Source organism: Equus caballus, chromosome 18 (genome assembly GCF_041296265.1).
Source record: "Equus caballus isolate H_3958 breed thoroughbred chromosome 18, TB-T2T, whole genome shotgun sequence".
NCBI lineage: Eukaryota > Metazoa > Chordata > Mammalia > Perissodactyla > Equidae > Equus > Equus caballus.
This window is the reverse complement of record NC_091701.1, coordinates 69460328-69604506: the sequence shown is the minus strand read 5'-3', so window position 1 is coordinate 69604506 and position 144179 is coordinate 69460328. Positions and strand designations below refer to the sequence as shown.

Here is a 144179-nt window from a genome sequence, read left to right as displayed (position 1 = left end):
ATAAATAAAATGTAGTGCAGCCATACATTGCAATATTATTGAGCAATAAAAAGAAATGAAGTACTGATACAAGCAACAACATGGTTGACCTTGGAAACATTATGCTAAGTGAAAGAAGCCAGTCATAGGGAACATATATTGAATGATTCCATTTATATATGAAGTGTCCAGAAGAGGCAAATCTATAGAGACAAAAGGTAGCTTAGTGGTTTCCTGGAGCTAGGAGGAAGGGGAGAATTGGAGGATGATGGCTAAGTGGTGCATGATTTCTTTTGGGGACAATGAAAATGCTATAAAATTGATTCTGGTGATGGAAGCACAATTCTGTGAATATATTAAAATACATATAATTGGACACTTTAAATGAGTTCATTGTATGGTATATGTGTCTCAAATAAAGCTCTTAACAAAAATGAATTAAAAAACTATAAAGAAAAAAAGATTAACTGAAATAAAGTTATTTTACAATAAATTTAAAAGACTAGGAATTAGTTGCAGTAGATTTTGATAGACTTTTTATGTTTGGGGCCCAGAAATAAGGATCAGAAGGGATAAGGTAGATAGTCATAGGCTTGAGGGCACCAGACAGACAACAAGAGGAGTTACAGGAAGGAGGGGAGGTGGTATCGGCAAGGCTGTCATTAGCTACTAATTGCGATGCTTAAATTTTACAAATTTATCTTATAATCTTGATTACCCAATGCAATATATTGCCAAATGCACCTATCTTTTCCACTTTTATATGGAAAAATATTTTATTCATTATTCTATGTCAGTCTGGCATATAGTAGACACTCAATAAAGTGTCAAAGAATGGCAGGCAGGTGACATGAATGATTTCTCAAAGAACTGATCTTGAGTTGAAATTCAGGATAATGCCGCCTCAGGTGAAATGATGTGAGAATTCTAAATCATCTCAAGAGTGAACCAAGGAATTTGATCTGGCGAAGTCATGATAACTATGGCCCCTTTCATTTATTAATTCCTTAGTGGAGAACACACATTTTGCTAAGAACTTAATATATATTTCTCACTTTATATTTAACTAGCCAATTACTTAGAGATTCTCTCCAGTATCCTAACTAGCAAGGTAAAACTTAGACACTTAGCAAGCTTTCACAGTTAATAACAGCAGAGTTATTTTTCAAGCCCAAGTCTGTCTCATGGAAAAATTCCTACTGTCAAGTATTAAGCTTTCATGGGGAAAAAAGATAAGGTTTGACAGAGGACAAAAAATAAATAACTACTTATATTAGATAGCTTCACTAGAGACCTCGTATCCTTCACAGTCTCTCTACCTAAAGATTGAGTGATACTGAGTAAAGTCACTCTCATGGAATATTTGTATTTCTCAAATAATCTAGAGAAAACAATTTACCTATAATTCACTTTGCCAGTGTCTACTGAAGTGCTATTGAAATAAAAGGCATGCTCTTTTATTTGTAAGAAAAAAATGATTTAGCTGCAGTTAAATTAATTTTAATTCTTTCATAATCAGTATTTCCAGTTTTATCTGATTTGATCACTATAGAAAATGATAAAACAAATTATACAATAATTAATGTATACTTAAAATGCCAATCTTTTTTGAACACTGTCTTTCCTTTATCTTTGAAAAATGGGCCTAGCAAGGTTACCCCTTCATCTTGTACAACATTTCTGTGCACTACAAGTACCATTGAAAAAAAATGTGTCGAGGCGACACCTACATCGCCGGATCTTCATAATCTTTCGAGAAACCAGCATTGCCCTTAAAGAAATTTGAAGAATGAGATAATCACACCATCTTGAAGGCTCACAATGTAAATTAATCTAGGTAGTGATTAGTCAGGTTCCTTCAGTCAGAAAGAACAGTGAAATGAACATACATTTTACACACTAATAATGTTTTTAAAACCTTATTTCGGTAGTGCTAATATAAAGCAAAGATAGAATTTCAAAATTTAACTCTTTCAACTGAATCTGTATTTTATTAGTCAAGTACCTGTTGTTAGAATAAGATAATAGTTGCTACTCATAACCCCTGAGCAATAAGAAGCCCTCTCCACATTGAGATGAATACCAAAGGAAATAAGACAGAGGTGTCTTGAGACGAAGATGACATATATTTTTTAAATTGTCAGACCATCTGGATTTTTGCAACAACAAATACTTTATTGTTCATTCTCTTAGGTTCGGCTCTAATTTTCTTTGAAATATGAATCAAAAAGCATTGACCACACAGTCCCTCTTTATTCTAAGTACTTTGATTTTCTTCTCATCTTAAAATAAGGATTTTCCATCAATGAAGCTGTTGCTTCTTCTTAAACATTAACCAAATTATTCATTATGAATCAGAAATGTCATTCAATTTCTTCCACTGTATATATCTAAGTATACAAACTTATTTAATGCTTGCACCTAGAGTGAATTAGTTCTGCTAAAATTAGTAGAGAAACATCTTTTAAACATCATATTCCCCCTAACAACTCATAATACATATATAAGTGTCACGAACATTGTGACATGAACTTTATTTGGTTTACTACATTGATCTACTCAGGAGATTAGAGTACATATGCTTCAAACAGATTTTACTGTTTCCTAAATGAGGTCTCAAAACCTCTTTTCACTTCATGTTGTCATAACAATAGTAGACACAGGCCATATCAAATAATCATACTTCTGTCTGTTTTCAATCACTCAGTTAATGTAAATTGAGTTTCTCCCAAGTTGAATATATTGTCTTAGGTTCTATGTTCTATATGGCTTTGTTCTCAAAAAATGTATCAACTATTTTAAAAGAGATGACCATTACAATTTACATAGCAATATCCTCTGTAACAAAAGACAAATACCCCTTCATATCAGATGAAAATGTTAGTCAGTTTCATATTGCTGGACAAAGCCCATTGTGGTAGTTATCTATTGCTGTCACAACATCTTACCACAAACTTAGTGATTTAAAACAAGACAGGTTTATCATTTTATTTTAATCTTATTTTACTTTTCTGATGTTGAATTGTCACAGTCCTCCCAGAAGAGTACTGTTTCTGAGAGATATTAGTGATCAATAGGTGTATACATTTTATATCAGTGATTTGAGCCCATTCATTGTGTGGAATTTTTAACAAGACAGTCGGTATTAAGATAAGAGGTTTAAATAAAATTTGGGAAAATGTGTGAGAAAAAACAAAGCCTCTGATAGAAGCTCACAAAAAGCTACAACTCCATTTTTTTGTAAGCTGGCCTGGCACTCCCAATTAGATCAAGATGTTCTTCTGATGAATATAAACAATTTCATAAGACCTCATCAGACAAGGTTATTCTCTGACCATGATGGAGCAAGACAAAAATGAGAGAACTCTATAATCAAGTCTGAACACAGACATAAACAGTACATTGTACAAACCACAGGAATGTTCAAACAACCCCCTATCTTAGCTAAAATGAATAACTTTTTTCTTTACAAATTGCCACTCTAGTCTTGCTCAATTCCTATCACTTTCTAGACAACAATTAAGATACTCAATAGTAGAATTATCCTTGCTTCTTAACGCCAACTAATGCAAAGCAAATCCCTGCTTCCTTGAATCCTGCTAAAATCAGGTAACACGATCTAATCCATATAATATTCTCTTACTGAAACACCTCATGTTTGCCCATCATGAGCGTCTTCCCTAGTTGTAGAGTCAAGAACCCAATACTGTTCTACTACCGGTGTTTTCCTGGTGGTGTGGCTGTTGAATGCTAATTTCTGCTATTTACTATTATCTACCTATGCACAATTTGATGATTTATTGGACTGTAGGAAAATGAAAATAATACATTTATGATATGGAGTTTCTTTTGATAAAATTTATAGATATATTTCCTCTATCATTTTCAGTTTATTTTGGGATAAATAGATTATAGGTAGGTAGCTAGCTAGCCAGCTAGCTAGATAATCTGCGTTGAAAAATATACTTCCACCAAAACTATTTTGTTAGCAGTTTTGACTATTTTAATTAACAGTATTCAGCATTAGACACTGAACATCCCTATAACTAATTTTATAATATCCACCACCACAAGTTTTCATAATTATTTTTCTATACTAGCTGTATCTTAATTGTCTTTTTACTTCTATGTGTTGTGTGACTTCAATTAAGCTTACTTAGGCATACATATTTGTTGGCCTTTGATAATGTAATGGATTTACCTGCCTGGAAATGTATTCTAATTTCATATTGCACTAATCAAAATGATATTGATTTGCTTCTGGCATCCAAAATGTTCTTGCACATCAATGAAAGACATTTTGAGTTTTACAGAGGTGCGGTAGAGAAAGACAAGTTTGTTTTACCCATGGATTTCCCCAAAACTAAGCCTCCCATCCGTATATCTAGTAACCTCTATGTTTTATAAGCCAGAGAATAGAAATATCATTTGATCCTTTTTGTAAAAAGTATTTCTTTTTTGCATAATTCAGAATACAAATTATAATAGTTTTCCTATGTTAGTAAGTAATAAAAAGTGTAAACAATTAGGTTCCTTATTCATTTTAAAGGAAAACACTAATAATGAGAGATAAGTACGGAAAAATGTATGAATGTTCCAGGTAATTAGATGGTAGAAAGAAGATATTTGGGTTATTTCCCTTCCCTTTCATCAAGAATTATGAGCTTTTAGAGGGCAGCGACAAGTTTTTCTAACCTTCAAATAGTATGGTGAATTTATTTCAGATAGTGGATGCAGGAAACAGATTTAACTGCAAAATACAATGCAAAGTGAAAAAATTTTCTATTCATGTTGAAATTCAATTATCCTTAAATAACAACGATTCTCTTTGTAGTCTCTTGTCTAAAATTAAGGCATTCATTGAGTTGATATTAATTCTTAACTAACTTTTGCATATTTATGTCTACTTTTCCATTTCTTTCCCTCTATAGATGGCAAGTTCTTTAACTGACCAGTTAAGAATTGACACAGTGAGAGGGAGAAGAGAACATATTTTTCAAGCAAGAGAAATTGTGACTGAATTTTGGGATGGCAAATTGATCTTTCTGGTATACACTGGATCTTCTTCTAATTGTGTGACTTTTTACAAATCATTGAAGATCTATAGGCTTTAAAATCCTCACTTATAAATGGGAATAAAAATACGTTCAGTGTTCATTGTTGAGCACTATGTGGAAATCTAATAAAATATTACACAAATGATATGATCTAGAAGCACACTTAAGCAATCTTTTTTAACAATAATTTTTTCAATCCTGTACTTTTTCTACTAAAACTTTTTACATATTTCAAACATTTCCTCATAACCTATAACAACAAATCTGTCTTGAATTTTTCAATATATCCATGATTGGATTATTTCGAATGAAAAATAAACTTATATAGGAGAGGTTTTTCAAGAAACTGTGCATAACCCATTCTCTTTATCAGCACACATATCTTACTCCAGGGTGAAATGTGAATTGTTCTTACATTAGCAGAAAATTAAAATATTTATGTATTTATCATTATTAGTTTAATGATTCAAATTTAGCATTCTTTTCTCTTGGGGAAAAAGGAAGGAGTCAAGGAGACTTGAATTTATACGAGACACAAGAACAGTTTTATGCATGTGAAATAGAAGATTAATCATTTTCAGAGACCTCAGAACTGAGGAAAGTTAAAATTTGAATGAAGAACATGTATCATTTCCTAATGCTCTTTGGAGAGAGAATAATCTGGTCCTATTCAACTTTCATTTAATCAGGCATTTAAAAAAGAATATATGAAATACTACGTTGAAAATTATTCATACTTTGCACGTGGCTTTTGCAATAACAGCTTAAGGAAGGAAGAAATTCTTTATTCCTGAGGAGTGGATGTGTGAGGAAACTGAAGTTATAAGGAACAGATAGAGGTTAACTAGAACTGAATCCTTGAGAAGATATGTACTCACACTCACCAGAATTCTGAAAAATTAACAAAAATAAAATATTTAAGCGAATTCTTCCAATATCCAGGAGTGAAACAAAAAGATTCTGTGTAGTGAAACAAATACTATGCAGAGAATTCGAAGATTCTCGGTGGACACATAGATATTTACTGACAAATTGAAAAAAATAGATACATGACTATGGAAAATACAGGGTGTTCTTTTTTCCTTTTCATAAGCCCAGCTGTATTAATATTCACTTTACATATAGTCAAACATACAAATTGGACTTTTAAGGGCTATTCATTTTGAATAAACTTCTTACTAAGCCTAAGAAACATGGGTCAAGATTTCATAAAAGAAAAACAAGATTATAGAAATTAAATCACACGAAGTTGTACTGGTCAGTCAAAATTAAGATTATGTGTATATTTTATTTCTCTAAAATATTACCCTTACCTCATTAAAAATTTTGAGGAGGAAGCGTGGGAACTTCATTATTAGATGTTATCATCACTCTGTAAGTCACTGACAATTTAAAGTCATTTCATTTCTCTCTTCTTTTTAATTCTTGCACTGTTTTTTCTTTGGAAAACTGGCTTTTTTCTATATCAACACAATATTTTCTACTGAAATTAAAATGCATTTTTAATATTTTTCACTGCACTAACCTAATGAATTACGACAATATGACAATGAAAATTGTCGGTGTCGCAATCCAAGGTACACATCAGGATAGATGCAGAGAGGGCTGATGGCCACTCTGAGATTATTATAACCAGCGTTTCAATATATGCATAGCTTACATCTGTTAAACATACACAGGTGTTCTGGACAATGTAATTAGCGAATGCCAAGAATTCTTAGTGATTTCTCAAGGAGCCCTCCCTTGGCCTCTGTTTTGATATTATCATGTTATTGCTGTGCTCGTATGTTTTACCTTGGAGCATGCAAGGCCTCCTAGGCAATGGCCCCTCCTGTTCCCGATATTGTGTCTCCATCTGTGCCCCCGGGCGACCGGTGCCTGGCTTAGGTTGCCTCCCCCTGGAGGTCTTACCCATCATTGGCTAACTGGCCTTCTCACCTCCGGGTCACAGTCTGTTGGCAAGCCTTTTCCAGTGATTATTAACCCTTCCTGCATCAGCGGCGGCTACAAAAATAATTCAAATATACATAAATTTTCATAAAAGTGCTTGAGAAGTAACTGTTAGATTTTGGCATTCTGGGATCTATAGCATGTAATGCATATAGTTTATAAGTCAGCAAAATGTATCCTGAAGCTTTAGGGTAAAATTTTCCTAAATGACAAGATCTTACAGATACATTAAATTTTACATACTCTATATTCATGTCAAAAAAAAAGAAGAAGTCAAAATGTTAATACAATTTAGTATAGAACTCTATTCAGTCTCTGCTGGGCATGGCACAAATCAATAAATATTCATATTTCTAAGCATTTTATGATACGAAATTTTCTTTGCAAAATGGGGAAGAAGTAAGAATGCTGTATCTCCACATGTTTAGAAGCATAGTAATTTTTCTGGTATTTTATTAAAATCTTCTTAAAAATTATTAACATTTTAAAATCTTCATAGCATTCTCATGTTAAAAAAATATATTTAAGGCCCCGCAACAATATTTCACATAGTATAAAACCCTGATCCAATGCAGACGTTAAGGCCTAGGGGAAGTCTAGACCCTGCCTTGATGTCCTTATCAAAGCTACAAAGTAGGTTAGTACCACAGTGATCTAAATAAGGGGAAAGTTACCTATTATTCCACCACAGTTCCAGCCTTTGATGACTCATTTTTTTTCCCCTATATATGGAAACAAACCCAATATGGAATTCCCATCAAATTACTAGAATCTAAAGAATATATTCTTTATTTACCGTATTCTTTTCTAAGTGCTTTTTAATTTTGCTATTGTTCGCTCTACTAAGATTAAGAACAGGGTTGTGAGAGTTAAACACAGAGCTCTCAGTCCTGGACCTACTGCTGAGGGAGTTGTAACTTTCAGCAGTTTACCTATCCTGTCTGTGTCTACACATTCATGTATGTAAAAAGAGGATAATAATTAAACATACTTTGTAAAATTGTTATAAATATTAAATGAAATGCATGTGCGAAATATTTAGGACAGTGCTGTGATAAGCATTTTATATGTGTTAAAATTATTATACTATTATTACTACCCACTATTACTACTATTTAGAAAAGTTTAGAACATATATTTGTTTAATGGATGCCCCATAATCATCCCAAACTTGGATTTATTCCAAATTAAACTTACTCTTCCCCAAAAGGTCATCTCTTTCAAACTCCTATATTTCTGTCATTGTACTTATCCTCAGTTATTCAAATTTAATGTTCCATTGACATTTATTTAAAAACGTCCTTTTAATTTGTGTGCTTTAATTATCAGTTATACATTCATGCAGTTTAAAGAGTCAAACAGATGGACAGTGCTTAATGGGGGCGGGGGGGGAAGCTACTCTCCTCTCTTTTTATACCTATTCTCCAAAAGCAACCTTTTCAAAATCTTTCAGCTATTTATTTTGGAACTTTTCTCTCTATCTAAATAATATACTTCAGTACCGCTTCCAACTTTTAAGTTTTAGGACTTTCCTATTTACTTTTTAACATAGGAGTTGAGGCTTAGCTCTCCACTCCCTGGCCCCACAAACACAGATCTCTTGCCCTTCCATCCACCCAGACTGATGTTGCCCAATTGCTAAATTTCCTTTCATTACATTCACCACTTCAGATAGTCTAACAATTTAATCTTCTCAAAGACATGTCTCCATCCTGTTCATCTTCTCCATCAAACTTGTTTACTACCTAGGTCTGGTCTCCCTTTACCACCCTCCTGGCTTTTCCTTTTGCCTTTTTCTTCTGTTGGGTCCTTTGTCTCCTATATCCCATGTCAGTTCTCTCCTGCTTTATCCCCTGGTTTTGGTTGCACCTCCACCAATTGCAAGTGAGAAAGGGTGCAAGAGAGAGGTAAGTTTGAGACCTTGGCTATCTGAATATATCTTCACATTACTTTCATGTTTAATTAGCAGGTGTAGAAATCTAGTGGAAATCATTTTACTTCATTATTTTGAAGCACTGCTCCAAGTTATCATAGTCTCTAGTGTAGGTGATTCTTTACCCTCTGTATCTGACATATTTTTATTTTATTCTGCAAAGATTTGCTAGATCTTTCCCTCAATGTTCTGAAATTTCATGACAATATGCCTTGGCCTAGTTCCAATTTCATTCATTTTATTGGGACTCAATGGGCTCTTTCAATATGGAAACATATTTGTAAAGTTTAGGGAATTTTCTTGATTTGTCATTAATGATTTCCTCCTTTTCACTTTCTTTGTTCTCTCTTTGTCTACATCATGTTATCTGGACATTGATATAGAACTAATTATTATATCATTTATTTCCTATTTTCCATATTCTTCTTCCTAGGAGATTTCCTCAATTTATTCTCTAAACTTTTTTGAGTTTTAATTTATACCATTTTAATTATAATTTTGAAGAGTTCACTTTTATGTTCCAGATATTCTTTTCCAATAGCAACCTATTCTTGTTTAGGAATGCAGTACATTATCTTATCTCTCAAAGATATTAAAGATTTTGTATACCTACATAATTTTGTTTCTTCCAAGTTGCCTTTCTTATTGTGTATTAGTTTTGGTCGTTGTATTTTATATTAGAAAATTCCCACAGATATATGGTGACCCTTTACCATCTGCTCATATTTTAAGAAAGGAGCATTGATAAGCGGGTTGAAAGTTCTGTGCCTATGAGTAAGACTTGTCAACTATGGGGTTCAGCATGGGGTGACATTACTGAGATTTGTCATTGGAGACATAAGAATTTAAATATTTTTTAAGTATTTCTTCTTGGGCTATTCAGATTTCCCAGAGAAGACTCTTCTAATCTCCTGCCTGAAGGATATAAGTCTGGCTGCCAAAATTCTGTAAGCCCAAAGGGGAAGAAGACAGGAATATCAACACTTAGAAAGTAAATTCTCATTTCATTCCTCTGGTTTTAGTATATTAAATTGTATTCAAGACGCTTGGTTTTTCCTAGATTACAGATCTTATCTTTTTTCTTTTTCTACAGTGATTCTCTACTTTCCCCAAATGGAAAAGATTGGAGAGCAACCTATGTTAAGCTATAAAATCTACACTTGAAAAAGTTTAATAGCCAATGCCACCTACAAGAGATTGTTACACTTTCAGTTCAGAGAAAGTTTGAATATATACATAAACACTACAGGTATTTATTTTTTAAAAAAGCAAATCATAGATTGGGAAGATCCAAGATGGCGCCGTGAGTAGTCCTCTTTGTCTCCCCCCCTTCGAGTCTACAATTATTTGGACACTTATCGCTTGACAAAGGATATCCAGACAGCATCTCAGGACGTCTGAGATACCCACGTGACTATACATCGGAAGGCGGATGAACTTTCCTCCGGGAGGATGTGGAAATAGGTGAAAACTCTCCGACCCCGACCGAGGAGCCTAGTACCCGCAAGCGGCTTTCTTCCAATGGACGCCCCCAGAGGATCTACACACATCTAGGGCAGCAGCGAGCACACAACAGAGGAGCGACGGTGGAAACAGGTGACCAGAACCCTACCTAAAGCCCCGCAATTACTCCTAAACGCAGAGGGAAACTTTGGAGTTGCACACCTGAGCCCGCGGGGAGAGTCTCTCCCCGCCATTGGCGGGGAGACCCCGCCTGATGTTCGCGGCACCCGGAGGGTCCCAGAGAGAGTCACTGAGGGTACGGAGGTCTCCAGGCTGCTGTTGCCCACCCCGTGGGACTAGGGATTGCTGGAGATCTCGGAGAGGACTGGGGCTGGGGGAAGTTTCAAAGGCCGGCTCTGCGACCCAGAGGGGAAGTGCCGGAGTTCTGCCCGGGCAGCAGACAAAACTCTCTGTCTCCCATTAGCAGAGGGGCTACGCCCAGCATTCATGGCTCCGGGAGAGTCCCGGAGAGAATCCCAGAGGGCGGGGCGACCCCCAGCTGCCGTTGCCTGCCCCGTGGGACTAGGGATAGCCGGAGATCTCGGAGAGGACTGGGGCTGGGGGGAGTTCCAGAGACCCAGCTCCGTAGCCTAGGGGGAAACCCTACAGGCTCACAGCAGCCTTAGGGAAAGCCTCTGCACAGCACCAGTAGAAGGCACCCAGCCGGCAGCCACAAGGCTGGAAGACCCCAGGGCAAAAGCAGCATAGCTAGGTGAACTAACCACAGACTGTAGAAGATGCCAATAGCTCTCCTGCGACCCATAGAGGACAAGTGAGATTTTGTGGGTGCCGACAGCAACGGAGCGACAAATATAAGTGATCCCACCCCTGGCCGCTGGAAAAGCCCATAACACCGTTGCAGACCCCAAGGAGGGAGCACATCTAGGTGGGCTGCAACAGTAGGCACCAGCAGCCTGAAGCCCCCCTGTGACAGCCCCCACGGCAGAGGAGGGAATCCAAAGGACCACTGTGGCTTCGAGGAGGGGCCCAGGCCCAGTTAGCAACTGCGGACAGGGTTCCTGGTTGGTGCAGTATAAACAGCTGCTCCCCCACCGCAGCAGCTGAAACAAGTGAAAGGAGCAACTAAACTCTATCTCCATGCGGAGGCACAAATCAACAACATCAAGCAATATGAAAAAAATACATTAAATCTCCAGAACAGAAAGAAAGTAACAAATACACAGAAAACAATCCCAAAGAAAATGAGATATATAACCTAAATGATGATGACTTCAAAACAGCCATCATTAAAATACTCAATGAGTTAAGAGAGAATTCTGACCGACAACTCAACGAGTTCAGGAGCTATGTCACAAAAGAGTTTGATACGATAAATAAGAACCAAACAGAAATATTGGAAATGAAGAACACAATAGAGGAGATTAAGAAAAATCTAGATGCTCTGAACAGTAGGGCCGATAATATGGAGGACAGAATTAGCAATTTGGAAGATGGCAATATAGAATTGCTGCAGGCAGAGGAGGAGAGAGAAGCAAGACTAAAAAGAAATGAAGAAACTCTCTGAGAATTATCAGACACAATTAGGAGATGCAACGTAAGGATTATAGGTATACCAGAGGGAGAAGAGAAGGAGAAAGGGGCAGAAAGCCTATTCAAAGAAATAATGGCTGAGAACTTCCCAAATCTGGTGAGAGAGATGGACCTTCAGGTGACAGAAGCCAATAGATCTCCAAACTTTATCAATGCAAGAAGACCAACCCCACGGCATATAGTAGTGAAGCTAGCAAAAGTCAACGACAAGGAGAAAATACTAAGGACAGCCAGGCAGAAGAAACTAACCTACAAAGGAACCCCCATCAGGCTATCAGCAGATTTCTCAGCAGAAACTTTACAGGCTAGAAGAGAGTGGAATGATATATTCAAAAATCTAAAGGACAAAAATCTACAGCCGAGAATTCTCTACCCCGCGAAAATATCCTTCAAATACGATGGAGAAATAAAAACTTTCCCAGATAAACAAAAATTAAGGGAGTTCATTGCCACAAAACCTCCTCTTCAGGAAATCCTCAGGAAAACCCTCATTCCTGAAAAATCCAAAAGAGGAAAGGGGCTACAAAACCAAGAGCAGAGGAGATAAGTAGAAGGACAACAACAGAGAGTAGCAGCTCTACATCAGAACAGATTAAACCATGGGACAAGAAACAAAGGAAATTGAAGAAAACCGGAAAACAAGACACAAAATGGTAGTGGTAGGCCCCCACATCTCAATAATCACTCTAAATGTAAATGGATTGAACTCCCCAATCAAAAGACACAGAGTGGCAGGATGGATCAAAGCACAAGATCCAACAATATGCTGCCTCCAGGAAACACACCTCAGCCCCAAAGACAAACACAGACTCAGAGTGAAGGGATGGAGAACAATACTCCAAGCTAATAATGAACAAAAGAAAGCAGGTGTCGCTATACTAATATCAGACAAGGTAGATTTCAAAGCAAAACAGATAAAGAAAGATAAAGAGGGACAGTATATAATGATAAAAGGGACTCTCCACCAAGAAGACATAGCACTTATAAATATATACGCACCCAACACAGGAGCACCAAAATTTGTAAAGCAACTCTTAATAGAACTAAAGGAAGACATCAACAAGAATACAATAATAGTAGGGGACCTCAACACACCATTAACACCAATGGACAGAACATCCAGACAGAAAATCAACAAGGAAATAATAGAATTAAATGAAAAATTAGACCAGATGGACTTAATAGATATATATAGAACACTTCATCCAAAAACAGCAGGTTACACATTCTTCTCAAGTGCACATGGAACATTCTCAAGGATTGACCATATTTTGGGAACCAAAGCAAACATCAATAAATACAAGAGAGTTGAAATAATATCAAGCATCTTTTCTGATCATAATGCTATTAAACTAGAAATCAACTACAAGAAAAAAGCAGAGAAAGGTGCAAAAATGTGGAGACTAAACAACACGCTTCTCAACAAACAATGGATCATTGAAGAAATTAAAGAAGAAATCAAATTTTATCTGGAGACTAATGAAAATGAGAACACGACATACCAAATCATTTGGGATGCAGCAAAAGCAGTCCTAAGAGCGAAATTCATCGCAATACAGGCTCACCTCACTAAACAAGAAAAAGCTCACATAAGCAACCTCAAACGACACCTAACAGAACTAGAAAAAGAAGAACAAACAAAGCCCAGAGTCAGTAGAAGGAGGGAAATAATAAAAATAAGAGCAGAAATAAACGATATTGAAACAAAAAAGACAATAGAAAGGATCAATGAAACAAAGAGATGGTTCTTCAAAAGAATTAACAAAATCGACAAACCTTTAGCCAGACTCACCAAGAAAAGAAGAGAGAAATCGCAAATTAATAAAATTAGGAATGACAGAGGAGAAATCACAACAGATACCAATGAAATACAAGAGATCATAAGAGAATACTATGAAAAACTATATGCCAACAAATTGAACAACCTGGAAGAAATGGACAAATTCCTAGACTCCTACAATCTCCCCAAACTGAATCAGGAAGAAATGGAGAATCTGAATAGGCCAATCACAAGTAAGGAAATAGAAACGGTAATCAAAACCTCCCCAAAAATAAGAGTCCAGGACCAGACGGCTTCTCTGGAGAATTCTACCAAACATTCAAAGAAGACTTAATACCTATTCTTCTCAAACTGTTCCAGAAAATTGAGAAAGTTGGAGTACTCCCTAACACATTCTATGAAGCCAACATCACTCTGATCCCCAAACCTGACAAGGACAACACAAAGAAGGAGAACTAAAGGCCGATATCACTGATGAACATAGATGCAAAAATCCTCAACAAAATTTTGGCAAACCGAATAAAGCAATACATCAAAAAGATTATACACCATGATCAAGTGGGATTTATACCAGGGACACAGGGATGGTTCAACATCCGCAAGTCAATCAACGTGATACACTACATCAACAAAATGAAAAACAAAAACCACATGATTATCTCAATAGATGCAGAGAAAGCATTCGACAAGATCCAACACCCATTTATGATAAAAACCCTCAGTAAAATGGGTATAGAAGGAAAGTACCTCAACATAATAAAGGCCATATATGATAGACCCACAGCCAACATCATACTCAATGGAAAAAAACTGAAAGCCATCCCTCTGAGGACAGGAACAAGACAAGGGTGCCCACTTTCACCACTCCTATTCAACATAGTACTGGAGGTGCTGGCCAGAGCAATTCGGCAGGAAAAAGAAATAAAAGGAATCCAAATAGGTAACGAAGAAGTAAAACTCTCGCTGTTTGCAGACGACATGATCTTATATATAGAAACCCCCAAAGAATCCATAGAAAAACTATTAGAAATAATCAACAACTACAGCAAAGTAGCAGGGTATAAAATTAACGTGCATAAATCAGTAGCATTTCTATACACTAACAATGAACTAACAGAAAAAGAACTCAAGAACTCAATCCCATTCACAATCGCAATGAAAAGAATAAAATACCTTGGGATAAACTTAACCAAGGAAGTGAAGGATCTATACAATGAAAACTACAAGACTTTCTTGAAAGAAATTGACGATGACATAAAGAGATGGAAAGACATTCCTTGCACATGGATTTGAAGAATAAACATAGTTAAAATGTCCATACTACCTAAAGCAATATACAGATTCAATGCTATCCCAATCAGAATCCCAAGAACATTCTTCACAGAAATTGAACAAACAATCCTAAAATTCATATGGGGCAACAAAAGACCGCGAATTGCTAAAGCAATCCTGAGCAAAAACAAAGCCGGCGGAATCACAATCCCCGATTTCAAAACATACTACAAAGCTACAGTGATCAAAACAGCATGGTACTGGTACAAAAACAGGTCCACAGATCAATGGAACAGAATTGAAAGCCCAGAGATAAAACCACACATCTATGGACAGCTAATCTTTGACAAAGGAGCAGAGGGCCTACAATGGAGAAAAGAAAGTCTCTTCAACAAATGGTGCTGGGAAAACTGGACAGCCACATGCAAAAGATTGAAAATTGACCATTCTTTTTCACCACACACCAAAATAAACTCAAAATGGATCAAAGACCTAAAGATTAGGCCTGAGACAATAAGTCTTTTGGAAGAAAATATAGGCAGTACACTCTTTGACATCAGTTTCAAAAGAATCTTTTTGGACACTGTAACTCCTCAGTTGAGGGAAACAATAGAAAGAATAAACAAATGGGACTTCATCAGACTAAAGAGCTTCTTCAAGGCAAGGGAAAACAGGATTGAAACAAAAAAACAGCTCACTAATTGGGAAAAAATATTTACAAGCCACTTATCTGACAAAGGGTTAATCTCCATAATATACAAAGAACTCACACTGATTAGCAACAAAAAAACAAACAACCCGATCAAAAAATGGGCAGAGGACATGAACAGACATTTCTCAAAAGAAGATATGAATATGGCCAATAGACACATGAAAAGATGTTCATCATCGCTAATCATCAGGGAAATGCAAATCAAAACTACACTAAGATATCACCTTACACCCGTTAGATTGGCAAAAACATCCAAAACCAAGAGTGACAAATGTTGGAGAGGATGTGGAGAAAAAGGAACCCTCATACACTGTTGGTGGGAATGCAAACTGGTACAGCCACTATGGAAAACAGTATGGAGATTTCTCAAAAAGTTAAAAATAGAAATACCCTATGACCCAGCCATCCCATTACTGGGCATCTATCCTAAGAACCTGATATCAGAAATCTCAAGAGTCCGTTGCACCCCTATGTTCATCGCAGCATTATTTACAATAGCCAAGACGTGGAACCAGCCTACATGCCCAGAAACTGTTGATTGGATAAAGAAGATGTGGTATATATACACAATGGAATACTACTCAGCCATAAAAAAAGACAAAATTGGCCCATTCACAACAACGTGGATGGACCTCGAGGGTATTATGTTAAGCGAAATAAGCCAGTCAGAGAAAGACGAACTCTATATGACTCCACTCATAGGTGGAAGTTAGTATATTGATAAGGAGATCTGATCGGTGGTTACCAGGGAAAAGGGGGGGTGGGGGGAGGGCACAGAGGGGGAAGTGGTGTACCCACAACATGACTAACAAAAATGTACAACTGAAATCTCACAAGGTTGTAATCTATCATAACATTAATAAAAAAAAAAAAGCAAATCATATAAATAATGAACATGGGAGGCATTTCCATCAAAGTGAGAAGACAAAGATGGTGGCTGTTATTCTTACCAATCAATATTATGGAGAGGTGTTAGCCACTACAATAAAACAAGAAAAAAAATGTTGTCCGTTAACAAAGATGTTGCTTGGTCATTAAAACAGAAAAAGGGGAAGCAAAAAGCCAAAGGAAACCAATTTACATGGTAGCACTGCCAGGGGATAGAGAATCTTACCCTGTGCTGAAAAATTATCAGGTGGGAAATAAATTTTATATATATATATATATATATAAGTTTTTTATCTATAATCAGTAGAGAAGTTTTATATAGAATTCAGAGGAGCTACAGAAGTTTTCATAGAATCTTGAAGAGTTAAGTGTTGAAGAAATGTATAGCACTTGGGTATATAACAGGAATAATGGAGGCATTTCAGCTAAAATCATGAGGGAAAGCAAAGATTCAGAAAGAAAAATGAGCACAATGCTGGGGGCAGAAAGCCAAGTGGACTTCTGTACTAAATAGTGTAGAGCGTTTCTACTAAATAGTGGGATGCAGTTGCATATATTACGTATCAACAAATTAAGAAGCAGAGTAGATTAGGCTTCATATTGAGGTAACACTATTTGTCCTGCAACATGAAAATGATGTAATGAAAGTGATGTTTAATAAATATTGATCCAGAAGTAGTGTGAAGAACAGGTAAGGAAGAAATTGATACCAAGGTATCGAAGAGCAAAATAAGGAAATGGCCTGGACAAAAAGAGCTTCTCTAGTTCTGCAAGGAATCTGAAAGTCCATCGTCTCAATGCTCATTTTGCTACATATTCAGAATTCACTGTTTCAAAACTGAACCACTTTCTTTAGCATATTTCTTGCATCTACTCTTATCTACCTTCTCATCGTCATTTACAGGCCTTATTGCTGGTTATATCAGTTTATCCTCATCTCATAATTTAGACTTGATGCCCTACTTAAAACTATAAACTTGGCTCTTCTGGATATTTCTACTCCCCCTCCCTAGTAATGCTTTTCTCTATCCACTTTGACTAGAATAGGGATCCTGCAATCCCAAGGCCAACTCTTCAAGAAGAACTCATCTGACTCAAGCCTACCCTGGGAGTATTGAAATATCCAAATTGAAGGACTTGGGAAAAAAAGACATCAATTTCCTTGTGCCAAATTAATGGAAAAATCATCATAGAAAGAGACTATCTATCGAGTACTCAAATACAAATTTTGAAACAGTCACTACAATTCTTAATGTTTGTGAGGAGGTAAAGGACAAAAGTTAGTCTTAAAAAATAATTATATCATAAAAAATCATTTAATTTACTCAGGAAAAAATATCTGAAAATGAGGCTATATAATTATATTGCAGAAGATAACACTCTAAAATAAATTGACTTTAGTGGAAAAAAAAAAAAAGGTTTAAAGCTTTTCAGAAAGCTCCTAAGGCTCTAAATCATAAACGTGGAATACAGATGCCAGATTCCAGATGGTTCACGTAAATGTCTGCATAGAATGTGCATAGTGCATGGAGTCTAGGTTTCTGAGCTTTCAGGATAAGTGTGATTCTACAGCATTCTTTATCACTTAAGCGTTTAGTTTTTAAAAGAGCAGCTATTATTTCTCTCTTAGAAATAGTGCTTTAAAAATAAAGGCATGTGTTTGCATTAGCAGATATATGATCCCCTGATATACAATTTATCAAAGTAACTGGCTTATCTCACTTTGTTGTACAGATTTGTAGAATTGTATGTTCTTCCCATTAGAATGTAATGATAAGAAGAATAGTTGGCATTTTCATACCATTTGCCATGTTACAAGCACTATTCTAAAGGCTTTATATACATTAACTAATTTAATCCTCACAACAAACTTAAGTAGGTGACACTGCTACTCTTTTCCAGAGAAAGAAACTGACAGAGAGATTAACCAACTTTAAAATCACAAGACTAGGAGGTACTGGAATAGAAATAAAAACCCACTCAGTCTGACATTAAAGTTTGCATTCTTACCACCAGCTAGTATTGTGAGCACAGAGAAATGTAAATTTGGTTACCACCTACCACCTGGCACTGAGCCTTGCCCATATTAGGTACTCAGTAAATACGTATTGAATAAATGCAATAAACTGAAGACCTTAATCCTTTTAAAACCTTATTATTGATATTATCATTAATGATATTTATGGATTTTGAAAAGGAAATATAATGAAATGATATTAAATGAAAAGTTAAATATATCTCCTAAATCTCTGTATGACTTTCCAGAAATAACTATAAACAATTTATTTTTAAATTTTGGGGGGAAGTTACTTTTATAAGTTGAAATAATATACCCAAGTCTTCCTTCTGCTTAAAGAATATACGTACACATATATGCATACATATATATTATATATGTGTGTATGTGTATATATATGTGTGTGTACATATGTGTCATATGTGTGTGTATGCTTAAACAAACAGTCAAAGGAGTGTTGTGATGAGATTTGTATAATATTTCATGGAGTGGGGGTGAGAGCATTGGTAAATGTCCTGAATATGTGAATTTCTAAAAATTTCTTTATTTACATTCACACTTGCTTGATAAGCTATTAATATCATGTTCATAAGCACTTGCCATAGAGAACTTTGAAGGCATTGCTTTATGACTTCCAGCATGTGTTGCTCAAGACAGGTTGCTTCAAATAAGATTCTATATATTTTTTAACTACTTTATTGAGGTATGATTGAAATAAAAAAAGCTATACATATTTAATGTATACAACAATGAATTTGGAGATAAGTATACACCCATAAACTATCACCACAATCTATGCCATACACATACCCATAACTCCAACAGTTTCCTCTTACCCTGTTTATTTATTATTAATTATTTGTTCGTGATAAGAACACTTACAAGACCTACCCTCTTAGCAAATTTTTTAAATTCTTTTATTGAGGTCATATTGGCTTACAATGTGTAAATTTCAGGTGTACATAATTATATATCAGTTTCTGTATGGATTGCATTATGTTCACCACCAGTAGTCTAGTTTTTATCCATCACCATATATACGTGCCCCTCCATCCCTTTTGCTCTCCCCCTACCCACTTCCCCTCTAGTAACCACTAATCTGCTCTCCTTGTCTATGTGCTTGTGTATCTTCCACATAGAAATGAAATTATATGGTATCTGTCTTTCACTTTCTGACTTATTTTGCTTAGCATAATTCCCTCCAGGTCCATCCATTGTCTCACAAATGACAAGATTTTGACTTTTTTCATGGCTGAGTAGTATTCCATTGTATATATATACACCACATCTTCTTTATCTATTCATCTGTTGATGTGCACTTGGGTTGCTTTCACAACTTGGCTATTGTGAATCATGCTGCAATGAACATACGGGTGCATAAGTCTTTTTCAATTACTGATTTCATGTTCTTTGGATAAATACCCAGTAGCAGAATAGCTGGATCATATGATATCTCTATTTTTGTTTTTTGAGAAATCTCCATACTGTTTTCCAAAGTGGCTGCACAAGTTTGCATTCCCACCAACATATGAGGCTTCCCTTTTCTCCACATCCTCTCCAAGCCTTGTTATTACATATTTACAATAGTCACTCTGATGGGTGTGAGGTGACATCTCACTGTAGTTTTGATTTGCATTTCCCTAAGAATTAGTGATGCTGAACATCTTTTCATGTGCCTATTGGCCATCTGTATATCTTCTTTGGAAAAATGTCTGTTCATAACCTCTACCCATTTTTTGATCGTGTTGTTCATTTTGTTTTTGTTGAGTTATATGAGCTCTTTGTATATTTTGGAAATTAACCCCTTGTTGGATATGTGATTTGCAAATATTTCTCCTAGGTGCTGAGTTGTCTTTTTGTTTTGGTCATCGTTTCTTTTGCCTTGCAGAAGCTTTTTAGCCTGATACAGTCCCACGTGTTTATTCTTTTTTCTTTTGTTTCCCTTGCCTGAGTAGATATGGTATTTGAAAAGATACTTCTAAGATCGATGCCAAAGAATGTACTGACTATATTTCCTTCTAGGAGTTTTATGGTTTCAAGTCTTCCATTCAAGTCTTTAATCCATTTTGAGTTAATTTTTGTGTATGGTGTGAGATAATGGTTTACTTTTATTCTGTTGCATGTGGCTATCCAATTTTCCTTACACCATTTATTGAAGAGACTTCCTTCCTATATTGTATGTTCTTGGCTCCCCTGTCAAAGATTAGCTGTCCACAGATATGTGGTTTTATTTCTGGGCTCTTGACTCTGTTTTACAGATCTGTGTGTCTGTTTGTCAGCCAGTACCATACTGTTTTGATTACTATAGATTTGTAGTATATTTTGAGGTCAAGGAATGTGATACTTCCAACTTTGTTCTTTTTTCTCAGGATTGCTTTGGTTATTTGGGGTCTTTTGTTGTTCCATATAAATTTTAGGATTCTTTGTTCTATTTCCATGAAGAATGTAATTGGGATTCTGATTGGGATTTCACTGAATCTGTTAGATTGCTTAGACATTTTAACTATGTTAATTCTTCCAATCCATAAGCATGAATGTCTTTCCATTCCTTTATGTCTTCAATTTCTTTCAATAATGTCTTATAGTTTTTAGTGTATAGGTCTTTCATCTCGGTTAAATTTATTCCTAGGTATTTTATTCTTTTTGTTGCAGTTGTAAATGGAATTGTATTCTTGAGTTCTCTTTCTTCTAGTTCATTATTAGTGTATAGAAATGGAACTGATTTCTGTATGTTGATTTTGTACCCTGAAACTTTACTGTATACATTGATTATCTCTAAAAGTTTTTTGGTGGACTCTTTAGGCTTTTCTGTATATATATAGGGTCATGTCAACAGCAAATAGTGACAGTTTCATTCCTTCCTTTCCAATTTGGATCCCTTTTTTCTTTTTCTTGCCTAATTGCTCTGGCTAAAACTTCCAATACTATTTTGAATAGGAGTGGTGACAGTGGGCATCCTTGTCTTGTTTTTATTCTCAGAGGAATAGTTTTCAGTTTTTCACCATTGAGTAAGATGTTAGCTCTGTGTTTGTTATATATGGTCTTTATTATCTTGAGGTACTTTCCTTCTATATCCACTTTATTGCAAGTTTTTATCACATATCGATGTTTGATCTTATCAAATGCTTTCTCTGCATCTATTGAGATAATCATGTGATTTTTACACTTCATTTTATTAACGTGGTGTATCACATTGATTTGCAGATATGAGCCATCTCTGCCTCCTTAGAATAAATCCCACTTGATCATTGTGTATGATCCTTTTAATATATTGTTGTATTCTATTTGCTAATATTTTGTTGAGGATTTTTGCATCAATGTTCATCAGGCATATTGGCCTGCAATTATCCTTTTTTGGTTGTCCTCATCTGATTTTGGTATCATTGTAACATTGGCCTCATAAAGGGAGTTAGGAAGCATCCCATTCTCTTCAATTTTTCAGAATAATCTGAGAGGGTTAGGAATTAAATCTTCTTTGAATGTTTGGTAGAATTCACCAGAGAAGCGATCTGGTCCTGGACTTTAGTGTTTGGGAGGTTTTTGATTACTATATAAGTCTCTTTATTTTTGATTGGTCTGTTCAGATTCTCTATTTCTTCTCGATTCAGTTTTGGGAGGTTGAATGATTCTAAGATTTTATCCATGTCTTCTAGGTTATCCAATATGTTGGTGTATAACTTTTCACAGTATTCTCTTATAATCCTTTGCATTTCTGTTTGTTCATTGTAATTTATCCTGTTTCTTTTCTGATTTTACTTGAGTCTTCTCCTTTTTTCTTACTGAGTCTGGCTAAGGGTTTGTCAATTTTGTATATCTTCTCAGAGAACCAGCTCTTAGTTTCATTGATCCTTTCTAATTTTTTTTCAGTCTCTATTTCATTTGTTTTTGCTCTGATTTTTATTATTGCCTTCATTCTACTGACTTTGGACTTTGTTCTTTTTCTAGTTCTCTTAGGTATAGCAAAAAATTGTTTACTTGAGATTTCTCCTTTTTGTTGAGGTAGGTCTACATTGCTATAAACTTCACCCCTCGTATCCCTTTTGCTGCATCCTATAAGTTTTAGTTTGCTGTGTTTTCATTTTCATTGGTCTCCAGATATTTTTTGATTTCTTCTTTGATTTATTCATTGATCCAGTAGTTGTTCAGTAGCATGCTGTTCAGTCTCCACATACTTGTGCCTTTCCCAGCTTTTTTCTTGTATTTGATTTCTGGTTTCATACTCTTGTGGTCAGAAAAGATGCTTGATATGATTTTAATCTTCTTAAGTTTATTGAGGTTTGCTTTGTGTCTCAAAATATGGTCTATCTTTGAGAATGTTCCATGAGCACTTGAGAAGAATGTGTATTCTGCTGTTTTGGGATAGAATGTTGTATATATATCTGTTAAATCCATCTGGTCTAGTGTTTCCTTTAAGGCCACTGTTTCTTTGTTGACTTTCTGTCTGTGTGATCTATCCATTGACATAAATTGGGTGTTAAGATCCCTTACTACTATTGTGTTGCTGTCAATTTTTCCCATTAGGTCTTTAATAGTTGCTTTATACACTTTAGTGCTGCTGTGTCAGGTGCACATATATTAATAAGTGTTATGTCTTTTTGGCGGAATGTCCCTTTTATCATTACATAATGCCCCTATTTGTCTCTTGTTATCGTTTTTTGTCTTAAACTCTGTTAAGTCTGATATAATTATGGCTACACCCACTCTTTTGGGTGCCATTTGCTTGGAGTATCATCTTCCATTCCTTCACTCTGAGCCTATGTTTGTCTTTAAAACTGAGATGGGTCTCTTGGATGCAGCATCTTGTTGGGTCTTGTTGTTTTAATACATCCAGCCAGTCTGTTTTTAATTTTGATGGGTGAATTAAATTCAGTTACATTTAGAGTGATTATTAATATATAAAAGGTTATACTGCCATTTAATCTCTTGTTTTCTGAATGCTTTATATATCCATTGTTTCTTTTTCCTTGTATTTCTTTCTGCCATTTCATTTTGGTTGTTTCCTGTGATTTTTTTTCTTAGTTTTCCCTTCATTTATGATTTGTGACTCTGCTCTGATTGTTTGTTTTGTGTTTACTGTGAGGTTTGTATACAAGATCTCATAGATGAGATAGTCAATTTTCTGACAGCATCTTATCTCCATTGACCTATGCAGGTTTCATCCTTTTCCTCTTCCCCTTTTGAGTTATTGTTGTCACAAATTATCCTTTTTTGTGTTGTGAGTTTGTGACCAAATTGAAGTGTTACACTTATTTTTGATGCTTTCTTTCACTTTATCCATTATGTTATAATTAAGTGTTTACTAACTTATTCTTATAAAGAGCTGCAATTTTCTAATTCTTTCTATTTATCTCCCTGCTCAAAGTTTTGTAAATCTTTGCCTTTTTATTTCAGTAGGAGGGATCCTTTCAACATTTCTTGTAAGGCAGTTCTAGTGGCAATGAACTCCCTCAGTTTTCGTCTGTCTTGGAAAGCTTTTATTTATCCATCCTATCTGAAAGATAATTCCATTGGATAGAGTTTTCTTCTCTGATAGTTTTTGTCTTTCAGTATTTTGAATATATCATTCCACTCACTCTTAGCCTGTAGTCTTTCTGCTGAAAAATCTGCTGAAAAGCTGGTGGGGTTTTCTTTGTAGGTTATTTTCTTCTCTCTTGCTGCTCTTAATATTTTTTCTTTGTCATTGACTTTTTACATTTTTATTATTTTATGTCATTGCATATACCTCTTTTTGCATTGAAGTATTTAGGAGTTCTATTAGTTCATATAATTGCATGTCCAGTTTTTTCTTCAGGTTTGGGGAATTCCCAGCTATTAGTTCTTTGAATAAGCTCTTTGCTACTTTCTCCCTCTCTTCTCCTTCTGGGATACCTCTAATCCTTATGCTACTTTTCCTAATTGAGTTGGATAGTTCTTAAAGAATTTCTTCTTTTCTTTTAAATCTTAGATCTTTGTCCTCTTCCACCTGAATCACTTGCAGGTTTCTATCTTCAAGCTCACTAATTCTCTACTCCTTATGTTCTGCTCTACTTTTAACGCCTTCTACATTATTTTTCATCTTATTAATTGTGTTCTTCATCTCCAGAATTTCTAATTGAATTTTTTTATGGTTTTAATGTCTTTGGTGAAGTACTCCTTCTGTTCCTTAATTTCATTCTTGAGCTCACTGAACTGTCTTTCTTAATTTTCTTGTAACTTGTTGAGTTTTTTTTTATGACAGTTCTTCTGAATTCTCTGTCAGTAGATTGTAATCTTATGTGACTTCAAGTTTGGTTTCTGGAGAGTTGTCATGTGTTTTCAGTTCTGCTGTGTTACTGTAGTTCTTCATGGTGTTTGATGAATTGATCCTTTGCCAGTATATTTGTGATAGTAAGTATCTTTTCTTACTTAGGTATAACCTTAGTTACTTTGGTTCTGGGCTGCTTCTGGTTGTACTTGAGAGGCTGTACTTTCCATTCTTTGCTGCCTCTGCTAGAGGTGTCATCAGCACCCTCCTTGTGCCACCTTGTGCCTCTGAGGTTGCCTGTGCCTTGCTACTTACAATGTCACTGCAGTCTCAGGGGTTGTGATCAGGGTCACCAGGCTGTGAGCAGTTCTGTTGCTTCCAGGGTTGCCTGGGTCTTGTGTTCCACCACTGGCTCTCCATGGGCTCAGATGCTGCTATCCCGTGTACCACCAACACTGCTGCTCCTGGGTTGTCTGGGGATGCTGGCTGCACAACTGGCAGTGGTGCTGGGTTTACAGTGTTGCTGTTGCTGCCAGGGCCCCAGACCCATTAACTTGTATGTAGCCCTGCTTCTGGTGGAGCTGGTGTTGGGGGTGCCACCACTGCGGGCTGGATCACCAGTTCTACTCTGGTTCCTGAAGCCTCAAGTCACAGGTTCCACTTGCCACCACTGGCAGGGAGCACAGGCTGTTTTTTCTGCTTCTACCACATCGGCTCATAGTTGCATGCACCCAGGTTCCCACTGCCTCCACTTCACCACCAGTAGCATGGAGCAGGCTGCCCACTGTCTCCATTCACAGTCACATGAGATGCTGCATGAGGATATGAGCCCTGAATTGCTGCTGCTGAGGGTGGGCAAAGGGACTGCTCCCCAGTTCTGCTGATTCCTGGGGATTCAGTCCACCCACCTTCAGATATATAGATACATGGATCTCTTATGCATCCTGTTATACTGTATAGGGAATCCTCTGTTTGTTAATGAATGTCTGATTGTTTGTAACATAGAGAAGGGAGAGACAAAAGAATTCACCCCACCATGATGCTGATGTTACTCTTGAGACTACAAGTGTGATTCTTATTTCTTTCTGTGTTAACTGTCTCTCTGGAAGATTTTAAGATATTCTTTATATCATAATATGTCAAGAATTTCATTAGGGTCTATTTTATTTCCCTGTTCATTATTTCTTCTTCTACTCTGAAATTACTATTTTTAAGATGTTGGAGCTCCAGTGTCTATGCTGTATATATATTACATCTTTATTCTTTACTCACAATTACTTTGATTTTTTTCTTCTAGACTTCCAGCTTGACAATATTTTCATTATAATGTATAATTATATTTAGCAAATAACTTTTAATTTCCAAAGATAGTTTTTCTTTAATTGTTCCTTTTGCTTTGCAGCACTTTCTTACTTTGGCTTAAAATACTCTTTCAAATAATACTAGTAGAGTTTTATTTTAAAGTTTCTCTTCTCTACTGAATTATTCATAATTCTTCTGTGGAGTCTTGTTGGTTCATCTTGTCCTTTTTTATACAAGCAATTCTTCTTGTCCACTTACATATTGGTTTTTAAGGATGAACTAAGTTTATTAATATGGAGAGAACTTATCTTTTTCTTTATAGTTCAGCAGATCTGTTTTCTAAACACATTCTCTTAAATGGAGGGTTAATGTCAGTTTTAACTCTGGGGAGTATAAGCAGAAAACTGGTAGGGAGTTTGGGTACCCCTGTAATGTCCAAGATAAAGAAATCTTTAATTTGGGAATGGATCTGTTTAGTATTTTTCCACATTAAACAAAGCTGCCTTCCCTTCTGCCTTTTTTCCTTCCCTTCCTATTGTGAGGATACAGGATTACCTCAAAGTGTGCTTAAATCATCTATCAAATCCCATTCTAAAAGAAAACACTGGGCCTGCCCTGTGGCCTGGTGGTTGAGTTCATACGCTCTGCTTCAGTGGCCTGTGCTTTGTGGTTCAGATTCCAGGCACAGACATACACACCGCTCATCAAGCCATGCTGTGGTAGCATCCCACATACAAAATAAAGGAAGAGTAGCACAGATGTTAGCTCAGGGTCAATCTTCTTCAAGCAAAAAGAGAAAGATTGGTCATAGGTGTTAGCTCAGGGCCAACCTTCCTTACTAAAAAGAAAAAATTAAAAATAAAATAAGGAAACACTTGAGTAGATCATGTACTTATTTTAAAGAGAGTAGTTTAACTGCTTTATATTAGGGAAAGAAGCTGTTGTTAACAACAGAACTAAATATAATAAAAAGGTAGGCTGTCTTAGTCTGTCTGGGCTGCTGTGACAAAACACCACAGACTGGGTAGCTTTGAAACAACAGAAATTCATTTCTCACATTTCTGGAGGCTGGAAATCTAAGATCAGGGTGCCAGCATGGTTTGGTGGAGGCCGTCTTCCAGGTCAGACTGCTGACTTCTTTCTGTCTCTTCACATGGTGGAAGGGCCTAGGGAATCTCTCTGGGGTCTCTTTCATAAAGGAATAATCTCAGTCTGAAGGGCTCTACTCTCATGCCCTAATCACCTCCCAAAGGCCTCCCTTCTTAATGTCATCACATTGGGGATTAGGACTTCAATATATGAATTTTGGGGGGACAAAGACATTCACACCATAGCACAGGGTATTAACAGTCCAGCTGCTTTCAATACGGTTTTAAATTAATGATCCTGATGACCTTCTAATGACTCATTCCTATACTTTGTATTTACCAGCTCTGAGCTGATTTCTTCCCGGTGGCCTGGAGATGAACCAATTAGTTCTACAGCTGGTATTTTTCGCTATGGAGGTCTCAGTCAACTTAATTTTTTTACTTTTCATTGCAAAGAAAATCTTCCAAAAATTTGATATCATTTCTGTTTTCCAGGAATCTCTGAACTAATTTATATTATTTCAGCAGGAGCTGAGAGTTGGGGTAGGATGGGGGGACAGACAAGAAGTATTCTCAAACTATAATCTTAAACCAGAATTCAACAGCATAACTCATTTAAATCAAGGTAACAATATGTGTACCGTTGTCAATGTATGTCAACAGTAGAAATGTCCCCATTTTCAACACTTTTGTGTATTGTTTAGAATAAGACAATTAGATTTAGAGATGTAAATTAAACCTGAAGCGTCATACCTAGAAGTTATTCAATATATGGTATAACTTGGATTATGGCCAGCCACATGTTTTTTAATCCATTATATGAAATAAAGGATAAATGATGGCTTTATTATGAATATACAATAACAATTATTTTCATCGAGTAAAGAGACAGAGGAACATAACGATGTAACTGTAGCTTGAAGGCACGCAATATAAGTATTACAAACTTTAGAGGTCATTTGCATGATCTGAATCTATGATCTATGCACTCAATAAAGAAGAAAATTTAATTTAGTTTCACAAATTAAAGGAAATAAAATAATAGATGTTAACAGCAAGGAATTTGCATGTGTATAACAACTATAAACCAAATACTTAGAGAGGAATTAATTCCAAAACAGATTTTCATGCCTGAAGTTTCAAATAAAAAGAAAAAGGAAAAAAATAATAATTAGAATTCTAAGAATATCATCTTTTGGCTGAAGATAAATTCTAAGCCTACTCACAGAAACAAATCCTATCAACATTATTCCTAGTTTAAAATATCAGTGCTGGGGGTGGTAGAAAGAAGATTGTCTAATATTACCAAAAATACTCATGAAAAATAAATAGCTTTCAAAAGTGTGGTGCATCCTCAGACTTGATGGCAAGACATAGATTTTCAGTTTAAAATAATACTCAGAGTTCAAGAGTAAATATGTTCTTCAAGAAGGGTTTTTTCTTTTTTTGAGGAAGATTAGCCCTGAGCTAACGACTGCCAATCCTCCTCTTTTTGCTGACGAAGACTGGCCCTGAGATAACATCCATGCCCATCTTCCTCTACTTTATATGTGGGAGGCCTACCACAGCATGGCGTTTGCCAAGCGGTGCCGTGTCCGCACCTGGGATCCGAACCAGAGAACCCCAGGCTGCCGAGAAGCAGAATGTGCGAACTTAGGTGCTGCGCCACCAGGCTGGCCCCAAGAATGAATATCTTCTTTATACATGTGATATATTAAGAATATCTGGAAGAATATTGATTCCATTATCTTAAAAAAAAAAGTTTGTTCGTTTTTCCAAAATTTCCTAACAGTCTCCATATTTCACAATTTCAAAGGTCAAAGTTAGCATAATATTTTATTTATTAAAATAAATTACACTCATGGGTTGAGTGGAGTATTCACAAGCATTGTAATACCATATTCTTCAAGCACTTCTCTCTTCATTCACTCTGTTAGACTAATCACTACTTATGAATTCACCTAGAATCTTCTCTATTCTCCTCTGACATAAGGATACATTTCTTTACTTGGTTTGCATGACCCCTTAAAATGTATGACCACCCCCTGGAAAGTACCCATTGTACTAGTCAAGTTTTAATCAGTAAACTATAAAGGCTTTCTGGTCATTTTCATTTATTAGCTCTCACCAGCCTTTGTCATTTTCTAGCTGTTATAAATGGAGAAAACAGGAAAATACATCTGCAGTTTACACTACTCACACAATATAATCAACTTTGGATAGCTGCCTTTTGTATTGCATTAAAAATTCCATGTTACAGCTGTAACTATGTTCACTGAAAAAGCACACTATGAAAAACTATATTTGAACAAAAAGCAATTGCTTCATGATTTGTTATTTGGATTCAGGTAGAATTTGTAAGACAATCTGTTTTGAACTAAAGGACAAACTGGTTACTAGAGTTGTTTTCATTTTCCTCCTTCGAATTGTGTTTCTCCACTGTTGTATATAAGACTGAATTATTTGGTTAAAAATCCTTTGTCGTGTGGTGAAAATAGATAGAAATGAAGAAATGATAGAAACGAAGAAAAATAGAAAATAGCTAACACTGAAGAAAAAATCCTGGAGTACACATTCCAATAGCTGACTGCATTATACAAAATCATCAAGCTAATCAGTGACTAAAATCCACCCAAAAGAGTTCCATAAAAAACAAAATATTAAGATGAACAATTGGCGTATTTGTAATGTGGAACTTGTGGCATAAATTATTTAGATAGAAAACAAGACAGAGTCACAATAATCATGAAAATTATATTTTATACCTTTACAAAATATTTTTAGAGTAAGCTTCAATTTGTTCCTCAAAAGGCTACCATATATGAATCTTCTCAATTTGATCTCTAATTTGTTGCTATTTCAAAAAATGCACATGTCTCTGTCAAAAGTTGGTTGTAAATATGTCACCACAACTACAAGTACCAGTGCTATCTTAATCTTATCTAAGGGGATAATTGATTTTGTAATGATCTGAAGTCAATTAAACCTGAACATCTTATATCTGAAAATAAAAATCAACTTGCTTTGAAGAGACTCACTTTGAATTCAGGTTAAAAATGGGGGGATGGTATTTAATACATAATTTAGCATTCAAATTTAATAGTTTTTGAAAATTGCTTTTCAACAGTTCTGTAGATATAAATAAATAACATGCAAATGCTGATCTACTCTAATTTTATGCTTTCTGCATTTGGTTTTCCTTTCAAAGTTACAGTCATAAACTTCAAGACTGTGATGAAAATGTTTGTCTTTCACAAGAAGATGGAGATGCATGCCTTCTCAAAATTTTGCATACAATTGATGGGGGGCCTGTTGCAGGCCACTAGTATATGCAGTACATGGACACTAGGTTAAACATTCCTGTTCTAAAATTTAATAATTTAATGATACAGCTATCCAGCTCCCATGGCAAATTTTTCTATCATTTATTCAACACTCACTCAACAAAAGCTCTTTATATAAGTTAAGACTATTGTGGCAGAAAATCCAACCCAGATTCACTTACATTAAAAAAAAACATAATATAACTGAAAAGTTTAAGACTAGGGCAGACTTTAGGCACAATCAAGCAAGACCTCTAACAACTTTATGGGAGTTTTTTCTCTCTATATGCTAATTCCTTTTTGTCTAGGTACAACTTGATGTTTACACAAACTCTGTCCTCATGGTAAAAAGTCACTTTGGTAGCTCCATACTTTATATACTCTCATGCTCCATTTTAATTCTAGAGAGAAAGAGTGAAATTATTTTTCCCAGAAATCACAGCAACATCTTCATGCATCCCATTGGCTCTTATTATAAAAACAATTATTGTGGTTATACTCTGATTTTCAAGCTTGTGTACCCATCCTTGCTCCTGCATATCCTCAAGATTAGGGACAGGGCCAATTCCACAGGAAGCACATGACAGAAGCACATTAACACCCACAGGTAATCTAGGCTATGACTTTGAGAGGAAAAAGGGAATGGATGTGGAAGTAAAACTTAAACAAATATACTCATATTTACTCTGTGGCACACATGCCCTTAGGTGATAAAAACAAATAAAATTCCAGATCTCAAGGAGGTCTCTGGCTTAGACTGAACCACCCATAGCTCATAAATAGTACAAACAAACAAACACACACCTAATTAACATGCCAGTGAGTTTTCATTTCATTGCGTAATTTCTGAAACTACCCAACTGGTGACATTGCCCTCTAGGCAAACTTCTGCAAATGTTCTTCCTCCTGCCAAATCTTCGTTATAATGCTAATTGAGACACATCCTTTAAATATAAAACTTTTCCAATCCATATCAACTATTTGAATAAACCTTATCTTTTAAAGTGTATAATTGGTACTTATGTTTCATAATCATTCTCTATTTTTTAGCCAAGGTTATTCTAGAATTAAGTTTATTTAAGGGCCTTTCTCATCTATCCCTTGCCTAACTCCCCAACCTTATCATTACTTCCTCACACTTTCTGCTACAATATTACCAAAATTCTTATAGTTCTGTGACTTACCTCTGAGACTTCCATTCTGCTCTTCAAATGCAATATTCATTAACTCACAATATTCATTAACTTTGCTATTTGCTTCTCTCTTCAGAAATCCTTAAACACTCCTCCTTTTGTGCTCATCTCTTCTCTAAAAATAATACTGTTGATACATGCCACTTCTAAATGTCTTTACCTCTTTTCTGACAGATTCCCCCAACGTTATTGACAGGAATCTTAAATAATTATGGCTCAAGGTAGTTCATATTCTTAAACCCCTGTTTATGCCTACTCTGGAAAAACTCTGCCTTTCTGGAAGCCTCAGCCACTGAGTTATTTTATTCCCTCATTTACACCAACATTGTTTTTCCCCTTCAATTGCCAGTACACGTTTTGGTGTTACGGACACCTGTGCTTAAATCACAATTCCTCCCTCAGTAGCTATGTGGTATGCATAATTTTTCTATTTCCTCATCTCTACAATGAAAAAGTTATATTTGCTAATCCACAGACTCGTTGTAATATTTATATGAAATACTCTATGTAAAAGGAGCATGTAAACAATAGTTGCTTAGTCAATATTAATTTTCTTTTTCTCCTCACTCCTATTTGTATCAACTTTATTCTTTATTTGTATCAATTTCTTGCTAACCACCTTATATGCTTTCCTCAAGCAACCTCTTCAACTTATTCATGGACCTTCAGTCACCTTCTACTAGCGATGTAAACCTTGATTTTTCTTTTACTATTTCTAGAGTTTGTTTTGTTTATTTTGATTTCTGAAACCACTTTAATTCACTTTTCCAGACAGATGAAGCATTCCATGATGTTTTTAACCCTTAATGAGCAAGCCTGGAAAAAGATTGGACTAATCTTGGTGCAGATCTAATAGACAGACTGTTGGTGACATAATATGATGTTTTTTAAAACTGCATACCCCGAACTTTGAGGATTGTGTTGTCAATCTATTGCACATGTAGCACAGAGTACAAAAACAACTAACCAACTCTGGGGATGGGGTCAGTTGTCCTGGACTATAAGACATAGATATACTCAGGGAAGTTGGTCCACTGAGAGGTAGTAAGCAGGCCCTGGTCATGTGAAACAAGGAGCGTAGCAGAGTAGGAACATGTCCTGGTACGAAATCCTTGGGAATTTTTGTGCCTGTGTAGTGGTGGTTGTACCTTATTTATTTGTCACTTCTCACATTCATTATATACAAAAATTCAATAAACAGTTCAGCCTGGTTTCTGTTGACTGCTGGTTGGTTAATCATTAAATAGACAAGGCGATATCAGGGCCCTATTCCTTCCACTGATACTCAAGTGGTATTAGCCCAATGGGCCTCGCAGATTAGGAATCTTCTATAACTCATACAAACATCTTGAGATGACTCAAGGAAAAAAAGAACAGACAGCAGACCAGAAAGCAAATATAGATGGCTCGGGAAGTCTTATATGTATATAATTTCCAGCAATAAGGCCAACAAGGATTTGTAGATTTTGGAGTAGGATACTCCCTGTGAACCATGATCTTCATTCATTAAATTATTCAATACGATCTTATTGATTATCTATTATATGCCAAGCATTGTTCTGAGATAATGATCACATGCTACCAAAAGTATCAATCACTCCTATAATTCTGACTTAAATATTTGTTTTGTCTCTCTCTCTTGCTCACTCTCTCTATTTTCTGCCCTTTACTGAGAAAGTTTCTGCCTAAAGGGGACAGGAATGTCATCTCATTCACCATACCCTAATATTTTTTATTGAGGTGATATTGACTTATAACATTATATAGATTCCTGGTGTAGATCATTATAAGTCAACTTCTGTACATGCTATGTTGTGTTCACCACCAAAAGTCTAGTTCCCATCCATCACTGTACAAATATCCCTCTTGACCCCTTTTGCCCTCCCTCCACCCCCCTTCCTCTGGTAACCACCAATCTATTTTCTGTATCTGTATGTGTTTGTTGTTTTTCTAATCTTCCACATATGAGTGAAATCACACCATATTTGTCTTTCTCCATCTGACTTACTTCGCTTAGCTTAATAACCTCAAGTTCCATCCATGGTGTTGCAAACGGTAAGATTTCACTATTTTTATGGCTGAGTAGTATTGAATTGTATATATATACCACATCTTCTTTACCCATTCATCTGTCGATGGGCACTTAGTTGTTTCCAAGCTTTGGCTATTGTGAATAATGCTGCAATGAACATAGGGATGCATATATCTTTTTGAATTTGTGTTTTCATATTCTTTAGAGAAGTACTCAGAAGTGCAATGGCTGAATCATATGGTAGTTCTATTCTTAATTTTTTGAGGAATCTCCATACTGTTTTCCATAGTGGCTGCACCAACTTACATTCCCACCAACAGTATATGAGGGTTACATTTTCACCACATCCTCTCCAAATATTTTTATTTTTTTTTCTTTTTAATACTAGCCATTAGACGAGTGTGAGGTGATATCTCATTGTGGCTTTCATTTGAAATTAATTAAAATGAATGTGAATTAGATACATCGACTCTGCTCCCCTGTACAATGACATAGTTTTAGCACTGATCTTAATTTCTTTTAATTCTAGCTACTCTTTCTACTCAAACATCTATTAGTATGTCAACTATTCAACTAGTTTACTCTTATAGTGTGATGCTGGGTTCTTTCTCCTAATAATTTGTCTTGTGATTATAAAACCTGGTCCTTTAATAAGGCTAATTAAACTATTCATATTAGGTATGAAGCAACATGATTGAAAGTGTGTGTGTGCACGCACACACCTATGAGTAAATTGCATATTCAGGAGAATTTTAGGAATAAATCTACCTCCCTCTATATCATAAATTTAGAGATTCCAAAAATATCAGCCAACTAAGATAACGGTAGTAGCATGAACTTAGTTCAAAAAACAATGTTTCATTTAAAATTACAGTCTCACTCCTTATGATTCTATATAACTTAGAACAAATCATTTAATCTCTCAAAACTCACTTTCCCACCTCTGAAACTTCCATGGTTAGGATTCTGAGCTAGTCAACGTATTAGTTTCCCAGGACTGCCATAACAAAGACACATTTTCCAGCTTGTGGTGGTTGTTGGCAATTTTTGCCATTTCTTGGCTTGTGGCAGCCTAACTCCAATTTCTGCCTCTGTGTTCACATGACAGTCTCCTTTTTGTGTGTTTGTATTAAAATTTCCCTCTTTCTATAATGATAGCCATAATCTTGGATTTAGTGCCCATTCTAATCCAGTACGACCTCATCTTAACTTGATTACATCTGCAAAGACCTTATTTCTAAATAAAGTCACATTTATAGGTTTGGGGTGGACATGAATTTGGGGGGAACAAAATTCAATCCATGTAAGGTAACACATGACAAATACATAGTAATGTGACTGAACAGAGCAGGTACTAAATTATATGTTTATCTCTCCATTTCTTCACCAACTCTTGCCATAGAAGAAAAGAAATCTTACTTCTCTCCAATATTCTTTTGGTTTAAATCATTGTCTCCTATTAAAATAAGAGTATTAACATATTTTCTGCAGCACGTCTCAGCCTTAAGCATGAATGTTTTCATCAAGATTTTTTTTAGGAATTTCTTCACAAAGCGAAGATGAACAAATATGAGTTCCCGGGTCATCTGAGGAATACAGGGAGGCTGTAAGGCAAGGGAATAAATGAAGTAGATGAGGAAATGGAATGGAAACACCAAATGTTTGTCTGCTTCCTGATTTTGTACACAGCTGTTATTTGGGAAAACAGTTAAAGTACTGGTTCTCTATTTTTTTCTGATAGCTGCCTCCAGGTAGTTTATGAAATTGCCGTAATATTTATGTAGATCTCTTTGTACACTTAAAGGATTATTTAATATTCTGAATCTGCCATATTTATAAGTAAAATATATAAAAATAATACAAAATGTCAAAAATTGGCTCTGAGAAACATCCTGCTAAAACATGAAATGACAACCTACAGACTGGAAGAAAAATTTGCAAACCACATATACGACAAAGGACACACATCAAAAATATATAAAGAACTCTTAAAACTCAACAGTAAAAAGAAAAAAAAAGATCCAACTAGGAAATGGGTAAAAGACATGAATAAACATTTCACAGAAAAAGATATACAAATGGAAAATCGGCATATGAAAAGATGTTCAACATCATTAGCTATTAGGGAGATGCCAATCAAAATCATGAAATCCTTTCACTCCTGTCAAAACAGCTAAAATAAAAAATAGTAACAAAACCAAATGTTGTGAAGATATGAAGAAACAGAATCACTGATACATTGCTGGTAGAAATGTGAAATGGTAAGGCCACTCTGGAAATAGTTTGCAAGTTTTTATAAAACTAAACATGCGGGGCCGGCTCCGTGGCTGAGTGGTTAAGTCCGTGTGCTCCGCTGTGGCAGCCCAGGGTTTGGATCCTGGGCGTGGACATGGCACTGCTCGTCAGACCACGTTGAGGCAGCGTCCCACATCCAACAACTAGAAGGACCTGCAACTAAGATATACAACTATGTACCGGGGGGGGGGGGGGTTGCGGTGTGTTTGGGAAATAAAGCAGAAAAAAAAAAAGATTGGCAACAGTTGTTAGCCCAGGTACCAATCTTTAAAAAGAAAAAAAGAAGAAACAAAGAAAAAAAAAAAAAGAAACTAAACATGCAAATACCATACAATCCAGCAAAATGCACTCTTATGCATTATTCCAGATAAAAATATGTTTTCATGCAAAAATCTGCACATGAATGCAGCTATGAATAGGAACTTTATTCATAATAGCTAAAAACCAAAACCAACATAGAGACCCTTCAAAATGTGAATGATTAATCATAAATTCTAAGAACTCAAAAGAAAAAAGTGAATGATTGAACTGTGGTACATCCATACCATGGAATACTACTCAGTGATAAAAATGAATGCATATTGATAAGCCCAATAAATTGGATGAATTTCCAGGGATAATGGGGAATCAGATATTCCAATCTAAACATTCACATAAACGTTCACATACTGTATGATTGCATTTATATAACACTTTGAAATGACAGTTATAGAAATAGAGAACACATTAGTGGTTGCCACAGGTCAGGAACAGGAGAATTGAGAGGGAATGGGTATGACTTTAAAAGGGTCACAAGAAGTATCCTTATGATAATGAATTCTTCAGCATCCAGTCTATATCAATCAACATCCTTGCAGTGACATTATTTTACCATAGTTTTGCAAGATGTTATCACTGGGGGAAACTGGGTTACGGGGTACATGAGATCTGTGTGATTTCTTAAAACTGAATCTGTATCCACAATTATGTCAAAATACTTTAATTAAAATTTTTATTTAAAAAGTTTTGAATTAAAAAATCAGTCTATTTTAGTACACCAAAATAAGGCTTTTAACTAGCTTAATTTACTTAAATTTTGACTTAGTGTTTCCTTTCAAAGTTAAATCAGCCACTTTTCAAAGAGAAATTAGCACATTTTTTATGCTTCATTTAAAATTGACACCACTATCTGAGAAAATAATTTTTATCTTAATACATATTGCGTATTGCATTTTATCAAAGATTTTTAACTTGTCCATCTCCTCTGACAGGCTGTTTTTAGGAACGCTATTTTCTGTATCCCAAATACCTAGAACAGTGGCTAGCATTTAGCAGAAGCACAATGAAATTCTATTGAATGATTGAATAAATTATAGGTTGTCAACCCAATACTGCAACCAGCAATAAATGATTAAATTGGTGAATTCAATGGGGTAAAACAAAAGACAATCATCTAACTGAATAGCGTGCCCTCTTCCACTCCATTCCGGCCCTTGTTTGCTTAAGATGTTCTTCAGTTGATTAACTCCTCTCTTTCTCTACACAGTTGGTACACATTTGGAAGATTCTCCTCATCTCAGGCTAATTCGAAGGGTAAATCCAAATGGAACTGTAGACTCCACAGTGACCATGCTATAGTTAGACAAGAACTTCCAACTGAAAACTGATCTAGTCAGTATGTAGTAGCTGAGCCACTTGAAGTTAGAGACACATTTCATAACTGTCCATGGGTAAGGAAAAATGATGACTGCTGAAGGATGTAATCACTTTTATATATTGCTAAAATTTTAAAACAGTTGTCCTGATTCTGTTAAGGGAATATATGTCTCTCTCTCTGTATAATCTGTAATTTTCCTTATAAGCATCTTTCTTAGTCCCGGAAAAATAAGATTCATGTACTACCTGATTTGGTGCCTAACTTTAACAAGAATTAGTATGACTTCATGTGAAAGAGGATAGCTGGTATGCCTCCCGACATAACACATACACACAACACACACACACACAATTGCCCATTAAGTGTTTTTATGTCTTGAAATTGCAAGCAGATTATTTTAACACCAAGGGCAGGATGTATGGGAAAATTGTGAAAGCTTTTGAAATGGAATAAAAAATTACTGTCTTCAGTGGAAAGTGATGCATTGTTCAGAGCACATCCTTCAAGGTTATCTGATTCTATGGGGTTTTGCCTTTGTATCATTTTCTTCAAGCTACTTACAACTCTCTAAGTTGTAGATAACTGAAAGCAATGCAAATAATTTGTCTATAGTCATAGATATAATTTTTTTCTGATAAACAAACACTTGATTCCCCCTTCCTCACCCCTTGGTAAGATCCAGTTTTGCATCTATTTGTGAATTGCTTGCCTATATGATCCTGTTTTTAAAATTTTCCTTTGAATTGATTGTAAGGGCTAACATCTTACTGGTTCTCTCATTAATCAACAGAATATTTGACACATGTTCATTTTATATAATTTATAGGTCATGATGTTTTACCTGATTTTTGGAAGCTATACTTTAGCAAGTGTAAAGGAAATTTTACTACATAAATAGCTAACATATAATAATTACAAAATACACTAGCACTGTTTTCTGATTTGATATTCAACTATAAGTTTCGGGAAGTGTATTTGATATTCAACTATAAGTTTTTGGAATTATAATTAAAACTACAATATCTCTACACTCCCACAGAACAGCTAAAAACAAACAAAACAACATGACCAGATATTAGATATTAGATATCTAATATCAGATATTAGAAACAGGTGGACCCGTTGGAGTTCTCATATATTCTTTGCAGGAATGTAAAATGGTACAGCCATTTTAGAAATAGGCAGTTCTTACAAAAATAAACATATATCTACCTACTGACCTCAAAGTGTCATTTTTAAGAATTTATTCAAGGGAAATGACATAAAAAAAGATTCCATAGCTGCTTTATTCATAATGGCAGAAAGCTGGAATATCCCAGATGTCCATCAACAGAAGATTGCATAAATTGTGGCAATTCACATATTGGAATTCTACTCAGCAATAAAAAAGAACAATCTACTTACACAACAAGAAGGATAAATTTAAAATCATTATGCTGAATGAAAGAAGCCAGACACAAAAGAGTACAAACTGTATGATTCCAGTTCTATAAAGTTCTAGACTGGAATTTGACCATAATGTATTATTCACCTGGCCTGACATTTTTCAACAGGAGAAATGCCTCAGTCTCCAACTTCTGGATTGAGAACATTGTTTCACAATGTGAAAAATCTACTGCATTTGCTTAGATCTGACATGTGACTTATCTGAAATAAATTATGTTTGCTTACATTTGCTGTTCATAATAGTGATTCATTTTGGAAAGTAATCTTGGATCCTTAGTATCTGACTAGATTTCTCTATATCTAAATAGATTCTCTAAGGCAGTATCTTGTACTGTGATTTTTAAATAGGAGGTAGAAAGAAAAAAAGGATGGAGCTAGGCACGATTTTCTTTTGCATCCCAACTGCTCTTGGATTTTGAATTTTGAAGTATTGAATAGGCAAATCAGAAGGCACCTGGGCTTACTCTTGAAGTGAATTCTTGTTTCTGGAGTTGCAAAATCACCACTGTCTAAGTTTCTCTGGCCTTGAAGACAGTGGCATCCCAAGTACACATTTAAAACCCTGCCCTCCCTCAGGACACCCTCTGAAATAAATCTCCACAAAATAAAATGTCCTATACTCAAAGTAGGAAAAGGTTCACACTAATAACACAAAATCCAAACAATATTGGCCAGAGGAAAATACAATTTTGAAAAAACTGAGAGAATTAACCAGTAGCATGCACATGTCTTGCTGCAAATGAGCACACTGTAGTCTTGCTGGTAAACGTGGAAAGAAATCTAAAAGAGACTTGTAAAATATCCCTCAGCTTGGCAGGAAGCAAGTTGAAAACTCTCCACCACTTTGGGTCCTTTCACCACTACAGGAAAGGAGACACTGGGAGAAATAATTAAAGAAAATACTTGCTAAGTTGTTTCCCCTTCCCCTCTCCCCTGTCCCTGAATCACAACTCTTTAAACCACAGGGAAGATGAGATCTGAAAGGAAGTCAACTTCGCAGCTATGGAACAGTAGTAATAGTGAAACGAAACTATTTGATGAAGTACAAAATAAACATGCCAACATGCTTCGGAGAGTCAGTCCTACTCATTTTAACAAAAATGTGGTTGGTCCCTTAAAGCAGTGGGAGGAAACACAGAGGGAGCTCTCAAAGGTGATCACAGGTATTATTATTTAACAAATTGAGACAGAAATTAGAGAAAAACTTCCAGACTAAGGCTGCCCAGGTAGCATATTCCTCCCTGCCCCAACATTAAATGTAGATCCATAGCTTATTTGTTAACATGAAATTATAAAAGTTTCTCCAAGTTTCTAGATATAATTATACTCTTATGAAAATGTAGTCATTTAATTTCAAAAATTCCTCATGAAATAATTTAATTTCAAGGAATCCTATTATCTGGGTAAGAATTTTTTTTTAAATCACCTACAACCAACCAACCACAAGAAAGGGCTAACCTCAGACTCATCAAAATCAGAAACAGAAATTACTAGGACAACCAACATCTGCTGAATTTGAGAAAAAGATGTGGTGCCTGAGTTCTATGTCTCACCACATCTATCCATGCACCAAAGCAACGTAAAGACATTTTCAAAGTCTTTCTGTTGTATTCTTTTTGGTTCATAACATTACCACAGCCTGCATAGTTTGCTACTTATGTGCCCTTCTTCAAAAATTTTATCTAGAGTTGCAATCTAGCCAAAGAAAACATGACTGATATGAAGCAAATAAGATCTTACCAAACTGAATAAATGATCCACCAAAACAACCTAGAAGTAATGACACTCTGGTAGCAATGAGCTCACCTAATGACCATGTCTTGTTTTCTAGATACCATTTCCCACTAAAAGTAATCAGGGATCATTGGGAATATGGATGATAATAAATCTGCAGCAGGGAAAATACATGCATGTTAGATGTAGTAGCTCCAGAAAGGAAATACCAAAAAAACAAACAACAAAATTAATGAAGTTACGTCAAAAGGACCCAGAAGCCAACTTGAAGGGGCTCCCATTGGCCAAATATGTGACAATAAGCATACCAAAAAAAAAGACTCTAAATCAGTCTAAAATATTGAAAAATTTTTTTAAAAGCTCACAGCAATACCTATCAAACAAAAGGGGAAAATACGAAATAGGAAATTCCTTTTTTCTTGAAAAATGCCAGCTACTAATTAGAAAACTATCATTTTGCAACTCCAAATTTAATAAATAATTCAATAGAGGTCATCAGTAGATGCTAAAACCATTAGGTGTAGGCATTACATACATATCTGGCCGCAAGGCCTGGGCAATCAGCTGAGAAGCCATCTCAGTGTGAGCCAGAGAGTCGTCAAGCAGCAGCGGCTGCTCTGGGTCTAACAGTAGTAGTAGAACCTCTGCTCCTACTCTGAGCCCTCTCCTGGGCTTGGTGTTGTATCTCATTCTCAACGCAACCATGTCCCTTCCTCCTGGACAACGGTGCAGCAGTGGCAAGGAGAGACGAGGTCCCTTAGGGACACCAGAACAGAGAATGCAGCATCTGATTTCCTCAGATTGATTTCCCTCTGTTTTTCTAGCTCCATCCACTCCAGCCCATGAATCTTCTCCAAAAACGAGAGCAGAGCATTCAGCAGCTATGGGCCATCAGTAAGGGCCATTTAGCACTCACCCCTGCTCCATTACAAGGCCTGTCCCAGTAGCCAGTGAATAACTGCATGAAGAGGCTCTCAGATGCTGCCAACTGCCCAGGTGAGTTTGCCCTGGAAGTGATAAACATCTTACCAGGAAGAAACCAACATTTAGAATGCCTCATAAAGAAAGAATCCACTAAGCTGAATATAAGACAGAATAAACAGGTTAAAAAAAGAAAAAAAGATTTACCTATAAGGAGTAGGTACCTACAAAAAACAGGTCGTGTGACTTTAGCTCCTCCAGGAGGAAAGGCAGCTCCTGAATCCATGACTGTTATATAGGAAGAAAGGGATACTCTTTTTTTTTTTTTCTCACCAAATCCATTAAGAGTTCCAAAGGTGGATTAATGGAGCTACAGAATAGAAATTTGGTAATAGCCCACTGTCCTCACAAGAAAAAGACCTCCATCCATGTTGTGCAAGAATCAGCTGACTCCCATTACCACCCATCCCAGTTAGGCCCTTCTTCTTCAAGAGGAGCCTATAAACTGGCTCCTACAATGTGACTGCAGCCCGGTCACAAGGCAGTCTGGAAGGTAAATGTCTTGCAAAAATAATGCTGTAAATTCCCTGAACTCATACTCTTTGGCAGAAGGGAGAGATCATGGTGGGGAAACCAAAAACCAACTGGAAGAAATGGAAGAGCTGACTTAGAGAAGGAAATTGAAATGTAGTTTGAGAGAGAGAAACTGAAATAGAGCTCAAATATAAGCCAGCTATTAGTGAGAAGATTAGACTTAAGAGGAGAGTCCTGTATGGACACTTGGTTTTCAAAACTTGGAAGACCAAGAATAAACAGCTCAAACAGGCCAATGACACTGTGGAGAGGGACTTAGCTGATAAAGGGAAAGGAATTCAAAAGCATTTTGTGGACATGGATATTCAAAACAAGAAGTTATAATCCTAATTGTAGGACATAAAGATGACACAGGATAACCCTCTGAGACAAGACAGTGCCTGGATTTCAAGATTTTCCAGAAAAGAAAACCTTAACTTCCAACACCTCCAATGGCAAAATGGAGAGCATGTTGTCTCTGGAAAAGTAGTCACAGAGTAAGGGGACAACAGTGAGTTGACACGACAGATGATGTGACTAATGGCTCTGATTTGTTTGATGAGATTTTGATGGTTACCACCACCGAGTTTGGTCCCCTTCTTTCCATAGCCTCTCTCTCCATCCCTGAAGCAAAGGGCCAAGAAGCCTCCACATTGCAGTGACCCTGCGGTGTGATGCCAGACGGGGCCACCAGATCTTTGGGGTTCTTGGTGGAGTCGCTCATCATCCAGAACGTGTCCAAGTTCCGGGAGCACAGGTCATCTGACAAGTCTGGTGCTGACGGGCAGAAACTCCCGGTGGGCCTTTGTAAGGATGAGCCTTTTGTTGAACAGCAGGCAAAGCGACCTGGGCCCAGTTCCCAGATCCTGTAGCGCAAGGAAGACTCGTTCCTGTGCCAACTCCAGCAGCACAACGCTGGCGTTTGCAGCCCAGAAGAAAGAATCACGGATGGCATGGCGCCCAGCTCCGCCTGCGGGTCTGCTGTCCCATGGCCAGACCCACAGGGACAGTCCCAAGCTGCGCCTTCCCACCCACGTGCAGGCCTGCTCCTCGGGGCCTGAGCAGACGCAGCAGGTCCGCGCAGTCTGCTGCTCGCGCTCCTTCTTGTGCAACTGAAAGCAACGATCGTTGACAGTTCCAACCGTCCTTGCTCAGTGGCTGTTTTCAACTGGAAAATCACAGTGCCCCAAGTCAAGGAAAGGCCCAAGTGAGGGACAGCAATCGAGCTCCTGGCCCTACCACACCCAGGGCATCTCCAACCCTTCTCCTGCTTGAGGCTAAGGAGGGAAAAAAATGAGAGGTGTACTTTCATGAGAGCTTCTGTTAGGCTGCTTGGTTAACCCCGCTGGTGGTGGTGCCTGCATTCTTTTGGTCTTTTTCATAGAAGAGAGTATAACCAAAACAACAATATATTTGTTTTTACTAGTTCTTTAAGTTTTACATAGAAAGATAAAGTTTGGGTATTTACAATTTTTTTCTTTACTAAATGCAGTTCTAAAGCTATGAATGCTTTATTCTTAAACCTCTTATTGATAAATTATTTGCAAGTTTACAGTGTAGTAGGTTATTATTATTGGTGATGTTGTTTACATATAGTGTTTTGGTGGAAATGCAAAATTTCAAATTCAAAAGGGGGAAAAAACACCACCTTAACACTGGCGAGACCTGGAAATCACCTTAACTAAGCAATACAATTAGCATCGCTAATAGTGGGACAACATGACGTGTTGATCCATGCATGTGATGCAATATGAACTACACAGCACTAGCTATTAAATATTATGGCCAAAAATGTTTCAAATAAATCCAGTTAAGCTTATAAATTTATTTTCTAATTTACAGAAATACTGAAGACAGAGATCCTGGCAAAACAATACCTACCACAAGGAAACAGGAATGAAGAAGGAAATTGAGAATGCCGGACCTTCTAAAACCTTAAGCATGGGCCTCAGGCCTACAGCATCCCGTGGAAGTTTAGTAGGTTTGCACAATTTCAGACCTCATGCTGGACTGACCAAATGAGAATCTACATATTAACAGATTCCTAGGTAATTCATTGACCACTAAAATTTTATGAGCGCTGATCTACAAGATACCTGACTGAAACTCTTCAAAAATCAGTCTAAGGCCCAGATGGGTTGGTGAATTCTGCCAAACATTCAAAGAAGAAATTATACCAAATCTCTACAATCTCTTTGAGAGGTGAGAAGCAGAAAGAATAGTTCCTAACTCATTCTATGAGGCCAGCATTACCATAACACCAAGACCAGACAGATACATTACAAGAAAAACAAACTAAAGACCAATATCTCTCATGAACATAGATGCAAAAATCCTCAACAAAATATTAACAGATCAAATCCAACAATATATGAAAGGAATTATACACCACGACCAAGTAGGATTTATTCCAGTATGGAAGGTTGGTTCAACATTCAAAAATCAATGTAATCCATAACATCAAGGCTAAAAAAGAAGAATCACATGATCATATCAATAGATGCAGAAAAAGACTTTGACCAAATCCAACACCTCATGATAAAACTCTCAGTAACCTAAGAATAGAGGTGAACTTTCTTAACTTGACAAAGACTATAAAAAAACCCTACAGGTGAAAACATGTGCCATTGTCGTGAATGATGATGGTAAAGGGGGGGAAGCTACACAGGTGTGCAGGTAGAGGTATATGGGAAATCTCTGTATCGCTCCCTCAATTTTGTTGTAAACCTGAAACTTCTCTAAAAAATAGCCTTAAAAAAAGTCAATCTAAAAAACTGTGAGGAACTCTTTAGAATAAAACAAAGATTTAAGAGACATAAAAAATCAAATTTAGTGTTGGAAACAATTCCATCCTGGTTCAAAGAAGTTATAAAATATAAAACATATTATTGGAACAATTTGACTAGAGACGAAGCTTTTAGATGATATTATTGAGGCAATTTGAGTACAGACTAGACTTTAGATGATATTATGGAATATTTAATCTTCTTAGGTGCACTACTGGTATTGTGGTTATGTAGGGGGAGTGTCTATCATGAGGAGATGCATGCTGAGGTATTTAAAGGTGAATTGTCATAATATCTGTAACTCACTTTCGAATGGTTCAGCAAAATCAAATTTGCAGAGAGAGAAAGCAAAGATAGAAAAATTTCTGGGTTTCTGAAACGTTTTCTAGTAAGTTGAAGAAAAGTGAACGGAGATGTCAAAGTATGAGGGGAATGGCTTCATTCCCTAATTACATAAATATACTAGGACTCAAACACCAGAATACTTTTAAAACGTAACATCAAAATATTTTGAACAGTTTAAGTGTGAGTCAATAATATAATTAATAAATTATCCAATTATTTAAAATAGGTGACTTTCATTCCAGCATCAGAAAGCACGCATAGGTGGGGCTGAGACTATAGCTTCAAAACCAAGAATCATACCTCCACTTTCCACAGGCTGGAGAATCAATTCCTTGCACCTACTTCCCCAGATCCAGCGTCAGTGTTACTGTGACCCACAACTAGAGAACAGGATGTGATATATCCTTTGAGTGTGTGGGTGTGAAAAAAGACTGAGAATCAGAGTCCAGAGATTGATACAATTGTACATGGGGATTAAGAAATGGAATCGGACTCATTATTCTGTTAGACACAAGAAAGTATGTGGTAAAGCAGAATATCTTCTTTTTTTAATATTTTATATAAATGTCTGAAAAGTACAAAGAAACTTATTTTAAAGCACTTCATTTCAACTACTAATTCTCAAAAGGAAAAGGAAATTTTAAAAATATTTATATTTAGTTAAATATAATGATATAATTAGAATGAAATTACCTTATGAAGTTATTACCTTTTTAAAAATTTTGTTGAGGTCATATTGGTTTATACATTGTGTAATTTCAGGTGTACATTATTATATATCAGTTTCTGTATAGACTGCATCGTGCTCACCACCAATAGTCTAGTTTTTCTCAGTCACCATATACATGTGCCTCTTTATCCCTTTTGCCTACTCCCCCACCACTTCCCCTCTGGTACCCACTAATCTGCTCTCTTTATCCATGTGTTTGTTTATCTTCCACATATGAATGAAATCATAGGGTGTTGTCTTTCTCTGGCTTATTTTGCTTGTTGTTGAAAAATGTGTCTATTACTATTTTATTTTTGAAAGAACAATGCAAATACAACTTAAAGTTGTTTTGTGAATGTGTACTAAAAAAATCTTAAAATCATACCAGTAAGGAAGTGTTAATATAGTACCATAATTTTACCATTTCTGCAGACTAAGGATCAATTGTTTTTCTTTATCATAGACTGGTATTGAAGAGCCATGGTGTTTGTTCAGTTAAGTTCAGTAGGGCACAACAGGATGCTTTCCATTTTTATGATCTAAAAACACCAGGAACCATATGTTCAAACTGTTACATACTGTCATTAGTGATCATAGTGGCATTCTTCACATCAACATGTTGAAGCCCTGTCTGCTAGTCTTCCCATTATGAATTATGAATTTAGAGACATATAAATTAATCAGATTATTATTATGACTTACTGACTTTGATATTATTATATAAACTAAGCCCCAAAATATAGAATCATGATTTCCATATCTATTACTACAAAAATATATATGTACAAATACATAAATAGACATATATATATGAATGCATATTAAAAATAAATATAAATCTTGAGCCAGTCTGATGGCCTAGTGGTTAAAGTTCGGTACTCTTACCCTTCGGCAGCCTGGATTCGTTTCACTATGGTAGAACCACACCACTTGTCTGTCAGCTGCCAAGCTGTGGCAGCAGCTTACATAGAAAAACTAGGAGGACTTATAACTAGGATATACAACCATGCACTGGGGCTTTCGGAAGGAAAAAATAAAATAAATATAAATCTCAATTGTCTTGGATAACGCCTAAGGACAGCATAAAATCAAGTAAAACATCCATAGATCTCATTTTTCATTGACTTCAAGACCTGTCATTACTAAATTATAAAATGAATATAAAGTTATAAATTTCATCCTAAAGTACAGGTAAATATCACTGAAGTCACCTAGCCCTCTGAAATTTATTTATAATCAGGTTAATCCCCTTTCTCAATTTCTGTGAGAAACACATCTTTCTTCAAGATATGTATACATATACATGTTTTTCCCTATTTCCAGGGTTGTCACCTTCCCATAGTCACATTGAACTTTTTTCTTCTTGCTTTTCTTTTTTTTTTTTTGCAGATGATTAGCCCTGAGCTAACATCTGTGCCCATCTTCTTCTACTTTATATGTGGGAAGCCTGCTGCAGCATGGCTTGACAAGCAGCGTGTGGGCCCCTGCCGCAGATTCGAATCTGTGAATCACTGGCCACTAAAGCAGAGTGAGCGGACTTAAATACTATGCTACTGGGCCAGCCTTTTTCTTCTTGCTTTAAATTGTTTTTCTTCTTTTCCATTCTACTCAAGGTTTTCCTTTCTTTTTGTTTTTGCTTTTTTAGGCTCCCTCTGTGTTTACCAATACAGGTAATACAAGGTACTTGGTTGTGCAGAGCAACATGGTGAGGTGTGGTCTCAGCTCCAGCTCAGCCTCTAGGCTCTCTCCCCTTCACTCTCACCCTAGTCTTCCTGTTCAAACACATCCACTGAATTCCTGGGTAAGTGTTATGTACAACATTTTCTTTCCCTTTTTTCTATTGTCTTTTGCTGAATCCCTCTCTTCTTACAGAAAATGGCACAAGTTATTTTCCTAGACAAAATTTTTCTCCCACAAAAAGAATTTTTGTGATGTTAAATTATTATTATTAATATTGTTACTAGCATATTGCTTCCAAACTCAGAGCAAACTAGTTACATTTCTTTTTTCTTATCTTTTACTTTATAGGCAAAGATGAAGGCAGGGAGTAAAACGATCAAGAAGTATTTCAAATCAATAGTGTTCAACTTTAGCTTTTGAAAGCCTGGCTTCAAATAAATGTACAATAAATTCTTGATCATTCCTTCTCCCTTCAGTAAGTGTTCTGCATTTAAAGATACAAAAAGGAGTTCATTTTATAATAACCCAGGATTACATAAAAGGGATATACTTTTGGCCTAAGAATGTGTGTGCTTATTAATACTTTTGCTAAATTTAGAAAGAAAAGAAAAACAAGAAATTTGTCTTTAAATGTATAAAAAGTATCAAACTGTTGTATTGTCAGAAATTACCTAATTCGGATGTTCTCAGCAGGTGTGGTATCATGCCATAGACATGATGTACTGGAAATTTCTGGAAGTAACTTGGGGGGTTGCAGCTGACATTTTATGGGACAGGGCCAAGAATAATAGATTTCCCAAAATCCTTGGGTCACTACCACCCAAACAAGAGATATCCTATATCTCCCAGAACTTTTGAACATTCAACCAGCTATCCGTGAAGTGAAAAATACGTATATAATTAACCAAGTATAGAATTTTATTAAACATTTAATGTAAACCAAAGGGGCTTTTTTGCATAGTATATATTGAATTTTCCATTAATGTAATTATTATATAAACCACCAGAATTGTATTTTATTTCATTCAAAATTTTAACAAGAGTTGGTCATCATTCTAGAAAATCGTGTCACCAAAACACCTGCATGTCTATACAGGTCTGCAGTACAATATACTTGACTCGTTCATTAATTCTATATATAGGCAAAGAACCACATTTTCTTATTTAGATGTTTTGGCAGTTTGGCCCAAGCATTTAAATCTTAAAATGTAGAACTTTTAGTGTAAATTATTTTCCATTTATTTTCCTTTCCTTTAAGATGAGGGAAATTGTCAGCTTTATTTAAACCAGTACACAGATAGTTTACACTAAGCATAAAGAATATTTCAGGATAGTAGAAGGGATGCCACAACATGTTTGCTTTAAAGAGCGGCAGTAAGTCCACGGCGTGAAACACTAACCTGGGCCACAGTCGCCTTTTGGATCAGAGACTTTTAGTGGCTGATTTCAGATGTTATTTTTTTCCAGCTTAGCCATTCCTTCACCATGGGCAAGTCCCTGAGGAACACTGTGACTCACTTTCTCTATCTGTAAAATAAAGATAATAATAGCACCTACTTCATGGGCTTATTGTAAATATAAATGGGTTAATATGTATAAAACACTTAGAACTGACAAGCACCAAATAAGAAGCAGACGTCCCAGTCACCATCATCATCATCATCATCATCACTATTAAATCCAGAAAAAAATATACATGAATAAAAAGTGACAGCTTTTTTCAGGAATTACTGAAGGGGATTTACTTAGGGAAGTATGATAGTAAACTTGTTAGGAAATGATGGGGACATTGATGCTGACAATGGTAGTGGAAATATGCCCAAGAGAAGAAGCAAGCTTCAGTTTACAGAGTATCAAAATAGACAGGACATCAGTACAGAGATGTCATATAATTGAATTGAAACTTGAGCTTACAGGAATTGTTCCACCGAGGTGTGGGGAACCTAGGGTCATGCCTAGAGGTATGAACAAAGGGGAGGTGCACAATACGTATTTCCTCAACCCACATGTCTCTTTCTTCATGCAGATGAAAAGGGAATAATATGAACTTCAAGGAAATCCTTGAATGAGAAATTATTTTAGAAAACGTAAAAAGCTATAGGGAATATGGTAAAATGGGAGAGGAAAGCCCCACCTAATGCCAGTGTGTGTATGTTATATACCATAGGATATTACACCACTTTAAGGTCAGTCACCTCTTTTCTTTCCAACCAGAAGTTTACCTGAATCATTCTTCCAAAATCCCTGAAATCATTACTCTCATGTAAATACCCTAATTCAATATAATGACAACCATGGTAATAATATTAATAGTAATAATAATGTACCTAATATCTAAGAGTACTTACTATTAAGTTTTTATTACACCAAAGAAAAATTATATAATAAAGTATAGATTACTGCTTATTTAAAAATACATGGGAAAAGACAAACATACAAAGGCATTATCATACAACTGATTTCTAAGCTCTATACTTTTAAAATACAAAACAGTGATCATTACCCTCAAAAGGTAGTTTATTGAAACAAATTGATTTTTAAGTTGGTCTATAACTCTTTCCACTTGGTTTTCTTAACAAATGTTACTGGAATTTTCAGTTTCATCCCATATAGAACTTTTTTTTCCGACATGTTTACTTCCCAAAGTAGTACATAGTTATTTCTTGCAATTAATGTCAGCAACTATAGGAAGCTCCTCTAAGTTACGAGAATTCAATGTGGTTACTGCTTTGAAAATAGTTACCATTTTAGGTAAGACTCTTGTATTGAAAGGCAAAAGCTTACTGGGCAAGACATGCCATTTGAGATCAATAGGACTATGAAAAACTTAATAAGAAGCACTAATAAATAAAAGAAGATTAATTAATAAATAAAAGAACCATTTTTTATAGCTTCTCATGAATTATCTAATCCTTACAATTTCTCTGTGAGGAAACAGTCATATCACCATTTTGATGAGGAAGAATATAAGACACAGAGAACTTATATTTTATGGGTGACTCTGAGGATAAAATCTTAATGGAATGAGTTAATGCACTCCCAAAAGAATCCAACTATTTTTTAGGGAATAACATATTCTGTATCTCTCATTTTTTTCACTTTATCCTTAGTTCATTGTCTCATACTCTTTGCCATTAATTATGGTAGAGAAAAGTGGGAGGTTGGAGTAAGTGGGAAAGAACAAGAGATAGATGTACATGAAAGCATAGCCTATTGAGTTAGCTTTGCTAATTCGATTTAGCTTTTAAACTATTCTGTTTTCTGAAATATAAGATTTGCAAAATGTCTATCAAACAAAGAAATGTCTGTTGTCACATTAGCATATTTTATTCTTCTTAATTTTATTTGTAATCACTTTTTTGGAGTGTTTTCTCTCTATCACGTTATTTGTGGCACATAAGTTATGACCTGTTTATGGATTCACTTAATTTGTAGAATGATCAACTAAATTAAACAGCATAATATCCCAAATATAAAATCGTAATTCATCTGTGCTAAATGAACATTTTTTGGGCCATCCATCCATAGTTACTGACTATGAATAATCTGTAAATAAAGATCATGTACTAAAAAGATCAACAAGCTTTATATCAGGCACCCAACTAGTTCAAAGGTGAGTCACATATGCTTAAACCCTAAGCCACAGAATGAATCAGTTGTAAGTATCAGAAAAAGAATTTGAATCCTAATTTCTGGCACCTGTTTAAGCTAGGTGAAGACATTTGGTTAATAGTCTACTAACAATAATCTACAAGAAATTTTCCATCCCATTTGTATAAAAACAATTATTAAATTGAAACTTTTTGTTCTGTTGTTTACATTGACTTGTCTCTGGTAGTATGAATGTATACTAACAATTATTTCTGTTTTTCATAAATAGAAAGTGGTCAATAGTTTATCTTAAAATTTCCTAAACTTTTAACTGCAATCGCAATCCAAAACCAATTAAAATTCTTTTCAATTGCCAAACTGTCATGGGTATAAAAAAAAACCAGAATTACTTATTTCTTAGTTTTAATAACTCTTGCGAATTGTTCATTAAAGATTTAAAAATGTAAACATGTCAAGATTAATATGAATTTAGCTTCTGTTTCTAGTATAGAATTTCTAAAACAAAATGTATGTTAGAAAAACAGAGAACTTTCTTTGCTCTTACCCTAGAGTCTAAATGGAATGTGGCAGAAAAATAATTAGTTGAGTAAATTTTATCTTACTTTAACAAGAGACAGGTATTCTTATGCCATATGTCCTTTGAAATGGTACTTTTACTATGGAGAAAGCATGAAAGAAGAGACTGACAGAATAGCAGTTTTAGATAAAGTCCTTTTTTTCTTTCCAATCCCATTTTTATTTGATTTAATCCAGTTTTATTGCACGATGATATTTACATTAAATCAAGTTGCTACGGAAATAACGGTTAGATCAGGCATTTACATGACATGACATTATCTGACTTATTTCCCCTTAATTTAATAGGACACAAATTGAATTTGAATGTAAGATGCCAAAGGAAATCTATCACTAGTTTTGTGGTTGTATTTCCGTATATGGCCCTTTTACTTGACAACAATAATAAATCAATGTCTTGGTAAGACTAGTTTAAGAATCTTTCCTGTTATCCATTGTCCTTGATTGAGCAAGCATCTGTCAATGTATTTGTTTATATGTGACTGCTCTGCACATTGTGCTAAAAATCACAGGATATAACAAAAAACATATTTCCTCTCTTCATAAAGTTTACAATCTAGTAAGAAAGACAAAATAAATGTTAAATAGAACAGCAAGACATAAAAGAGTTCAAACTAATAAAACAGATCTTAAAATATAGGGGCCGGAAATCTATCTGCTTGTGAGTTGAAGTTAAAATATTCACACTTTTTGATAGCCCACTCTGGGTATGACACTGAAAATGTCAAGATATAAACGATGTTCAATGTTATGCTTGGGTTTCTGAAAGTATTTCAAACAAGTAATGGTTAGACCAGTGGAATTCCATATAGCATTTAATAACTATGACTACTATACAATCGAGATGGTTAGGTATAGAAATACTCCAGAAACTAATTCAATCATTTCATATTCCAGGTGAGAAAACTGAAGCCCAGAAATTTATTACTTGCCCAAGATAACCAAGTTAGTTAGCAGCAAATGTAAGAATACAAATCAAGTTCCTGATTTTAGACAAGACTTCTTTCCACAAAATCATATTGTATCTCCCTGGAATAGATTATGATGTCTACCATAAAACCTCAAATTTGGAAGGTACACAGGATACTATATAGGTTTTGAAAACACAAAAATGAAAGCACTATTTCTATCAGCCTAATTCCTATAGAATGAAGAAATGTGATTAATTTGTTTTCAAAACAAGAGGGAGAGCTTGTATTTGAAAGAGAAAAAAAAAGATGTTAGACACTCACTGTGTATTAACTGAGTAGGGCCTAATTCTAGTGTTTTATGTACATCACATAAAAATCCACAAATTAAGGTTAAATGTGATCAGAAGTAATATCCTCTATAAAAAGGAATTATTCACACACACACAAAAGATTGAAATAGAAGCTTTTAAAATCTGGGAGTCAAGGACCGTGTCGCTCTCGTGCTAACAAATTCCATATGTACATACATGCTTGTCAGTTTCATCTTGTAAGTCTCCATTACTTAAAAAAAAAACCAACAATAACCAAAAGAAAATGCAAACATACACAACAAATAAACAAACATAAAAGGTAAATATACCAGATATCAGTGAGGAAGTGGTATATAAAAAAAAGTTGAAGATATTCAAAACAGATTAATTTTAAATGCATATTCCATAATTGAATTGATTACAGTTTCAAGGTTAATAATTCCTTCAACATCACCTGTAAGATTCTTTACTGCTCCATCATGTAAATCCTTAAGGGTGCACCAGTGAACTTTACTTATCATTGAACTTAAATACACTGCATGTGGATGTGTATAGACTTTTCACCATGTGCTTCTGCCCCTTATATAGATAATTTCTACATGATTACATCCTTAATATTTTTCTGGCCTCAATGCCACATATACTTGCTTTTTAATTAACACCTTTAAAACCTGTTGGGGGCAAAATAGTCCCTAATAGAATTCCAGTTGGGATGAATGTGCCAAGGCTTTTCCCACCCCAGGGCTGTTTTTATGCTCATTTTCTTTGTTGGGGAATGAACTCCAATAATCTCAATGCTTGCCTCACTCGGGTCTTTGCTTAAATTTTCCCTAATCTGATTTCTTTCCTCAACAACTCTATCTAAAATAATACTTGGCTCCAGTTTATGTGTCCTCTTTCTCTTTAACCGACTTAACCTTTCTTCATAAAACACATTCACCTGAAATATTATATATTTGTTATTATATTACCTTACTGTTGGTTTATATCTACCGGAACATAAGCTCTACAAGAGCTGGGAATTTATATTATTCATCTCTTTATCCTTAGTGCCTAAAAAAGTGCATCACACAGAGCAGAAACTCAATAGATATTTGTTAAACAATAAAATGTATAATTTTTGCTAAATTCCTCAAAATTATTAGTGCCCTAAAATATTATTAAGTGAACGTGATCAATTATTTGCTAAACACTAAACTCTTGAATCACATGTTTTAGAAGTAGGCCAAGCCATGCACTGTGCACTACTTATTTAATTCACACAGCACTCTACAAATTTTTTATACATGAGGAAAATAAGATTCAGAGACATTAGGCCACCTGCCGAGATAATATAACCAGTAAACGGCAGAACCTGGATTGAATTTTGATTATCTAATTCAGAATCCCATGCCCTTCTTACTAGATGATATTTCGTGACATAATTAAAGGCATCAGTGTGCTTTTATTTGTTCATTTCTGGACATAAGCGAAATGATCAATTCTCGGTGTCCATAGTTGGTCATAGAATTATGAGTAAGGAAATAGTAGGAAATTCTACCACACTTTAAAGACCTTTTTCTGTCTCAGCAAAACAACAAATTCTAGCCTTTTCTCTCTAAGATGATGGAAGGGTCTGTCAACGGTTACAGAAACACAAAGAGCTAGGCTTAATTATTGTTCTGGACACTCTAAAATCTAATGTGGAGACATTTTTATGGAGATAATCTGTTTCAAAATAAATCAACCCAAAAACTCTTTCCTGAGGCTTTTTGGATTACAAATTTCCTAAAGCTGAAGTACAAGAAAGGGTGATTGTGAATCAGACACTCTACAAAATGCCCTTACCAAAGTGTCAAACTTTAGAAGCCTCTCTGGAGTCAAACCATTGTACTCCGGCCCTTTAATTACAAGACAGATCAAGAAGAAACAATTAAATGAGTAAAATGATAAATTGGTGTTAGAATTCATTCTTGACTTCACTCACGATAATGTTTGTGTCTGTGCCCCTAAACATCTGCTAAGCCTGCCATCTTCATTGATTTTACTAAGTAGATAGCCCTATTTATTGTCAGAACATAGCAGGTGTGGCAAGTGAAGTAATAATTTTATTAAACAGCATTTACAGCAATGAAACCAATGTGTGTGGACACTTCAGGTGTATCTCACACAGCAAACACAGGTGATCGATGTCAGTTTGTTCACTGTCCACTCTAGGTGAGCGTGTAATGGTGCACACAGAGAGCTGACACCTCCATTTGTTTTCCTAATGCATCTGAAACTTCTCTGTTTTCTTTCACATACGTTTGTTAAACAAATAAAGGATTAGGCAGAATGAGTGAATCGATGTTCTCTGGAAGATGTAAATTTTATTGTTTTACATAATCTTTCCTTATTTTGAAGCAATTCTACCTAATGAGGAAAATGTCTAAATAATTAACCAAAGGAACTGGCATTTTACTCTTGGTTAAAGTCCTCTTCAGCTTAAATTAGAAGCGTAACAAAGTCCTTCAATATGTTACTTTTCTCTTGATTCCCTTTGGCATCAAAGGGAATTACATCTTTATTATTTCTTATATTTTTATTCAAAAGTCTCCTACCTGGTTTTTCCACCTCCAGATTGTTTTTGCCCTCCAATCCAAACAATGCATGTGGTCAGATTAATTACCCTAAAACATAGCTCTAATCCTGTCACTCTTGTATTAATACTCCTTCATAGAAGACTGCCATATCCTGAAAAAAAACCAAATGCCACAGCTTGACATTCATAAACCTCTGTTTGGCCTCAAACTGCCCTATTAGTGATGACTTGTACTTCTTCCCTCTCTACATCTATTCCCTTGTCAGACTGGATCCCTCAACCTTTTAAGACTGTCTTCATATTTATTTCTCCCTCAATGCTTATTTCATGATCAGATTCAAATGCTACCTACAACTCTTCTTGTGGTTAGAAATGGCCTCTTTATTTTTTCTTGAAAACTCAGTTTATTTGTTTATTTTGAGGAAGATTAGCCCTGAGCTAACATCTGCTGTCAATCCTCCTCTTTTTACTGAGGTAGATTGGCCCTGAGCTAACATTCGTGCTCATCTTCCTCTACTTTATATGTGGGATGCCTGCCACAGCATGGCTTGCCAAGCAGTGCCATGTCCACACCTGGGATCCGAACCAGGGAACCCCGGGCTGCTGAAGCAGAACGTGCGAACTTAACTCCCATGCCACTGGGCTGGCTCCTCAAAGTTTGTTTTGATGGTAGTATAAAGGAGTAAAGTATTTGAAAAAATATATAGGAAGTAAAATTGTCAAGAACTAGCAATTGATTGGAAAGGGTAAGACTTTGGGATAACTTCCAGGTTTCTAACTCATTGATTTGGTAATGCTATTAACTGCTAACAATATGGAATACAAAACAGCCACAGGGTAGAGGAGGGGGGCAGAGGGGCACAGAAAGAGCTGGTGAGCTGGGTAGGAGGTAGGACAGACTTGAAGAATCCATAGGACACACGAGTAATGGGCAGTTGGATGCACCATCTTTAGCTCCAGAATAAACCAGACTTAGAAAGTTAGGACTGGGTCAATTAGCATAATGATAGTTTAACCCCTGAGAGGGAGTGAGATCACTCAAGGGGAGCATATATAGCGAAGAAACAGTTTAAGATATATGGAAGACACTGAAGTTTATTGGAGCAAAAGGGGAAACTCAAGAAAGAGGCTAAGAATAAATAATAGTGAGGAAAGAATGTCAAGGAAGAAAAAGAAGCAAAAAAACAAAACACTAAGACACAAAAAGCCATTCATAAGGCAATAGGCCTTTATAACCAGATAAAAAAACAAAAAGCGTTTATTGGATTTGTCCATAAAGAGACCATCAGTGTCTTTTTCAAGAGCAGTTTCTGTGGAGGGATGTTATCAAGGCATACTGCCATGAGAAGAGAAGTGATTGTTGTTGGGGAATGAAGATCAGGAGTTTGCACTACTCTTTCAAGGAACTCAGTTAAGAAGGAAAGGATATAGGATGGTACCTGGAAGGAAATGAGGAGATTCTCATTTATTAATTTACTCACTATGGTGCAGGGGAGACCTAAACATATTTATACTCTTAGGGAAAGGAAAAAAGAAGAGATAAAGATATGAGGATATTGAAGAGAAAGAGAAACAATGTATATGACTAATATAATCCTATATTTGTTTTTAAAAGTCTGTGCATTAATGGTATGTGTATATATATATATATATACACATATACATATATGTAATTGTGTGTGCATATTTTTATATGTGCACATTTATGCATATGTATGTTCAGACACATGGGTCCATCTTTTACTCTGTGAATGTATAGAAACAGTCCAGAAAGAGGCATGATAAACTGTTAAGATTTGTAATCTATGGAGCTGGAAACTGGAAGAAATTCTGATGGGATCTTTACTTTACAAATTCTTCCTTTTTTCTTGCTCCCAATGTTGTAACAAAAATAAACTAAAATTTAGCAAAAATAAAATAAGCTTTTCTGGATTAAAAAAGAAGACAAACACCTGTGGAATTTTTTTAAAATATAGAAATCTAGGCCTCAGTCCAGGGAGTTCTTCATTTAGTGAAGTAAGCTCCTAACACTTGTCATTAAAAAAAAAAAGCCTCCATAGGCAATACACGGCCAAGGAGAGAGAACCATTGTTCATCTAGACAAATGGACACAGATCCAGAAAGGAGGAATAATTTGAATGCAACAGCTATGTGACATATTTAGATTCAGCGGGTAGATCACTTTTTTTTTTTTGCTGTTATCTTAATGACCTATGGCGAAATTAATCGTATAGATGTGCATCATTTATTGTATGAATGAATGAAAGGAAGATGGTATGTGATAATTTCTTAAGGCTTATCACCATGCTTTTAGGCACCACATTCTATTGGTGTTAGTAGCTATGGGAAAATAGCCAGGAAGAAAGATCTATTAGGATAATTCTGAAGCAGAACATGCCTGACATTTTAGAGCATAAAGTAGTAATGTTAATGTTGGCCTAAGATTAGTCTTTTAACATGGGAATAGAGAATTGCTTTTGAGTATTGAGCGACACGCAAAAATTATCTCAGAATCCTAGTCTATTAGTTCTGAAAAAAGTGTGTGTGTGAGTATGTGTGTGTGGTATGTAGGGGGAATCAGGATTTCCAGAGAAATTCTGATGTTTAATATTGTAGTTCACATGGCAGATAACATCTAGCAATTCTTAATATTGCCTTTAGGGACTAGCTTGCTTCATATGGTTCATCTATGAGAAAGTGAATGTCTTTGAATATCTTATTCAATATATTGGACACATTCATATTTATTTTGCTGTTCTTAAAGCAATATTGTAGGCATGTAACTGTAAGTCAGAGCCCATAAGAATTTATTCATTTTATTATTTAGCTCCTTCTTTTAAATAATATAACTAGCATTGTATATTAAAAAGAATGTAGGACAGACTGCTTGAGATTTTAATTTCCTTTTTTAACAATTTAATGTTACTCGTATAGATCTTTCTTCATCTTTAACCTTTTGTCCATTGCTATATCTGGATAGACCTATTTATCTTCATTCTACCTTTGACACATAAACCAGGCTGCCTTTATATTTGAGATACTGACAGCATCAATGTAATGGTCATATGTTTAGAAAGGATTTGTGATTTTAAGCATTATTTTCTTATAAGAAGTTAAAAATAGATTCAACATTTAAGAGTAAAGTAGAACTTTCAAAATGTACAAATTCCTCACAGTTCAGTTTGTAATTTTGGTTTGAGATTTCAGTTCCCTGTGAATAATATGTTAAACTCCCTTGAGCTATAGAAAAGAACAATACGTCAAAGACACACAGATGGATAGTGTAAAAACAAACCAGTAAAAATTGTAAGCAAAATCACATTTGGGGTTAATAAAGACTAAGAGTGGTTCTTCATTCAATGTTAACAAAAAAGAGCAAAGAAAATGTCAGCCCCACTGATCCCTGGATGAATGCCATACATTCAACATATTGCTAACTCTCTTCTACACTCTAATAATTCTGCTATCCTAACATACTAATTAGCAGTAATTATCTAATTGTAGTTCATAAAAGTCTTTAAAATGATGCGATTAAATGCCTGAATGTCATTAGCCCCTTTTCAACATATTTATTGCACCTTTTATAGCTAGACACAAAAGAGGTAAAAAAAGGTTTTTAGATTTCACAAATTTCAGGAATGCTAATATCATCTTTAAGATTCTTCTTATTTCATTCTATCAAAATACTGGATGTTTTCCAAGCCTGATTAAAATGGTAGGTGATTTTCAATGAGGAATATACCACATTGTTAATTTACATCTATATGTATTATAAATTTTATATACATATATAATTAAATAACAGCTTTACTTTCCACTAATTTAGATTACTAGTTCCTTTTATTAAAAAGAATGCAGAAATTATATTTCCCCATTGATTTACCATGCAAATAATTTGCTTAGTTTTTACTCATCAAAGTTTCTAATGGGAATTATTATTTCTCCTTGGATCTGTCTTCCCTGAATCTATCTTTCTACAAGACACCTGACCTCACTTCTGCATTTTTAAATCTTGGCTGAAGAAAGAAAAGATCGCCTTGAAACATAAAAGCCATTTTAGAGGCAGCAGGAGTTGGGACATTATTGAAGGTCATACTGTCACTGGAATGAGCTTCTGCTTCCTTTTAAAAATGATAATCAATGTCTTGAATACAGCTATTTTTCTGACTAGAAAGTAAGAAAGCACCTGCGTTTCCATGTTCTGACTCTTGTTATTCTAATTTGATTGATAGACAGAGGAGGAATTAAGAGTTTTTTCTTATCTGATTCAGCCTCCAATCTTTTTTCCGCTTAATAAGCCTAGACTAGGAAAGATGTGTATGTTTGTACACGTGTGTATGTGTTTGTGTGTGCATTCACTTATGTTATTCTTATAGAATGGTTCAAATTCATGAGAAGTGCTTGCTCTCATGTTTTTGATGACTGTATTTGGATAATGGAAGACAGGGCTTTATGAGAATATTCTTGACATAACAGCAACCCAAGCTGTCATTGCTTTAGGGCAAGAGTCCTGCAGGGGTAGAGACCTAGTGGTGGGTTGATAGTACAAGGGAGATTAGATTTAGGAGAGATCAATAGAACAATTCTGTTTCACAAATTTTATTATTATCCTTCCAGCAGCTGAGCTGAAATGTAGGATCTGATTGATTCATTACATTACTGTGTACTCAAACACAGGTTACTGGATTGAGCTATTAATGCACGCAGAGGGCATTAACCTTAATCACCTTAGCCTTCTAAGTAAATTCCATATCTCTTATTCATGCTTTCTTTAGCTTCAAGATTTATTCTATGTGAAACTGCCATTTGTGTTACTACTCCTTTATGGTTTAATTCATGTAAGATCGAGAGAGTAGATAGTAGCCACTCTCAGCTTTTTAAGTTTACCAGTGAAGTTGTACTTCTGAAAAAGAATTAGTGTTAAATATAGTGAAAGCAAGAGTGTACATGAAATAGTCTTTGTCAAGTTGAAAGATTCGCCTCTATTCCTAGTTTACTGAATTTTGAATATTCTTTGTATATTTTGGAATACAGTCTTTTATCAGATGTATCTTTTGCAAATATTTTCTCCCAATCTGTACTTGTCTTCTCATTTTTTTTCTATTGTCTTTTGCAGAACAGAAGTTTTTAATTTTCATGAAGTCCAGTTCATCAATTATTTCATGGATGGTGCCTTTGGTGTCATATCTAAAAAGTCATTGCCATACCCAAGGTCATCTAGTTTTTCTCCTATGTTATCTTCTAGGAGTTTTGTAGTCTGGGGTTTTTTTTCTTTTTTCTTTCTTTTTTTTTTAAAGATTGGCACCTGGGCTAACAACTGTTGCCAATCCTTTCTTTTGTTTCTGCTTTTATCTCCCCAAACCCCCCCGTACACAGTTGTATATCTTAGTTGCACATCCTTCTAGTTGTGGGATGTGGGACGCCGCCTCAACGTGGCCTGACAAGCAGTGCCATGTCCGTGCCCAGGATCCGAACCCTGGGCCGCCGCGTGGAGTGTACGAACTTAACCACTCGGCCACGGAGCCGGCCCCTAGTCTGGGGTTTTACTTTAGGTCTGTTATCCATTTTAAATTATTTGAAGACTTTAGTTCCTGACATTGTTACTGACTCAACACCACTCCTGTCATCAGTTTTAGTCATTTCAGTATATTCATAAATTATGCTAACATGAAATGATAGTGAGTAATTGTTCCTCTCTTGCAATGATCTTGCCTTCACATATATCACATATGTCCATTCTGCATTGTCATACAAAATATTTTGTCATTACTAATAACTGTGACATCACTGAAATCTCAATTGCAAGCATCTCAAAACCACCATTTCTTTTCTTTTCAGCTGATATCATCCATTACTTCCACATCAAGAATATTTCAACCCCACCTGGACCCATAATCCACTGACCACTTTTTCAACATCTCTTAAAGAATATGTGCCCTTCTTTTACATATACCTTGAAATACCCTGCACCTTTCTTGGGTCATTATAAGTACTTTTCTAAATGAAAATCATTATCAATTCTAACTACTTCACCAGCTTATTTACTCTTGCAGCTGAATGTGGACAGAGAAAACCAAAACCATGCTGATTGGCTTTATTATCATTATTATTATTATTATTATTATTAGGAAAAATTCCTTTCTCTCATCCCCTTGAGCTAGGACCATATTTATCTACTACTCTCATAGGAAAAGTTCTTAGAAGAGTCATCAGTAGTCACTGTCTTAATTTCTTACATTCCTCTTTGAACCTCCAATAGGTTTTTGTGACATCCCTACTCTCCCCTCCCCTACACAAGTAGACACCACCCCCAGCACCACTGTGCTGAAACTTCTCTGATGTTTCAATGACCCACAGGATGCTAAATCCATGGTAAAGTCTCAGTCCTCCTCTTTCAGAATAAAATCCTTACAAAATGTCCGAAACTTGGCTTTCTTGAGCTGGCTCATTGTAAATTTTCTAATCTCATTTTCTATTACTCCTACTACTCTCCTCATAAATCTGCCTCAACCGGCCTTTTTTTTTCTGTTTTTTGGGGGTGGTTTGGTGAGGAAGATTAGCCTTGAGCTAACAGCTGTTGCCAACCTTCCTCTTTTATTTTTTCTCCCCAAAGCCGCAGTACACAGTTGTATATCCTAGTTGTATGTCTTTCTAGCTCTTCTATGTGGGATGCTGCCACAGCATGGCTTGATGAGTGGTGCATAGGTCCCTGCACAGGATCTGAACTGGTGAACCCTGGGCTGCCCAAGCAGAACATGGGAACTTAACCACTCTGCCACTTGGCGGGCCCCTCAACCAGCCTTTTTATTGTTAATTCAAATCTATCAAGCATGCTCCCACACCAGATCATTTGCACTTGATGTCCCTCTGCCCCCAGCATTTCTCCTCTTCCTTCTTCCTTCAGAGTGATGGTGTCAATTTACTTTTCAACAAGCCATATTGTTTGATGAACAGAATTTCCTACTTTTCATGTAGTCATTTATAGTCTTTTCATCTATAATTAGGATTTTTGTATCCTGTATATGAAGTCTGTCTCTGTCCCAAGTTTATAAAGATTCCCTCATAATTTATTTTCTAAAATCTCTATTATTTCACATTTCGTTTTTACACATCATCTTGATTTAACTGTGGCATAATGTATGAGTCAGGGTCAAGTTTTCATCAATTTGGATTTCCAGTTGTCCTAATACCATTTACTGGAAACATCTTTTTTTTTTTTTAGCGTTCTTCATTTCCACCTTTCACATTAGCTAATAATCCTAATATGCATGGTTCTCCGTCCGCATACTTTGTTCCACGTTTCTCAAAAGCAGTGCTATTACCATCGGTGGACTGGACAATTCTTTGCATGCGGGGGGAACTGTCTGTGAACTTTAGGGTGTTTAGCAGCATCTCTGACTTTTACCACTAGATCCCAGCAGATCTACCCACTCTCCCTCCCCTCCAGACATTCAAAATGTTTCCACACATTGTGAAATATTTCCCAATGGGTCAAAATTGCCCCAGTTAAGAACCACTGCTTCCTATTGGTTATGTGATTTAACCTTGGCCAAATCCATTCTGTCATAATGACTGTCACTTTATAATAAATTTTGATATGTAGTAGAGCCAGGGTTCTCATTTTGTTCTTCATCAAGAGTGTCCATTCTTGGCATGTTGAATTTCATATACTGTTTAGAATCAAATATCATACCACACACACATATTTTGAATTGCACTAAATATAAAGGATAACTTGGGATAAAAGCATCTCTAAACAATATCCAGTCTGTCAAAACATGAATATTGCATATTCTTTTATTTATCTAGTTCTTATTCAGTTCCTCTCAGTACTCATCCATGAGTTTATGGATAAAATATGTAAACCTTTGTTATACTTATTTCTAGTATTTGGTATTTAGATACTATTTAAATGACATTTTAAATTTTGTTTTCAAAATATTTGTGGCTACTATGTAAAAATATAACTAACTTTTTATATTGACACTCTGCCCAGCAACATGCTGAACTGATGTATTGATTCTAAAAAACTCATCTGGGGATAGCTTTTTCTATTTTTTACAGGAACGATCATCTGCAATCAAATTTATTCCTTGCTCTTCATTTTTTATACATTTCTTCATTTTTTTTCTTTGTCACATTATACTAGCTAGAACATTATAGTGCAATATAAAATAGAAATGGTTTCTCATTCTTGAACTCAGAGGGAAACTTTTCCAAACTTCACCATTAAGTATTATGCTTATTGTCAACATCCTCATTAGATCAAAGAAATGACACTCTAGTCCTAATATACTAATAGTTGTTTATCACAATTGATACTAAATTTGAATAAGATTTTCTCTTCAGTCATTGAGATTTTTTCCTTCTAACCATATGATGTCTCTCCTTTACATTGTTACTGTGATTAAGTACAATGATTGTCTAATTTATTTAATGAAAAAAGAATAATTCATATTGAGTGAAATGCTCAGATATTAAGTGTATGATCTGATGAATTTTAATCCAGGTACACAACAATGAAACTAATGTCCCAATCAAGATATAGCACATTTTTAGCACCTAAGAAAGTTTTAAATTCCCCACTTTTGGTCAACCACCAGCTTTCTGTCCTTTAGACAACCACTATTCTAATTTCTATAAGCATAGATTAATTTTGCCTCTACTTGTATGCCAGATGGGATTTTACAATATGTATTTTTTTGTGTCTGGCTTCTTTTGCTCAACATTATATTTTTGAGATTATCTATCTTGTTATGTGTATTGGTAGCTTGTTCTTTTTTTTTTTATCACTGAGTAGTATTCCATTCTATGAATACACCACAATTTGTCAACCTCTTCATCTCTTGATAGATATTTTGCATGTTTCACTCTGGGACTACTCAGTTAATGTTGCTATGAATATTGAGTTGCAAGTCTTTTTGTGGACAGACGCTTTGTTATTTGGTTGATTTTTTTCTCTTGAGAAGTACCTGTGAATAGAAATGCTGGGTCATGCAGTATATATGTTTGACTGTACAAGAAACTAAAATGTTTTCTAAGTGATGGCATCATTTTACAGTCCCTCTTGCGATATATGAGAGTTGTAGTTCCTCCACGTCTTTGCCAACATTTGCTGTCCCTTTTTAATCCTAGACATTCTAGTGGATATGAAGTCATATCTTTTGTTGATTTTAATTGCAATCTCCTAATAATGATGTTGAGCACCTTCCATGTGCTTATTGGCCATTTTTATATCTTCTTTTGTGAACTGTCCAAGTCTTTAATCATTTTAAAAGTTGAGTTGTTTTTCTCTTTATGATTGATTTGTAGGTGCACTTCATATATTTTAAAGTGAAGTCCTTTCATAATTATATATACTGATAATTTTCTCTCTACCTGGGGCTTGTCCTTTCATTTTTTTAATGGTATATATTTATGATGAGAAATTTTGTGTTATTCTTAATTTTGATTAAGTCCAAATAATCTACATTTCCTTTTATGTTTGATGATTTGCGTGTACTCTCAATAAATAGTCTACAAATGTAGGTTATAGAGATATTCTCTAAGCCTTTATACCTTTAGCCTTGACATTTAGGTCTATTTTATACCTCAAATTCATTTATTTTATTTTTCCCAACTTTACTGAGGAATAATTGACAAATATAATTGTATATATTAAAAGTGTACAAAGTGATGATTTGATATACTTATACAATCTGGGATGATTACCAAGATCAAGATAATTAACGCATCTATCAAGTCACAGAGTTACCTCTTTTTCTTTGTGTGTGGTCCAAATGCTTAAAATCTATTCTCAGCAGCTTTCAGGTATACAATATTGTATTATCAACTATAGTCACCATGCTGTACGCCAGATTCTCAGAACTCCTTATAACTGAAAGTTTATACCTTTTGACCTACATGTCTTCATTTCCCCCTCCATCCAGCTCCTGGCAACCATCATTGTATCCTCTGTTTCTATGAAATTGGCTTTTTCTGTAATTATTGTTTTTAGATGCCACATATAAGTGATACCATACAGTATTTGTCATTCTCTGTCTGGTTTGTTTCACTTAGCATAATGTCCTCCAGGTTTATTCATGGTATACATTGCAAATGGCAGGATATTCTTCTTTTTTATGGCTGAATAATATTCCATTGCATATTTGTACCACATTTTCTATATCCATTCATATGTTGAAGGACATTTACATTGTTTCCGTATCTTGACAATGATGAATAATGTTGCGATGAATATGGGTGTGCAGATATCTCTTTGAGATACCAATGTCATTTCCTTCGAATATATACTCAGGAGAGGAGTTGCTGGATCATATGGCAGTTCTCTTTTAATTTTTTGAGGAACTTCCATATAGTTTTCCATACTGACTGTACCAATTTACATTCCCACCAACAGTAAATAGGGGTTCACATTTCTCCACATCCTTGCCAACATTTGTTATCTCTTGTCTTGTTAATAAGCATCATCCTAGCAGGTGTGAGGTGATATCTCATTGTGGTTTTGATTTGCATTTCCCTGATGATTAGTGGTGTTGAGTGTCTTTTCATGTATCTATTGGCCATTTGAAAGTCTTTGGAAAAATGTCTGTTTGATCCTTTGACCATTTTTTAACAGGGTTATTTGGGTTTTTGCTATTGAGTTGTATGTGTTCTTTATACATTTTGGGTATTAACCTCTTATCAGATATATGGTGTGCAAATATTTTCTCCCAATTCATAATTTGCCTTTTTATTTTGTTGATTACTTCCTTTGCTGTGCAGAGCTTTTTAGTTTGATGTAGTCCCACTTTTTTGTTTTAGCTTTTATTACCTGTGTTTTCAATGTGTTATCCCAGAAATCATTGCAAAGACCAATGTCAAGGATCATTTTCCTAGTATTCTTCTAGGAATTTTTCTGTATTAAGTCTTATGTATGAGTCTTGAATCCATTTTCAGTTAAATTTTGTTTTGTTTTGATTTCTTTTTTTTATTGCAGTAAGATTGGATTATAACATTATATAGCTTTCAGATGTACATCATAATATATTTCAAATTCTGTGTAGATTATATCATGTTCACCACCCATAAACTAATTATAGTCCATCATCACACGTGTGCTTAATCCCCCCTTTTGCACTCTCCCTCTTCCCCTGTGATAACCACCAATCCAATCTCTGTTGCTATGCATTTGTTTGTCGTTGTTCTTATCTTCTACTTATGAGTGAGATCATAAGGTATAAGATAGGGGTCCAGTTTCATTCTTTTGCATGTGAATATCCTGTTTTCCCAACACCATCTATTGAAGAGACAATCCTTTCCCCATTATGTGTTCTTGGTGCCATTGTCAAAAATTAGCTGACTTTATATGTATGGCTTTATAACTGGGTTCTCTATTCTGATCCTTTGTTCTATGTGACTGTTTTTATGCCAATACCATACTGTTTCGATTACTTTAGCTTTATAATATAGCTTGAAAGTAGGAAGTGTAATGCCTTCAGCTTCGTTCTTTCTCAAGATTGCTTTGGCCATTTGGGGTCTTTTGTGTTTCCATACAGATTTTAGGATGCTTTTTTCTATTTCTGAAAAAAAATACTATTCGAATTTTGATAGGGATTGTATTAAACCCGTAGATCACTTTGGGTATTACTAACATGTTTACTATATTAATTCTCCTAATCCAAAAACACAAGATGTCTTTCTATTTATTTGTGTCACCTGTTTCATCAGTGTCATATAGTTTTCAGTGTACAGGTCTTCACCTCCTTGGTTAATTTTATTCCTAAGTATTTTATTGTTTTTGATGTTATCATAAATGGCATTTTTCCCCTAATTTCTCTTCCAGATAGTTTGTTGTTAGTCTTTGACTCATAGGTTGTTTAAGATCATTTCTTAATTTAAAATCATATAAAAATTTTATTTTTTTTTAAATTTGTAGACTATATGAATTTTCAATAGTAAAAAAAGAATATATATATATATATGGTTTTAATCCTTCGAATTTTGTTGAGATTTGCTTCATGTCAAGCATCTGGTCAATTTTTGTAAATGTTCTGTATCAGCTTGAAAAACTATATTCTTCCACACTTAGATACAGTAGTCTGTGTACATTCATTATGTTTAGTTTTGTAAGAAAATTAACATTTTCATTTTCTTATTCATTTAAAATGATATTTTAAAATGTTCTTCAATCATTGGGGATTTATTTATTATGTAGTCTTTTCTCAATTTTTGCTTTATGCATTTGAGACTGTTATTAAGTGCATACAAATTTAGACTTATTCTACCTTCCTGGTTAATCAAACTTTTAATCATTTAGAATGTCTCCCCTTACCTCTAATAATATATTTATCTTAACATTTACTTTGTCTGATAGTAATAGAATTACTCCATTTCTCTCTTAGTTATATTTGTATATTATATATTTTTATGTCTAGTTCCTTTGAACTTTTATATATATATATACAAAATATTTATCTATATAGTTCCATTTTCAATGTGTGTCTTTTATACAGCATATAATGTTGGTTATTATTCAGTCTTCTTATCTTTACATTTTAATTTCAACATAATTCACTTACATGAAATCTCATATTCTGTATTTAAATGTGTACTTTTAATAATTGTTTCATATTTGTCCTTCTTGCTCAATGTCATTTTTAAATTCTCTTTCTTTTTCTTTATTTGGATTGTGAATTTGATCTTTCCAATTTTATTCCTTACTGGCTTGTTTGTTACATACCAGTTTGAGATTCTTTTAGTGATTACCCTAGAGATTTATAACATGCATCCTTGACTTATTAAACCTAATATTAATTGGTAATTTCATTTCTTCTTGCATGCCTTGAAAATGCAAAGACCTTAGTCCTCTTAATTCTCTTTATCACCCTATCAATATAGTCAAATCTTATTTGAATTCATATATATATGTTCACCATTTTCATAATTTCCTATTGCCTCCTGCATTTCTGACCTTCCATCTGGGATCACATCTCCCTATGCTGAAACAAAACCCTTAAATGGGTCTTTATTATGAGTCTTGTTGAGAAATTCTCTATACACTTTTTTTACTTTTGTCTGAATATTTCTTTACTTCAACCTTGTAAATGTAAAAATATAATAATGAAGTATGATTGAGGTCTCATCTCACTGCTTCTATACCTCTCAGGGGACAGAGTACATATATTAACCCATGCACACACTGGCCTCTATAATCCATAGAGCTATAATCTATAATCCAGTGTGAAACAAATTTACCACCTAAAGTACAATGTATGTGAACAGTTATTTGTGTCCTGTAGCTTCACTGTATCAACTCAAAGTATTATTTTCCAAACAACTTAAGTCAATTTCTCTCTTTCCCTTTCCCTTAAGTGTAGTCATATATTTTATTTGTAATACAATCTGATTCTTTTTTTCACATGTGCATTTCATCTGAGCCTCTCCCCATCCCCATATTCTGTTTTAAGAATTTACATACAGCAATACAATCCTTGCGGTGCACAGTTCTATGGATTTTGATAAATGCATTGAGTCATGTATCCACAATCGCAGTTCCATATAGAATAATCGCATCATCCCGTCCTCAGTGATGTTCTGTCTTTCACATCCAATGTTGGTAATGTATATCTTCTCTCTTTTTTCCTGAGTCACTTATTAGAATTTTTTCATTTATTTGATTAATTTTTCCGAAAAATTAGCTTTTGTTTTTATTAATTTTTCTTTTTTGTCAATTTTTTTTCATTCTGCTCTTATCTTTAATATTTTCTTCCTTCTGTTTGCTTTAGTTATAAATTACTTTTTTGTTTCTCTTTATTTCCTAAAATGAAAGATTAGATTACTAATTTGAGTGTATTCTTCTTTGTTGATGTAAGCATTTGAGGCTATAAAGTTCCCTCTATTTGACCTGAATCTAGTAGTAATTGATAGTGTTTGCTTTCTAGTATGACCCTCATCTTGTACATTCCCTAGCAGCTCTGGAGTCAGTCATTTCTTCAAGAAAACCTGGATTCATTTAGGAGGAAATGGTATGGTATTAGAGACTACATTGGATTATCTATGTCTGTTGGTTGTTGTTTTTAGCTATTTTCAATGAGGAAAAACAGAAAATACGACCTGTAACCACATGGTTGTTAATTCAATTCATTGATTAAATAGATAGATAGTCACAGATAGCCAATCTATCCTGATAAAATGCCAATTTTCAATTATTTCAATGACACTAACATAATTACTCATTGATTTGCTCCAAATTACTATCACAACTATCTCAGGATCCTAAGTTATGACTACTGTAAATAGTTTAAATTTTTTTCAATAATTCTGTTCTTAAAGTTTTCACCAGGTATGTGAAGTCCATTTATTGTGTTTTAAAGCCACCTTGAATAGCCCCTCACACTGTGCTAACGCCACTAACTGGACACACAGGCTCATTTGTTTAATTTCACTTCTGACTTTTAAAGATTATTTTTTAAATTTTCTCTTGTAATTATAGAAAACATTTTCAGTTTGAAAGTCAAATACAGCAAACAAGAGCTATTCATAAACATCTAACCTCTATTTCTAAGTCCTCCATTCTTTTTCTTCTCCAACAGCAAGTGTTTTAGTAACCTTATTTTTTTGGTCCATATTTTAGAATAGCATCTAGCTAAGTAGATGAATATTTTACTATGCAGTAAAATGAATTTTTCTCTCTTTCTTTTCTTTGTAGTTATGCCTTTTAGTATTTAGGAGGGTTTATTTTTGGTCTAATATTAATATTTACGTTATTACCTATATATTATCCTTATTTCCATTTTACTTGAACTTATCTTCAGATTGTCTTCTATAAACAATACGAAATTAGCTAGTGACTACATTTTTCCTCCCATCTCTCCTTGCTATCATCTAATTTGAAATAGTATTTGTTTACTTCTAATTAATACATGTAAGGTTAAGAGTAAGATGATAGAATTTTCCATATATTCCCTAAATTCTTTCCTCATTTTTGAAACTTTTTGTCACAAATTCAAACTTACAGATACTTTTGCATTTTTGACAGTTGAAATGCATCTAATTGGGGCATATAGCCATTGTATACTGTATTTTCCTACTCATAATTATTGTCTAGCCTTAGTTCTCTATGTAAGTCTATATTTAATACTCACCATTAATACTTATCTTGTTGCCATTCTAGCTATTTTAATCCTATGGAGTGTGCTCTATTAATAGTTTTCTTGAGAAGGACAATGAATCCATATTTCGAGTGTTATAAGAGTTTGATTGAGACATTTGCACTTGAGCCTCACTTTAATGGATATAAAATCCTTGACTCATATTTTCTGTCTTTGTATATCATAATTATGTTACTCCCTTGACTTCTGGTATAAAGCATTGCTGTCACAAAGTCTGATAATAATCCCATTTTGTTTTCTATTATAACAAAATAGAAACTTGTAACTTGATCTCCTCCCCTCTCTCATGATACTCAGAGGATTTTCATTTTTTGTTAAAGTCCAAAGTGTTGGCTATTCTAGATTGATGTTCTCAAGGTTTTGGAATTACCTCTCAATTTGTGGTTCAAAGCTCTGCCTCCACTTTTCTTTTCTTTTTTCTCTCTCTTCTTAAAAATTTTAATGGCAAAAGACTTTACTCGAGTAATAGTTTTTTAGCATTTATCTTGTTCTATTGTTAAAATTTTATATTCATGTACTCCTGTTATATGTATGCATATGTATATCAGAAGAAATCTCTTCAAACTTTCAATTTCTTCTTTTTTGATTTTTAAATCTTTTCTCTTTTTATAAATTTTATTTAGAAAAAAAGCATTTTCAGGCAGATATTATAAGTTCTTGTGTTCCTTCGAGTTTATTTATTACTGAGTGTGCATGCACATATGTATATGTATGTATACAGGTGTGTTTTCAAAAAGACATATATAGGGAAATATTCTGAATAGACTGAATAGTTGATATATCATGTACTCAGAATTCTGAATGTGTGATATGCATTTTCAGAAATTATATATATTCAATATGTTTGTGTAAATAAATGTATATTGAGAAACAGGGAGGAAACTCTCTCCCCTGTGTTCTTTTGTCTCTTTTTTTAGAATCTGCAGTTCCTCCATTGACCAAATATCTGAGTATTTCTCATTCTGGTTTATACTCTCTCTGGGCTTCCTGCCCTGATCACTTGTCTACTTTTTATCTATATTATCTCTTTTCTTTGCCCACATTTTCCCCTTTATGCTCTATTTGGAAAAGGATTTTTTTTCTGTTTTGTTTTGTTTGTTTGTTTGTTTGTAAAGGTCAGGTTCTAGACACCCAGCTACTCCTGTTCATTCAGAATTTCCCAGGTTCCCCATACTCACCCTCAAATTAGAACAGGCAAATACCCTCCAGGCTTTTGCTGATAGTCTCAATGGCCCATCAGAGATTTCCAAACATATATGCAGGAAATGTATGGGTTATTCAGCTTTCAAAGTCAACAAAAATATATGTACAACATAGCTGTTGGCATTTTGTCTCCATAAGTTCTTATATTTGGGTTCATAGAGAGATCTGATCAATTTTGATGTTTCAACATGGTTTACTCTGTTTTTATGGGGAAATTCAGGTAAACTATGACAACACTACCATCATCTTCCCAGAGTTCCAACTGTCATTCTTCAATAACATTTTTCAAATGTTAAAGTTTTAAGTTGGTAATTATTTTCTTTCAGTCATTTGAAAACATTCTATTGTCTTCCAATTTCTACTGTTTCTGTTTATAAGACAGCTACCGATCTTGTTGTTTATTTGAATGTAATCTGTCTTTTTTGTCCACCTGCTTTTAAGATGTTCTTTGTCTTTGATTTTTAGCAACTTTACTAAAATGTATCTAGTTCTGGATACCGTTTTATTTATCCTTCTTCAGTTTGTCAGACTTCTTTAATTCATGACTTGAAGTCTATAAAGGTTAATTTTATGTGTCCGCTTGAATGGGCCATGGGGTGCCCAAACGTTATGCTGGGTGTGTCTGTGAGTGTATTTCTGGATGAGACTAACATTTAAATCAGTAGACTGAGTTAAGCAGACTGCCCTCCCTAAAGTGGGTGGGTCTCATCCAATTAATTGAAGACCTGAATAGAACAAGAAGGCTGAGTAAGAAGGAACCCCTCCTGTGTGACTACCCTTAGAGGGGACTTCAGTCTTCCAGCCTTTGGACTTGGACTGAAACCTCAGTCCTTCTTGGATCTTGAGCCTGCTGGCTTTCACACTGGAATTTACACCGTCAACTCTCCTGGTTCTCAGACCCTTGCTTAGACTGGAACTACACATCTCCTCTCCTGAGTCTCCAGTCTGCTGACTGCAGATCTTGGGACTTCTCAGCCTCTCTAATCACTTGAGCCAATTCCTTAAAATAAATCTCTCTCTCTCTCTTTCTCCCTACCTATCTATCAACACATCTCCTGTTGGTACTACTTCTCTGGAGAACTCTGACTAATATGCCTTTCACTAATTTAGAAATGTTCTCAGCTACTATCTATTTAAAATAAATGTTTTCAGGGGCTGACCCCGTGGCCGAGTGGTTAAGTTCGCACACTCCGCTGCAGGCGGCCCAGTGTTTCGTTGGTTCTAATCCTGGGCGCGGACATGACACTGCTCATCAAACCACGCTGAGGCGGCGTCCCACATATCACAACTAGAAGGACCCACAACGAAGAATATACAACTATGTACCGGGGGGGCTTTGGGGAGAAAAAGGAAAAAATAAAATCTTAAAAAAATAAATAAATAAATAAATAAATAAATGTTTTCAGATGCATTTTCTCATACTTTTCCTTCTGGGACTCCATTTACACAGTCGTAAGGCTTTGTTATTATATCTTCTATGCTTCTTATGGTCCTTTATGTTTAACTCTATGTTTTCCAATGTTAAATCTGGATAACTTTTTGAGTCTCTTATTCTTTTCTAATTACCTCTTTAATTGTATATAATTTTAAAAAATCCATCAATTTCAAAGTTTTATCATATAACCAACTGTAGAATTTCACTTGGTTCATTTTAATAGGTCCCACTTCTCTGTTCAAATTCTCAGTTTGAGTTATTATCATGTTACATATATTAAGATATTTATTGTAAATCCTCTATTTGATAACTTCAATATACAGTTCTTCAATGGGTCTATTTCAATTGGTTTTTTCCTGGCTTTATTCCACGTTTTCTTACCTTTTTATAAGCCTGGATATTTTTGATCATGTGCCAGACACTGTATTTGTAATATATGTAGAAATAATTTTAGACCAAAAATGATACTATTTTCTTCCAGAGAGGAGAAACATTTCAGGGATTGAAAGCCTTTGAAGCTAGTTTGCAGCTTCTGCAGGTGCTTTTCTGCTTCCAGGTTACTCATATCTGAGGGGGAGCAACATGCAATCATTGCTGCTGTACCTGGAGAGGCAGCCAAAAGTTATGGTCCTTATCTCAGACTCTCAACCGATGTGTTTTGAAATCTTCAGATTCCTCCAAGGAAAAAATGACCATATGCTATGCTCACATTCCTAACTCTACATTCTCATGGCTTGCTACTTATTCACTTTCTTGACCATTCTCTGATGCCTTTGAGTAAATATTTTATATGTCACCTAGATTTTCTTGTGTCCCACAATTCAAGGTAAGGTCCAAACTATCTAGTTCAAAGTATACAATACAGAAGTCCTCATTTAATATTTTTTTGAAATCTTAAGACTTAGAGATATGATTCCCCTTTGACAGAAGAGGAACACGAGGGTCAGAAAGATTAATTGATCATTCTTAGGTAATATAGGTAAGTGGAAAAAATAGATTTAAATATCTTTATATCTGAATTTAAAATCTATGTTTTAATTTACTTTTATAGAGTGCCTAATAAGTTGCAGGCTCAGTTTTAAATACTTTACAAATATTAACTCTTTAAATCCCTTAGCAACATGAGATAAGTTATTATCCCCACTTAAAGATGCTGGACTAAAACATAGATAGTTAAGTACACAGCAAAGCTCAGGTTTTAATACAGATAGTCTTGTCCTGAATCCATGCTCTTAATCAATTTACCCCATAGAATAAAATATCTCCTTTAAAGTATAATGGAAGGTAATAATAATTCAAGGGCCAAAATCTAGAATGTCATGAATTTAGTTTTATAATCTCTTTCCATACCCTTAACAATTCAACAAACATAAATTTAAAATTCACTACATGCATGACACTACACTAATTTCTCTTTATTTGGAAAACTGTGTGTGTGGGTGTAGGTGTGTGTGTTGGAGGTAGTCAAAACATAATTCAAATGAAATAATGTATCAGAAAATCAGTTTATGTTGCAAGTAAAATAGAGATTTATTTAGCATATATTATGACTACAAGACACATGCCAAATACTTTTGAGCATATAGTGTCATAAGCAGGCACTTTTTCTTCATTGGCACAATCTGCACTTCAGCTGAGAAGTGCAGTAACACATTAAATGTTAACAAATTAAATGTTAAATAACTATGAAAAAGTATACATTCTGTGTCACAATAATTTTTAACTAATGAATTTCTAAAGATGCTATAATTTCAAAATGAGAGAGATCATAGTTAATAGCAATGGAATGAGAATGATAATGAGGAAAATATTCACATTGGTAATAGTACAATTTTTATGTACCTTTTATAATTTACAGAGCATTTTCAAAACTATTTATAAATTTATATAGTTATGCATTTACATACAAATTTATATATTTATGTATTTATATACAAATTTATATATTTATAAATTTATTTGGCAGATTTATATATTTATTTGGTGATAGTTGGTGGCAAAATATATTCAGGAAAGTACATTGTCTAGTGTATAGTAGAGCTTCAATAAACTTGTATTGAATAATTTAAAGAAAGGGACTGAGCGAAGATATAAAAGTAAGAAAAGGCAAAGAGTATTTGCATGTCTGAGAGCACTGTTTTTCTATTGTAGTTGTATACAATGGCGGATTGTTTTCTCCTCTTCTCTACTTAATTCAATGAATATGTATGAGATGTCAACAGGCACAGGCAACTAGGCTTCATTCAAACTTTTTACTTTATTCATTTGCTATAGTGGTTGAAAAAAAATGCATTCAATATACAGTTTTAACTCAGAATGTGATATACGATTCTCTCCCTCTTCTCAGTCTTCCCTATTATTCTATCCAAATTTTCTTTATATTTTTTAATCAGAGAGATACATTTCTAACACAATAAAATAATTGATTAAAGTGTGGACATGTGTTTTTGTATATTTTTGTATTCACTTATTAAGGCAGATTCAGGAATTATATGGCCAGTCTTCTACAAGGAAACAAAACATATCTTATGATATAAACCATCAGATTAAAAATATCTTTATCGAAATATTACATAGACTAAAGGAAGGATATTTTAGAGTTATCAAACTGCATACACTTACACCAGGCGCTCAGAGAATTTTTTAAGGAAAGGTAACTTTTTAAAGATCATTTAGTCATGCCCTTATTTTCCATGAGAACTAACAGAAGCCCAGGAAGAGTAGATGATTTACTAATTTCTCATGGCTACTTAGCATTTAGAAAGCGGTTATCCTACTTCAGTGCCGAATTCTTTCCTCCAAAAAAGACATAGCACTCCTCCATTTTATGTGTCTTTACTTTAGAAAGTATTTTCTTGTTGAAATATTTATTATGGCTTTATCATATTTAAATTTCAACAACTGTTTTAAATAAATTAAAATACAAGTCTGGGTTATAACATATTATAAGATGAATCAGTAAACTCATGTGGATGACACATTTTGAGTACCATATTCCTCATTTGAGACAATCTTCCTAAACCGGTTGATTTAGGGTAGGAATGACTTGTATAATAAAAGATTTATTTAACAAACACATTTATATCCTTTACCTATGTTCTTCTAAACACTTTATAAATAATAATTTCTGTAATTTCATAATATCCTGTAAGGATTTATGGAGTTAGCATTTTATTGATGGGGATGCAAAGGCAGAGAAAAGATAAATAACTTGCCCTCGTTCCTACAGCTAGTAATTGGAGGAATCAAAGTTCTGTGTCTAAACCACTACTTTAAGTTGCACTTCTGAGCGTTTACCTTAACATTTAAACTTTTCTAACCCCTATTTTGACAGCTCCCTCCACTCCTTGTTGCCAGGATTTTATAAAAAGCTACAAGATAAGAAGGTTTTCCAGAAAAATACTGTTTTTTAAGACAAAAGCATTTATTTTGCCAATGGTCATCGAAAACTGTGGCTGACACTCATAAAAAGTGAACTTTTTAACTTGCAAATATTAACGTAGTTAGTAGGTAAAGATATTTTGGGAGGAAATGGCAGCAATTACAAGGTGCATTTTAAAACATATGAGAATTAGACCTCTTTAGGATATAGTACCTATTTTGGGCTCATTTCACAATCCTCCCTTATATCATACCCCCGTGAATGAATGTTTGGATGGCCAAGTGGAAAATTTAGGGACAAATATGAATGCATAGAAATTTCTATTTTAGAGACTAAAAGTATAATCCCCAAAACAAAATTATTGCCACTTAAAGCTGTCAAAGTCATTTTGTTATTGACTGTTTGCTCTGCTTATAATAGTACAAAGACAAATGACTCAATATTAAGTGTTAGCTTTTGGTGTATTGAATTAATAATTCAGAGAAAGTGGCCGACGAGTGGCTGACAAATAAGGAGAAATAGTGCAGAAAGTGTTTCCTGATGAGCAGCTCTCCTAGTGTGTGCTGGTTGAGATTTAGAGGTTACCAGGAACCCTAAGTCAATCGGCCATTTGACTATCGAGCATGTTCTGCCCGCTTTCTCCTTCACCCCCTTCTTTATTCCTTTTTATCCTCATCTAGGCAGAGAAGGGTGTCTTCATCTAGCACCACATAGACTTTATTTTGATGAGAGACAGTATAAGCAGGAGCAAGTTTTGTTTTTCTTGCAGACGCTCCATTCTGAAGGATTTAGTGTTAAACCCAGCCTTAAAAGAGCTGAAAGGCACAGTCACCAACCTGCTTGAAAGATAACCAAGTCGGAGGTCTCCGGGGCTTGGCCTCCATCAGACGAGGACTGCGAGGAAGGAGAGGACTGAGGCAGTGTGGGAGATAGAAACCAGAGGGAAGTCAAGGATTACAAGATATTCCAAATACCCATCTGAGCAGGTAGGTGCTACATTTGTCTGTATATTACACTTATCAGGTTTAGACAGTTTCATATTAATTATCTTCCTTCAACATAAAAAGAAATAAGCAATAAAACTCAATTTATGAAGCCAGCTGGGAAAACGCTGTCCCCATTTTATAGAAAAGTTCTGAAGATGAGGTGCTTAGGGATGTTAGCTCAAATATCCACTATATTTAATGGGAAAAAAGAAGGGGATGGGGCGAAAAATGGAATGGGTCTTACACTTTTCAAATCAAGTGGATGTTTAGTCTGTCTCTGAAAAAAACGTTCCAGGGGAATGCTATTTGTTTTCAGGAAAGAGACGTCACTAGGAAAACATTCAGCCTTAATAGCAACACCAACTCAGATAGTAATTCCATGGGACACAGTACTGCCCCAGTAACAACTTTATCATCTTTGAGGCTGCTGTTGGTATCAAAAATCTTAGAAGCGCCACTCTAGTTAACAGTGTATAACACAAAGGACATTTAGTAAATGCCGATTACGAGTTACATAGAAAAATTCAATTCCTATTCTTTCATGTTTTATTTATTATATATACAACATAGTATAATATTCTTCTGGGCATTCAGAATTTTATGTAATCATCTAAATTATACTCTCCAAATATACCCCATTAAACAAAATATAAAGACATTTTATTCTGATGAAGAAACCTAGAATATTTTCAGGCAGATTCAAACTGGTACTGTCATAAAGTGTGTGCCTGTGTATGTGGCCTGGTGGTGGGCATAAATGTATAATTATATGTTGTATACACATTCATTAATAACAACTTGTGGTCAGAATTTCCTGATAATAGTGTATTGAAAAATAACGGCAATCAACTTTTGGAGAAATTAATTACAGTAATCAATTCAATGTCACTGACATGGTTAATATTACATTCTGTTTTGGGGGAAAAAAGTATACTTTCTCACAACTGTGCAAAGAAAATGATACAAAAGTCCTTTTTCAGAGAGGAAAGATTAGTAATGATTCAGCTAGAAGAAACACAGTGTTAAAACTTTAGGGTCAAATATTGTGAGCATTGCCACAAAAGCCTTAGAAAAAAGGATAGAATTGTCAGTCAATTCCAAAACTGCAATTCATATTACACTGGGAAATATAATAAATTAGGCAAATGCAGTGCAAATAGAATTGCTGATAAGCACATTCCTAAAGTATATATAGGGTGATACAGATGTTAATTTAATTAGTTGTTTAAAGTCTGACAATTTCTCTCCCCAAATTCTGGCCTGTCAAAAGTTAACAATCATATTTCTTAATATAGCAAACTAGATATGACACTGAACAATTTTGAATGACACTGACTTTTCCATGGGAAAGATATGAAGCACGGCATTTGATTATTTATGTAAAATATGAAGGCATTGAAAGACATGAATGATGCATAATATGGAAAGACGACACAAATATAAAAATACTATTGGTGGAATAAGAACTTTAGAGAAATGTCACTAACTTGACCCAGTGGTAAATTTTATATGTCTGCAGGTTGACAAAATTTTAAAACAGGTGAAAAATCAAGCAGTATCTATTAAGTGTTTTCTGCATTATCCAAACAAAAGATCTGTGAGAAATAAAAGAGGCTTTTCAATTCCTGGTGCTAGCATATTCTTTCACTTCTTGTTTTCAGCTAATGCATGGGCTTTCCCACCTCTTTAATCACACTCATGCAACCATCAAGAAATATCAAGAAAGACAATTTCTTCAGCACACCAGATTCCCATCTATGCCCTCTCAAAGCAACTACGTTCCCCAGTGTGCTCGTTACTCTGATTTCTACTATCAAAAAGTGGTTTGCCTGTTTCAGCTTCATGTAAATAGGATCAAACTGCATGTATTGTTTTGAATCTGGATACTTTTGATGACATTGTGAGATTCATTCATGTTGTTAGATGTAAATATCTTTATTCACTTTGGTTTCTCTGTGTTATTCCATTGTATAAATGTACCACTTATACCAATTTACTGATCCATTTTACTACTTATTGGCATTTGGGCTTTGTCAATTTGGGGGTTCTTATGGATACTGCTGCTGTGAGAAAATTTGTACATGTCTTTTGGTAGACATATGTACATTTTTCGGGAGGTTTAAATCTAAGACTGAAATAATTGGTTCACTCATCAAGTTCACTATATTTTTTGTCTGCTATGTCTAATCTGCTGTTAATCTGTCATTGTATTTTCATCTGTCATTGTAGTTTTCACCTCTACTACTTTGATTTTGGCCTTTTTGTTTAAAATTGACTTCGACTTCTATGTCTACTTATCTTTTTGAACAGAAGGCATACAGCTATTATGATGCATTTAATGTCCTTGGTCTACTAATTCTAACATCCATATCAGCTCTGGGCTGTATTCGATTGATTTTTCTTTTCTTAAGGGTCGTATTTCCTCAGCCTTTGACTGACAAATGCCTAGTAATCTTTGATTGGGTATCTGACGTTGTGAATTACACCTTTTTGGTGAATATTTTTTATTCTTGAGCTTTACTTTGGACACACTGAAGTTACCTGAAAAATGTGATAATTTTGGGTCTTGCTTTTAAAATGTATTAGGTGGAACCAGAGAAGTTCTCAGTCTAGGGCTCATTATTTCACACACAATTAACCCAAGACTCATCTGAGGACTCTATGCAGTACCCCTTGAATTATTAGGTTTTTCAGTCTGGCTAGTAGGAACAGGCACTATACCCAGCTCTGTGTTACTACTGCATACTGTTCCTTCTAATTCTTTTACATGGTTCTTTCCCCAGCCCCAGGAAGTTTCTTTACATGCATGTGCTCACCAATCCCCTGCTAAATTGTTAAATTCTCAGGAGTAGGGAGGGGGTGAAGTTCTTCATATATTTCTGGTTGTCTTCTGTGCAGCTTTTTATCTGATTCACTTCTGGATATGCATACGAAAATAAGGTTGTACAATACAAACCCTTTTGCAATGTGCCTTTACAATATTGCATAGTATGTATGTTCCATAATTTATTTTAATTTTTCCCTATAAAAAATAATATCAAAGTGTTTCATTCTGTGAGTTTATTATTTAATACATTTTTTTAAGCAACAATGTATTAAATGAGCAAGGAAATAGAGGGTTTGAATAATCAACCAGCTCATCTAAATAGAAATGTACAGAATTTTGTATATAGCATTAAAATGTATACATACTTCTTATATCCATGAAAAATTTGCAAAAGCCAATCTGTTATTTGGCTATAAAAATTCTTATGAACTCTCAATAAAAATAGAAATGAACAACAAAAAATTTTCAAGAACACAATTTCAAAATTAGAGTATTGTCTACCAAATTACTTCTATAATAATGAGTACATCTAATCTAAAATTATAAATTAAAGATAAGGTTTCAGGGGCCAGCCCAGTGGTGTGGTGGTTAAGTGTGCATGTTCCACTTTGGTGGCCTGGGGCTCCCGGGTGCGGACATGGCACCACTTGGCAAGCCATGCTGTGGCAGGCGTCCCACATATAAAGTAGAGGAAGATGGGCATGGATATTAGCTCAGGGCCAGTCTGCCTCAGCAAAAAGAGGAGGATTGGCAGCAGATGTTAGCTCAGGGCTAATCTTCCTCCAAAAAAAAAAAAGATAAGGTTTCATATCAAAACTTACCCTATAGTAATGGATGAGACTTATAATTGATATACTTTGTTTTATACTTGTTTATCAATGTATCCGAATGTGTTATCAGAAAAGAAGGAAATGTTTTAGCTAGATGTTTCTTTTGTGCAGATTACAGTAGTAAAAATATGTTAAAAAATCTAAAAGTTCAACAGTGGCAGACTGCTTAAACGGATCATTGTATATATTAACATTTAAAAAATGGACAATAAGGCAATCATCCAACTAATTTTTTTATCTAAATTTATTAACATGGAACAACTTTCACATCGTATTGATAGGTAGGTAAAAAAGATGTCAAATGTTCATACTACAGTCCCATTGTAAACAAGACTTCATGGAGGTTTCCATATGTATACATGTATGTGCAAAGAAAGATAACTAGAAAAATGTTCACCAAACAATTAGCAAATTAATAGCTTACAAAGATAATGGGTATTTTATATTTTCCCTTTTATAATTTTGGACTGAATCTTTATAAAAGATATAAATCATTTTTATAATCAAAGAAAAAATAAAACTAGTTCAATTAAATAAATCTAAAATTTGTTTTCAGCAGGCATAAAATTCCCTAAAAACTATCTATATGTTATTAGTAAATTTATATATATAATATATATATACTTTTTTTTTTGCAGGGGAAGATTTGCCCTAAGCTAACATCTGTTGCCAATCTTCCTCCTTTTTTCTTCCTTTTTCCCCCTCAGAGCCCCAGTACACTGTTGTATACAGTTGTAAGTTCTTCTGGTTCTTCTAGAATCACTGCCACAGCATGGCAACTGACAGACCATTGGTGTGGTTCTGGGCCTGGGAACTGAACCCATGCCACTGAAGCAGAGCACACAGAATTTTAACCGCTAGGCCATCAGGGCTGGCTCATAAATTTATATTTTTAAATATATTTTGTTTAAATAATATTTTGCACATGTTGTTTTATAACTAGATTTATTCAGAATATTTGGGAGATTTCATAATTACCTTCCTTGATTAGTGATATCTAATACTTAAAAAAGATGTGCTAACGACGAAATATAAACACATTTTACCTTTTTATTTTCCCAAGTAAAAAATTTCTATTACTCTTAACTTTTTTATATCTGTGTTAGTCTGGATCTTGTTCAGGGCATATGTTAGCTCTGTGAGAAAGTGCCAGGATACAAAATTTCCTTGCAGCTATGCACAGGCTTGTTTCTAAAAGTCATAAGAAATCAAGATACATCTAAGCCAAAGCATCTATTTGCAGTTTTTATTTTATGTATTCTTATTCAATTGATTTATTGATTCAAACTTTTCAAAGAACGGATGAATATATAAAGAGCATCCAGTCTCCCTCCAATTCTTGGTGTTTAGACAACCAGTAATGATCCTCTTAGGAAGCTAGATCATAAACGTAGACAATTGGTGCACGCACATGCACAAACACATACATGTATACACATAATCTTTTCCTCATTTTTTACATATGTTTCTTATTTTGTATCTTGCTTTTTAAGTATCTATGTATTATTCATAATATTAGATCTTGGCATGTAAAGAGCCTTCAAATTATTTTTCTATTCAGAATATTTCATTGTAAGCGTGTATTATAATATATTTAACCTCAACCTTTTGGATTGATATTTAGACAGTTTCCACTAATTTGGTATCACAATCTTATAATAAACAACCTCGAACACACGTTTGTATTATACTTATATCTGTTTTACAAATGGGTTCAGAGTAGATATTTTAGTTTAAATTTAGAGCACATTGAGACATCCTAGAAAGGTGTCTACCACAAAAAAATTGTTTGTCCTGGTGCTAAACAATTACTTTTAGTTCTTAACAAAATGCATCTTCATAACATTCCCTAGAAAAGTATGTTTTCTGGAAGAGTGTGATGATTAGTTTATCAGATAACACAATACTTTCATACTTCTCAATGCAATCATTATTCAGTTCATCAGATTTAACTCAGAGCTTGAACTTTTAAGTGGGTAATTTCCATTTCTCATGCAAAGAAGTTAGTCTCATCTTGTGAAATATCTCCCGTGGAATATCTAAAAGATTACCCTGAAAATAAAAAGTTGATTTTTTTTTATCTTCTAGAATCATTCATGAGTCTATTTTTCCACTCTTAATTTTTTCGTTCTCCATTATTAGGCCTGAGCCATTCTGAAACTTAATGAAATTAAAAATGCAATTTGATTGGACCAAAGAGTTCATCTTTTACACTGAAAAGTTTCAGTGACAGTAATGCACTAGTGACTGGGGATAATAGAGGCAAAAGGACCAGCTGTACAGCAGTGGGCTTAGCTTTTCCAAGTTTCTCCAAGTTTGAAGAAAGACTGCACATTTGGATACCGATGACATAATGATGAATACAGATGTAGATTTTATTCTAGAAAAAAAGCTTTGAAAACATCTTATATATAGTATAAAAGCACCAAAATAGAGATATTTTTCTAACTTCTTGATGTATAATAATAATCAGAATATGGTTTGTGAATGTGTGCTCAGTCTAGAGATGTTCTTGAGTGTCAAGGACTCATTTTCCTCTGGCTCTTTAGGCAGAAACATTATTTCAACTTAGTGAAGTACCAAAGATTAGACAGTGATTGTTGTTCATGAAAATATATTTAATAGGTTTGGAAATAAGAATTTGATATTCTGCAAGGAACTCACACACCTTAAATTTCAACCATATAGAATACCTTTAAAAAAATTGTTAGAATGATTCAGTCATGGCTTTCTTTTGTTGCAAAAATATATGATATAAATTGGATTCTACCATGATAGGGGCATACTTTGTTTTAAGGTAACTGCATAAAAGAGTGCACAAATCTTGATTTAAATAAGAGGGATATTAATGAAGTGTGCCTGGAAGTGGTATTAAAATTTAATACCTATCACATAGTTTTCCTTTCACATCTAGCTATCTATGGGATTTTTTACTTGAAGTTACTTAAATCTTTTCAAGCCTCTTCTCTTAGTTAATCTATCTTATTATTTCATCAAAACATTATGAAATGGTACACTCTACTGTAAGTCCTTGATAATAGAATATTCGCAATTAAAAAATTCCAGTGGAAATTAAAATTCCACACTGAATTCTCTTGTCTTTGAACTGTCTCCTCCAACAATAAAAAATGCTTAAAAATTTTTTTTAACATCATCAACAGTTGACCAAATTTACTCAAAATGTTGAGTGAGGTTAGCCAAAACTAGTTCCTCGCAGTTTACAGCAGTGAGTATGACATTTTAAGAATGACATTCCCAAGACCACAGAAATTTTTTTTATATTTGCAAGGCTATCATATTCTATGCTACCTTTTCCCTTGTCCAATACATTCGGTATCATGAAACTATTGTAGCTAAGAGGTCCTCTGAAAAATAAACACACAAAGACCAAAACAATCATCATCATTCCGCTAGTGCATAGCAACACCTGCCAAATATGACACTGAAAAGTACAGGGCTCTATTTTGCTAGAATTAGGAAAGACCATGCAGTAATTGCACATACATTTCACTGTGTTATGCCAAAAAATAATGTAGCAATACTACCAGAAGTTGCCAATGTCAGTTTTGCATCTGATTGCTGCAAACCCTGACTTCTCAACCCTACCATTCCCTCTGATCCCCTTCAGCAGAAATCTGCATTTCTACTTTATATTTACAAGTTAATGGAATATTTTCCTCTTCCCACCCAATTGTCTTTTTAGCCAGTTATCCACATTCCAGACCACAACCCACTTATTCATCCAATCCTACCTGGACTTAGCCTCTAGCATTAACAGTCCCTGCCATTTGACCTTAACTGGTTTAATTTCTTGGAATTTAATTGACTCCATCATTTCTGGCTTTCAAAGTTTCCTCACTTTCCTGGTTTTCTTAACACTTCAGTCGTCTTTGCATGTTCTTCTTACGTTAAGTGTTATTAAAGTAACAGTATTCCTTGATATTTATTCTAGCCTCTCTTCTCCTTCACACTATAAATTCAATCACACGAGTTAATAAGCTTTTAGGGCTTTAATTATCAGCTATATGCTGTGGACTCACATGTCTTTATCTCCATACCAGCTTAACATGTTTGGGCTGCCTACTTTTCCTCTTCTCTTGAATGTTCCAGAAAAATTTCATATTCAACACGTTCAAAACTGGACTAATATTTTTCTCCCTAAAACAAGGTTATTTATCTCAAGCTTTATCCATTTTCCCAAGTCAGAAACCTGTGAATTAAGCCTCACTTTTCTTCATTTCTTTTAAACACTCATCAAGAACAAGTATCTCTTTAATAATCCACTTGTCTACATACTCATGGCTACCTCCTGTCATTTCTCTCTTGTACTCTTTAAAAGAAATCTAAATGATTGTATTTAATGTAACGATCATTGCTATTATATTATAAAATGATTCATATACTTTATTACTTTTTAATTTTTAACAGTTTTATTGAGATATTATTGTCATAAAAATTCCATATATTCGAGGCATACGATTTGATGTTTTGATATTTGTTTACACTGTTAAATGATCACTACAGTCAAGCTAATTAATATATCCATTACTTATACATGGTTATTATTGTGTGTGTGTTTGAGTAAAATATGAGAGGACTTAATTTAAAATCTACCCTCTTAGCAAATTATAAGTATATAATTCAGTATTAACAATTATCACCATGCTGTAAATTGGATCTCCAGAAATTATTAATCATGCGTAACTAAAAATGTTTACCCTTTGATCAACATCACCGCATTTCCTTCTCCCCCAGCCACTGGGAACCACCGTCACGCTCTACACTTCTACGAGTTTGACACTTTTAGAGCCCATATATAAGTGAGATCATGCAGTATTTCTCTTCTGTATCTGGCTTATTTCACTTAGCATAATGACCTCCAACTCCATCCATTTTGTCACAAATGGCAGGATCTCTTCCTTTTTAAAGCAGAATATATTCTAGTGTGTGTGTGTGTGTACATACACCATATTTTCTTTATTCATTCATCCATTGAAAGACATTTAGATTGTTCCCATATCTTAGCTATTGGGAATGATACTGCAATGAACATGGGAGTGCAGATACCTCTTTACTGTTCTGATTTCAATTTGTGTGGAAATATACCCAGTAGTGGGATTGATGGATCATATAGTAGTTCTATTTTTAATTTTTTGAGGAACTTACATAATGTTTTGAATATGGTTGTAATAATTTACATTCCCATCAGTAGTGTACAATGGTTCACTTTTCTCCATGTCCTCACAAACTCTGATCTTTTGTCCTTTTGATAATGGCCCTCTTATGTGAGATGATATCTCATTGTGGTTTTGATTTGCATTTCCTTAATGATTAGGGATGTTGAGCCCCTTTTCAAATACCTGCTAGTTTGAGTTTCTTCTTTCTAGAAGTATCTATTTAGCTATTTTGCTATTTGTCTATTTAGGTATTATGCCCATTTTTAATCGGGCTATTTGTATTTTTCATATTGTGTTTCATATTAGTCGCATGAGCTACATATTTCGGATTACTCCTTATCAGATATAAGATTTTCAAATATTTTTTCATGCTACATAGGTTGACATTTCATTCTGTTGATTGCTCCCTTTGCTGTGAAGAAACGTTTTAGTTTGATATAGTCCCACCTGCCCATTTTTGTGCTTGTTTCCTGTGCTTTTGGTGTCATATCCCAAAAAATTATTGCCAAGACCAATATAAAGAAGGCTTTTCCCTAAGTTTTCTTCTAGGAGTTTTATAGTTTCAAGTCTTACATTCAAGTCTTTAATCCATTTTGAGTTAACTTTTGAGCATGGTGTGAGATGGGGGCCCAATATCATTCTTTTGCCTGTGGATATCCAGCTTTCCCAACACGATTTATTGAAGCGAGTATACTTTCCCCATGGTGTGTTCTAGGCACCCTTGTCAAAGATTAGTTTACCATAAATGTATGGTTTATTTCTAGATTCTCTATACTGTTCCATTCTTCTATACGTTTGTTTTTATGCCAGTATCACACTGTTTTGATTACTATAGTTTTGTAATACAATTTGAAATCAGGAAATGTGATGCGTCCAGCTATGTTTATCTTGCCCAAGAATTCTTTGGCTATTCGGGAGTATTTTGTGGTTCCATATAAATTTTAAGATTGTTTTTTCTTTCTTTGAAAAATGTTATTGGGATTTTGATAGGGATTTCATTGAATTTGTAGATTGCTTTGGGCAGTATGGACATTTTAACAGTATTAATTTCTCCAGTTCATGAACACGAGATGTCTCTCAATTTAGTTGTGCTTCTTAAGTTTCTGTCACCAACGTTTTACAATTTTCACTGTACAAGTCTTTCACCTCTTTGGTTAAGTTAATTCTTAAGCATTTTCTTCTTCTTTTTTGCTAATGTACATGGGACTATTTTCTTAATTTCCATTGTGGATATTTCATTGAAATATTCAAATACAGAAATCCCATTAATTATTATATACTGATTTTGTATCCTTCAACTTTACTGAATTTATTAGTTCTATTGTTTTGTGGAGTCTTTAGAATTTTCTACATATATGATCATACCATCCATAAACAGAGATAATTCTACTTCTTCCCTTCAGATTTAGATTCCCTTTATTTACATTTCTTACTTGATTGCTCTAGTTAGCACTTCCAATACTATGCTAAAAAGCAGTGGTGAAAGTGGGCATCCACTTTTAGCTTTTAGCTTTTCCCTACTGATTATGATTTAAGGTGTGTGTTTTTCATAAATGGTCTTTATTATGTTGAGGTAAGTTCCTTCTATACCTATTTTATTGAGACTTTTTATCATGAAATGATGTTGAATTTGGTCAATGCTTTTTCTTCATTTATTGAGATGATCATATGGGTTTTTTCTTTCATTCTTTTAATGTGGTGTATCACATGGATTGATTTTCGTATGTTGAACCTCCTTGCATCCCAGGGATAATATAACTTGGTCTTGATGTATGATCCTTTGGACCTGCTGCTGAATTCAGTTTGCTAGGTTTTCTATTGAGGATTTGTGTATCTAGGTTCATCAGGCATATTGACCTGCAATTTTATTTTCCTATGTTGTCATTGACTCGCTTTGGAATCAGGGTGACACTGCACCATAAAAAGAGGTTTGGAATATTTCCTCTTCTATTTTATGGAAGAGCTTAAGAAGGGTTGGTATCAATTCTTCTTTGAATTTTTGTTAGAATTCACCCATGAAGTCATCTGGTCCTGGCTTTTTCTTACTTGCAAAGTTTTTGATTACTGATTGATTATTTCATTCTTGAAGCAGCTTGGACACAGCTTGCAGGAGTCAAGGTGACCAAAAAGGACCTTGTCCTCCAAATATCAGGTGTCTTTGTTCTGATCACTGATTGCTGCTTCTGATTATGCAGGTGCAGGTACAGAGGTGGGAAGCCACTGTTGAGAGCCTCTCCCCCTCTGACTGAAGGAACTTTCAGGGAAGTTAAAGGGCCAATGCCATTTACCCACCCCCCCCCTTCATTTTTCTGTTTTTTCTTTTTGAGAGCCAGACATTTAAGAGTAGGACATCTAAAAACAACCACATATATGGGGTAATTTTAAAAGTCACCATAAAACTCCAAGCTCAGAAAGGTCCTCAGAAGATCTTAAGTATATACCTCAGGCTTATCACTGGATCTAGGGACACCCTACAACAATCTTTAAAAAAAAAAACAGTAAACGTTGGGCAGAGGTGGAATCTGATCTTCAGAGTTATCACATTATGAAATTCAAATGCTCAGTTTCAACCAAAAAAATCACAAGATATACACAGAAATAGGAAAGTAGTGCCCATTTAAGGGAAAAAAAATAAGAGAAATTGTCCCCAAGAAAGGTCAGATTATGAACTTACGAGATGCATACTTAAAAGAGCTATATTAAAGATACTCAAAAGGATAAAAGAAGATGAGAAGAGAATCAGGAAAACAATGTATGAATAAAGTGGAAGTATTATAAACAGATATGACACATGAAAAGGAACCAAAAAGAAATTCTGGAGCTGAAAAATACAATACTGAAATTAAAAATTCACTTGAGGGATTCAAAAGCAAATTTGAGCAAGCAAAAGAAAGAATCAGTGAACTTGGGACAGTGAAGATAGGATAATTGAAATTATTAAGTCTAAGAAACAGAAGAAAAAGGATTGAAGCAAAGTGAACAGAGAGTAAGGTATCTCTGAGACACCATCAAGGGAAGCAACACTTGCATTGTGGGAGTCCCAGAAGGAGAAGAGTGGAAGGGGCAGAGAAATCATTTGAAAAAAAAATGGCCCCAATTTTGAAGTAAGAAATGAATATAAACATCCAAGAAGATCAACAAATCCCAAACATGATAAACTCAAAGAAATCCACACCAAGGCATATTATAATCCAACAGTGGAAAGACAAAGACAAAGACAAAGAAAAACATCTTAAAACCAGCAAAAGTATCTCATGATATACAAGGAATCCCATGTAAGATATTTAGCATATTTGTCATCAGAAACTTTGGAGATCAGAAAGCAATGGGTTAGTACACTCAAAGTGCTGAAGTAGAAACAAAAAAACTGTCAACCAAAAATCCTATATCTCGGAAACTCTCTTTCAAAAAGAAGGAGAAATTAAGATATTCTCAGATGAACAAAATCTTAGGGAGTTCATTATCACCAGAGCTGTCATGCAGGAAATGCTAAAGGGAGTCCTTCAGGTTGAAATGAAAGGATACTAACAGTAACTTAAAGCTGTACGAAGAAATAAAGATCTTTGATAAAGGTAAGTATATTGACAATTTAAAAAAACAGTATTTTAACATTGGTTTGTAACTTCACCTTTTGTTTTCTCCATAATTTAAGAAAATAATGCCTTAAAACAATTATTACTCTATGTTTTCAGTTACAAAATACATAAAGATGCAATTTTTGACATCAATAAGTGAAAGGAGGTGGGGATGGAACTATTCAGAAGCACAATTTTTTGTATATTATTGAAGTTAAGCCAGCATAAATTCAAATTAGTGTATTGTAATTTTAGGATGTTAAATGTAATCCCTATGGTAACCACAAAGAAAATAGCTATAGAATATACAGAAAAGGAAATGAGAAGAGAACTAAAACATTCCAATGCAAAAACTCAATTAAATACAAAAGAAGGCAGTAATGCAGGAAGTAAGGGACAAAAACAATCTATAAGGATCACAAAAAACAAATAGCAAATTGAATGAAGTCACTCTTTATCAGTAATTACTTTAAATGTAAATGGTTTAAACTCTCCAATCAAAAGATAGGGATTGGAAGAATGCATAAAAAACAAGTTATATAACCATCTGCTATCTACAAGAGACTCACTTCAGATCCAAAGACACAAATAGGTTAAAAATGAAAAGATGGAGGGCCAGCCTGGTGGCATAGTGGTTAAGTTTGCACGCTCTGCTTCAGCAGCCCAGGGTTCGCAGCGTCAGACTGGGCACAGACCTACTCACTCCTTATCAAGCCATGCTGTGGCAGGCATCCCACCAATAAAGTAGAGGAAGATGGGCAGGGATGTTAGCTCAGGGCTAATCTTCCTCAAAAAAAAATAAAAGGCAAGAACTGAAAAGATATTCCATGCAAATAGTAACCAAAAGAGAGCAAGGGGAGCTGTACTAATAGCATGCAAAACAGACTTTAAATCAATAAAAGATTACAAAAGATAAAGAAGGGGATTATATACTAGTCAAAGGTTCAACACAGCAAGAACATATAAGAATTATAAACATTTACGTATCTAATAACAGACCATCAAAATATATGAAGCAAAAATTGACAGAATTGAAGGGAGAAGCAGGACATCTGTTCTCCAGGACAGATATGAAGAAGCTGGAACACTGAGCACTACTAGCGGGAATTTAAAATGGTGCAGCCACTATGGAAAATGGTATAGGAGTTACCTGAAAAGTTGAAAATAAAATTATTGTATTTTCCAGTAAGTCCACTTCTGGTTATATACCCCAAAGAAATGAAAGACAGGACATTATCAGATATTTGTACACCCATGTTTATAGCAACATTATTCATGATCGCCAAAAGTTGTAAGTAACCCAAGTGTCTATTGATGGATTAATGAACAAACAAAATGTGCATCAAATGGAATATTATTTAGCCTTAAAACGGGAGGAAATTCTGATACACGCTACAAGATGGATGAACCATGAAGACATTATGCTAAGGAAATAAGCCAGTCATTGAAGGACAAATACTATATGACTTCACTCTTATGAGGTACTTAGAGTAGTCAGATTCATAGAGACAGAAGGTAGAATAGTGGCTGCCAGTCGTTTGGGGCACAGGGGTAGAATGTTGTTTAATCGGTACAAGTTTCAGTTTTGAAAGTGGAAAAAAGTTCTGGAGATGGATGGTGGTGATAATTACACACAATGTGAATATGCTTACTGCTACTAAACTGTACACTTAAAAATAGTTAAAGAGTAAATTTTATGTTACATATATTTTGCCAAAATAAAAAATAAATTATTTTTAACTAACATTCACAAATAAATTTTCTTTAATTATTCTGAGCATTCTGTGTATTCAGATTTTTTAAATCAAATAATGACAATTTTATCCTCATTTCTAATACTGATATCATTGGTGACAAGCACTTCTAGGAAGAGCTGTAAACTCACTGGCAGATTTAATAAGAACATATATAATGTTTATCAATGGAGTTACAAAATATAAATTAAGCTTTATCATTGGGAAGATCCAATAAGAAAATGAATTTTAGTGTCAAGTTTTCTTCATACAAAGAATGTATAGAAATTCTATGTTTCTAAATTGCATTTCTATCCAAAAGAATGTATACTCAATGTTTCCTCTATTTAAGATATTGTAAAATCAGTAAAATCAAGTGTTAAATTGAAAAATGATTGTCATAAAATAAACATTTTAAATTATACAATGGTTTTTAAAGAATGCATCTGTGAGATAATAAGAAAATAAAACACCTCAAAATTGTAAAAGGACTTTGTGAACTGAAAAAAAATCATTCAAAGTAATATAGGGCTTCACAGTATTAAGAATATGAAAATACAGTCAAAGCTAACAAACTCTGCTTTTTCTATTAATATTTAAAACAGAAACAACATGCCATTATACTGCAACATATTAAACTGGTTCATAATGAAACAGAATTATCAATATTGGAAACCTAAATGCTTTCAATCAATACTACAGCTGTTTTTATTGATCCATATATCAATAAACATCCATTAAATGTGTTAAATGATTTTAATGATTTAAAATTTTCTTACACAGGTAACAAAATATGTGTAATAGTATTGATTTTTATTAGTATATTCCAAAAGCACAGATATAATGACAAAGATTTATTTTTACATTTTTGTTTCTCAGCTAAGCAAGAAAGGAAAGACAATTTTACTACTTGCAGACTAGGTCTTGAGTGATATCCCCCAGGGAAGGACATTCTCTATTACATATGAAAGTGTCGGTAATAAAATAGTTATATTCTCAATGTTTAACTATAACGTAGGCTAAAATAAGCACAAAACAGCAGAGAAATATGTTGTGTGGTATAAATATTCCACAAACAAATAGACAATCATCAAGAGAAACAATTATAGATGTTTGAAGTTTATGAAGTGAGGACTTTGAGCTCCTGAGTACCTCCGAGGCTCCTTTGACTCCTATCGGAGGAAACCAGCCTCCACTGCCTGAGGATCCCTTCACAATCTCAACTGAGGCAGCTGCCTTGCGAGGAATGCCTAGTCTCCTCAAGACCAGCTCGACTACAGTTTATTGCCTCTATTCCCTGACTGAGGATGAGAATACAGCATGCTCCAGTATGGGCTTCAGGGACTCCCTCATTGTCCCTGAGACCCTGCCAGGGCTCCACAGCTAAAAACTATTTTCATAACAATACTAACACCCTATTTGCCCTATTTGCTCTCATTTAATAAACTAGCCCAGAAGTTGGAATTGGCTCTATTTGTTTGCTTGGTTTATTGACTGAAACATGGACCCAGTAGTGATTTTCATTTAATAAGTTGTGATATTTGAATTTCTTTTGAATAATGTTGAAAAGAGGTTCTCAAAGTATGGTTCTCAGATCTGTCAGGTCCCGTAGTCTCTTTCAGGAGGCCTATCATATCCAACTGTTTTCAAAACAATCGGTAAAACAGTATTTTCCACTAGCTTGACATTTGCAATGATGGTGAAAAAGTGATGATAGGTGTACTGACTGAATGTTTGTGCCCCTCTAAAATTCATATGTTGAAATGCTAATTCCCAGTGTGATGGTCTTAGGAGGTGGGGTCACTGGGTGGGGCTTAGGCCAAGAGTGTGGAACCCTCATGAACGGGATTAGTGCCCTTAAAAAAGGGACTCCAGAGAGCTCTCTTCTTCTCCTCCCACCAGGAGAGGATACAAGGAGAAGTCAATTGTCTGTAACCTGAAAGAGGGCTCTCACCAGAGCCTGACCTTGCCGGCACCCTAATCTCACAGGCCCAGCCTCTAGAACTGTGAAAAATAAATTTCTCTTGTTTATAAGCCACCCAGTTTACAGTATTTTGTTACAGCAGCCTTAAGTGACGGAAACAGGTGGGTAAACTCGCTGGTACATTATCTAAATGAAGGCAGTGTCACCCCCTATACTAGTAGACATTATATTTTTTCTCTCTACGCATCTCCAGAAAAAAAAAAGACAATTTCACTTAAGAATGTCCTTGCTAAAGTGATAAAAATATTAATTTTATTGAATCTTGACCACTGAATACACATCTTTATAATATTCTGTGTAACAAAATGACAAGTATACACAAAACATTCCTGCTGCATATTGAAGTACAAGTATTTGAATTGTATGATGAACTATCAGCTATTTAACTTTGGGATACATATTTAAGTTTCCTTGTCAGTAAAGTGGGGATAAAGTAATATCTTTTTAATAAAATTGTTATGAGGATTAGGGTGAAAGAATGAATGTAAAGAAGACCTTGGGGCAGAACACAGCATATCTGCTCAAACAGGGTAAAAAGCAATAATGGCTATCATGTGTTGAGTGTTAATACATGCCTGATAGTGTTCTAAGTGCTTCACACCTATTGTCTCATTTTTGTAGTAGTAAAAAATCCTATAAGGGTAGATACTGTCATCAATCCTATTTTACAGAGGATGATGCTGTGGCAGAGAAGGGCTTGTGACCCAGGCATTCTTAATTGCCAAGCTCACTCACAGAAATTCCAAGTTATACTATTTCCCAGCATTATTATCCAAAACTCTTTTTGCTTTTTCTTTTTAAATTTTGTGCCATCCTAGGTGAGGAAGAATGTACCAACCTTTTATGCCAACTGAATCTATGAGTTGATGATACATTTTCAGTGTCTTACAAATTTTTAAGTGGTTTGATTTTGATGAAGTAAGATTTTTTCTCAGTCCAGCTCCAGTGGCCCCCAAATTAGTAATACAGTCACTTAGATACAATACATGAACTGATATCTTGTGTTTTCAGGTGTCTTTCTCCAATTCAGTGTCATATTGAATTGCAAAGCAGAAAAAACAAACAAAAAAAATTCCTCAGTGATTCTAAATTATCCTAAGAGACATAAATTATTTTAATATTTTAACTTCTATATACCAAATAACTGGGAATGATATTTTTACTTTATTGACCATGTTTTTTGTTCAATTTTTACTTCTTTTTTCTATTACTCCTTTTTGTTTCATAAATGTGAGGGTCTGACAGCCTCTCTGCTTTCCTATTCCTCTTAGAAAAACATTGTTGCTTTTTAAAATTTTATTTCTCATCACCTAAATTTATCATTGGTCTAGTCTTTTCTACACAACCTTTTTCAACATCAGCAATTAAATTTCTATTTTACTTACTAAATAATTCCATGCAATCACTTGTTTTTCTTCTCAAACCGGAAGCATCCACATACGTATTTCTTTCTCATTCATCTCTTTCAGTCATTGGACCACAAGTTTGACTGATTGTTATACACATTTAAAAGAAAAAAATTAGTGAGTCTTCTGAGACTCATATGTTTTACTTATGTCATTCTGTTATCCCTGTCAATGATAGTGATAGAAATTTTTTTTATCAAGACCATGACGCATAATAAGAGCTCAAGAAATGTGAAGTATGACCATTAAGATGATAATTTTTTGACTAACATTTCACCTATCTATCACATATACAAACCATCCTAAAAATGAGCGGTATAGAGGAAAACTATTTTATTGTGCTCACAGATTCTGTGAGTCAGGAAATTGAACAGGACATAGTGGGGATGCTTAATCTCTCCTCCATAAAGTCTGGGGCCTCAGCTGGGAAGACCTCAGCAGCTGGTGATGAGTGAGAGAGCTGGAGAATCGCATCACCTAAAGCCTTCTTCATTCACATCTGGTGCATGAACTAGGATGACTCAAAGGCAAGACTCAGCAAAGACTGCCTACAGGAGCACCAGTCTGCAACCTCTCTGGGTTATAGATTTACCTGGGGCATTTTATGGCAAGGTGGGTGGCTTGCAAGAGGGAGATCCCAAAAGAATTGTCCAGAGAGCAAGAATTCCAAGACAATCAGATAGAAAATATAAGGATTTCTATGCCCTAAATTTAGAATCCACATAGTGTCACTTCAACCTACACTATCAACACTAAACTATTATGGCTGTGTTTCTCAAAGATTCAATTAGAAAGCCTGCTAATACAGAGATTGCTAGGCCTTAATTGCACACTTACAAACCTGCTCAGATTTAATAGGAGAGTATATAGACACCAACTCTTGATGGAAGGAGAGTCAAAAAATTTGAGACCATGTTTGAAATTTGCCTCAAATAACTGCTTAATAATTATAACCTAATCATAATTAAATATTACCAATAACACTTAACATTTCATATTGGATTCTAGTGAAAAATTTGGATTCACTTAACTTTCCATAATCCATTTTTCTATTCAGTGAAATAAGTGGGAATAGGTAGCCTATACATCTAAACCCTTTCAATCTTTAAAATACTACTCTTTGTAATACAATTTAGAAGGAAAATTTTTTTCACAGTTATCAAAAATTCCACATGCTATTCATTTAATATGCTTTCTAAAAACTCAAGTCACAATTGTGCCTAACAAATAATATGTCTAATGAATATATACCATTGTTCCTTTTCTATCAGGTTTAGGGAAGCTGATTAGTCCCGCTACACTCCTTGAGAGTGAAATATTAAGCATATCTGATGATCAGACTTCTCCATTTTTCTGTTTCACCTTAGCTTTTTCACAACCATACCCATACATACATGAATACACACACACACACACACACACATACACCCACAAGACTACTATTTTAAAGATTTAATAACTTTCAAAATGTTCCTTGGAACAAAATATTCTGTTTTTTAAAGGACAACGTTATTGAATTTAGGTAAATTAAATGTCACCAAAATCAATTTTCCTTTGATGGCCAACTCTTAACCACAGCTTGAAATATCTGAAATTAGCTAAAGGTAAACTTCCCTTGATACATTATGTGAAGGTCACATTAAAGCAAAACACAGCCAGCCTTCTTTCCCTTTCACAATAAAAGCAATAGGTAATCACAATTCTCTTAATGCTGACAATTCAAATACTGTTTGACATGGTTCAAAATTTCTACTTGCAAATAAATAACTTGTGTCAAATAAGAGAATTATTTATGCCTAATAAATTTACCCCTAAAAGTGATTTTTCAATGCCTACCTTGCATTGATTTTTATCTTGAAGCCATATTTTAAAAAAAGGTTTTAGCTAAACAATATTTTTGCTACTTGTAAATGAAAAATAGAAATTTCAACAATATATATTCACATTATCATGAAATAATAAATATACTTTCTAAGGTTTTAAGTTAACCCCTGATGATGTATACACAAACTCAGCAAGATTTCCATGCATATGCAAAGTTCAAAAGTGCAACACCCAAAGGTCTGGCTCTAGGAAGATTAGGATCAATGCCCATACAAATATTTTCCAAGAGATTAAGTTCCCCATATAAAAACTTAAAGAAAATATTTTTTAAATGGCATTCTTTACTGAGAGCTACTCATATATTTTTAATCAATGAAAGTCCTACCAGAATGTTTTATAGAAGGCTACATATAAAAGTCAAAACATACTATTCTCTGATGTGAAGAACCCTATAAAATTAGAGCTAACATCAATTATATAAGTAATATTAAATCTGCATGGACTCTTACCACACTGATGCATTTTCTAGATATGTGGTCATTTCACTGTCACCTGCATACTTAAATATTAGAAAATATATATTAAAATTGCTGTTTAGAGGAATATTTGTCTATATATTAACTTACAATTATATGATTACATTTGTTTCATTTTCCTCTGCTGTTGTTCAAATATGTTTTCTCTATTTTAATTTTCATTAGTTTTATTATGGCAGTAGTTCTAAAACATTCACTGGGAGGGCCTGTTAATATGTAGGTTGCTCGGCCCTATCCCCAGAGTTTCTGAGTCAGTAGGACTGGGGTGGGGCCCAAGAATTTGTATTTCTAAGAAATTCACAAGTGATGCTGATGATGAAGGCCCTGGGACCAAACATTGAGAAGAGTTGTACTATGGTATGCTTTTTATTAATTGAAATGGCGTTCTCAGATGTTCTTGATTCTTTGAGTTGATATCTTTCAGCAGTTTTGACAAATTCTTTGCAACTATATTGTCAAATATTTCTTCTGCCGCATACTCTTACCTCTGCTTCTGAGACTCTTTAACTATATGTGTGGTGGAATTTTCATAGAACCTGTGTTCTATGTCTCTTCTGCCCTCCATTTTTTTTTCTATTCTTTTCTCTCTTTGTATGTTATAATTTGCATGTTTTCTGTCGATCTGCTTCCATTTTATCATCTCGTGATCTCTTAGGTCAGATCTTTCCTTTAACCAATATTTTGAGTTCATAATTTGCAATGTTATTATTTTCCTGGTAAAAAATTTCACCTAATTTTTTAAATTCTAGTTATCTGCTGAAATTCTCCATCTCTTCAATTTTATCCTTATTTTCTCTACGTTTAAACATATTAACCATAGTTATTTCAAAACCCTTTTTAGCTAGCTTTAATACCTTCATCACACATGGTCTGTGACTATTGTGTGTGTGTATGTGTGTTTTCTTTTTTGTCTTCAGTCATATCTTTTGGTGTGCCTCCACCATAAGAGAGTGGGACAGAGTATCAGTTCTGTAGTAATCACGTCAAATATGTACAATCTGAATATAATCACGAGAAAACATCAGACTAAAGCACATAGTGAGGAATTCTACAAATTAAATGGCCTCCACCATTCACGTTGAGGTAATGAAACTGTTTCAGATTAATGAGACAAAGAAACACGATAATTAAAAGCAATGAATTACTTATGTAAATTTGAATCACTATGGCACATTCTCTAACAACACGTTGGATTTTGATTGTCATTTCATTCAATCTACAAATCCATCTTAATTAATTTTTGACATATTTGGCATATTGAGTTACCTCAGTAGAAAATATAGGATAGATATTTAGACATATTGTTTTCTGTGTGACTTCTCTAGTTTTTCTTAAGCCTCTTCTTCATATATTATATTTCTTTTATATCATGTTTATTCCAAAGTATTTTATGGTTTTTGTCGCTTTTATCTGTGTAATTCTATTTCCATTACAATTTCTACTTGAATATTACTGTGTATATGAAAGCTACTGATTTATTTTTTTATCTTCAAAATGGTCACACTTACTCTTTTCCTATTTTACTTTATAAAACCAAGTCCACAGGGAAACAAATAAGTAAAATTATTAATCTTTCTTTAGATCTCAATCTTTAAACTCAAATAAGTATCTGTTGTCATACATTTTACAGAGTGGTACATAAGAAACACTACAATATACCGAAATTCATAAATATCACACAGTACGTATGGAGTTTAAATAATTTTCATGTGTATAAATTGGAAGACAACATTGAGAGTAGAATATTAGTGGTAGAAAACTTACTCCTAAAATGTTTTTCTTCTTCATTTTTGCATCTGTGTTATGTAAAAGTTCTTAATTTTGTGAAGCAGATGCTTGAAGTGATTTTATTTTTCTTCTAATCAATTCTTTCACCCTCCTCTGTTCTAAATACTATTTGAACAGTTTATAAAATCTGTGGTTATATTCTGTTATTAACACAGAAACCACTTCATTGTAAACTTCTGTTCTCATATTTCTGAAAAAGCTACAAGCTCTCTCCTCCAAAGAAGCCTGAAACTCTGTCAATGCCTTATTGGAATGTGTGTGTGTGTGTGTGTGTGTGTGTAAACAAGAAATAGGACATATCTGGCACTAGGACATCTCTTCCCCAGTATTTTCAAGATTTACATTATGCCCTTCAATGTTAGAAGGCAGAAACAGGAAGAAGAAATAGGAGCAGGGATATTTATCATTTCTCACTCTGACTGCGTCTAGGGTTAATATCTACTGTGGCAGCTTATGTAGCTGTGAGATCCAGGGGTCTCCTCAAGGGGATTTAACAGGTTTGCTGAAGCAGTGCTCAGCTTTACTCTTCACCCTTCTTTTACAAAGTGGCAGCCAACTGGACCATTCTAAGAAGCATATTTCTTTGCTTAATAGCCATTCTCACAGCTCCCATCCCTTCTCATTCTTTGAATCTTTTTTCTAATCTCATTCTTGTTCAGTGGGAGCCAGAGGAGCCAATGATCACCTATTCAGCACCACCCAATAATTTCAGAGACCCAGGGTATGGTGCATTCCATTATCTTTATTCCCAGACACACTATATTATAATCTCTTCGTGAGATGTTATTATCAATTACTCCATCAACCACGCTATTTTCATAAAGCTTTAAATGGAAGTTTAGCACATGCAAACATGTTTTTTAGAAGATATTAGCCTTGCTCTCCCAATATCTCTTACTGAAGAATCAATCAGGAATGGCAGAGTAAGGACTTCCATAAATTATTAATTCATAAAAGCATTGAGAACAATGGCAAATATTGTCAAAAGCAACTTTTTTTTGTTTTTTACAAATCTGAGTGTTAACTAAAGACTTGCAAAAAGCCAAGGAGCACTTATATGAGAAATTGACTAAATCTCGGTTAAAAAAAAAAGTGAGATTTGTGATATTTTACTTGCTCTGTTCCCATAATTACCCCCCACGCCCCCCACTGCTGTCTGGTAGCCTTGAAACCAGGAGCCTCACAACAATGGTAGGTGTGAAACACAGCAACCTAGCTGCTAGAGGGGGGAAAATTGGCTTGGAGGTCTCTCAAAAGCCTCATCCTCAGAGAATTTTCACTATTTGATCTGCTTAGCAGCTTTCTTGCAAAGCCTCATTCACAAGGCTTTTCTTTACCTGATCTAACTCAGAGTTCACTTAGTAATAAAAGCCACATTCCCCCAAGGCATTTATGAAAGAAAAAAGAAAATACAAAAATAATAGGAGTTGTTTAACATTGCAGGTATTTAAGGCTGCAATATCAGTTGGGGAAAACAAAAGGCTCATCAAAAAACTTAAGAGGAAAATCTTGGAAATGAGATGTCCAGGCTTTTAAAAGATCTGACATATTTCTGGGGACCTAAAACATTATATGCATATGTAAGACAGGATGCATGCTCTGGAAAATCATGAGAAGCGTCTAGTCTCTCACCTCTGGCTTACCTTGAGACCCTATGAAAGCAGGAATAAAGGCTAAGTCAGAGTTGTAAACTACCAGAGCAGTGAAGGTGTGCTCCAACATACAATCAGAACTCCTCGATAGAGGGTGGCAAAAGGTATTAAAGGGGATATTTGTATAATCATTAGCTGACCATTAACCTAACTGAGCAGAAACTTCAGTGGTAACACATGATATAAAATAGAGACTTTATAAAATTAGTCCAGGAAAGTCACTAAACAGACATCAATAATAACAACAACAACCATCAACGACAACAAACCAAAACAATGGATTTATTTTCAGAATTGCCATGCTACATTATTTACAATGTCTAGTTATCAACAAAAAAAAATCAGAAAACACAGAAAGAAACAGTAATGAATGATCTATGCATAGGAAAAAAAAATAGAACAGTCAATAAAATCTGTCCATGAGAAAAGCAACATGTTATTTATTAGGCAAAGATCTTAAATCAGCTATTTTAAGTACATTCAAACAATTAAAGGAAATCATGTCTGACGAACTAAAGTATAAAAATGACATCTGACCAAATGTAAATGTGAAAAAGATATAGAAATTAATAAACTGTCCAAACAGAAATTGTGGAGTTGACAAGAACAATAACTGAAATAAAAAATACATTAGAAGTACTCAGCAGCAGATTTGACATAAAAATGAGCCAGCAAACTCAAAGATAGGTCGATTGAGATTTTTGCAGTCTGAGGAACAGAAATAAAAAAGAATAAGTAAAAATAAACAGAGCCTCAGAGATCTGAGTTAAATCATCAAACTTACCAACATACACATCAAGGAAGGTCCAGCAGAGAGGAGATAAAGAAGAAGCAAAAAGAATATTAAGAAATTATGGCTAAAAACATCCCAAATTTGATTTTAAAAAATTAATCTACACATCTAAGAACTCCAATGAATTTCAGATAGAATAAATTCAAAGAGATCCCTACCAAGACACTTCATAATCACCATTGAAAGACAAAGACAAAAAGAAAATTTCCAAGGCTGGAAGAGAAAAACTATCATCACAATACAATGGATACTCAATAAGATTAACAGCTGACTTCTCATCAGAAATCATGGAGGCAAGAAAGCAGTGTGATGACACATTCAAAGTGCTGAAAGAAAAAATACTATCAACCACAAATTCTATATCCAAAAAGACTATCCTTCAAACATGAAGGAGAAATTAAGACATTCCCAGATAAACAAAAATAGAGATGATTTGCCACTAGCAGATCAATCATACAAAAAATTAAAAAGGAATTCCTTTGAGATGAAATGAAAGGACCCTAGACAAAACTTCAATTTTTTGAAGAAATAAAAAGCACCAGTAAAGGTAACTATATAGGTAAATATAAAAGAGACCATACATGTATTTTTTGTAACTCTTCTGTTCTCCTATCTGATTTAAAAGACAACTGAAAAAAAGCAAAAATTAGGAAACTATGTTGATGTGCTTATAATGTAATTTGTATTAAAATAATAGCATGAAGTAAAGGGTAGGGAAGAAGGTATACGGGAGAAAAGTTTTTATGAACTATTGAAATTAGATTAGTATTAATACAAACTGGATTGTTTTCAGTTAAGAAACCCAAATTAAAGACACTCTCAATATCTAAGAGTGATTCTCCTTAGCACTCTGCTTCCCGTTACTTGTAATGGTTACTAATCAACCCCTTTCCTGTCATCCTTTCACCAGGAACAGTGGGAAAGCGTCTAATTAGATTCATCATTCCCATAAAGCCAAGAAATCAAAGATGTCTCTTTCCTTTTGTTTACCAATACTCCCCTCATCTACAGTGTGGTGTAAAATTAGACTGATTGTAGTAGGTTTGAGTCTGTAGGCTCTTAATGGGCAGGGAGGGAGAAGTGTGTAGTCCTAGTTATTAATGACTCATCTTAGGAAACTAGGTACTCAATACCTCTTGTTCTCAGTTGTAGGATCTACACAAAACTTTGAAGACAAGGAATGAGTTATATTCCACTACTTCCTATAGAAATATATTTTTTATTGTATAAATGCTACATGATTGGTGTAACATTTACAAAAGACAGGAAATTAGATAAAGAAAACAAAATCAACCAAAGTCTTGCCGCTAAGACATAACTATTCCTACATATTTGACTCTTTTAGTGGCCAGCCAGCGTTCTGAACACTATTTATAGAAATAGCCATAAGATTTCACTAATTTGGGGGGCCATTCTTAGATTATGCTCATTTTATTCCATTGATCTAGCTCCTTTTTTTTGGCCATGGTTTCCCACTCTTAATTAATGTAGCTCAAAGTGTTGCTTAGTACCTGCAATATAAACATCTTCAAAGTAATCACATAACCAGAAAGTGGTAATAGTTATATATCATTTTTGGGTCAATATTTACTTGTTTTTATTTACTTATCTATTTTTTGGTAAAACACAAAATAATGCTATTGATCCAATAGCTAAAAAATATTAAAATAATGAATGTTTTCTTTGTATAAATATATGATAACCACTACATAAAAACTTATGCCATTTCACATATCATTAATATATAAAGTCTGAGGTAGGCATTATTACTTATTATTATTATTATTATTATATGATTATTAAAAAAATAAACTCTTGAGAAAGGATTAGTGAGGTTACAGAGTTTGCTGAAGGACATACAGTACTGAGGGAAAGAATTAGTATTCACGTCTGTAAGTAATCATCTGTAGAATTCTCAATTCTTTATTAAGAAACTACCCTTCTAGTATTTCTGGAATAAATATTTTTGGCAAGCACGATTCAATTAATATATTGCTGGGTTGTATTTACTGCTTTATTTATATTTGAGTTATCAACATTTACAACTGAGATACATACTAATAATTTGTTTCTTTTTTTTGGTTTTGTGTTTGAATTCTTAGAGGCTATATGATTTTCATATGTGAGATTTAAATTATAGCTAAATTTCATTGAAATTTACTTACTTATAGAAAATATTTGATTTTTGGAATTGAATATTCTTCTTCTAAAAGAAAATTATGATAAGAAGAGAAATGCTTTCCTGATAAAGCTTATCTACCAAAAAATAAATCACAGAAAACATAATAAATTTTGAAATTCAAGTTGTATTTCCCTTAAATTGTGGAGAATACAAGATTCTCACTACTCACTAGTACAAGATTACCACTACTCACTATTTCTGTGCACCAATCTGTTCAAGGTCCAAACTAGCAGAGTAAGAAAAGAAAAATTACACATATTAATTTGTAAATAAGCAAACTTTCACTATTCACAGACAATATGATAAAGAACCCATGAAAATCTGTAAACAAATTGTGTAAATAAAACAAGTTAACTGTGAAAGACATAATATGAACAGAACCAATGCAATTATGCTCTATATAACATAAACAAACAGACCTTCTAATACAAAAATGTATTTTATATAGTAGCAACACAACTAAAAGATATCAAAGAATATAGCTAATAAAAATATGTAACAACTTGGAAAAAATATAGAATTTTATTAACATACATAAATTTTATGTTTAACATACAGACACAAATAAGATTTTTAAGAAATAAAGTGATATACCATGTTCATGAACAAGAAGGCTCAATATCTAAATTCGAGATTAAGAAGCAGTGGGCAAAGAATGAAGCTAAGGTTTAGGTTATCCATAAAGAAAAATATAAACAAAACCTGCCCAAACATGACATCAAAAACTTTAGAATATTTCAAAGAAAAATTAGGAGAGTAGTTGTATACATTTAAGGATAAAGAATTTGTTATACAAAATTAAACAGTAAAACATTGATACATTTTAATAGATTAAAATTGAAATCACTGGTTAACTGATAAACGTCATGAACAAAATATAAAGGTAAACCACAAACTGGAAAAGATATTTGTGACACATAAATCCAATAAAGGATAAGGACTTAGAATATAAACGACTCTGTAAATTAGTAAGAAGAGACAATAATGCTATCAATGAAGGTTTAATCAGGAAAAAAGACACTATCTATGTGTTTCAAGCCTAATGAATTTAACACAGGGAACTAGGTCCTTTTTCTCTCACATATCTTTGGCAAAATGTAACCCAGAAACCTACTTAGTAAGTTTTCAAGAATTAATTATCTTCATGGTCCCTGGAGATGGAGAGCCTAGTGAGAGAAACAGGCAATCTGCCACAACAAACAAAATAAAATTGGATAAAGGTACTCTAGGCAATTTACAGATGAAGAAACCAAAATGGCCCATGTATATATTTAAATATAGTCAACCTCACTTGTGATCATGGATATGCAAATTAAAGCAACAAGAATACACCATTTTATACCCCAAGATTGGCAAAAGGTAAAAATTCTGAAAATACAAACTGTTATTGCAGATGTAGCTCTTCAAGACCTTTTTACCCTATTCTGTGGAGAGTGTAATTTAGTGATACTTTGAAATTTATAGTGATTCCTTTCAGAAAAAGTTCTCCTACATCTGCATGTATAGCTGTACAGGAATATTTACATTATATTTTATATTGACCAAAAATGGAAATGACATAAATAGCCTACATAGAAGATGAATTATAAATGGGGGGGTACATTCAAACAATAAAAACTAAACAAAAGTGAAGACAAACCATCTGCAGCAAAATATATAACTATGTAAACAAATTGGGATTATCTCAAACATAAACTCAAGCCAAAATTATATTTGTAGACGTGCACAAACAATATGAAAGTACTTATTTCAAATTTTAAAATTTAAAACAAATACTATAAATGGTTTAGGAATTCATATAAAAATGCAGAAAAAATGCAAGAAACAAAATTTACCAAAGGAATGACAGCTGGATGCTGAGTAAAAGGATTTTGGTTATATTGTTCTTTATCAATTCAAATAGACCTGAAATATTGAAATATTCAAATAGACTCTGAAAGTCCTTTGAAAATTTACTAAAGAAAAGAGAATACTGTATGCCAGATGGCCACTCTATTCAATAATGAAAACACTAAAACTAAAGAAACAACATGGAAAATTAACCAATAGAAATTGCTACTCCTTCCTTTTATGCTAGGAAATAGGAGCCAGAGATCAACAGAGATTATTTAAAATTAATCTAAACTGAATTTTGAATCCTATCATTTTGATTTAAAAATAAATATTTCTATGGTAACCAGGTCCTAGAATGTTTTATCAAGTTTTAATTAAGTCCTTCATAATTGGCTTTATTCAAATGAAATAGCATATATCTTGAATCCTTCAAAACTTTGCCTGAGATTTTCAATTTGAAATTGCCATGACAGACATCTGGTTTCCAGTTTTGCATTTAAGCAGCTTGGAAGTTGCCACTCCATCCTAAACAACAAGAAAAAAGCTGAAGAGACAAAAATTAACAACTTTTCTAGAATCAACAAGAGAAGTGAGGACACCTGGCAAACCTCTGCCCCCAAAATTGCAGAGATATACACATATATACAGGGAATCTAGGCTCACCCAAGCTGAGACTCATTAACAGAAACCTCCATGGGAACCAGTACTGGGGTAGGAAAAGCTGAACTGTAATTGATGATTTGCTGGAGGTTCTGTATGGACAATTCTGAGAGTTAAAAACTCCAAGGGGAACCTGCCCATAGAGAGGCCCCCAAAGTTTTCTGAGATCTACCTCTAGGAGCTCTCCATGGATCTCACAGTAAATATCAGAGGAAGATTCCCTTGTACTTCTGGCAAGGAGAGGGGAAAAGAAGCCATTGAAATACACAGCAGCACCCTGTTCTTCTTAAAAAGGTCTGCCCTCAGGAGAAACTAGCTAAACAGAGCCTAGCCCCCTGGGGCATTATCAGAAGCTAACTGACCTGATGGAGCAGAAATACCCAACTCCAGCCCTCCTAGCCATCCTGTCCCACCTAAGGGGGGAGAAAAAACTGAGAAACATTTGTGAAGTTCACAGGCCAGATGCACAGGATCCATAAAAACCTGAGATCTAACCACAGGACTGTAGAATGCTTCCATTTCCCATACACCTCACCACCAAAGTACTAAAGGCCTATTTAGAGAAGTTCCTTTTGCCTGGTACATCATGTCCCATTATCAACAAAAAATTACAAGGCATACAAAAAGGCAAAAAACACAACTTGAAGACACAGGGCAAGCATCAGAACCAGACATGACAGAGAAGTTGGAATTAAAAGACTGGAAATTTAAAGCACTGTGATTAATATGCTAAAGGCTCTAATGGATAGAGCAGACAGCATGCAAGAACAGATGTAAGCAGAGATATGGAAATCAAAAAAAATCCCAAAAAACGAATGCTAGAAATCAAAAACACTGTAACAGAAATAAAGAATGCCTTTGATGACCTAATTAATAGACTGGACACAGCTGAGGAAAGACTCTCTAAACTTCACGATATCTCAATAGAAATCATCAAAACAGAAAAACAAAGAAAACAAAGACCGAGAAAAACAGAACACAATATCCAAAGACTGTGGGACAACAAAAGGTATAACATATGCATAATGGGAATACCAGAAGTAAAAGAGATGAAGAGAAGAAATATTTGAAACAATAATGACTGAGAATTTCTCCAAATTAATGTCATACACCAAATCACAGATCAGAACACTCAGCAGTATAAATGCCAAAATAACTATGCCTAGGCATATCATTTTCAAATTACAGAAAATCAAATACAAAGAAAAACTTCTACAAGAAACCAGAGGAAAAAAACATAGAGGAACAAAGATAAGTATCTCTGACTTCTCCTTAGAAACCATGCAAGCAAGAAGAGTAGAATAAAATATTTCAAATGTTGAGAGAAAAAAGCCAACATCTAGATTTCTGTACTCTATGAAATTATCTTTCAAAAGTAAAGTAGAAATAAATTCCTTCTCAGAAAAACAAAAATTGAGGGAATTTATTGCTAGTAGACCTCCCTTGCAAAAAATATTAAAGAAGTTATTTCGAGAGAAGGAAAATAATGTAAGTTAGAAACTAGGATCTACATAAGCAAAGAAAGAGTACTGAAGAAGGAATAGTGAAGGGAAAATAAAAACTTTTACTTTTATTACTCAGTTGATTTTACAGATAGTTAACTCAAAATAATAAGAGCAACGATGTTCACAATTATGTATGTGTATGTACATATCATGTATATATATTTATATGTTTATGTATGATTATAGGTAATCAAATAAATGACAAAAAAGATACAAAAGACATCAGGGAAAAATTAGGTCTATTTTGTTATAAGGTTCTCATACTACCAATGAGCAGTATCATTTGTAAGTATAGTATCATTTGAAAGTGGACTTGGATTCATTGTAAATATATAGGGCAAACTTTAGAGCAACCACTAAAAAAAGTTGAAAAAAAAGTATAACTGATATGCAAACAAAGGAGAGAAAATGAAATCATATAAAGTTTTCAATTAAAACCACAAAGTCAGAAAAAGAGTGGAAGACAAAAATAAGAACAAAGAACAAAGGCAACAAGTAGAAAACAGTAATGAATATGGTATATATTAAGCCAACTATATCGATAATCATATTGAATGTCAATGGTATAAATACACCAAATAAAAGACAGAAATTGTCAGAGTGGCTCAAAAACACAACCCAACTATATTTGTTTATTAAAAAAACCATTTTAAATATAAAGAAACATATAGTTAAAAGTAAATGAATGGAGGAAAAATATGCCATGATCACACTAATCAAATGAAAGTAGTAGCTAACAGTGGACTTAAGATAACAGGGATAACAAAGAGCATTACATAATGATAAAGGGGTTAATTTTCCAACAATAATAACAACTCTTAACATATATGTATGTAGCAACAGAGCTTCAAATTATGTGAGGCAAAAACTGACAGAACCTCAAGGAAAAATATATTAATGCATTCTCATAATTGGGGACTTCTCTATCAGAAATGGACAAATCCAGCAGGCAGATAATAACAGTTGAACTCAACGGCACTATCAATCAACTGGTGACATGTATACACTACTTTGTCCAACAACAGCAGAATACACATCCTTCTCAAGCTCACATGGAACATTCATCAAAACAGACCACATTCTGGGCCACAAACCACACTTTCCCAAATTTAAAAGGATGGGAAACATATAATGTTTGCTCTCACACAACAATGCAATTAAAACAGAAATCAATAACAGAAAATCTCCAAATACCTGGAGATTAAAACAAACATGTTAAATAACACATAGGTGAAAAAGAAATCTCAAGAGAAACTTAAAAATATTCTGAAATAAATAAAAATAAAATTACAACTTATCGAAATTTATGGGATGTGGCAAAAGGAGTGCCTAGAGGGAGGTTTATAACATTGAATGCATATATTAGAAAAAAGAAAGATCTAAAATCAATAATCTGAGTGTCCACTTCATGAAGCTAAAAAAAGAAGAGCAAATTAAATCCAGAGTAAACAGAATAAGAGAAATAAGAAGAATTAGAGAATAAATCAGTAAAATTGAAAGTAGTAAAACATAAGAGAAAAATCAACAAAACCACAAGCTGATTGAAAAGATCAATAAAATTGATTAGGTTCTAGCAAGGGAACCAAGAAAAAAAGAGAGAGACACAGATTACTAACATCAGAAATGAAAGGAGGGACATCACTAAAGACCCCTTGGGCATTAAAGGATTATAAAAGTATACTATGTAAAACTCTATACCTTGATAATCTCAATGAAATGGACCAATTCCTTCAAAGACACAATGTGCCTAAATTCACACAAAAAGAAAAAGATGATCTGACTAGGCTTATAGCTGTTAAAGAAATTGAAGTCAATTGCTTTACTGTATACCAACAACAAACAAGTGGAATTTAAATTATAAACACCATGCCATTTACATTAGTACTCAAAAAAATGAAATACTTAGGTATAAGTCTAATAAAATATGTACAAGATCTATATGTGGTAAACTACAAAACTCTGATGAATGAAATCAAAGAAAAACTAAAACGGAGAGAGATTCCATGTTCATGGCTGGGAAAACTAAATATTGTCAAGATGTTTGTTCTTCCCAACTTGGTCTATAGATTAAATGAAATCCCAATTAAAATCTCAGCAAGCAATTTTTTAGATATTAACAAACTGATTCTAAAGTTTATATGGAGAAGCAGAAGACCCAGAATAGATACATAATATTGAAGAACAACAGAGTTAGGAGACTGACACTATCCAACTTCAAGTCTTACCACAAAGCTGCAACAATCAAGAAACTGTGGTATTGGCAAAGAATAGACAAATAGATCACTGAAATTAAATAGAGAGCCCAGAAAGTGAGCTCTGTAAATATAGTCAACTGATCTTTGACAAAGGAGCAAAGGCAATACAATTGAGCAAACACAGTTTCTTCAATAAATGGTGATGGAAGAACTGAACAGCCACATGCAAAAGAAAAAAAAAAAAAATCTAGACACAGACGTTACACATTTCACACACAAAAAAAACCCTCAAAATATATCACAGACCTAAATATAAAATATAAAACTATAAAACTCCTACAAGATAAAATAGGAGAAAAACCTAGACGACTTTGGGCATGATGATACCTTTTTAGATACAACACCAAAGATGTACTCCATGAAAGAAAGAATTGATAAACTGAAAATTTCATTAAAATTGAAAACTTCTGCTCTGAAAAAATAATGTCAAGAGAACGAGAAGACAAGCCACTGACTGGGACAAAATATTTGCAAGACACATCTGATAAAGGACCATACTCAAAATATATAAAGAACTCTTAAAATTCAGTAATAAAAAAACCCAATGAATAATGGGTCAAAGTCCTTAACAGACGCCTCACCAAAGAAGATACACAAATGGCAAATAAAAATATGAAAAGACACTTCACATCATATATCATCAGGAAAATACAAATTAAAACAACAATGAGATTTCCCTACATATCTATTAGTATGGCCTGAATTCAGAACATTGAGAACAACAAATACTGACAAGGAGGTAGAGCAACAGGAACTCTAATTCATCGCTAGTGGGAATGCAACATGATGCAGCCACTTTGGAAGACACTTTGGTGGTTTCTTACAAAACTAAACATACTCTTACCATACGATCCAGCAATCAATTTCCTTGGTATTTGCCCAAAGGAGTTGAAAATTTATCTCCACACAAAAACCTGCACATGGTTATAAAACTAGGAAGCAACCAACATGTCCTTCAATAGGTGGATGGATAAATAAACTATGGTACATCCAGACAATGGAATATCATTCAGCACTAAAAAGAAATGAGAAAAAAATACTCTCGAGTCCTAATAAGACATGGAGAAATCTTAATTTCATATCACTAAGTGAAAGAAGCAATGTGCATATTGCTAAATGAAAGAAGCCAATCTGAAAAGGCTACATACTATCTGATTCCAACCATATGACATTCTGGAAAAAGCAAAACTATGAAGTCAGTAAAGAGATGAGCGGTTGACAGTAGTTGGGGGTAAGGGAAGGGATGAATAGGTGGAGCACAGAGGATTTTTAAGGCAGGGAAACATTCTGCATGATACCATAACAGTGGATACATACCATTGCACATTTGTCCAAACCCATAGGATGTGCAACACCAAGAGTGAACTGTACTGTATTCTATGGACTTTGGGTGAGTATGATGTGTCAGTGTAGGTTCATCAAGTGTAACAAACGTGACACTCTGCTGGGGGATGTTGATAATGAGGATGGCTATGCATGTGTGGAAGCAGGGGATAATATGGTAAATCTCTGTACCTTCCTCTCAATTTTGCTGTTAACCTAAATCTGTTTAAACAAATTAAGTCATTTTAAGAAATTGCAACGATAAAAGCAAAACTCAAAGAAAGGTACATTGTTGAACTGAGTGGTTCAAATTAATTTGATCTAGCAAACCCTGAACATACCTGCTTTTGAAATTAAAGTATGCCTTAATTTTTTAGAACAAATTAAAATGACATATGAAAGAAATTTAAATTGTAATAAGGTCTAAAATATTTTTCTAAATTTTAATAGTGATAAGAGTATAGATTAGCCACGACTTACAACATACATCTAGATACTTCTTATCGCCAACCTTTCAGGACACACTCATATTTTGTAGTCAAATCTTGAGAATGCTGCATGGCTCATGTTTATAAGATTTCTATTTTCATATCATCACCCCAAAAGGGGTTTGTGTTCACATATTCTTAAGATCTTGTGCTTCTAAATGATCCTTCTGTTCTAATTACTTTGTGAAGTACAATACCTGAATATTACACATTCCTATATACATTCATCTCTAAAGCAAAAGTTTACAAAAGTGCATGAAAAAAATACAAATTCCTACTGATTAAAAATTTAAAAACCTCAAAAATACACATTTGTCTGCATTCTTAATCTACTTTCATGTGTATTACTCTCCATGGTCTTCGATAGAATTCCTTTCCCCCTCTCCGGGAAAGCAATCTTGGTGGTAGCCGCTTTGGAGAGAGTACTATGAGCAGCTAGGTCTGTGGTGGCTAGGGAATAAATGGAGCATTTCATCTGTTCTTTTAATTATAGCTTAGCAGCAGCTTACAGTGACTCCAATTCACTTTCCAAGAAACTTAAGCAAAGGTTAATTTTAATGGGAATCTAAATCTTGCCCAATTTTCAAATTGCCTTGTTCAACTTATGAATCTGCTTAAATTTGTTAAGGAAATATTGCCTTTTAAGTACTTTAGAATACCTTTAAGACTTTATCTTCAGAAAGCTGCCCACACGCTAATTTTATGGTTAATTTATTTCTCACATAAACTTCAAAGTTTAGAATATAAGAATCCATTTTCTCCTGATTTGTGAGTGTTTACTCCTATTAATGATAATAGAAGTCTTAATTTGCACTTTTTGATTATAGGCACGTGGTCCAAAATTCATTAACAAGTATTTTTAACATGAATTACAGAAAAAAGATATAATGGTCACAGGGCTTTTCAAATTGTTCAAGTATTTGCAGCACAATTTTGAAGTTGAAAAAAATGAAACTCTGTAATTCTGAATTATATTAATAGTCAATGTCATGCTGCTCAATTTATCTTTTTTTTTAGTTCTGTAAAACCAGATTTGAAGTACCATTGTATAAAGAAGAATGTGCATAACAATAATTTATAATTATGTCAAATGTAGGAGGTGTCAATGTGAAGGGGTAATTTTATTTTTTAAATTGTGTGCATATATTTTTAAAATTATTTTACAAGCCTCCATCACATAGTCCGTGGTATAAATAAAATTACTTAAAACTGAAATACATCTAAATCACACATATTCCAACAAGAAGATTCCTAAAATATTTCGTTCATCTAATTTAAGCGCACTATTGACTGATAAATAAAATGTTTTATAGATTTTAATATCTTCTTTGTAATGTGATACAAAATCACATCCATTTTCAAACCTTATTAGACATTTGTGTACAAAATTTGAGGAAAAAGTATATCAGCTTTTTATTCCTGACACATTTTTATTTATGTCCCTGTTGAATTTACAAAATAACCACATAGTAATGGATATATAATGTGTGTAAATATATTTATGTATTACATATGTAATATACATATTAAATGTATATGTACATGTGCATACTCATATATACTGTGTATACATTATATACACATGTGTATATGTATACACACACATATATGTGTGCTGTACATACACACACACATATTGTTTCATACTTTATCAAAAAATCCACTTGTTTTATTTATCCAAAAATAAAAAAGGATAATGGCCAATGGGAAATTCAAAGGGAACTTATCTGATTTAATGGACTTTAAAAATGTCTCTGAAAAATAAAATTATGAGGGGCACAGTGGTTGGGTTTGTGCACTCCACTTCAGCAGCCTGGGGTTTGCAGGTTTGGATCCTGGGTGTGGACCTATCCGCAGCTCATCAAGCCATGCTGTGGCGACAACCCGCATACAAAAAACAGAGGAAGATTGGCCCAGATGTTACCTCAGGGACAATCTTCCTCAAACAAAAAGAGGAAGATCGGCAACAGATGTTAGCTCAGGGCCAATATTCTTCACAAAAAAAAAAAAAGAAAAGAAATTATGAGATGTTAGGTTTTAATAATCTCATAGATTTTTATTTGATGGAATTCCATCTACTGTCTTTTATCTCCTCATTTTTAAAGTAAAGAAAATCTACCTGATGGAGGGTTAGTTTAATTTGAACAAATAATTAAATCAACATTCCTTGAAAATTCTACACTTTTTTTAAGCTTTATTGAGATACAATTGACAAATAAAATTGTAATATATTTAGAGTGTACATCATGATGATTTGATATGTGTGCACACTATGAAGGATTCCTTCTATCAAGTTGATTAACACATTGGTCAGCTCACATATTTACCTTTTCTTAAATGAGAATAAAAGTTTTACTCTCAGCAAATTTCAAATACACAATAGATTATTATCAACTATAGTCATGATGTTATACAATAGATCCTCAGAACTTATGTGTCTTATAACTAAAAGTTTGTAAGTTTGTACCTTTTTCCCAACCTCTCCCTATTTCTCCCACTCCCCAGACCCTGGCAACCACTATTCTACTCTCTGATTCTCTGAGTTCAACATTTCTCTTCCTAGGTTTTTCAGTTTCCACATATAAATGATACTTTGCAATATGTGTCTGTCTGGCTTATTTCACTAGCATAATGCCTTCCATATTTATCCATGTTGTTTTCAGTGGCAGGATTCCCTTCTTTGTAAAGGCTGTATAATATTCCAATATACATACATATATTTTTCCATTGTATATATATATTCGTCTTTATGCATTCATCCATCGACAGATATGTAGATTATTTCCATACCCTGGCTACTGTGCATAATGCTGCTATCAATATGGTAGTACACATACCTCATCCAGATAATAATTTTGTTTCCTTTGGAAATATACCCATAAGCGGTATTGCTGGGTCATATGGTAGTTATATTTTTAATTTTTTGAGGAACCTCCATACTATTTCCCATAGTGACTGTACCAGTTTACATTTCCACCAACAGTGTACAAGGGTTCTCTTTTCTCCACATTTTCACTCACATTTGTTATCTCATCTTTTGATAACACAGATCCTAACAGGTTTGAGGTGCTATTTCATTGTGGTTATGATTTACATTTCTCTGGTGGTTAGTGATGTTGAGCACCTCTCCATGTATCTGCTGGCCATCTGTATGCCTTCTATGTCTATTCAGGTCCTTTGCCTGTGTTTTGAGTTATTTAGCTTTTTGCTATAGAGTGTATGAGTTCCTTATAGATTTTAGATATCAACTCCTTATTGGATATGTGGTTTGCAAATATTTTCTCCCATTCCATAGGTTGCCTTTTCTTTGTCTTGATGGTTTCATTTGCTGTGCAGAAGCTTTTTTGTTTGATGTAGTTCCAATTCTTTACTTCTGGTGTCACATCCAAAAAGTCACTGCCAAGATCAATGTCCTGGAACTTATCCTCTGTGATTTCGTCTAGGAGTTTTATGGTTCCAAGTTTTACATTCAGTTTTTAATGAATTTTGAGTTGATTTTTGCGTATGGTGTAAAATATAGGTCCACTTTCATTCTTTTGCATGTGGAGATCCAGTTTTCCTAACATAATATGTTGAAGAGAATATTTTTTCCCCATTGTATATTTTTGGCTCATTTGTTGAAAATTAACCATATATGCCTGGGTTTATTTCTGGGCTCTCTTCTTTGCTCCTTTGATCTATTTTTATACCAGTACCATACTGGTTTGATTGCTATACCTTTGTGATACAGTTTCAAATGCAGTAGTGTGATGCTTCCAACTTTGCTACTGTTTCTCAAGTTTGCTTTGGCTATTCAGGACGTTCTGCATTTCAGTATGAATTTTAGAATTGTTTTTTCTATTTCTGTGAAAAACGCCATTAGAATTTTGATAGGGATTGCATTGAATTTGTACATCACTTTGGGTAATATGGGCATTTTTTAAAAACTTCATCCTTCCATGTACACAGAATATTTTTCCATTTATTTGTGTCTCTTTCGATTTATTTCATCAATGTTTAAAAGTTTTCAATGTACAGATTTTTCATCTCCTTGATTACATTTATTCCAGAGTATTTTATTTTATTTGACGCTATTGTAAACAGGATTGTTTTCTTAATTTTTCCTTCTAAGAGTTCATTGCTAGTGTATAGAAATGCAACTGACGTTTAAATATTGATTTTGTATCCTACAATTTTACTGAATTCATTGATTAATTCTAAAAGGTTTCTTTGGTGAAGGATTTGGGGTTCTATATATAATATCATGTCATCAGCCAACAGAGATCACTTGATCACTTTACTTATTCCTCTCCAGTTTGGATGCCTGTTGTTTCTTTTTCTTCCCAACTACTCCGGCTAGGACATCCAGCATTATTTTCAACAAAAATGGTGACAGTGTGCATCTTCATCTTGTTTCTAATCCTAGGAGAAAAGCTTTCATCTTTTTACCATTGAGTATGATGTTAGTTGTGGGCTTGTCATACGTGGCCTTTATTATGTTGAGGTATATTTTTTCTATACCTACTTTCTTGAGAACTTTTATCAGAAAAGATGTTGATGTTATCAAATGCTTTTTTTGCATCTATTGATATGATCATATGAATTTATCCTTCATTTTGTTAATGTGGTATATCACATTGATTGATTTGTGGATACTGAACCATTCTTGCCTCTCAGGAATGAACCTCACTTGATCCTGTAAATATTGAATTTGGTGTGTTAATATTTTATTGAGAATTTTTGCATCTATGTTCATTTGGGATATTGGCCTGTAATTATCTTTTCTTGTAGTGTCCTTGTATGGCTTTGGTATAAGAGCAGTGGTGGTCTCATAAAATGAGTTTGGGACTGTTTCCTTCTCAAGTTTTTTTTGAAGAGTTTGAGAAGGATCGGTTCTAATTCTTCTTTAAATGTCTGGTAGAATTTACGAGTGAAGTCATCTGGTCCTAGATTTTTCTTTATTGGGAGATTTTTTGATTGCTGACTCAATCTCCATACTAGTAATGGTTCTGTTCAGATTTCCTATTTCATGATTCAGTCTTGGTAGGTTGTATGTTTCCAGGAATTTATCCATTTCTTCTAGGTTGTCCAATTCATTGTTGTATTGTTCATGGCAGTCTCTTAAGAACCGTAGTATTTCTGTGATATCAGTCGAAATGTCTCCTCTTTCATTTATGCTTTTATTTATTTGACTCTTCTCTCTTTTTTTTCTTAGATGGTCTAGCTAAAAATGTCTGTCAAATTTATCTCTTGAAAAAAACCTCTCTTCACTTCATTAATCTTTCCTATTGTCTATCTAGTTTTGATTTCATTTATTTCTGTTCTGTTCTTTGTTATTTCCTTTCTCTACTAAGTATGAGCTTAGTTTTTTCTTCTTTTTCTAATTCCTTAAGGTGTAATGTTAGGCTGTTTATTTCAGATCTTTCTTTATTCTTAATGTAGTCATTAATCACTATAAATTTCAGTCTTAGAACTGCTTGTCCTGCATCCCATAACTTTCGGTATATTGTGTTTGCATTTTCATTTCTCTCTAGACATATTTATTTTCCCCTTTTTTCTTTGACCCTTGGTGGTTGAGGAGCATGTTGTTTAATCTCCACATATTTGTGAATTTTTGTTTTTCTCTTGTAATTGATTTCTAATTTCATACTATTGTAGTCTAAAAATATGCTTGATATGATTTCAATATTTTTAAATCTATTAAGACTTGCTTTGTGGTCTAACATATGATTTATCCTAGAATTGGTCCATGTGTTCTTGAGAACAATGTGTATTGTGCTGCTGTTGAGTGGAACGATCTGTATATGTCTGTTAAGTCCATCTGGTCTAACGTGTAGTTTAATTCCCATGTTTCCTTTGATTTTTTGCCTGGATGATCTATACATTGTTGAATGTGGGGTCTTGAAGTCCCCTACTATTATGGTATTGCTGTCTATTTCTTCCTTCAGATTTTTTAATATTTGCTTTTATTTATTTATATCTCCAATGTTAGGTGCATTAATATTTACAATTACACTCCAATTATATATATATTTATTATATATACATGTTACATATATATAAATAAAATTAAATTATTGTAATTCTCTCAAGATGAATTAACTCTTTTCTCATTATATAATGACTTTGTCTCTTGTTACAGTTTTTGGCTTAATGTCTATTTTGTCCAATATAAGTATAGTTATCGTTGCATACTTTTGGTTTCCATTCGTATGGAATATTTTCTACCATCATTTCACTCTCAGTCTATGAGTAACCTTAAAGCTGACTTGAGTTTCCTGTGGGCAGCATATAATTAAGTATTGTTTCTTTATCCATTTACCCACGCTATGTCTTTAGATTAGAGATTTAGTCTGTTTACATTTAAAGTGAATACTGACAGGTATGGACTTACTATTGCCATTTTATTAATTGTGTTCTGGCTTTTTTGTAGCCTTTGTTCCTTTCTTCCTCTTTTGTTCTTTTCCTCTGTGATCTGATGATTTTCTACAGTGGCATGATAGATTCATTTTATCTTTTGTGTATTTACTATATCATTTTATTCTGTGGTTATCATGCGGCTTACATAAATCCTCTTATAACAGTCTATTTTAAGCTAATAACTTAACTTCCAATTAGTACAAAAGCTCTAAATCTTTATACTCCTCCTTCACATTTTATGTTTTTGAATTCCCAATTAACATGTTTTTATATTGTCTATGCATTAAGAAATTACTGTAGTTATAGTTACTTCAATACTTTTGTCTTTCAACCTTCATATAGAATTATAAGTGATTCACCTACTACCATTACAATATTAAAGTATTGTTAATTTATATAAATATTTACCTTTAGCAGTGGGTTTTATCCTTTAATATGTTTTCACATTACTAATTATTGTCCTTTCATTTCAGCTTAAGAACTCCCTCTAACATTTCTTGCAAGGCCAGTGTAGTGGTCATGAACTCCTTCAGCTTTTGTTTGTCTGGGAAACTCTTTATCTCTCCTTCAATTCTGCAGGACAACTTTGTTAGGTAGAGTATCCTTGGTTGGAAGATTTTGTTTTTCTTTCAACACTTTAAATACATCATCCCACTCCCTTTTGGCATGCAAGGTTTCTGCTAAAAAGCCACTGATAATCTTATGGGTGTTCCCTTGTACACAATAAATTGCTTTTGGCTTATTACTATTTAGATTCTTTCTTTGTCTTTAACTTTTGACAATTTAATGTAGCCTGCTGTGAGTCTCTTTGAATTTATAAGATTTGATCTTTTTGGGGCTTCCTCTAACTGGATGTCTGTTTCTTTACTCAGATTAGGGGACTTTTCAGCCATTATTTCTTTGAATACGCTTTCTGTTCCTTTCTCTCTTCTCTTTCTAGGACTTCTGTAGTGAATATATATATAGGTCCATTAGATGGTGTCCCATAAGTCATTTATGCTATCTTCACTCATTTTAATTTTTTCTCTTTTTGTTCTTCTGATTGGATGAATTCCACTGTCCTGTCTTTGAGTTCACTGATCCTTTCTTCTGATTGCTCTAGTGGGCTATTAAACCCCTCAATTGAGTTTTTCGGTTTAATTATGGTATTCTTCAGCTCCATTATTTGTTTGGTACTTTTTTGTTTTCTATTCCTTTATTGATAGTCTCACTTTGTTCATGTACTGCTCTCCTGACTTTGTTGAGCATCTTTATGACCATTATTTTGAACTGTCTATAAAGTAAATCACTTATCTCCATTTCATTAAGATTAATTTCTGGAGGTCTCTATTGTTCTTTTGATTGGAATATATTCCCTTGTTCTTCATTTTCTTTGACTACCTGTGTTGGTTTCTGAGCATTTGATAAAATAGCTACCTTTCCCATCTTGACAGACTGGTTTCATGTAGGAGATGAACCTCATCAATCAGCCTGGCCTGAGCTCTTGGTTGCATCTCAAACCTTTGTGATTGTCCAAACTACTGTCTTTGTTTTTAGTGGCTCCTAGTAGTTGAGGGTGTGCCAAGATCTGTCAGTATGCCAAAGGTATGGGAAATGCTCATATGTCTTTTTAGGCTCCTGGATGACAACTAATTGCCTGCCTCTCCAGCTCCCCAATTCAGGTTAATTGGAAGCTGACTTTCAGGCAGCAGCTGGGAAAGTCAAGATGTTAAATATTCAGACTAGCTCCTATCTGGAAGAAACCAGGATCTGAGTGTTTTTGCTTACTCATTCTCTGTTGAGCCAGTTGGCATAGTTACTGGGTATGCTTACGTGCTCAAACAGAACTACCTCTTTGTTTCACGTGGTCCTGGAAGATCCATAAATGCCAAACCACCTCAGCTCTCTGAGTTAGGTGATTTGAGAATCAGTTCCTAGGGTGGCAGCCTTAAAAGTTGGAGTACTGGATATGTAATGCAAACCCTTCAATCCTTAGGGAGAAGCCAGGAGTTGGGGATTCCCTCTCAATTTGTATGGCACAGTGCCAGGGGTGGGTTTATGGCAAGAATGTGTCTTAGCCTTTCCTATTCATTTCAATGTGGATATTTTCTCAATCACCTGATGTGTAGGAATCACTCAGCTAGTTTCTGGATTTGTCTCAGAGTGAAGTGCTCTCTACATAGTTGTTTATTTGGTGCATCAATGAGAGGAGGGAAATTCAGGAGCTTTCTATGTCACTATCTTAGTGACATATCTCACAATTTTATGATTATGGGCTTGCAATACTTCTTACCATGGTCTAGCAGCTGCTTTCATGATAACTGTCAGAAAATTCTAACTTTTGTTCACCTGTCAAAGGAGGTATAAGCAATATTTCTTTTCATGTTTCTTATGAGATTAAGCAAACATATGAAAATATTATGTACTTAACTAATGGAATATGTTATTGTTCATTTTAAACTTCTTATTATATAATAATATTCACTATAAAAATATTGAAAATACTATAGGCAAAAATCAAGAAAACTGGTAATCACATAGCCCAAATATAAACATTGAAAATATTTTGTAAATGTATAACAATTATCTGTTCATATAGTAGCTTTTACCAGCTCTCCAGGTTTAGATAAACATAGATAGTTACGCAGGCTGAATAAACAAAGAAATATATAATTGTTTCTCTATACTCACTATCTTTTAAAGCAGCATCTTTTTTACAGTCATTATATGCCTTTCTCCCAATTCTTTTATTTGTTAATAAATATATCATTTCATACTCTTCGTATTTCATCAAATCTATCTTGCAAACTCATCATTAAATATAAAGATTTGTAACTAAACAATAACCACATATCTGGGGCCAGGCTGGTGGCACAGTGGTTAAGTTCATGCGTTCCACTTCGGTGGCCCAGGGTTCAGCAGTTCGGATCCTGGGTGTAGACCTACATATCTCTTATCAAGCCATGGTGTGGCAGGTGTTCCACATATAAAGTAGAGGAAGATGGGCACGGATGTTAGCTCATGGCCAGTCTTCCTCAGCAAAACAAGGAGGATTGGTGGTAGATGTTAGCTCGGGGCTAATCTTCCTCCAAAAAAGAAAAACCAAAAAAACCACAAATCTAACATCATAAACAAGAAGCTAGTTTTAAATATCATAGAAGGTTTATCTTGAAATTTTTAGTGAAATATGGAAACCACCCACTATGAAATTCTATGCAGGAGCTAAAAGGATAAAATTGTTTATATTTAATTTGCTTTTTTTCTCAGCATCATGAGTTGAAAGCTTAAATAATTAAATTTCAGCTTTTCTTTTTCTTTTTTTGATATAGTTAAAGCTCCAAATTTCCCTCTAAGCACTATTAGCTATATTCTACAAATTTCCAGTTGCTATGGTATGAATGTTTGTGTTCTCCCAAAATTCATATGTTGAAATCCTAACCCCCAAGATGATGTTATTATCAGGTGGCACCTTTTGGAGATAATTAGGTCATGAGAGTGGAATCCTCAAGAATAAGATTATGGCCAGTATAAAAAGGGCTCCAGAGAGATCTCTTGCCCTTTCTGCCATATGAGGTTACAGTTAGAAGACAGCCGTCTGTGAAGCAGGAAGAGCGTCCTCACCACACATCAAATCTGCTGACACCATAATCTTGGACTTCTCAACCTCCAGAAGTATAAGAAATAAATTTATGTTATGTATAAGCCACTCAGTTTATCGGATTTTTGTTATAGCAGCCTGAACAGACTAACATAGATATGACTTTTCAAATTTTTATCAGGCTTTATATATTTTCTAACTGCCACTGTGACTTTGTCATTGACTGCTAAGTTATTTAGAAGTGTGCCTTTTTAATATCCAAATTTTCAAGAGACTAGAGAATACTGTTGGAGTTTTTAAAATTTAGGTTTGTAATCTGTAAAATGAAGTGTTTATGCCATTTCCATTTTGTATAATCATGAATATAATTGGTTTTATGTCTGCCACATTGCTATCTTCTTCGTTTATTCCTCCTTTCATATTTTTTTCTGGATTAAACAACTTTTTAAATGATTTCTTTTTGTTTTTACAGTATCAACTATTTAACTGTATCTTCTTTTATAATTATTTTATCAGTTAGCCTAGAGATTAAAACATTCACCCTTGATTAATTTAAACATTACTTTCATGTAATGCTTTTACCACTTTTGAAATAACACAAGAATCTTGCAACTCTTGAGTCCCATCAGCCCCTCCAACCTCTTGTGCCACTGTCTTCACATATATTTCTCAATGTTATAAATCCCATAAAATACTATTATTATTGTTCTTTTAAAAAATAAATTTTCATTCATATTTATAAAAGCATTTACCCTTTTTGGTGTCCCTCACTCCTTCCCACAATTTTAATTATTTTATTCTTTCTTGCATAATTTTGTTCCTGCCTGAAGAAATCCCTTTCCTTTTTTTTTTTGTAGTGCTTGTTTGCTGGAAATATATTTTTCCCAGTTTTTTCTTTGTCTGAAAATATCTTGTTTTGAAGACTATATTTGCTGGCTACAGAATTCTAGGTTGGCATTACTTGCCTTAAACACTTGTAAATATCTCTTTCCATTGTCATCTAGCTTGATACTTTCTTTGTAACATCATCTACCAGTCTTAATTTTGCTCCTTCATAAATATGCTTTTTATCTTTGCTGCTTTTAAGATTTTCTCTTTACCTTTGATTTCCAGAAATTTGACTATGATGTAGTTTTGGTTTTCCTGCTATTTATCTTGTTTGAGATTTACTGAGATTCTTGGATCTGAGGGTTGGTACCTTTCATCACAGGAAAAATTCTTGGCCATTATTATTTTTATTTATCTAAAAATATTGCTTCTGGCCCATTCTCTCTCCTCTCCTCTTGGGGCCCAAATTACATGTGTGTGAGATGTTTCCAGCATATGATACAAATATTTCTTATTCTTTTTTGTTATTCAACTTTTGCTTTTCTATTTTTTAATGTGCATACTTTGCATTCACCTATTTTCAAGTTCAATTAATTTTCTACTCTTATCAGTCATTATTATATGCATCAATAGAGGTCTTAAAATTCATAATGAATATTTTAATTCTAAAATATCCATTTGATTATTTTTATACATTTGAATTCTTATTTTAAATCATCCATTCATCCCATATTTTCCTCATTGTCTTCATAGATAATAAGATACAGAGGCTCTAGATTATGTTATCACTCTCCAAAAAATGTTGCTTTTTTTTTTCTGACAATTGAATACTTTGATATTGCCAAAGCTTGGCTACAGGCTTTACTTGTCTGTTTTAATTTTGCATTTACTGCTGGAGCATGCAATGTGCAGCCTCTGAAGTCTCTGCTCAGCTTTCTAGCCTTCCAGGGAGTCTTTGAAGTTTATCCCTCCATATGCTTAGGGGACTTTTTTACAGATAATTGGGAACCTCTCTATGGCGACTTGTCTCCCAAAATGCCAACTGCTTTGGCAACTTTTAACTCTGATCTCCATTTCCTCTGCCCAGAAAAACTACCATTTTCTGCAAATGTTTTCTTTACCTAGAATGCAGTTTGAAATGCCTTTAAAGAAAAACATGAATTAATTAAATGTGGGCTCACATAAGTGTTTTCCTCCTTTCGCTGCTCTTTGAAGACTGCAAACAAATATTTAACATATTTTGTCTTGCTTTTATAGTTGTTTAGTTTTGGATATGATAAATGTATAATGGTCAAGACTGGAAGTTCTATTTGGTATTACTTTTTTTAAATGCTTTTTTTCATTTACAGAGATAATCATATGAACTTATTCTTTTGTATTATTAAAATGGTGAAAGGCATTTACTAATTTTTTCATGAAAAATAAACCTTGCATCTCCAGAATAAACCCAACTTGATTATAAGTTATTATCCTTTTTATACATTATTGTATTTATTTAGACTATGCAGAGCTATTGGATAGAAATTTCCTTCTCAACTTCTTATATTAAGGTTATGCTCCTATCACATAAGAGTTAAGGAGATGCTTCCTCTCATTTTAATATCTAGAAGAGTTTGTGAAAGATTGGTATTATTTATTCCTTAAAATTTTTTGTATAATTTACAAATGAGGTTCTGTGCCTGGAGTTTTCTTAGAAGGAAGAATTTTAACTGCTGATTCAATATCTTTAATAGACATAGTTTAATTCAGATATCCTTTTCATGTTTGTGACTACTTTGATTAGTTTCTTTTTCTATGGTTTTATCCTATTATCCTATTCACTACATTTTCAATTACTTTTTGAATGAAGTCATTTATAGTGTTCTCTTATTAATTTTATTGATATTCAGGATCTGTAGAGATGGCCCATTCTCATTGTCAATATTAAGAATTTTATTATTTTATTATAAATTCTATTATATAGTACAAAAAGCCAATTTTTGTTTTGGTTTATCCAGTCTTTGTTTATTGTACTTGTTAACATTTTATCAGTTTCTTCTATACATTTGCAATTTTCCTTCTTCTTTGATATTTACTTTGCTATAGTTTTCTTACACTTTTGAATTTAATTTTTATATAATTAATTTTTCCATCTTTGTTTCTATTCTTATGTACTTAAAGTTATAATATTTACTTCCAACCAAGATAGACTAACAAAGTCAATATTTATTCTCATTATGTAAACAAACTCAAAGATATGAAACAATGATTTTAATTAATTGCGTATCAGGTAATAACAGTGAAAGATAGAAAAAATAAATCATGAGATTAGCCCTATTCTTACCCCAACTTACTGCATTGAGAAAGTTAGCAGCACACGGAAAAAGGAACTTGGGTAGAATCTGAAGAAATCCCTACACTGAGGGATCAGAGGTGAGACTCTGGAAAGACCAAGGTGGCTAGAGCTGACAGGGCAGAGTACGGAGAGCAGAGTGCTGCACAGGAAAGAATTCTGGAGATCCACAGTGGACTCCTTTAGAGTATTCAGTCAAGCACTGAGACCATAACCTACACATGACAAAATGACCAGAGACTTTGGAAGGAACCACACAAAAGGATTAGTGATGTCAATACATGGAACTCACATAAGAAAAGGAATAACGGCTGTTCCCACTAACCAGATTGGAAAAAATCTCATATTTATGGCTCATTTGATAGCATACTCATAAAGGACTTGATCAAATAATGAGGAATAATTAGCTCTAGCTTAAATGCTAATCTGGTACCACCCCACAATAATAAAAGCAAGAGTTGAAGGGATAAAACGGTTTCTGGGGCCGGCCCCATAGCATAGTGTTTAAGTTTGGTGTGCTCCACTTTGGTAGCCTGAGTTCATGGGTTTGGATCCTGGGTGTGGACCTACACCACTCATCAGCCAGGCTCTGGCAGCGACCCACATATAAAGTGGAGGAAGACTGGCATAGATGTCAGCTCAGGGCTAATCTTCCTGAAGCAAAAAAAGAGAAAGATTGGCAACAGATGTTAGCTCAGGGCTAATCTTCCTCAGCAAAAAAACAACAGTTTCCAAGTAGCTTAACTGCACCTTAGAACAAATTTCATAAATATTTAAAACCATACATATGTATCCAGCTTCTAAAACTGTGAAATGACAATATATGGCATCAATAAAATAACAAGTATGCAAAGAAGAAAGAAAACATAACCAATAATGGTGAGAAAAATCAGTCAATTGAAACCAACCCAGAATTGATACAGATGTTTGAATTCACAGATAAGGGCACTAAAATAATAATTGTACTTGCATTCCACATATTTAAATGCTAGAGGAAATACTGAAGACGTTAAGTGGAAACACGTTACACATTTTTGTAGAAATCTAAACCAAACTTTTACAGATGGAAACTATAGCATCTGAGATAAAAACTACAAATTATGTAATTAATGTCATATTAGGTATTTCAGAAGAAAAGATTAGTGAACTTGAAAATATAGCTAAAAAACTACACAAGCTGAGATACAGAAAAATAAAAGACAAAAAAATTGAAGAAGAGGAAGAAAAAGAACAGAACAACAGTGTGCTGTAGGACAACTACAAGCAGCCTATATACATGCAACAGGAATACTTAAAAGCAAGGAGAGAGAAGTGGGACAGAAAAAATATTTGAAAAAAATAATAGCTGAAATTTTCTGCTTTTAAAATTGGATGAAAGCAATAAATACAGCAACCCAAAAAGCCCAAAGAAGCCCAAGCACAAGAAACACAACAAAACTACACCAAGGCACATCAAACTCAAATTTCACAAAAGCAGTGATAAAAAGGAAATCTTAAAAGGAGTCAGAGAAAAGACACATTAGGTACTGAAGAACAGAGATAAAGATCATACACTAGAAAGAATGCAAGTCAGAAAGCAGAGGCACAACTTCTTCAAAGTACTGGAAAAACAAAAATAAGAAAGTCAATCTAGAATTATATTCCCAGTAAAAATATCCTTAAAAAATAAAGCCATAGGAAGAAATTTTCAGAAATACAAATGCTGAAAGAAGTGTTCACCAGTAAACTATTAAAAGAAGTCCATCATGCAAAGAAAAGTGACACCAGATTTTCAAAAGGAATCTACACAAAAAATGAAGAGTACCAGAAATGGCAATTATGTGGGTAAATATATGTAAGATATTTTTCTTATTATTTAAATCTCTTTAAAAAGCATTTACTGATTAATCAAACATAACAACTAACTGTTGCTGGGCCCTCTCAGCTGTTGGTGCCCCGAGGAATTGCCTCAGTCACAGAGACCCACCTCAGCTAAGATCACACCATTTGGTGGGGGCAGGGGGGAGAGTGAGAGAACATCCACATCCAGTGACTAATCAGCGTAGAGATAGGAAGTCCTGGACGTTATGGTCTAACATGAGACAGCAGTGACGAACTGTTTTAGAAACCATCATGGGGTGAGCTAAAGTTGTTGAGCCTGAATCCAAAACCAATTTCCTACTTTGCCCTGTTGTGTTTCCTTGCCCTCCTTCCCAAAGGTCTTGATCTCATGAGAACTCCCAAACAAACGTCTTGAACACTGAAGTCTGTCTCAGAGCCTTCCTCAAGAATATACAAGGCTGAAGTTCGAATGTTTTCTTCTGACAATGTGTACTTCTCCAGTTCTTTTTTTATCTGTGTCTGTTCTGCTGCCAACCTCACCCAAGGAGTTTTTTCATTTATTTTTTGTCGTATTTTTTAAGCTAAAATTTCTATTTGAATCTTCATTAGAGCTCCCAGTTCTATGCCAAATTTTAAAATCTTGTTGTTTGTAATCATTTTGCACATTAACCTCAGATGATTTCAAATGTTTGATAACACGATTTTTTAAATTTCTTGTGCTTCTGATTAAATTTTCTGATTTTCCTTTTGCTCTCACTTAAATCTTATGTACTGTATGATGGATTACCTTTGAGTGAGTACTAGATATTTTATTTTAAAATTATAGAGATTATCTAAAGTTCTATTTGGTGATCACTTCTGCTTCTGAAATTCAGCTAGGCTAGGGGCACTAGCAAACCCAAATCGCCTTGATCTAATCATGGGCAGATGGCTTGCACTGAGCTTCATGCACTCTGACTCCTAATAATTTGTAGTCATTTGGAGTCCCCATCAAATTCCTGGGGCTGTTTAGCAGGGTCTCTCTTCCTCAATGAACCTCAATCTGCAATTCTCACCCTCGGAACCCTGTGAGACCTGTGAATCCTTCTTAGTCTTTCAGCCTCTCAGAGGGTATCTGTGGAATCAGCAAATGTTTTGAGAAGAAAATCAACATTCTTGCGGGTTTTATCTCTCTGGTCTTCCCCTATTCCTCTGTCTTGGCACTGTGGATCCTCAGCACTTTGGGATCACCTTGATGCCTTCAAACATAATTTTTTTTGTCCAACTTTTCTAGTTGTTCTCAGTAGTATGGTTAATTTGAAGCAAGCAATTCCAGCACTGCCAGAAGCAGAACACCTGGATCAGATACATTAATAAACCCTACGGAGAGAGAAACCAGTACAGATATATTTATGAAGAAACTAGAATAGAAATATCCACAGCTAAGGCTTAGATAAAATAAGACTTTAGTTGAGCATGAACATATATTTAGAACAGAATCTCTGAGGGGCTCCAGTCTTACGGCCCGCATGTTGGGGAGTATAGAGCATTATTTTTACTCAGGCTAAAACTGGAGGACTATTCTGAAGAATCTGAGACCTGCGTGCAAAGGGACAGGATGTCAGACATAGTGAGTTGAATTTTGTATTCCAAAAAGATATATCCAAGTCCTAACTCCCAGTACCTGTGAAAGTGACCTTATTTGGTAATAGAGTCTTTGCAGATGTAATTAATTAAAGATCTCAAGATGAGATCATCCTGGATTTCAGTTGGGTCCTAAATCCAATGACCAGTATTCTTATAAGAAAAAGAAGAGGGGGATTTGTGACATAGACACAGAGGAGAAGGCCATGTGAAGCTGGAGGCAGAGATTAGAATCATGCTGCCTCAAGTCAAGTAATGCCTGGAGCCACCGGAAGCTGGAAGAAGCAAGGAAGGATTTGTCTCTAGAGACTTGGGAGGAAGCGTGGCCCTGCTGACACCTTGATTCTGACCTCCAGAACTGTAAGAGAATAAATGTCTGCAGTTTTGAGCCATCAGGTTTGTAGTGATTGGTTATGGCAGCCCTAGGAAACCAATACACTGCATGTGGGACCTCGTGCTTCAGTGTAGCTACCAGCTTCTCTACGTATTTCTTAAAGTGATCCGTTCTACCTGCCTGCTCTTTCTCTCTGCACCCTAAAGTTAACGTTGCCAGTTAATACAACACACCAAAATAGTCAAAACTCTCATTCAACTCTAAGGAGACAATAAAGAAACCATGCATATTTTTATATTTAATATCTGTTTTTTAAGACTTCCAGAAAAAGAGAACAGAGAACATGTAGATACATAAATTGTTAAAGAAAAAAGCATTTGAACTGAAGAAAGACACAAATCTTCAGATCGAAAGGGACTAATATGGACCTAACAGTACTAAAAAATACCCATATATAACTCATAAAACTTCAGAAAAGTAAGAAAATGTGAGATGATACAAAATCTTTAGCCTTCTCAGCAGCAAGCCCAAATGTTAAAAACAGAAATGGAATTGTGAAAAATCTGAAGGAGGGGCTGGCCCAGTGGTGTAGCAGTTAAATTCACGTGCTCCACCTTGGTGGCCTGGGATGTGCCAGTTCTGATCCCAGGCACGGACCTACGTATTGCCTATCAAGTCATGCTGTGGCAAGTGTCCCACATATAAAATAGAGGAAGATGGGCACAGATGTTAGCTCAGGGCTAATCTTTCTCAAAAAAAATAAATAAATAAAAAATGTGAGGGAAAATAATTTTCAACTGAAAAAATTCTACCACTTAACAAAACTATCAGTCAAAAGTAAGAGAAAAATAAAGACATTTTTAGATATATTTGGACCCAAAAAACTTATGGTTTTTAACATTATTATTTATAAAAATAGTTGAGAATTCCATTTAGTATAATGAAAAATCTAGAAATACAAGAAAGAAAAACAAGGGATCTTCAAAAGTGCAGATTCATTAGATATGTGTAGTAAAATAATGTTTTATCATAATAGGCACAAACATGCCTAGAAAACAATCTAGCTAAGTTAGGGTATTTAACAATTGTATGATTAAATGACAGGCAACAGAAGTCAGTCATCTGACATCTCTTTCACAAGAAAAAAAGAAAGAGTCCATTAAAAATTCAGAGAAAATATTTTTCTTAAGAAAAACATGGTCTTTGGTAGCATGATTTTGATAAGTTGAATGGAATGTTGAGAGATTAAAATTCATTTGACCTTGATGTTTGAAATATTTTCTTTCAATTGCTTTTTTCTCCATAGTTGCAATTATAATATTTGGTTCTTCAGTGAATAACAGTTATAAAAGAATAAAATTATAAAATCTATTTACTAGATTTCAAGTATTCAGAACCAAGCAGACAACGTCCAGAAGACCTAGCTGGAGATATAAAGAGAGGTCTGGAGGGGAATGTATGGACACTAATACCGTCTCGGAAAGGTAACAGGTCAAACGACGATATCTGAAGCAGATGGATAAAGAATTAGGGTTTAAATATAGTTTTTAAAATTGTAAATATAACCACCAGCAACAAAAACAAAAACATCATACACTGACAGTCTTCAGCTGCTGCCCTCTTAGAGACATCATCATGACTAATGAAATAATATGTGTGAAACAATTCTGAAATAATGACTAATACGTAAATTACTGTCCACATCTACGTTTTTACTGTTTCTGATTTCATCATTTTGTAAATGTTAGTGCACCTGTTTCTTGATGGCTTGTTTAACTTAAACTCATCACCTGTTTGACTTCATGATAAGTATATGTGCCACTGACTGCTCATCAATGTTGACTTTGTCTTAACATGCAGCTTCGTTTAGTAAAAGAGGTGGAAAAGTGATCTGGTTAAGTGCACAGCCTCTGTAGTAAGATTGCCTACATGAATCCTTGCTCTATTCACTTACTAGCTTTCGTCTTTAGGCAAGTTGCTGTGCCTTATTTCTTTAACTCTAGGAAGTGTTAAGTGAGTTAACAGGTAAAGCACTTTGAAGACTGCCTGGCATATATTAAGCGCTATATGAGTATTATCATTACTATAATTCTTGTTACCTGACTAAATCTTCCTTTTTCTATCCCAGAAAACCAATCTTAAATTATAATATTTGTGTAGTCACTGTAATTTTTGATATTGGCATTAGCAAATGGCTATAATTTGGTGGCATAACTAAGACACTAGCAATGAAGATATCTGACTCAAACTCTAGTTCCACTACTGGAAACAAGGGCATAATATTAGGAAACTCATGTACCCTATTTGGTCCTTCAGCTTTAACAGAAAAAAAAATTGGGTAATAGTACCTGTCCTGACTGTTCCATAGGAATATAATATAGATCAAAAGTGATTCTAAAATAAATCTCATTTGTGGCATGGCAAAGCAAAATAATTTGAGGAGTATCTAACAAATCCAGGTATTTGAGTCACAACTTGATGATTATAAATGACTGTATAAGAGAGAGCAGATTTCTATAGACAGGGAGTATAGACCAGGAATCATAATGCATGGTCTCCAAACCCAACCATTCTATTTACATATTGTGTAAACATGCGCAGGACGAATAACCACTATGACCTCAATATCCTGAAGTGTAAACAGGGGATAAATTTACTTACCCACCTCTGTTAGAAGGCACTGAGAGTCATACCATATTAGATAATAAACTGAAATCGTTCTTTTACTAAAACATATTAAACCAATAAAAGTTGCTTTCCTGAATTTGATCAGTTTTCATTGGACAGTTAGATATGGATGGATCCATGTACAAATGGTGTTATTTCTGCTTCTGGGATATATAAAGTGTCATTAGCTAATGGCACGATATAAACGTATGTAACCATATACAGAAACAAATATCACACATAGAAACGTGTACGGACATACATAAAGACCAACAACACATTGGATTATTTTTCAACTTTAATAGTATTAATTTACTAAAGATGCAGGGCAGTTTTATTGTGCCTATTTATTTCTGTCAACCAGCTGTCTTTAATATTCTGACTGTCAAGGAAATTTATTTATCTGACTAAAAAGCTGATGCTTTGGAAACTTTAGTCAAGGGTGTCATTGCAATGCTACATGACCATAATAGTTTTTTTTTATTTCTTCCTTCATTTCTTTTTTTTCCCATGCCTTTGATCAAACTAGGTAAAGCACATTGCATAGGGATTGGTGGTTCCATCAAATTACCATATTTCAAGAAGGTACATATTATTGTCTGAATGTTTGTGCCCTTCCAAAATTCATATGTTAAAATCTTAATGCCCAAGGTGGTGGGCTTGGTGGGTGGAAGTTTTGGGAGGTGCTTAAGTCAATAAGGTGGAGCCCTAATGAATGGGATTGGTGCCTTATAAAAGAGGCTCCAGAGAGAACTCTAGCTCTTTCTACCACATGAGGACACAGTGAAAATTCATCAGCTCTAAATCAGGAAGAGGGCCCTCACCAAAACGCAACCATGCTGGTGCCTTGATCTCAGATTTCCCAGCCTCCAGAACTATGAGAAATAAACTTAAGCTGTTTATAAACTACACAATCTGTAGTATTTTGTTATAGAAGCCCAAATGGACTAAGACAGTACATAACAGAAATCAAAGAAGTAAATTTGTCTTCACACTAATAAACAATGTGCAGATATGAAGATAACATTTCCCGGAAATCAAATGTGGATCTCTACAAACTATTAAGAAAGTAAACATTTCAAGTTTTTGCTTCCTTAAAGTGTTTCTAAACCCTGAAAGTAAATGTATATATGATGTAGGGCACCAAAATAATAGTATACACTCTTCAATGTAATTTAATCTAATAATTACAGGAGAGATGTATGCATATAGCAAAAACTGATAAGTACATTTAATGTAGATATAAGTACACACATATATTTGCGTTTTCTTTAGTAAATAAATATTTAAAATTTTTACTAAATAAATCTTTAAAATTTTTTGAGATATGATTTCTGGACACTATATGAATATATTTGTTGTCAAAAGTTAGAAACCATGAAAAATCAAGCAAAAATAGAAAATATTAATTTTTCTCAGTAGTCTAGAACATGGATTGGCAAACTATAGCCCACAGGCTACCAGTAAAGTCTTATTGGAATATATTCATGTATATTTGTTTATGCCTCATTTATGGGTTTTGTCACACCCAGAAGGGCAGAATTGAGTAGTTACAAGAGAGATATTATGTCCCACAAGTATAAAATAATTACTATCTAACCCTTTAAGAGAAACTTTCAGACTTCTGTTCTAGATGAAGTCACACATGTGATTTCAAAGATTGTACACACCCACACAAACAACACATTCACCAATAAGAGCATTTCAAATACAAGATAAAAATATTTCTTTAAAATAAAAAATATCTTCCCCCTTCCGGCCATGCTTAAAAAAAAATAAGAGACTAGAAGGGTGAGATACAGCTGAGAAGGAAAAAGAGCTAGATTTACTTGGCTTGGTGGAACCAAGAGATTATCACAATGGGAAATTTATGTCAAGGAAGAATGAACTCCCTGATAAAATAGAGAATTTTATGTGTGAAAATGAATTTGGTGACTTTCATAGTATTTATGAATGTCTTCTGCTTATATTTTCATAGATTAAATCCAGGAAGAAGAAATCTAACAGAGAAAGAACACAACCATAAATAGTGGCTCAAAAATTCACAGATATAAACTCTCAAAAAAGAAATGTTTCATATATATAGATTCTTTCATTAAAGAAAAAGTATCCAACAGAAAGTGTGACAAAGGCATGAGGATAATCTTGGAATTCCTTCCACCTGGCATTGGACCTAGCATCAAGGGAAGCTACGGAAGGCTTCAGCGCAAAGCTACTGCAGTGAGGCAGAAATGGTTTACTATTTATTCCTAGTGATTCACCTTGATAGCATTTTCTACAGGGAACGTGCTGGGCTAATTGGAGGCACTCAGGATCAACACTGGAACTCAGGTCTTTACATACTGAGAGACTTACTGAAACAACAAGGGTGGATTCCTCAGAAACGACCTTTCCAGTTCCACATCCATAAAGCTAAAGCTGTAGATGTAGAAGAATTTTTGAATAGAGTTGAGAGAATGTCTTTTTTAACTGAACAACTATTAGCACTTACAAATTCATGGAAAAAGAACTTTTATACACACACACGTACATATGCATACATGTATACATGCTCACATATGTATATGAGTATATATGTATACATATACATTCGCATACATATATACATATCCAGATATATCCCTTAAAGCATAGCTTTGTGTTCATATCTATCTATGGACTCCACTGGTTAATTTAATATTTATTTAATTTTTAATTCACTTCAAGCTCTCTACTAAAATTTAAGAACACATTGGTAATTGAAATAGTAATTGTCCCTCCTTTCATGGAGTTTATATTCTACTGAAAGAGAGAAAAATTTAAAAATAATCCTACATACATATACTTTTGCTGTGTTTGTTGTGTTATCACAGAAAAGTAAGGGTCAGGAGAATCGGACTTAAATTAAAACTTTACGGACTTTTTCACAAAGGAAATTATATTTAAAAGTGAGCTCTGAAGAAGGTAGACTCAGACTTAAAGGACTTCCTGGTGGTTTCAAGTAGGTGCCCAGTGGCTGTATGTATATGGCTAGATGTTAATTACCACCTAGGAAGCTAGTGTTGACCAGCTTCTAGCAATAGGAAAATGTGTGGAGGGCTAGAAGCTATGAGAAATAGATAACAAATACTCTGGAGAGCAAAACTATAAGATATTTTTGACAAGCTAAGTAACAAAGTATTAGTATTTAGTAATTAGTAATAAAGTATTTAGAACATGAAAAAGTTTAACAGGGATAAAGGTAATGTTTTGCATATGAGTTCAAAATAAATTTACAGTAGCAAAGATGGGTTTAGAAATCCCATGGGGTATGAAGACAGAGGTTTGGTCAACATCAGTAGTGCCATGTGACTCCAAAGAAAATGAGAAAGGAGAGAAAGGAAGAAAAAGAAAGAGAAAAAGCAAACCACACAAAACTGAATTAATAAGGCAGGCAATAATTATTATTATTATTATCAAGAATCAAGAATCAATGCTAAGCCATTTAGAAAGATTCAGGGCAATTTTGTTGTGTTTTGTTTAAATCTTAGTTCATAAAGTTCTGATTATAATGGAGAATAGAAAGTAATGTGTCCATGAACCTCACTACACCTTGGTTTCCTCACACTATGTAATGAGAATAACAGTATATCTCACATAACAGTTTAAGTACGTTAAGTAAAGTGAGTGAGCTACTGTATATATGTATCTTCAGCACAGTATCTGGCACATGAAAATATCTAACTACATTACAAGTATTTCTGTAACTCTTTACATGTACTAGCTCACTGATTCTCACAAAAATCTATGGAATAGGTATTATGATCATCTACCTTTTATATATGAGAAAGCCAAAGCATAACGAGATTAAGTAGCTTGTCAAATCACACAGCAAGGAAGTAGTATTGCCTAGGTGGACTACGTGGTCTAATTTTAGAGTTTTTATTTCAAATCTCTACTCTTTATTGCCTCTTGTAGTAATCACTCAACATATACCTTTCTATAATAAATATGAATTCTGTAAATTGCAATTTTTATAATAGTCTTTAATATAAATTTAATCATATGTATTATTGTTTTAATGATTTCTCAGAACATATGTCAGCAAGCTGCATATGTAACATAATATGAATTAATTTTCTCTTTGAAAATACTTGTAAGAATTTTGCAAGTCATAGTAGCTTTGCAGTTGAAAGTCTCCTTATGAGTTTTGCAAAGTAAAGAATTAATCCTAATTATCTAGTTGCAATATTTTTAGCAACAAGACAGTATCTTCATCCTCCAGGATTAGTAATTTCAATAACATCACAAAGCCTGATGCTTAACAGATGAATATTCTCTAAATAATTATATTTCCACTCAAAGTATTTCTTTGCATAATTTGGTCTTGGCTCCAAAGTGAACATATGTTTTCAGATAGGTGTTATCACCTAAGATTTTAGTCTTACAGAGTTTTCGGGATAGTCCAGGCAGAACTCACCACAGGGCAAAGTGCAGTGTGGTGATGGAACAGCCCCACAGCCTGAGGAACTGAGGATTTGGAACTGAAGAGATTTAGATGAAACACCATGTGAAACCCATACTCTAGTTCAGTTTTCCTGCTTAGTAATATTAGTGAAACAATTCACTATAGAAGGATTTTTCTTTTAATCAGATATCCATATTCACCTGTAGATACCTTCACATGTGTGGAAGCCAAGTGGCCAAGATAACAGTGATATTAGAATTCCAGATAAACAAGCAGCCCGGTTTCACTCATTACATTTGCCACTGTTTCAAAGAGGGCACTGTATATTTCCATTTTCACTTTGCTAATAGCATGCAGTTGAACCTGTCTAGTAAAGAGGCTTACTCTGGGATTTTGAGACCAAGGTTTATACTCTGTTTATGTCATCTGGCTAAAAGACACAGGCAAGTTAACCTCTCTAAACCTCAGTTATTTCATCTGTAAAATGAGTTAATAATAGCATCCACCCATGTCAATATTATCAGGATTCAACAAGATAATATATGTAAGAACTTGGCCCCCAGTCCTGATTTAAAATGTGTCGAAGTATACCTATAATTAATTTTAGAAATAATGCCTTAAGTTTAATAGAGCCAATCATAATTAGTTATATGTTAATTTAGCATTGCCTATGATTGAAGAGATATTAACAAATCATAATTTTATTTATCTTTCAAAATTAATTGTACCCTCACCGCTAGGAATTCATAAAATACACAAACTTATACATGAACAGAAATGCTTATCGCATCAGCTTAGTATAGTGTGATTTTTTTTTGGTTTCTAAATATTATAAATTGATGCTTGTTTTGAGGAAATGAATTTCTATGAATTTGTGAAGCAAATTTCAGAATGCATTAATTCTAGAAACGTTACTGCTAATTAGGCTGTATTGACATTATCTATTTGTATTCCCTGGTGAGAAAGGAGGATTCTTCAATTTCTGTGTTGTTTGCATCCTTTTTAAGCAGATGAAGAATAAAAAACGAAATGTTACAGACCAAGGGAACAGCAGGGCCAGGTGATTTGGGGTAAAATAAAACACACGAGAGTCAAAGAAGTTGCACTGGAGCATAGAGTTCATGAAAGAGAGGAACAAGAGGTGGGGCTGGACATAAAGGTCAAGTGTAGAAACAGCAATACTGGAAGCCAAATTGAAGTATTTTGATTTTACCTAAGGTCACTAGGAAACCAGTAAGAGGTTTTAAATTAGGACTTGACATAATTAGATCTCCGTTTTGAAATTTTTTTGTGGTTCAGGAATAGATGAGAGGAAAATAATACTATAAGTGAAGAGTAAAAGTGAGCTGGTTTGGGGATGCAGTGGCAAGAATAAGACCATAATTGATTGAAGTGGAGGCTGGTCACTCTCAAGTTTCTGCTCTGGGTAATCCATAGTAATATGTACTGGAATAGGAAACATCTGAAGAGAGGATGGTTTGGGGAAACAAAAATGAGTTCAACTTCAGAGTTAAGATCTCTGTGAGTGATAGACAGGCTTGACAGGTTGAAGAAATAAGCAAAGCCTGAAATATCAGTAGCTTAACCCATAAACATTGTCAACAACTGTCAAGCGTCTGAGATTTTACCCTATTTTCAAACTAACCAGTTAGGAGGTCACAGGTACATACAAGGACAATTATTTCTGTGTCAGAAACAAAGGACATTAGTGCTCACAGCACAGCAGGCACATGAGCTTCAGGTTCACATGGGTTCTCTTTGCCCACAAGGGCACACGTGCATGCTGTGGATGCAATGGGTTCATGTCACAGCTGAGGAACCCTCAGTTTAGGAAAGCGCTCATCTTTCAAAGAAGACCACTAACCCCAACTAACCCTCCCTGCAGAGGCAGTTATTATCTTTACTGTGTTGGTCAGTAAACAAATCTGCCCTCTGCCCATGGGGAGAGACTACTGCCGTCTTCCAAGGCTGTTTGCTATACAAACATCCATGAAAAGACAGAACAGAGCAAAAACTGTCACAAGACATGTGGAACTATCATAGAAAAATTTTCCCCAATAAAAGCTTATTTTTCTTTCACACAAAGTCCCATATTTGTACATCCTCTCTTCAGAGCATCTCTCTTTCGATCAGTGATTAATGTATCCAGTCTACTTCCTTCTTGTTGTTATAACATCTTTAAATAAGAGAGACTAAAGAAAGCTTTTTGATGCCTATACCAAAGAACAATGGAAAATATGAATGATTTGGTTGTTTTATTCATATTCTTTGTTGATTCCTGGTGGGAAGTTATAAGTGGGAGGAAGAAATCATAATGTACCTGCTCACCTTAGAATCAGAAATATCAAAAAAGCGCACAAGGTAAAAAGTCTAAATTGTGACACTTTTCTAGGCATAGAGCACTGGAGAAAAGGTGGGAATCCCCTTCGACAATGCCAACATTCTCTGGAGAATATCCCAAAGTGACAGGGAATCTATCCTGAGGTGGGAGACCATGAAGTTCCCAGAACAACGAATAGTTTTTGTCATGGCCTACTGACGTAGAGCTCAAAGTGAGGTTGTGCGAGCTTAATGTCTTTAGACCCTGTCCCTTCGCTACTTATCCCAAATTGGTTGTATATCGACTGCAGGAAAGGAGACCTATTTGTTTTCCTAACTTTGTTGCAGGAGTAATGAAAGAGCAATGACTCACTGGCCCTTAGAGCTGATGGAAAGAAGCATGAGCTTGACCATGTGTATTGAAGCCACCACTGAGTGGAGCAGACGAACCAAAGATTTAGATACAGTTTACTAACTGCTGTTGAGAGGACCTCGACCAAGTAGGACCCACACTCAATCCGGGGACTCTTGTGGAGCATGGATTGTCAGTGCCATCATGAGTCTAGGATCTGGAGTCACAGTACTTCAAATTGTTTCCTTCATTACCTCACAGGTCTATCTCACAGGATGTGATATAATCACATCCACTCAATTAAGCAGGATGAACAGAGTTAGAGTCTTTTAAATCTACTTTAAGTGCTTAAATTGCTGATGTACACAAGCCTAGCGTAAATAGTTACAGATGAGTTTTTAAATAATATTGTTCGTAATAAGTTGCCCAAAGTAACACAAAAACAAAAAGAATATTCTTAATCCAACCAGTCTCAGTCCATAAACCAACTTACATGCCTTTAAATATTTTCTCGCCTTATCTTATACTAAGAATATCATAGCAGTAAAACTGCTGTCAATAGGGAGGATTAACTTCAAACGGCATTCAGACACATAAAAATTGACACTTGAATCCAATTTCCCTTCCTTAATCAATATTATTTATTTATGTTTGGTATCCTAATTACTTCAAAATAATCTGAGGAAGACTTTTAAATTACTCATTAGATAAACTTGAATATTAAAACATAAAATTATAAATATCAATATGCAGACAAAAAAAATTATGTGGTACATTGCTTGAGATGAGTTAACTACTCTAATAAGAACACTGATTATAATTTTAAGATTTTTCAAAAATGAAGCAAATATGAAATACATGTTGTGTATATACTTAATACATTTGAAATACAGAGAAATATACATTCTATATACTCTAATTTAAAAAAACGCCAACTCCTCAAATTCTAGGAATGTCACAAGCATTTATTTTCTTAAGCTCAAAACTTAATATCAATTTTTTTAATAAAATGTTTATTTTATAATAGTTTTAGATTTATAGAAATCATTGCAAAGATAGTAGAGACTTCATATATACCCCACACCTAGATTCTCAATTACTGTATCTTACATTATTATGATACATTTATCACCATTAATGAACCAATACGGATATATGATTATTGTATTAATCAGGATTCTCCAGAGAAAATAGAGATTTATTGTCAGGAATTGACTCACGCAATCATGGAGGCTAAGAAGTCCCGAGATCTGCAGTCGGCAAGCTGGAGACCCAGGAGAGCAGACTGTAGGTTCACTCCGAGTCTGAAGCCCTGAGAATCAGGAGAGCCAATGGGATAAATCGCACTCCCAAAGCCAGCAGGCCAGACCTAAGAAGAGCAGAGTGTCAGTCTGAGCCCAAAGGATGGAAAAGACCAGTGTCCTAGCCCAAACAGGAGAAGATCGGTCTTACTCAGCCTCTCCGTTCTATTCAGGTTTTCGACTCATTGTATGAGGCCCTCCACATTAAGGAGAGAAAGCTGCTTTACTCAGTGTACAAAGTCCAGACATCAATCAGATTTCCTTAGTTTTCACCTAATGTTCTTTCTGTGATCCAGGATCCCACCCAGAACACCACATTACATTTAATCTTCTTATCTCCTCTTGGCTGTGACAGTTTCATAGACTTTCCATGTTTTTGATGATCTTGGCAGTTTTGAGGGATTCTGGTCAGGTATTTTGTAGACTGTCACTTGATTTGAATTTGCCTAATACTTTTCTTATGATTATTCTGGAGTTATAGCTTGGGGAAGGGAAGCCACAGAGCCTTCTTATCACATCATATCAAGTAAACATTCTATCAACATGGCTTATAAGGCTGATGTTAACCTTGATCACCTGGCTAAGGCAGTGTTTGCCATATTTCTTCAGGATTAAGTTACTTCTTCCTCCCTCCTTTGTATAGGTACTACTAGAAAGTAAGTCACAATGCACTGCCCAGGCTTAAAAGTATCTACATAAATTATTTGGAATTCTTCTGCAAGGTAGACTTTTCTATTCTTCTGTTCTTCTCATTTACTTAATCACTTACTTCAATACGGACTCATAAATATTTATTTTATAGTCTAGACTATAATCAAATACTACTTTATTTCGTTGCTCAAATTGGTCCATCTTTGGCCATTGGGGGCTCTTTCAGTTGGCTCTTGTGTCATTATGACATACTCCCATCATTGTGGTGGTGGTGTTTTCTAAGCGCTTCCTTACTTCCTCTCACGAAGGTGCTCCAGGCTCATTGTATATATCTCCTGCCCCAGTCAGTCCTAGAATGAGCCATTTCTCAAAGAGCCTGGTTCCTTCTACTGGAGAATAGTATTAGAAACCAATATCTGGGAGTTGGTGTACTCGCTGCTGAGGTGTTGCTGCTTCCAGGCCCTCTTAGCCAAAAGCCAAGGAATTACACGGACAAATAGTAACCCATGTATATACACACATTTATAACTATTTCTATATATAACCATCTGTATCCATCTTATGTTAAACACGAGTTCATACTGGTATCTCCAATTCTAATCCATTATCACAGAGATTATTCTAATTTCCTTCCCTTGCTTCTTTGTAAACTCCCACTCCAACAAGGAGAAACCTGGCTCCCCCCATCTGTCATCCACATACCTAATTGCTCAGTTCTAGGAGAGACAGAGATATATATACTAGTGTATTATATATAAACATATATATATATATATATAGTAACATCATAAATAACCCATACGTCTGTGGAAAATAACTTTATCCACTAAAGTACAGAGTTTATGTACCATTCTTATGCCCTTAGTCTTACTGGTTCCACTCATTTCCAAAATTACTAGGTCCACATTATTTTATCCCAGTCCTTCATTGCAGTTGTGTCATATATTTGTAATATAATTTCCTTTCCTACATTCTCCACTCTATCCTGGAAATCCTAGCCTTCCAAACTATTTTTTAAATTTGCCTACATAATAGATCACTTTTTGCTGTTGTTGTTGTTGTTTTTTGGTGAGGAAGATTGGCCCTGAGCTAACACCTGTGCCAATCTTTCCTCTATTCCGTATGTGGGTCACTGCCACAGCATGGCTTGATGAGTGGGGTAGGTCTGAGCCCAGGATCTGAACCTGAGAACCTGGGCCACCAAAGCGGAGTGTGCCAACCATGTGTCACTATGCCACTGGGCCAGACCCTGGATCACTTTTTTGTTGTGAATTTCTACGGATTTTGACAAATATACAGTGTCTAATATTCACCACTACAGTATCATACAGAATATTTCCACCATCCTAAAAAAGTCCCTATACTTCATCTAGTCAATCCTCTCCACCACCATGAACCTTTGGCAACCACTGATCTGTTTACCTTCCCTATAGTTTCCCTTTTTCCAGAATGCCATATAATTGGAATCAGACAGTACACAGCATTTTCATAGTGTCTTCTTTCATTTAGCAACATGCATTCAGGATTCATTTATGTTAATATGGTATATATTTCTCATCTCTTTACTCTTAACATATCAAAGTCCTTATACTTAAAATGTATATCTTATAGACAACACACAGTTGGGTCTTGGTTTTTTAATTTTTATTGACTGTAAATATCTGTTTTTTAATTTGTATATTTAGACCATTCACATTTAACATGCATATTGATATAGCTGGATTAATATCAACTATGTTTGCAACTATTTTGTAGTTGGTCTTTGCTTCTTATTTTCTCTCTTTTCCTGTCACAGATTTTAATTGAGCATTTTATATTATTGCATTTTATATATTCTCTTATTGTATCAATTCCATAGCTTAAAAAAAACTTTAGTGATTTCTCTAGAGTTTAAAATATATATTAACTAATCTAAATCCACCTTCAAATAACACTTCCAACGTAGGGCAGGGACTTCATAAACAGATTTCTCAATTACTCCCTCCCATCACTTATGACATGGCAGTTGCTCATTTCACTTATGCATATGCTATATCCAATAAATTGATGCTACTGTTACTCTAAACAAAGTTATCTTTAGACCAACCAGGAAGGAAAAATAAAAGATTTTATTTTACCTTCATTTACTTCTTCTCCAACACACTTTCTTTTCTATATAGATGCAGATTTCTGACTATATTATATTCTGCCCGAAAACTTTAAGAATTCTTGCAGGTCATGTCTGCTGACAAAGAATTCATTCAGATTTCGTTTGGCACAGTATTTATTCTCTTCCTCCTTTTAAGTATAGTTTGACAGGATATAGGATTCCAGATTGACCTTTTTCTCTTTTAATACTTTCAGATTTCACTCCACTATCTTTTTGCTTACACAGTTTATGATGATAAATTCACTGTAATTCTTATCCTTGCTCCTTCATGGGTCAAATGTTTTGTTCTCCTGGATTCTTTCAAGATTTTCTCTTTTTCTTTGGTTTTGCGTTTTATAATATGTCCACGTGTTTCTGTTTGTTTGGCGTTTCTGTTTTGGTGGTTGTTATTAAGATTCACTTTACTTTTCACTTTAGAGTCGCCCACGGGCTGGGTTTCGGTCCAGCGGGTGGAGGGTGGGCCCAGCCAGAGCCCTCTGGTGGCGCTGCGCCCTCGGGTGTGTAAGAAGGGGTAAACTGAGGACTTGCCAGAGCAGAGGCCGCTGTGAGGTTCAGAGGGGGCAGAGAGACAGGCAGACACGTGCCGATTGCCGTTCCAAGACAAAGCCCCCTCTCGGGGGACCAAGAAAGCCATGCGGAGGGGCCCTCCTCAGTGAGCGGCAACGGCAGCCCCGAGGCGGCAGGAGGGCCCTCTGGGCTCTGGCTCTCCGGGCTCCCAGCTGCCTCGTCGGCGGAGCAGCGCCGCCCGCCAGGCCCGGCGGAAGGCCAGACGCCTGGAGCCAGCCGGGCCCGCAGGCCTAGAGGGCGCCGCCGGGCGGGGCGGTGGGACGGGACGAACCGCACAGGCGTCTGTCCTCCAGGGCCCCTAGTGCAGACGCAGAGCTGCCGCTGCGGAGCAGAGGGCTGTGTCTGGAGACCGCGGCGCCTCCACCGAGCTCCAAACTCGCCCCAACCCACAGGCGCCGCTTCCTGC

The 144179-nt window shown here is 34.5% G+C and overlaps 1 long non-coding RNA gene across 9 annotated transcripts; it reads left to right on the top strand.

Moving 5' to 3' along the window:
* Nucleotides 1-43518: 43518 nt before the first annotated feature.
* LOC138918809 (uncharacterized) lies at nt 43519-137223 on the top strand. 9 transcript variants are annotated; one of them, XR_011428581.1, is made up of 8 exons: nt 43519-43708; nt 44251-44610; nt 47894-48049; nt 48277-48403; nt 61015-61110; nt 77840-78056; nt 130721-130825; nt 133987-137223. It is a non-coding gene; the product is annotated as an uncharacterized lncRNA (long non-coding RNA). The 9 variants fall into 9 exon arrangements; XR_011428584.1 differs by having other exon boundaries at nt 43539-43708; nt 44251-44830; XR_011428586.1 differs by lacking the exon at nt 61015-61110 and adding an exon at nt 47638-47776 and having other exon boundaries at nt 43552-43708.
* The last annotated feature ends 6956 nt before the right edge of the window (nt 137224-144179 follow it).